The 144,179-nt window shown below is 41.8% G+C and overlaps 1 protein-coding gene across 3 annotated transcripts; it reads right to left on the bottom strand.

Annotated features, from left to right (window-relative positions):
* Positions 1-96,795: 96,795 nt before the first annotated feature.
* On the bottom strand, positions 96,796-123,540 carry pcdh10a (protocadherin 10a). 3 transcript variants are annotated; one of them, XM_080464116.1, is made up of 5 exons: positions 120,425-123,529; positions 119,301-119,359; positions 118,603-118,709; positions 100,371-100,754; positions 96,796-97,289 (listed from the first exon to the last, which is right to left on the bottom strand). In XM_080464116.1, exons 1-5 carry the CDS (start codon positions 122,969-122,971, stop codon positions 97,270-97,272), a joined length of 3,117 nt encoding a protein of 1,038 aa, XP_080320242.1. In that variant the 5' UTR covers positions 122,972-123,529; the 3' UTR covers positions 96,796-97,269. The 3 variants fall into 3 exon arrangements, with proteins under 3 accessions (XP_080320242.1, XP_080320243.1, XP_080320241.1); XM_080464117.1 differs by having other exon boundaries at positions 100,594-100,754; XM_080464115.1 differs by lacking the exon at positions 96,796-97,289 and having other exon boundaries at positions 99,979-100,754; positions 120,425-123,540.
* Between the last annotated feature and the right edge of the window lie 20,639 nt (positions 123,541-144,179).

Raw genomic sequence — 144,179 nt, 5'->3', positions numbered from 1 at the left:
CAAGATAGAAATAGCTAATTCGTCATGAAAATTGTAAATTGTATCAACTAAAAGTGTCAAAATCGAGGTTCACAGAAATTCCAACATGCTACTGTACAACCCTGATGGTGTGGCCTATTCGTCATTCCTATTGAAACTACCAGACAAGAAAAGTTAACGAATAACGCTACTTAAAATGAAAAAAAAAAAAAGGTGATTTTTATCACCACGCTTGCGTATCCACTGTGTATTGTAAATAAATGCACGGGATTTATCGAGGCAGGCACACATCACCCGGGAAGTTCAATCAGTTCGCTCCAATCTCCTTCCTTTAAATGGTTTTTCCTGGAATTCGAGATCCTCGGATTTCCAGTGGAAGCCAACATTGTCCCACCTGTGTGTGAAATTTACAGCGGCAATCTCATAAGGCGGCAGCAGCTAACATTTACATAATGCTATCAGCCTCAGTGGGGTACTGAATTTAAAGTGGTAGCATTAAGGGATCGGGCCACAGCACTCATGCCGTTAAGATAAAGAAACTCGGCAGAGGATACAAAACCCGTGTCTCGTTTTTTTCGTCTGAATGCAACATGTCAAGTCACCTTTTTTTTTATAGAGCACTTTAAAACAGCTGTGGCTGCAGCCCAAAATAAAAAATTACAATAGAAGAGTGAAAACAGTAAAATACAATAAAACAAACAATGAGATAAACAATAAAACCAGGCACCGGGTCTCAAACATGGTTAAAAGCCAAGGAATAAAAATGGGTGTTACGATTAGTTTTAAAAGTGGACAGTGAGGGGGATTGTCGGGCAGTGGGAGCTCATTCCACAACAGAGGGGCTGCAACCGAAAAGGCCCTGTCCCCTCTGAGCTTTCGTCTGGACCGCGGTAGGCAGCTCAGAGAGGTGGGGGCGGGGCCAGACCATTCAGAGATTCAAAAACAGATAAAATAATCTTAAAATGAATTCTAAAATGCACAGGCAGCCACTGGAGGGAAGCCAGAATGGGCGTTATGTGCTCCCTCTTACCTGCTCCAGTTAGAGGGCGGGCCGCAGCGTTCTGGACTAACTGGAGACGTGCGACGGAGGGCTGGCTGACTCCAGCATAAGGTGCGTTACAGTAATCCAGCCGGGATGTAATAAAAGCGTGGATTACTGTTTCAAAGTGCTGGCGTGCCAGAATGGTCTTCACCTCCGGAAAGCCCTCTGAGGTGGAAGAAGCTGGACGTAACCAGCTAGATACAGCGGCATGTCAGGCAACACAAGTCGGGCTACACTCACATCGTAATTCTGCTTAAAACTTTCCATTTGTTGACACTCCATGTGAGGAACGTGCCGAGTTTAATCTACAAACAGTTCCACGGTGAGACTCTCAAATGTACCAGGTATGGCGTGAGGCTCCAATATGGCCCGTTTTCCTTTTTTGTTTGTTAATGTCATATCTTAAAATACATGGCATTTGAAGTCTAATAGCATGTCATCATGTTTGAGCAAGTTAAAGGCCAGAGTAATTATAAAAGAATGGCAATGCTTTTATGCCATGTATCTTTAGATTTGATGGACTGCACAGATCCGTCATTAAAGGGTCGATCTGGAGTTAAAACAGATGGGAGTCTGTGCAAGTGGCATTTCAGCATCCACCGGCTGAACGTGGGGAACGAATAATTACACATTAGGTCAGTTTGTGCAATTTTGGAGGAAAATTAAGGGCATTGTTCGACACCATTTGGAGAATGGATGGATGACATGCGGTACGCGGATCATATTTTTCTTTTTGATGTAATTCACGCTGAAGTTGAGTTACAACATTTTTGGCAAAGAATAAACGGCTTATAAGCATGCATTAAAATGTTTGCATTTAATTGTTATCCCATGTTCTAAATCTGCTGTCTTCTTTTCCTCCATCACAGACTTTCTGCTGGCATCAAAACTCAGTCTTTACCAGTCGTTTCCAGATCTGTGGACCAGAAGTGGCCACGAGACCCATCCGTCTTGTCGCTGGAATTGCGACTTTAAAACTCGTTTTTTCGGTTTCGACAAGCCTGCACATCGCGACCAGTGAGTTCAAACAGTTTATTAATATTGTTTTATAGCACGTACGTCGATGATAGTGTGATCACACGTACATAAAGCACTGCCTTAGTGTTGCCCGTTGGTTCGTGGTTGAATGTGTTGCTTATGAGGTGCTATTGCTGAATGCAACTAATACAATATTAGCCTATTTAACAATAATAGCGAGAAAAAGAAATGGTCATTTATGTAAGTTTTTGTGCTTAAAACCAAAAACTCCTAATTCCTTGTTCTCGGCTGTCAATATCAAATCTGGTTGGAGTTTGCAAAATATCAGATTCAATGGAAAGTTGACGGCTTGTTTGGTTTGCACGATCATTATTGGGTCGATTCCACATTTTGGCCAACAACCTGTTTAATCATTGTTTATTTTTTGTGTCTTTTGTATTAACTTTCCTTTTAGTTTTTATTCAGTTGTATATTTTTGTTGGCCTCTCAAATTCAAACCGACCCAATGGGGGACAATTTTCCTGCTATGAAATTGTGTGGCTGTATCTTTAGTGGAAAGTTGCTATTTTCTCATGCATCTTCGTCTTCTGTAGCTCCAGTCTGGAATTTGTCCTTGAGCCTCGTCACGTTCCCAGGTTTTTGAACTATCCCCCCAATGACCTTGCATCTCTGCCCCCTCCCAGGCCAGCTGATTCTGGCGCCGTGTCAGCAGGGTTGTGAGTGTGACTCCGAGGAGAGCGGGCCATCGGCAGACACATGGCTGTTTGATCATTCTTTACACATTCACGCAGAAAGCCACCCTGGATAAGCACACACTTTAGAGATAACGTCCTTGTATCATTTAAATGTTAATAGGCTTTCTATGGGCTCAAACCTACATTTATTATTGTGCAAATGAGCCAATTTCCCCATATCTGCGCTGTCGTTAGAGCTGGCATGTTTAGTTGTCTGAACATAATTAGAATTATTGTACTGTAAGGAAGAGAAAAGAGGACGGGGGGAGGGAAAGAAAGGGGGAGAGTGGGGGGAGCTCCTCATTTGTTCTGTGTGGAGTGGGACAAGCTCTTTGGTGAAAGTTTCCTTTGAGAAATAAAGAAACAGTCTCGATTTCTTTTTCATGCTACAGATTTATGAATCGCTTCAATTTACTCTCCTTTTTTTCTTTTTTCCCCCCTGATAAGATTGCTGGCACATTTCAGCTCCTCGGAAGGAGTCGCAAAGCGCAAGTCATGATTGGAGGAGCGAGACAATAGCAAATAATGCACCGAATCAATGTTAGACGAATCAATTTCAATATCGGGGATCTGTTTGTGGTGCTGATGCTGCTGTGACGTATGCCCCCGAGTGGGTCCATGATGCAGGAGTGTGTCGTCTGTGTGTGCGCATCCATTTAATCTGTAAGTGTGTGTGTGTGTGTGTGGACGTCATTTAGAAGCTGTCAGTGTCACTAAATGTGATCATCGCTTTATTTATTTTTTCCTGTCGTCATATCACAATTTCCATACAGATGATGAGCGCCGATAGATGTCTGTTTACTTTTGGTCTGGAGACAATGATTGCTATTCACAAAGCATCAGTCACCAAATGTCAGTTATTACTTACCGCTCAGTTTTAGATTGTCTTTCATGGTAGGGCATTCATATGCAAAATAAACAAAGTGCACGCACTGCATAATGTTGTCAAGGGCACCGGAATAAAGCCTAATAACTGCTTGCTTGTTGAGAAAAGATACTGACACGGCTGAATGTCAAAGGTGTCCTTAACGTAAACACGGACTTTTAAAGAGGAGTCCGAGAGGTAAAGCTTGCAAACATGGCACGGTGGAGTAGCGATCTGCATCGTTATCTCACAGTTGGAAAAGCTGGGGTTTGATGACACGGCAAAGGTCGTCTGTGTGGAGTTTTCATGTTCTGTCTGTGCCCGTTTGAGTTCCTTTCACTGTTTGAATACATGATTTCATATAGAGTGCCTCTGATTTAAATGTGTTTGGAAATGTGATATCCATCCATCCATCCATCCATCCATCCATCATTCTTGTATCCATCCTTCACTCATTCATCCACCCATATTTGATTTGCTTTTTGAAGAGAAAAAACAAAAAACAACACTTGAATAACCACTAAATTTTAAAAAAAAATTGTATTTTACCCACAATGTATTGATAAATAAATTTCCATACATCAGTGAAGTGACTCGTGCATCCTGATCGGCCGCCCGGCCGAAGTTTTCTTGAGGAAGTGTTCCGTTTCCATCCTGGAATGGGAAGACCTTTGGGTAAAGCTATTCCATCTGGCCGGTGAATTCCCCATCATCGGGCAAGGAGAGCTGGAGGAAGGAATCTGGAAATAAGAACGCCTGCGCTGCCACACTGACATCACGACCCAGATCTGAATATGGGGCAGAAAATGAACAAACCAGTGTAAATTGTATCCATGGAGACACATAAACATAACCGCATACTTATTCCGACATGTGATTGCAGTTGGCTGCAGCTAAGAGGACAGTATCAGATTCCGCTGTCAAAGCTCATAGTCGACAGAGATGTCAATCATTCCTCTCCCCGGCGGCAGATGACCTCTATCATATCCCTCTTTTCTTCCCTCTATCTGCAGTACACTTCTCGGTTCCCTCTTCTGCTGTCATCCTCTCTGCGTCCGCCTGTCTCTAACTATCTTCTCTTGTACCTGCATCCTTCTGTCTGCCTTTCCATCACATTTTTCTCTACTCCCCTGTCACTCTTCTTTCAGCCTCTGTCCTTCATCCAGCTTGCTCCAGATTTTCATCTCCCAGCCCAGATCCCTTCTTTTTTACCTCCCTCCTTTCTTAATCCATTCAAAGCTGCACACACTATGTCGGTCCACCTCAAGTTATGCTACGAGTTCCCATGAGTTGTCATTGCGTTCTGTTGAGTTTTGGAAGCGCCGAGGCGGGAACCGGCCCATCGAGGGCCATCTGTTAGCCGATCTGACAGGCCTGAGTGTGGAAGTAACACTGGCAGTGGCCACCAGCACTGGCACAATCCAGCGTCTCGCCATGGCAGCACAAGCAGACAGTCAACCAACCGACCAGACAGCCAGACTTCACACTCTCTATAAACCAGCACCTGGCGGAAAAAACACCAGACTGGATTGTGTTCGGGGAAAACATGGACGGAGGGGTTCCATACAGGACAAAGCAAACGGCCCGTGGTCCTTTTCTTCCCTTCATCCTTCCTTGCCCCCCTCCCCCCACCCCCCGTCTCTATTTCCTCACCCTCTCTTCCAGGAGAGAAGTGCCCCGACAACAATGTATTACACGCTGACACAGTGTCCGCTTCGCCCTTCTTTTGCAATCAAGTTAGCGAGGCAAAAAGGTGTGAAATTGCTGACCACTTTGTGAAACCAAATGCAGTGTGTGTTCTCGCGTTAATCCGGGTTTCTGGAACTGAAACCTGCAAGGACCGCTTTCCTTCATAACACACAGGGCACGGAGCGTGCAAATATGCATATGGGAGCAAACAAAATACGGACTGGGACCCGATAACCAGAAAACGGGCACTCAGTTTTGTGCATTTGGTGAAACGGCAATTGAAAGTGTTTCATTTTTCATTATATTAACACGGATGTGTCTAAAGTTACACTGTATTTGGAATAGACATGTAAAAAATACACTCATCACATAACATAACAGTTGTGGGAAATTAATTTCCCTGAGGAGCCACATGAACAAGAAAGAGGGGCTGAACCACAACTTCTCAATAGTGTTATCAGCGGCGGACCTGGCTGGTTCAGGTTATAATAGCGTCATCTTATTGTTAACTTCAAGGCATGATTGTGTAACTCAAGAGGTCCACGTTCCTCCCGGAGTTCAATGTTATCAAGTTGGAACTATGGTTCATGTAAAAATTGTGTGCAGGCTGCATGAATACATCCAGTAGTTCCATGGGTCCAGTGAGAACATCAGCATGTTCATCATCAGGCTGATTCCTGCTGACCCATACTCCACGAAAAAAAAAAAAAACATAATCCTGCATTAAGAAACACAAACGGCTCAACGAGGAAAAGGTTTGACCAGTTACTCTTCCTGAGTGTGTTTTCTGCTTATTTTGTCCCCCCACCCCATCAGCTCAAATTGTAATCTTGGTCAGAGTGATCTGTTCCACACTAACAAAGCATGAAGCTCTACATTTGTCTGTAAGAAGGGAGTCGGTGCTCCCTTTACATCAATCGTCTTTTGAATATGAGCTGACTTTTCGTAGGCTAACAATGGTTCACTTCTGTGGTGGCCTAGAGGTTACGGAAGCTGACTTTTGATTGCAGGTTCAAATCCCAGTGCCGACAGGTCGCCGCTGTCGGTCCCTGAGTGAGACCCTTCACCCCCCAACAGCTCCCCCAGAGCGCCGTAACGCGGTTGCCCACTGTATCCTGGAAATGGGAAGTGAAAATGTGGAAAAAGGAATTTCCCCAAGGGGATTAATGACGTATGCTGTCTAAGGTTTGGTTGTGGCTCGTAGACCTTTCTGAATTTGTCAAGTTCTCCCTGTTTTTCCATGGCGTTTTCTCTGAGTACTCTTTTCCTGTTCTTTTCACCATTATCCTAGACATAGGCATGTGTGACTGGTTCTCTCCCTGTGTTTGTCCTCTGATGGAGTAGTAGTCCGTCAAGGATGTGCCCTGTCTTCACCTATAACCAGCTCCAGTGGCTCCTGGGAGATAATGCAGTATAGAGGAATATAGGTACATTGGAAAATGTTAATAATAACCTCACATGAACCAACCAAAGATGTTTTTGTTTTGTGTTTGTTTGAAAAAGCACATGCATTGTCATTACGGACGCGGAAACCCTGCGTTGTAAACTGGAGAGTTCAGATATAATGGGCGCATCGCTGGGAGAGAAACTTTGCAAGGGAGATACAAAGGCCTCTCGACAATTGTTGGATCTTAGGTTTTCAGAGCTTGACCTCCAATATGATGCTCTTTCTCTCTCTCTGTTTCTCCCTTTCTGAGAGCCACAGCGTCAGGTTGCGAAACGCAGAGTGTCAGCTTTGTGCATTAAAAGGACACTCTGCTCGAGTGCCACAACTTGAGTGACTCGGCTTGAGATTGGAAAGTGCAATTCTCTTCAAGGCTTAGCGAGGAGCGTTGAGAAGAACATGGGCAGGAGCCAGGCAGGAAGTGCTGCATTATGGGAAGCATAGGATTCAGGATATAATGGGGCGCTGTGATATTATGGTAACAATCTTGTACTGTAATACTTCTCTGCCAAATGCTTCAATTCAGGGGATTTACTCTTAAATTACTAAATTACTTGTTGAACCACAATATTTTCTTCAGCAAAATCCAAACTATCATCTTGCTAAAAAAATAAAAAAAAAAAAAAAGAAGAAAGAGAAAAAAATGCACGCAATTTGTTCCCAATAGGGCGAAGGTGTGATTGAAAAGAGCCAGTTTGTACTACATACCATTCAGACACTTTGTGAAGGTGAGAGTGTTTTCACACGTCGAGTGAAAAGCCTTGGATCATAAAAGAGAAAAAGGACTAGCTGAATTGCAGGGAAGAGAAAATATTGGCTCACTTTCGTAGTTGATCTCGCAAAGACATATCACTCATTTGCATGTGTAAAAAGAGATAACAATAACTGTGGGAAGAGCGTCGGCGGCAGAACTTGTCTTTTCTTATTATTTTTTTTTTTTCGGTCCATGCATCTGGGCGATCACTGGCATGCTCGCAGGACTCTGAGCTTTGGAGACGTGACAGCGGGCCGTTTCCAACTGGTTGGAGGGGGGGTTGAAGGTAGGGGCGCTCCATGATGGGGAAACTCCTTGACACACTTAGATTGCATATGCCGGTGCATATACCGGCGTCACGGTTATTTCTAGGTAATTTTATGTCGGGGCAAAAGCTAATGTTTGATGTACCTTTCAAAATGACTGTATTGTAAAATGTTATGACGACCTGGAGCCAGCAGGTCGTCGGTCACTCTCCGACTTTTTTCAAGGCTGAGCGGGAGGAATTGAGAAGTATAAGCCAGGAGGAAAGGACTTCATCATGAAAAAGAAGCCGACGCACAGATAACGTCTTAACATGTTAAACTTCTTGATCTGACGGTTGTTTTCGAATGAGATTAAAGCCCAGTTTACGTGACGGCTTTTGTTGCGTTTCGGTGGTTGGCGCACGTTGTCCGCACGCACGCGTGTGCCTTCATTCCAAAATTAACCAACAGCGCCAACTCGTGGCCTGGCTTACTCGTTCTTACGTTACTGTTTAAATGCGAAACCTTTTTTTCTTTTTTAAATTAATATGCAATATCGATGCATTTTCACTTCGTAAACCGGTTTTAAGCCAAATATTAAATTATGACAAAAGCCTCAGTGCGAAAACTTCCAACAAGTTTGACAGTTGCGCTTATAAAAACTGATCAGCTACTGATTTGGCGCATTTACGTTCATGAATCTGGTTGATCAGGTTTGTCTCCCCGATGGAGACTTGTAGGAGATTATGCTGATAGCTTCATGTGATTTATAACTCCTGAGAATGTTTGTGATGTTAATAATAGCAGTGATGCTGCTGTTGTTGTGGTGGGAGACATTACCTCTTCTTCTTTTCTTTTTTTTCACCCCCCAAATGCAGATTCATTTGCTGTACTGCTCTGAAATGTCTGATGACTTCATGATATCACGTTTAATTATGTGATTGTGTGGGCTCAGTGCTCGCCCAATCACTCAAACGCACTTGGCAGCCATTTCCAGTCGATTGTTCCCATGTTAACAGGGTCTAAAGCGAATCAGAGCATCTTCATCCTTCCAGCGTCCAGATTATAGAGCATCTTCCTCCACTAAGTAACATAAACTTCTGATCTACTCAGAGCTACTGTGTCACCGCAGGATAATAATCGAGCTATGTGTCTATTAAGACTATGGGGAAGACAAATCTAATGCAAGTTTTCCCAAGTCACTAGTTATTTTTTAAAATTTCTATACAGTTGATTGATTCAAAAACTATTTAAAGAAGGAAACAGAAACTTCAATCAAGCAGTTATGAGTTGACTCGTAAACTGCCTTAACTGTGACTTTACATCACGGTGCCGGTCATAAACGAAACCCATCGAAGTGTGGCGCACCGATCCTCGCTAATTAATTAATCACGTGAGCAGGTAAGACCAAATAATCACAATCACTTATATTCTCTTCTGAGCAATTACATTTTGATACGATTTTATGATTCATATTAGGGTGTACATAATGTGATTAAGGCTCTCATTAGACGTTGATTACGTTCCTCTAAAGTCGCCTGAGCGGGGTTTGCTTTCGTAAAAGAGGAACAAGGTCGTTGTTTTGTGGGGGGGGGAGAGAGAGAGACCGCCATTCACGCCCGACGGTCCGTCGCTGACTTGTTTAGAATCAGTTGATTTGGCAATTATCATGCCTGAGTAGCTGCTTAGCTGGAAAGCTTCCTATTGATGTGTGTTTTTTTGGGGTTTTTTTACGTGAAGTTGGAATCATATCACAAAAGATTCTAATCAGCGCTTCTGTGATTGTACGATTTGCGACTGATTGCCTTTAATTACGGCTCGAGCCCAGTGTAGACGCTGCATTCGGAAAGAGGATCATCGGTAAACCAAAACACAGGCTAACCACATAATCAACTTTGCTGGTGTCAGTTTTCTTTTGGAGGTAGATTTTGATTAGGAGAGGAGTGATTCCCTCCTCGTTATTAAAAAATGTTGACATTTCTGCCGCAGCTCTCATGAAAAGTTAATTACCTTCAGTGTCTTAGAGCTCTTAAGGTAATACTATGTACTTTATCTACTACCAAACCTGTCTTCTCTTGACACGGAATCCAATTTAGCGGATCAGACGTTCCCTGTAACCGTTAATAACAATAAATCTTGTGATATTCTGCGTTTCAGTTCAGGTTATTCCAGGTAAGAGCCGGGTTTAACTGTCACGCGCGCATAAAGGAAAAGAAAAAAAAAACCCGGAGCAACTGTGTGTTTTGATCTCTTTATGATACGATAACCATGGAATACTCCGTAAGGACGCCATGCCGACTATTATCGCTGCCGCAGCGTTGCTCCACTCGTCTGATTTACTCACCGGTTAATGCACAAATGGTTGTAGAATAAAGTGATTCTCTGCTTTTATTCAGGATTAAGATGGCTGTTATTGAATTTGTTTGCTCCACCAGTTGAATTAGGTTATCTAGGACTTACAAAGTGATTCTTTCTGTCGTTTACTCAAGGGCTAAGATGGCGTTTATTGAATTTGCCCGCTCCATTGGTTGAATTACGTTATCAGTCGGTTACAAGACAGAAACTGACGTCGTCAGAAGGAAACGCAGAGCACAGCTGGTGGCTTTGGGGGCGACATGTTCACCAGCTGATAGTATAACGCCGTGTTTAATGGCATTTTCTCATGTATTCTGCAACCTACCGCTAATACGGATTAGCCCAGAGCCTCTTTAAGGTTAATTGTCATGTTGGTTTTTTTTTTTTCTTTTCTTTTCTTTTTGAATAAAATATAATGCGTGTACATATTTAAAGAGCCGGACCTTAAAGAAGAAAAGTTCATCTGTGAATTCAGGAGAATGGGACTGAAATATTTGGGCTTATGATAGTGGTTGGATTCATTTTACAAGATGAAACGAATTCATTCGGGGCTTTGTAATTAAATCACCATTAATCTAAGCACCGCATCTTGACTTCAAGCAGATTTTATTTGATGAATTAATCAATCGATTATCTTTACACGACTAAATGGGGTTTTCTTCTTTCAATGTCTGCGAGTGTGAGTAGTGTTAGGGCCTGTTTGCGCGGCAATTTTTTCAAGTGGAAAAACAGAAAACTTTTGTGTTGTGGATGTCTGAAAACGCAACTTATTAATATTCACTCGGTCATCCCTATGGTCAGATGACCAAGTTGAATTGTTTTATTACTTTGACTGTACCGCCAGTAGAATATGGACCGGGAGTCATGACACTCTGGAGGCCACCATTGTTCTTTTTTTTTATTGCCCATCAACTTGCACATGTGCAGAAGAACTGTTTACCATGGCCATATTTTCGAAAAGTCGCATTTTTCTCCGTTTCCAGGGAGTCGGAATATTTTCGAAAAGTTCCACCTCGGGAGCCGTTGTGCGTTTTGCGTGGCTCCGAGCAGCGTTGTCATCTACACGGATGCAACTAAAGGTTTCTGTTTTCATATTGTAGTCGTGTAACCAACAGGCAGTTCTTTCCTCTTTTAAGCACTCGCAGCACTTTAAATGTTCACCGGCACTTTGAGTAGCACCAGGAGTAGATCCGGCCGTCTGTGGAGGCAACACAACAATTAATATATAAATTGAGCATTGTGCAATATACGTGTATTTAGGACGGGCTGATTCTTTCAGTAGTTGGTGTGTGTGCTGTGAATGTACGAAGATGTGGGTGAGAGTGTTTTGTGGTACGTGAGAGGACAGTTTTCACAGACCTTCTCCTCTTGTGTTCAGGCCGGTGTCCGGGTAAAAGATTCCCCCTGGAACGGACACTGCCAACGATGGTTCCGGGCTGAACCAAGAGGAGGAGCAAGTTGGGGGGGGGGGGTGTTGCACATAGTTTTAGCAGAGTTTAGTTTATGATTTAGATATTTGGTTTTTAGGTGTATTTGTTAATATGGGTTTTCTTTCATTAACTTATATATTATATAATTATGGTTTTGGTTGGGAGGATTTTAACTTAGTTTTAAGAAACTGTTACCTTTCATCACCTGTGGAGTTTTTAATGGTTTCACCCAGTTGAGTGGACTGTATTTATGGTGCCTTTTAACATCATTCATGGTTCTGCTGCCGGAGAAGCCACACTCCTGAATCCCCCAATGCATTTTTTGCACTTTGCACTTTTTGTTGTGGACTTTAAAAAAAATATATAAAAAAAAATAAAAATGAGACATGGACCACCCAAAAAGCTGACTCCGTCATCTCTTTATTACTCACTGTTCAAACCGCTCTCCGGCCATATCGGGAATCCAAGGCTTTAAAGTATAAACGGGGGCCTGAGCCAGTTTCCAAAATTATATGGACCAAACAACTTGAAAATGTGCGGTACCTGAAACGTGAAACAAAGATCCACACAGACAGGAGCAGTCACTCCGACATGTAACCACCTCCTGGTGAAGTTCCTCTCTGTCGCTGCTGACAGCAGTCAGCATCTCGTTGGTAAATCTTTTCGCCAAATGCTGCAGTTTCCTTCACAGCTGAAATAAGTGGATTGCAGTGATTCTGTTTATGTTGCAGATTAGAAGAGGAAATCAGTTGTACCTTTGGCGTCGCACAAATCAACATCTTCACAAATGCCCTGTTGGCACACGCCACGTCTTGCATCAGTAGCTAATTACAAGTCGGATCCTTCCTCCCCTGATCTTCCATTTCTCCCAACCTAATCTACCAGACTAAACAACATGTCATAACAGTGATAAAATGAACTTCTTTTTTTTTTTCTGACACTCCTGCATCCACAAAACCAGTGTGTCCTAAAGTCACTGGTGTGTGATGCATCAACAACTTCCGTAACAACAAATCCTCAACAAAGGATTTCACTTCAATGAGCAAAAGTAATGACACAAGCTCATCTGCATATTTGGGTGTTTTGCTTCAGGCTCATATTGCGTACACTGTTAATAGGAATTTGTTTGATTTCCCTCGGCTGTGATGACACAGAGTCCTGAACATTGTGGAACGTGAACATCCCTGTTTCTAAATCATGTAGTTTGAGAAGAAATCGCACCAAAAAGGCTCTCAAATGCCAAAAGCTGTTGCTTTAAACCAGAATGTATCATGGCAATGTACACACATCACAATGTTTCCTATGACAGTGGTCAACAGCTCTTGGTCTGATCCTGAATGAGAGAACAACATGCTGTTCATTTTTTTTTACACGATAATGTGAAAACAGAAAAGTTTTGTTGCACTTTAGGAATCTGTTTACATAACGGTGTCCAGAGCCAAATGAGAATGCAACTTTTTGAAAACGGCTCCCCTAGTGGAACCTTTTGAAAAACGTCCCGACTCTGTGGAAATGGGGGAAATGCAACTTTTCTGACACACTGCAACTGCACATGCTCACCACGGCTGTGGGAAATAGTTCTTCTGCACATGCGCAAGTAGATGGACAATAACAACAATGGCGGCTTCCTCCTTTCATAGTTGAGAATCATCAGGATAACGATCCAGCTGTTTATCCACGCGGATGTCCGTGTACTCCCGTTGTTAATGTTTATAGCGTGTTGCTCTCTGTGCATGTGTGTGTGTGGTTTCATTTCAAAAACAAATGGCCTCACCAATTAGTGGCCTGGCATGCCAACCACATCATGTGACATTAGTTTTGAAACATTGTAACGTAAACTTTTCTGAAACTAAAGTGCAAAACTATGCATCAATTCAAATTAGTTTGCTTTGCTGAAACTCATTTACTCTACAAACCTATATTTTGAACTTTTTGCTCACGTCACAGAGAGAAGACCTGGATTTGATTCCACCTCAGAGTATTTCTGTGTGTTTGCCTGTACAATAATATTTATTGCAATATCAATCTGCACGATACTTAAAGCGCAAAACGATTGAGAGAAATGATGTTTCTCTGGAGTCCACGTTCACAGCCCAATACTCAATATCACATTTTATAATTTGAAACGGAGAAGAAAAAGTCCAATCAATAGAGATTAATTCACAAAAGCTGTGCAATTACTAGATTAAAGTACTTCAATAGACTGACTTCATTGTTTCATACCTGGCTGTCAAAGAACTGAAGCCAAGTAAAAAAGACCTAAAAACAACCAACAATCAACCAATTACAAATTTTTGAAAAATACTGCTGGGGGGGGGGGTACTAAAACGGGAGTGTGAATTAGGGAAAAGACGAAGAACAAATCCCAAAGCACAAAGTGCACCTACGTGTTTGTTTTTATCACAAATTATTGATACTGAGGTACTTCACAACGTTACTGCATATCACATGTTCACCCAAGACAATAATGTACACTGTACATATTAAAGTTATTTTGGATGGATGGATGGATGGATGGATGGATGGATGGATGGATGGATGGATGGATGGATGGGAAACACTTATGCACCTTTTGATAATTTTACAACCAAGAAATCCAAAAAAATGCAGCATACAAACACAGCATGTCGTCTGAAAAAGAATCTTGAAAAGAGCCAGTTTTAGGTTTTAGAATCAGATGCATGAAACCACCAGCTTGCTTCGCAGTGTTTTCAGTACCTGGGTATGTCACTGAGAGTATTAGGGGAAGAAAAATTCCCACCACTTTCCTTTTTGACCAAAGCTTTCAGGGTTCACTGGAGGAAGCAGTGTAAACACTCTCTCATGACTCCCGAAGATCCTTTTTGTCCATCTGGCACCGGGTTGAGGCCCGAGAAGAAGGGAGGGGAGAGAGGGATGGTGTCTCAGCTGACTAACATGATCTGTGGCTACATCTGTATTCCTCTAACCTCACATGCTTGGCTTGTGATATCCGGTTCCTGAGAGGCAAGTGTAAGCCTTTTGATTCGAAGATGTTTCTGCCCTCTGGGTGGTGGGCCGCTCCACAAAGTCATAACACAGCACAATGGGTTCCTTGTTGTTAAATGATTAGGCAGGCTGGTGCATGTGTGTGTGTGTGTGTGTGTGTGTGTGTGTGTGTGTGTGTGTGTGTGTGTGTGTGTGTGTGTGTGTGTGTTTGTGTGGGTGTGTGTGTGTGTGTTTGTGGAGTTTGTCTGACGGCGGTTTCACATAACAATACATGTCAGAGCTCTTGAATAAGCAGTCTGACTGGCAGAGCCTTTTGTCTTCCAAACCCTTTCAGTTATATGTGGGAATGTCGGCGTGTTGATTGGGGATTTGCCAGCAGGGACACATATTGGAAGAAAAGTGAGCTAAGAAAGCATTTTGCTGCAGTGTTTGTCTCATTTGAAAAGGTTTTTTTTTTTCGTGTGTGCCCATGTGTGAACGCTCTCACCGTGAGTGATGGGTTATTGTTAATGACAGACTACGTGGCGATCAAAGACAAACAGGTGGATGATGATTATCTTTCTCTTTCACACGCTTCCGCGAGTATCCTGCCAAACTCTCTGTTAACACATCCCTGGTGTGACTGATCTCCCTCTTCTTTTCTTACGCATGTCTTGTTCTTGCCGTCACAATGAACAAATACCTAGAAGCAAGAGTTTTTCTTATCCTGATCATAAATGCCTAAATACCGAGGGCCTGTTTGCAGCGCAAGGATTTAAAGTGAGAATGCAAAACATTTGTTTTGTTTTAGGAGTCTGTACACACGACACACACACAGAGTTACTGAAAACGCTTTTTTTTTGTTTTAAAACAGCGCCCTTGGTGGAACTTTTTGAAAATGCTCTCCAGTCGCCATGTGAGAGGGCGAATACAACATTTTCTGGGAACGCTCGGGTAGAGTCGATGGACAATGACAATGGCGGCCTCCTTGTGGCCTGGCATTGTAACTACATACTTTTCAGTGCATCACTGTTCATTTTTAATAATAATCTTAAAACCCATTTTCATTCCTTGGCTTCCCAGCTGAAATAAAATAAATGTTTTATTGTATTTTTTTTAATATTTTTATATTTTGGGATTTATAGCAATTTGTCCTCAGCTGTGGTTGTTTTTAAAGTGTTATATTAATAAAGTTGAGTTTCTGCCATTACCGTGTATACGGACATCATTTTCAAAACGTTACCGTGTAAACACAAAACTTGTCTGAAACAAAAATGCAAAAACGATGCCTTTTCACTTAAAACGTAGTTATGTAAATGGTGCCTAAGGCTACGTTCACACCACAGGTCTTGATGCTCAATTCTGATTTTTTTGCTGGCATCCGATTTTTTTTGCATGATCATTTCAAATGCGACCTGCTGCCAGAGCGCATGTGCAATAGAGGAATGCGAAGTCATGCTGAGCACGCATGGCACGCCAGTCAGCTCCAGGGTTGCCAGATGTGACTCACTGTTTCCAGCCCAAACAATGTAAAACCCACACACCTCAATAAAAACCAGCCCAAATCTCAGTCTGTGTCGGAATCATGTTAAAACCATAAAACTATTATATGTGTAATAATGAACACACCATGAACACACAAATGCATGGAATAGACAAAGTTAAATGATGAGAGAGTTTGGTTCCCCAAATGGGGGGATACTGCCATATCTGGCAACGCTGGTCAGCCCGTGGAGATTCATTTACAAGTGGTTGTTAAATAGGAGCCGACAAAAATCTAGCTAACATGACGAGGGAAAGAAGAAGGAGAATGAGGAAAAAAGAGAGCACAGCTTTTAAAAGCTTTTAACATTTTGAACAAGTCGTTTCCTCCGGCGCTTATCCGTGACGTCAGCCACACGTCAATGACGAAGCAGTCGCATGTAGGAAAAAAAAAATCTGAATTAGCGCTTTCACACGGCCACAAAACAGGTCTGATATGGATCACTTGTGAGTAATATATCAGAATTGGGTCCAATTTCCCCGCAGTTGAATGAGGCCGAATTCATGCGTTATTGCTTTAACGGTTACAGTTACGTCTGGGATTATTATGGCTGGGGCTGCAGCAAATTAGGTCGGTGAAGGGCAGAGGGATGTGTTACTTGGCAGACCCCCCCCCCAGAAGAAGACAGAAGAAGAGGGGAAAAAAAGGTGAATGTGACTAATTAAATTAGACGGGGCTTGGCTTGAGGGCTGCTACGGTTAAGAAGTGTGGAGGGACAGGATGCGCCGAGCCGCTTTGAGAGTGGAAGCAGGATATTTAACTCCATATCAGGTCATTGAAATCAAAGCCCCCGGGGCACAACTCAACCAAACATGTCCCACTTCATGAGGTGCAAGCGCCGAGACAAGCGCTGACCTTCGAACCCCGACCTCGCCCCCTGTGATTTGGACGGGATCAGAGAGCCACAGTCACCTCTCTGTTTGGAGTGCCGAGCCCTGAGGGGAGAGTGTTTTTAAGCTGACAGCGATGTATCGGCAGGCGGGGGGTGTGGGATAATGGTTGATAACACATTTGTTATTTTGTGGAGTGTTGAACTGAACCCTTCAGGCAGTTTTGATGCTCTGACGGTGGCCTGCTTTGCATTCGACGAGGTGGAAGGTTCATGCTCGGATTTTGTAATGACTCACATCACAGCTGAAGAGAAGGTTCTGGTAAATGTGATTTGTACCTTTCAGTAAAAAACAAAAAAACCCACTGCAGTATTTTCTCCACCAAGGAAATAACTGTCAACCCATTTTAAGTTTCTCAGTTTTCTTCAGTCCTCAAAATGTGATCCAATGTCCTCTACAGTAAGTCACAAGTAGGGCTGTCCAGTATATAGCAAATTTATTGTTATCACTATATCAACATGCTCCATGTGCAATGTTGCATGGGACTGACTGAACGGCAATACATCTACCTTCCATTCAGTCCCTTCATGCTCTGCCAATTCAAAATGACAGCATTTTACATACGGAAGAAAAGTGCAATTAATTCTATTTCATAAAAAATTCACAAAACTTGTGCAAATAACATTTTGAGTTCAGACACACAAAAATCCAGGAGAAATAAGGGAAACAAAGGGACAAACTCTAAAATGCAATTGGTTAGAACGGCAAATGCACATATGATGGAAAAAGAAAGCCCAGACTGTTCTATTTCTCAGCAGTTCTAGTTGGCGTAAATTAGGGCAAAGAAAGTGCTCACGTACATGAACATCATCTGCGTAAAATAAATCATGTTGTTCTCACAATATTTTTGAATATCACGTTTAATTGATCCAGCTCTCGTCACAAATGTGGACTAAAACATTGTGCTTAATTTATAATACCACAACGACAATTGGGAGTAGTCCATGTTTTTCCTGAATATATCTCTGAAACATTCCCAGTGATGGAGTAAAAAGTATGTCTTTCAATAACTTCCAAAGACGCTAATTGGAGTCAGGAAGTTGGCGAACGTGGAGTCGAATCAATGAACCACGATTGGGCCAAAGTGCAGAGCCGCGTTGACCTTTAGAAGCAAACTATCTGACTGCGCTTTGCGCAAGACGCGTCGGTTGAGAGGAACCTCGCATTGCAAGAATGAGTTCTGTAACGACCTACAGTCATGAAATGTTAAACTGCAAAAAAAAGTTTGAGCGCTTACATGTCCTTCGAACTTTAGATATCCAGCAAAACATAATTAGACAAACCGTCTGCAAACTGAGATGATTTAGAAGTGAGCGCCCACCCGACCATACAGTTAATGTCTCTGTTGGAGATGATCCATTCATGCGTCTGTACATCTTCTCTACCAATTTCATCCAACTCGGTGTCACTGGAGCTGAACAAAGCACATTGTGGATGGAGGGAGGTTGTATTATAGGACAAACACAGAGTAATCATCTGTGTTTTTGGACTATTTGAGCCAAATCCACAGAGAGAAACCCTAAAGTCGAACTGAAACCTGAAGATTCTCGCTATGAGTCTATAGATCGTTTGCGCATGACGTCACACTTCCCATGATCCTCTTTCATTCGCTTGGGTCCACCATCTTTTATGTATACAACTGCACAGCAAACAATGGCGGAGTACTGCGTTTCTTTCCAAAAGTTATCAAGAACTACGTGTTCCTGATAAAACTAGGTATCGCTGTAAGATAGAGGAGTGCGGTGGGGTTGACCCCGACAGCAATGTGTTAAGATTTGAGGAAGATGTAGGCATGTGGCCGAGTGTTAATTACACAGACATCGTCAACTACTTAGTCCTCACTACAAGTTTTGTAACCGGGAGACAGACGAAAGCGTACAAAGCCTCTCCTCGTACAACTTTTTTCTTTCCGGATGGGTGAGGAATATTATTGTGAAAGCGACTCAAAGAAAAAGGAAAATAATATTGGCCAGGGCAAGTAAATGTGACTTTATTTTTCTTCGTAATTATTTGTAGTACAGTTGAGCCAGAGAGTATGATCATCATAAAGACGCGGCGCCTGTACAGAAACTCGTGATGAAATTGTCATCGGAGCTAGAATCAAGATTCACACATTTTTTTTAGGATTATTTCATAAATTTGTGTTAAACTTCCTGAGCTACACCCCCGGCCTCCACCACCTCTCCGAGAGCACTGCGCTGTGTGCCTGCTGAAGACGGTCCATTTGGTGAAGAAATTTCCCGTTGGAGGACTAATGAGGAACTATTAATAAATTAACTCTGCCGCCAATCTGTCCCATGTTTGAATGTCTGCTCCAACGAGCCGACAGAGTAGACATATGCTCGTAGATCTTTACTATATGTGTAGAGAGCCTCCAGTCTACACCGTATTCAAACAATCTACAAGAGTATGTCTACAATCTAGTGGAGGTCTACTACTATATGTCTATGTATTAGATCATTCTGTGTTGAAAATCCACTCAAAAAATAGCACCAACACAATATGAAACGAAACTTTTTGCGCCCTCCTCAGCAGTTACCGGTGTGTTGTAAATAAAAGCTGTCATAAAAGATGGCGGACACTCGCGAATCAGAGAGAATCATGGGAAATTCGTGACATCAGTGCAAATTATCTTTAACAGCAAAGAAACTGTGCAGTTATTGTGTCCAGGGCAGGAAAACCTACTTTGGTGCAATTTGACACTCGTTCCAGCATCACCAGAAAAAAATGTTGTTGAACTGTTGTGAACGTTTAGCACAGTATACCAACAATACACCTGAAGTACGGTGGCGGGAGCATCATGGCTTGGAGCTACTTTGCAGCAGTTTGGATTTAAAAATGTCAGTTTTGTTTTGAAGGCTTCTGTTTGACTCACCCGATCCCATATGTCAGAAATTCTACTACTTTATAAGCAAATTGGGGCTTTGAACTCATTAAACCAACTTTTGTTGTGAGCATTGACGCCAAACTGGGAGCTTTTCTTCTGTTACTGCACTTTGTTAAATCCATTGCAAAAACCTATACAAATTGGCTTTGTATACCTCGCAGTGCTCCAGCATTTAGCTGTTGTGCATTTTGTTCTCGGGTTTCTGTACGGTTCGCTTGTCTTGCCCTGCTCACAGCGCGCTGATGAGATTTGGGGCAACAACTACCAGACTTCAAAAACACACAGTGAGTATCATGAGCACAGAAGCTCATTATTTTTACACTTGCATCTAATAAAATTTACAGACATGATAAAATAGTTAAGGGGATTAGATGTAGAGCGAAGGGAATCTTCAACAATGAGACCATTCATAAAAGATATGCACTTCATTATCTTGGCCGCTTGCAAGGATGAGGCCGGTGCGGGATTTTACAGTTAAACATAGATATACTATGTAGGCATATGTAATTATTCAATATAAGGAAAACTGTTTAGTAGTCAATAAATCATCCAGCAGTACAACAAGCGGAAACATGGGAGTAAATGTACAACAGAAAGGCCTTTTAGAGCCAGAGAGATGTTGGTGAATAAACATCAATCGAGCCATTGAGTTCAGTAATTCTGAGAATGTGTTTGAACTGAAGCAGTTTTGAAGGAAGAACGGTCACAGATTAAGCTCTTCTTTGAAGTCATCGCAGCCAAAATGAGGTTCAACAGAACCAAATGTCAAATCCAAGGATGCATTGACATTTATTTAAATGATCCAACCATGTGTATTGGTTTAAACATTTCGGGTTTACTTGTTGGTAGGGTCATATTGCAGAGAAAATAGATGCAGAAAACGCCAAAGTTTTGACACTTTTTCTTGCTGTTGTACATTCCTAGATTATATTAGCTGGGGGAAAAATATATAATGTAATTGCTGTCAATAGATTGACCCTTTAAATCAGGGGTGTCAATCATAAGGCCCCTGGGCCAAAAATGGCCTGCAAGAGGTTCCAATCTGGCCGCCAGACTATTTTTCTTGAGAGACGGGGGACACACAAGACTGAGACCCGAGCTGAGATATCTGTGACGCTGCCATGAAGGCCAGCAAACTTGCATCATCCTCAAAGCCATGTCAGGGTGAGTTTGTCAAACATGCATAATTCAACAGCTATAGGAGAAGATTGAATTGTTTTTTTTGAAATTTTACTGTATTTTGCTCAAGAAGATTTCGTTAATATTAGATATATTTCAACATTGTAGTCATTTTTGGTAGTAATTATCTTTTGGGTAAATATAGACATTTTCAACAAATATATACTCAGCGCCATGATAAACAAAAACTTCACATTTTAATTTTAAAGGTTATCATGGCACTATTTTACCGGTCCGGCCTTTATGTCGCCCCTGAACTTAAATGTGTTTGACACCCCTGCTCTGAATGTTTCCCACTGGAAATTAAACCAAATTCTAACTTGCAAAACACAAAGCTGAGTGCTAAAAAAGCAAATCCAAATCAAGTTTGGTTTAAATTAGCCCCCTTTTTCTTTTCTTTTCTTTTCTTTGTGCGCTTTCGAAAGGCCCCCGCATCTCATTTTCTTTCATCTCCTTGGTATGTCAAACCACTTTCTCCATCTCATATATTAGGAATCACCCATGTCTGTCCAAAACAATAAGACTCTCTTTCTCCTTTCTTTGCTCAAAACGAGTGCAATTAGGCCGGCTGGATTTGTCTGTGTGGCAGCTTCGTGTCTGCCGCAGCCTCGGGGCTGGTTTACTATGAATGGGGTTGTTATAGTGTTGACGTGCAGACACTACGTTCCTGAATCGAGATCTACCACCCACAAACAAACGTACCACCACCTACCAACAATCTTGTCAAAGAAAGCAAGTGCAGAAATGCAAAAATTACAAAGTGCTGCAAATCTGAGCTCAAAACAAATGATCTGGCAAAAAATGTTTCTTTTAGAATGCATTCAATCAACTTTTTTTTTTTTTTTTGGATATCAGTATTATTCATTGTTTAATCACTTGGGTGTTGTTTACGGCATTATTGAGCAGTTTTGTAATGTTTTAGTCAGTATCAATTAAAAAAAAAAGTATTTTTTCTCATGTATGTTGGTTGTGTTTTTGTGTTCACTTAATTATTCCTTTCACAGCGGTCACCACTTAGTCCTGTATATATTCACGTTGAATATTACTTATTTAACTTTTATTCTCTCTTAGTGATAGTGTAACTTTTATTCTGGTCTGTGTTCTGTTCTGTAAAAGAAAGTTAAAATATTAAATAAGAAGGAATAAAAAAAGTATTCAATATTATTTGTCTTATAATCAAGCGCACAACTCTATAACTGACATCTTATTAAATATGCACAAAAACTAAATACAGGACATAAATGTCAGTTAAATATAATAGTTGAACTTGACTTTTCTCATCTGATTCATGATGGAATATCGCCATAAAACTCCTGCGTGAAACTAACATTATTTCAGGTTTATACAAGAACTGACAGGAGAAATACGTTTTCATGAGAATAAATGTTTTTTCATTACAATTACCTGCATTTATCGCTTAATTCCCAGTGAAATGGACAAAACAAGTTTCAAAGTCTCAATTCATGCAAATCTTCTTGAGCTTTGAGTCATTTTACTTTTTTGATTTATGCAGAAAATGAATATTTTCCCATTTTAAGTTCCTGGAAGTTGAAGAGATTTGATTTGATCTCTCTAATCTGCTTGGTTTATTATCCGACTGAAGTTTTTTTTTTTTTTTTTTTGCAATGTGCATAACTTTTGTAGGTTAATTTTCCAACTTTCAACACAAAGAGATTTGGGAGGATCACAGAACAGTGAAGAGAGTGTAATGTTCTTTCAGGGAGAATAAACTTGATTATTACTGTCTTAAAAAGTTAATTAAATAAAATTTGACTTTTTCCGACATTGTGAAATCAATACAGGTCACAGATTTGAGCCTGTATTCATTCTGACTTAGACTTTTAATAGATTTTTTCTTTTTTACTGAAATAAAAAGAAGTGGTCATCATGTTAATCGTACTCAAGTTAATCTAAAAGTAGAAAGTCCATCCTTTGTGTATGGAAATGTAACAACATGCAAGTTCTATAGGTGCTGGTTCTAAGGTACTAATGGCGTCTCTTTTATAGCATCTTGAACTTCGTCCTAGACCATTTCAACTCAATTTCCCATCGATTCATTTGTGTAACTGTGAGCAAGTTTATCAGTTTATCATTGTTTTTACTCATATCTATAACATTTAATAAAAAAACAATTTTATAAATTATCGCACTAGAAAGAATTATATACATATATACACACACAAGTACAAATCACATTACTTTTTTTTTTTTGTGTTTTACAATGCTGAGAGGTTAAAGTATGATACAAATGCAACAATACTCTTTTATAAAACACATAGAGCGATTAGAAACTTAGCTCGAGTGTCTCTCCCCATGGGTCCATGGTTGTAGAGCAGGCTCCTTCAATCGCAAGGTTGTTCCCCCCATCTCCTTCCATATATTAAGTGCCCTTGAGCAAGATTCCCAATCGATGGATGAGTGCCTTACATGGCAACCTCCTGCTCGATCAGTGAAATTAATTTGCCGTCATCAAGGTGAAGACTTGAATTGCTTCTGTGGTTGAAGTTTTCTTTGTTGCATATAGTGCAACAAGTCCGTCTATTTCATATACATATATATATATATATATATATATATATATATAACAAGCAATTAACGCAGGAATTTCCAATCTAAAGTAAAACAATTTTTAAACACTGCACAAAAACTATTTCAATTTGTTCTGTTTTGTTCTCTCTCCCAGTTCAACCAATATGTTCGTCTGAGCCCGTTTCAGCTTCGAAGACTGGCGAGTAATAACTTTGTGAGTTCACAGGGAAGTCGGGATTTTCAAACTGAGACGATACCAAATTCACAAGAGATTCACTTTAAAATACAAGGGTGTCGCTCCAGGCTGCATTTAAATTACAGGAGACCCAGTGAGCGTGTCAAGAAACAGAAGGTAAACACAGCTGTAATTATTACAGGGACAGGAGCCGAAATCACCCTCAAAAGAGGCAACAGACAGGATTAAAGTCATCGACTGACACAGTGCGTAAAGCTCCAATAGCTCTGACAAATACACAACTTCGCACACGCAGTATATTTACATAGAACTCTGTTATGTCAGCCATCCGTGGCTGAACTGTAGAAAAATTGTAATTTATTTGAAATGTAGAATAATACAATGAAATGGAGAAAGGGACTTCAAGGCAACTTGTGTGACTTTGTTTATATTGAATTTAAAGAACGTAAGTCCAACCATAAAACCAGCATTTAAAATAAAAAAAGTCATACGACGAGTTGAAATCTAACAGTTTTTCTTTCACGCTCTAGTTTTAATATTCAGAATCACTGTTTTTTTTTTTGCTTAAAGCCTTATTTGTCATCTTTTTGTCGCATCTTTTTTCCGTTTCGATTTTCATTCCTGCGTGTTCATGAGACAAGCATCTCTATTCACGTCCATTCATGTCGCTGAGATTTCAGAGAAAAATTCTCAAACTGCCGAACACCTAACACTCTTTGAACAAGGATCCTGAAAGTCCGATTTGTTCTAATGCGCATTCACTGTTTCACTCAGTCATTTTGTTGTTTCGGATACAGTTAGATAGATTACAGAGAGTAGCTAAAAACACGAGTGCTTTTTACAAACCAAGCACAAAGCGTTTCAGATTCTTATTGATGGGACAAAAAATAAATAAAAAATCCTCACACAATGTTCGAGTGCAATAATGAAGTTGGGAACTTTTCCACATTACCGTTTCAGAAATTCCTACTTTGGAGTTATGTCTCAAGTCTGCATATAGACTTTACATTTGTATATGAAAGTGACGCTGGGTTGATAGCCTCGAAAACATTGACTTAAGATTTTCCTTATCTTTTTCCACCATCATGGTTTATTCTGCTGAGTCATCGTTTTACCGGTTTTGCACAAAATAGCACGTTTACAAACTACATCAGGTCTGAACTTTTCATCTCAACTTCCTAATTATCCATACTGTGACACTGGAGCATCTTTATGGTTGTAGATTCATTTTGACTTAAAAAAAATAAATAAAAAAAACTCCTGCCAGCAGAGGCGGGAGAACAAAGAGCCAAATAGACCATTTTAACCTGGGATGTTTTACAATAATTGTTCTGTCACAGCTATTTAAAATGTGTAACTATGCAGGGCGTGTTGACAAGATGTTTTAAATTAACTGTTAACAGGCTTTGTGGTTTTATGGAGGGGTAAGCGAGCCATATGTGCAGCAGCAGCAGTAAAATCTACACTGGTCAGCCATAACAATATGACCATCTGCCTTACGTTATAGACGTCCTCTTTTTATTGCCCCGATGGGGTTATATAGAGAATAAAATACTGCTATAAGATGCAAGAGTGGCGCTTTCGTGGTACCTCGTGCACCATAGAGCTTTTACTGTGCGTCTTTCGTTGACTGCTTTTCCTATATTTATATATATTTTTTTGATATCTAACAAATGATAATGCACAACAGTGTTGTTGCTCAAAACCTTCCTGCTGCTAAATACATTTGGAGGGAAAAGGGGTCTACTAAAACAGGGTTCTGCAACCTTTATGACTAAAAGAACCATTTTTAAGACTTTCCACCTTATAAAAATATGGGAGAAAATAACAAAACTCCATCTCGATTCTTTTACAGTCAAAAACTGAGGTTGCATTAATAAAGTGTCACATACAATATTGCATTTTCACCTTTTGTAGCCATTTTTACGGATTTTTGTCTTTTTTTCCCCCCGATGGATTTTAGCGCATTAGCTAGTTTATACATCTTGGCTATTTTGGCTGCTTTATTTTTCCGTAAAGTGCATTTCTTAGATATTAGAGCACTTTTTCTATTCCCTTTTTAAACTACTAAATCAACTTTCAAAATCCAAAAGTTGCAGGTTTGCAGCCCTCTGTGCTAGCGCATTAAACATGATGCAAATTTGATATTAAATGAACCCTTGTATTGAAGCTGATCTACTAACAAGGCACACCAGGAATCGTGTCTGACAGACTTGTAAAATAACACACACTTTCCGTCGAGAGGGTCTGCCGTCATGAATATGGAATGCTGGGCATGTCTCCGAGATTACACTGGGAGGAGTTTATGCTAATAGATGAATGTGCAATGTGACTAACAACCTCCGGTAATGCTTGCATCATTCACAATTAGCATTTGTTATGAAGATGAGTAAAGCCGCTCAGCCTTCAGCAGAGAGGCTGCCGTTATTGTGACATTGACGTTTCCTCAACTGGCCTGCCGCAACATTTGTTTGCAGATCTTTTTTCCGTGCCTCAAATTCTGACTTTGTGGCAAATCATCTCCTCGCTTTAGATCTTCTTTTGTTCGCTTCCTTCAACAATATCGACAAATCTGTGGAGCAAAAAGCCATCGTTCTCTTTGAAATGCTTCTGTTTGCACTCATTTGTCTGATTCTCAATAAATCCTTTGCTTTTTGCAAGATACTAGTATATAAGGCACAAAATGAGTTGACCCATGAGAAACAGATAATCTGTGATTTTGACTCGAGATACACCAATACCTCTATCGGGTATGGAGTTTGCAGCCAATACTGCACCACATACTCGTACCGGTGAAAGATCCCCGACACAACCAGGCGAGTACTGAAGATGACTTCATGCACCAGCGACGTTGCCCACAGGCGGACAGGAGAGCTTGAGCGATGTCCGCAGTTCGGACATTCTTTAAAATGAATGAGAATGACAAACCTGAGACGGACCGTATATTACGTTCTACCTAAAATATCAAGAGGAGGTGAAAGATAGTTCATAAACCACCAACAACTTGATCAGCAGAGACATTTGGACCGGCAGATTTAGCCCGATGTCGCTCATTAGTTTAACTGCTCCATTGCGATGCGTACCCTTCGCGCATCATTTGCGTTCGGAGTTTAGATTAGATTTAATGGCATTTATTAGGTTTTCGTATCAGCGCTTGGAATCAGTAAGTAGTTTACGTTTAGTGCTTGTGCTCATCCTTTAAAAACAAAAAACTGCATCCCTATTTTCTTCACTCCACCTGTTCCTGGTCATAATCTTCTGGCTGATCGATGAATGTGTGAGCCGAGGTCACATTCTTAAGGGTTGATTGGCGGGTCACCGGCTGTATCGAGCATGTGTGCATTGCAGACATGCCAAGCCCCCCCCCCCCCCCCCCCCCCCCCAACCACCTCACCCACATACACACACCTCCCCTCTCTCTCTTTCTCTCTCTCCCGCTCTCTAATCATGGCCTCAGGGCCCAATGAGCGGACGACTGAGGTTAACACTCCCCGGAGGAGAGGAGCGGCTGTAAATGAGGCAGAGGTGAAGATGAGCGGGCGAAGCAGGCAGATAAAAGCGATGAGGGATGAGGCGGACGTGTGGCGAGAGCGCCTTAAAAGAGACTGACACATGAGAGAGGAAGAGAGGGAAAGAGAGCGAACCTGAGAATTCCAATTTGAGTCGGCTGTGATCTCTCTTTCTCGCTCTCCTTTCCCCTCGTTCCTTCCTTATCTTTTCTTGCTCCGGCGTTTCACCCAGCGACTACTCATTATTCTGATCATTACCGGCGATTGCTGCACGCGCAAACTTGTTATCCGCTCTCACTTTCAAAGGAACGGACACACAGAGCTGAGGTCAGGGACGGATTTGAAACTTTCGAAACAATAGGTGAGCTTCCTTTTTTTTGGGGGGGACGTATGCGCGGAAGTTTACCATCTATATGAGACTAATTATATCCGACAGTTTCATCAGCTGTGTTTTGGTGTTTAGGCATAGTTTCTGGTGACTTTTTAAACTTTTTTTAACTCCCCATGTTAACACAAGTATGTGCACCTTCTCCTTGTTACGTCGTCATAACGGATTGACTTTAACCAGAGAGACAGAGAAACATCAGCAGAGACATGAGCCATCTTCCTGTATTTAATGACGAGGATAATTCATCCAGGAGTGAAACTCGGCTTTATTGCCAGTTCATCGACGTGTGCGGGACACACAAAGGAGAGAAACTGATTACTTTTTAGACGTTGTGGTGCAAAAGTAATGATTAATAACAGTAATTGTGTGACGTATGAATTTATAGATACATGAAGTTATAAAACACACAGGTCCCTTTAGTGAAAGTCAACTCGGAATATGAGATCAAAATTTTGGTATTTCGGATATGTTTCTAGATTTAAAAAAAAAAAAAAAGTTTTATGAGCTTTAAAGACGACTTTTAAAACTTAGATCCACTAATTCATGAAGTCACTTCTATCAGGCGGATATATTGGAATTATTGGCAACATTGATTAAATTTTTAATCAGATTTTGAAATAAAGTACTGTAATTACAATGTATTTGCAAATCAAATGAGGTTCTGATGTGGTTAAAATGACTTTCCTCTGAACATAGCCCGTGAAACCAGTAATTTAGTGAAGTTTTGGAAATTGGCTTGAGGGCTTGAGAAGTGAGTTTTTCTGTTGGGAAACTAAGTTTCCAGGTTCTATTTCAAGAGTTTTTTATGAACCGTATCGCAACATGTGTGCTCCGGATCTACTAATAGATGTCCACACAGAAGGTCAGCTATTTATATGGTGCGATAAGATGTATTCCTCCTCAGTGAAGAGTTCTGCATCATAAGCAAACATACACACAACAACTTGCAGAGTTGTATGTGTTAGTCTTCAAATATCCATTCGGCAAACTCCAAATATTTATTATTGTTCGTTTCAGCTCAATTTATTCTCCCGCCTATTAAATCTCCATCACATTCAGTTCCAACAAGTTCACTTTTGAAAGAAACATGTATGTTTCACCATCCACCATAAAAAAATTAAAGGGGGAGCAAGGCATGCTGGGAAAATCCCCCTGTGGTGTCTTCACAAATCACACCTTGATTGCTCATGGTGATTTTCACAAAACCAACTGATTGAAGCACGCCTTCATGTTTTCGGCTCAATGTTTTTTTGAAATAATTCCGTGATTAAATTTTTAACAATTCTATGTTATTTCCGATGCTATGTTATTAATTTGTTATTTCCACACCATCATGTCCCCGTCTCTCCTGTCTCGACCCACTCGACTGGTTAGATGTTAAATATAACAGATCAATTGAGCTCTAATCTTATTTCTTCCTCTTTTTTCCCCCCACCTTCTTCTCACTCATCTCCTTCCACGATTTATCCGATCTCCCCGCTCTAACCTGTCTCCTCCTTCTTATTAATCCCTCAGTGCTGACCTTTGGCCACAGTTTTAATCTGTCATTTCTTCCCTATATGCTTATATTCTCTCTGACCATCATCCACCCTTCTGTCTCATCTGCTGTATAGATTCACTTCTTCTTCCTCCTTGTAATTAGATGTCTGCAGCTGGGGTTTTTTCTTCTCTTTCTTCCTCTCTCTGACTCTTTATCTCTGCTTCCCTCACCTTTTCTGTCTGCCTGCAGACCTGTCACCCTCCGCTCTGATCATCCCTTTTCTTTCTAAATTCCACTCCTCATTTCAAACCTTCTTACATCTCTTTTCCTGCCATCCAGGCCGTCTCTGATCATTCCTTCCAGCTTGGGCTCTCCCTCCTCCCTCCTCTCCCTCCTCCTCCTCCTCCTCCTCCTCCTTCCCCGCCCGCCCTCACTGGTTCCTGACCTCCATCCTCCCTGTGATCATCCCTCCAGAGTTCAGGCCATCTGTTCCTGCAGGAGAAGTGCACCCTCGCCCCCCCAACGCCGGCCAGGATGTGTGCAAAACGCATGTGCCGTGCCAGTTTTTTTATCCTTGTGTCTGTGTGTGTTAAAGTGTGACCACATTTATGCTTCGCTGAGAGTCTAATAAAAAAAAGAAAACAAATTGGGAAGTGTTGCATATGCATGACTTTAAAGGTGGAGTACCATTTCTACCTTTTTATGGAATTATCTTCCCGTCAGTAATGGATGCTGCATAAAAAGAATCACTTTGATGTCTCCTGCATGACGAATACATATGGATTTTATGGAGATGATTACAGCTAATACCTGTGTGTGTGTGTGTGTGTGTGTGTGTGTGTGTGTGTGTGTGTGTGTGTGTGTGTGTGTGTGTGTGTGTGTGTGTGTGTGTGTGTGTGTGTGTGTGTGTGTGTGTGTGTGTGTGTGTGTGTGTGTTGGTAACAGTGAGAGTTCGGGCCCTCGGTGCTCTCCCTGCTCGATTAGGAAGTAAACAATGTTTATTCAGGAGCAGCTGTCTAAGGGAGATGGCTGGATGTGTGCATGGACACACACACACACACACACACACACACACACACACACACACACACACACACACACACATACACACACACACACACACACACACACACACACACACACACACACACACACACACACACACACACACACACACACACACACACACACACGCACACGCACACACGAAAGATGAAGGCTCAGGGAGGAGACTGATTAGCGGCTCTGTGAAGACCAAGGAGGGGCCTCGGTGGAGCCACATGCATACAGACAGAGAAACAGATGTGATAAATTCAAATGCAGTTCCTTCGTTGGAGACGTTCTGGATCTTTAGGTTGACCGCTGTGAATCACTTTCAGTTTGTAGTGAGAGTCGTGTGTGTGTGTGTCGCCGACAAGCGGCTCTTTCCTTAACGGATACAGAATGTGCATCTAAAAGTGAACTTTCCTCAAACCGTAAAGAAAGACCTCCGTGTCACTTCTATTTCCCCTCCAATGTTTTTATTCCTTCATGCTCTTACAAATGGCCACAGGTGACCTATCCCCCGTTTACGCAACATGTTCCAAGTGAAAACGCATTGTTTTTGCATTTTTACTTTAGAAAAGTGTTACAATTACACAGCAATGTTTTGAAAATAATGTCCATTTACATGGAAATGACAGAAACGTTGAAAATTAAGTTTGCATGTTGGGCCACTAGTGGGTGCTGTTGGTTGTTTTTGCAATAGTTCCGTGTGTGCAGACAACAATTCTCTATAAACAATTAACAAGGGAGAGTACACAGAGTGCAAGTTGGATTGTTATTACTGTGATGGTCAATTATTGAACTACCAAGTTCCAGGAGAATATGGACTGGGAGCCATGACACACTAGAGGGCGCCGTTGCTATTACCGATCTACTTGCACATGTGCAGAACTGTTATCTAAGGCGTGGTGTGCGTAACCAGCAGCAGCATTTCCGCTGCCTACATTAAGACGGACCCCAAGCAGTTTGTTTTTGCCACTTTTTCAAAAAGTTCCACCTTGGGAGCCATTCTCCAAAACCTGTGTTTTTAGTGGCTTCGGGTAAACAGACACACAAAACACTTTGAAAGTTTTGCGTTTTCACTTGAAAATGTGTTAACGGGGTCTTTTTAATTCAAAATGTAGCAGCAAGCGTCAATTCCATGTGAAAACATCCGTCACAGAATTGAAAGATTAAAACCTTGTTGATTTCTTTTGTTTGTTTTTTTTTGGGGGGGGACTTCAGAAATCTGCCTCCACACACACAAACCCGCCACGATTTGCCGCGGAGTCCACCCACTTTACTCTCGCTCGGCTTTCCCGATCCTTCCCTCCTGCCTCAGCAGCAGCTGTGCTCACTCCTCCTCGGGGTGAATCCTCCGCGAGCAAGAAGGCCCGCTTTACAAGAATGACCCAATTTATCAGACACAGCGCTCACACTGTTGATGGATCTAATTAAAAATCTGTGTACAAATCTCATAAAGGCCAGTAGTAATCATATTTACAGCGTGAGCTTCCAGTCATTCTCCCGCAACGTTAAACCAGGATAATCTGTCGCGTGTAGCATAAAAGAGCCTTTTTTTCAGCAAGTTTGATCCTGTCACTTTTTGTCTGCTCATGCACGGTTTTAATTTGTTGTGACATTGTTGTTGTTTTTATATATATATATATATATATATTGGTTGTATGTTAATCACTTAACATAGATTCAGGGATGTTGGGGAGGGTGAACTCAGCCCTGCAAATACCATTCAGTGTAATGAAACACAGTATGAAAAGCTCTCAATAAGTGTAATTCATTGTGGTTTCGGGGAATAATGCCCCCCCCCCCCCCCAAAAAAAAAGCTGTTGCTTTTGTCACAAGGCAAACAACCGATTCGACTCAAAAGCCCTCTGCGCGGGTCTCCCTGGGAGCTTCATATTGGAAAAGCAGTAGGGCAGCCGCAACCGCTTCCACTCCCTGACCTAAATGTGTTTTAAAGACATGCATTTGTTTAAAGCGCGGCTGCTTCCCTCACCGCGCCCCTGCTATTAGCACATTTCACTTTGCCACGCAATTATGATGATAGGGGAAGCCTTTGTCATGCTAGCTAGCGCTGTTACCAACTGCTGGCGGGTACATTACGAGCGTCTCTGTGTGCGCCGAGACCGGAGGTGCTCTAACTTCATATGGAAATGAGCTGATTTCATCATATCCTGCGTGGATTGACTTGTTTCTAATGGACTCTGAAAGTAGCTCCCAAAGCTTCAAAACAAAGCTCCGCCGCGCTGCCGCTCCGCATCTAAATATATAAATTTTAGCCGCTGAAGTATCCACTGTTTGGACGACAAATGAATTTCCATCCCGACGAAGCCAGGCGAGGGAGAGTTATTTGTTTAAAGACTGCAATTTGAATACATTGACGTAAAAGACAAATATAAGACAGTTTGCTAATATATGAGAACTTAAGAGTGATACAAGCACAGTGAATCCCATCCATCCATCATGATTATATTGTGGAGTACTTGGCTGGACTTCATCCAAGTAAAGATGGGATTGGAGGCAGTATACAGACTGCAGAGGTCCAGAGTCCATCAGATGGTCTGAGGGTCAGACCACAATGCCAAACCACAACGGAGTAAGACTTTGCATGAATTTTAATAAATATACTTGTTGATCAGGCTCGTATTTGTTGCAGCAGACGGGTGGGGTCGGAAGGGTTGGACCACAACCAGCCCAATTTCATCTTGAGCGGGCCTGTTTGGTATATAGTGCCAAAATAACCTTTAAGCCTAAACTTTCAAGTTTTTCTTTGTGTGTACATGATCAAAATGTCTATTTTTTTCACAAAACCAAACAATTACTAAAGAAAATCTTAACATGAAGTCAATTTTAATCAAAGTTTCTGGCACAAAATACTGTGAAATGTCATCCAAAAAACTTCTCCTATAGCTCAATACAGGTATTGGTGCATCCATAAACTATATATTACAGGAAGTCGAAGGTTAAAGAGCAAACAACATACAACTGTCTGCATTTGAAGCTCATCAACCAAAGCTGTGGAATGCTCTTCCCCTTCAGTTGAATCCTGTGCTGCTTTTATTAAGCAGTTAAATACATTTTTATTCAGGCAGGCCTTAAACCTGGAGCTGCTCAGTTTCCCTTTTTTTGGGATAACTATGTATGTTTTTTTCTTGCTTATAGATTTTTTATGATTTTATCTCTGTTTTATCTTTTCTGTTTCTAGTGCTGTTACGCACCTGATGACTCATGTCTGTGAAAGGTGCTATGTAAATACAATTTTATTGTATTCTATTCTAACAGTCAGTTATTGCACTTTTTCATTTCAGTTGTTGTGAATTTCCTCATGGGACCAATATGTCAATGTTTTACCTCAAATGGTTAAAAAACCCCAAACCCTTGTTTAATTCCACATGACTGATTTGAATTACCACACATGATTTTTGCTGACGTTGCTACTTCTGTGTCACACACACACACACACACACACACACACACACACACACACACACACACACACACACACACACACACACACACACACACACACACACACACACACACACACACACACACACACACACACACACGCGTGCGCTGCACCGCCATCTTTATCTCAAATCATCATCTCAGACGTCTTTTTTTGAGATTGCTTGTTGCTCTAATATTAGAAAACTCTTATGACTTTTTTTTTTTTTTTTTACAGCTGATCATCCTCCACTGTACTCCACTTGCAATAATCAGTCATTTTCTAAATTTTATTTTTCCAGTTGTTTGATATCTTTAGCAACAGAACCTTGTGGCTTTTAGCGTTGCCGAGTCTGGTCTCATCCCTTTTTTTTTTTTTTTCTTTTTCCTCCGCTCTTGTTCTTCCTTGTGTACTCCATTTCACCCCCCACCCCTCATCTCTCTGCAAATATGAGCTTGGAGCACAACTGAACAGTCTTAATTAAAAGGCTTGTTTGCACAAAGGCTAAAAGTCCTGATAACATGATGTTTTCCATCCGTCTAAAATTAATGCTGCTCAGTGTGATAACACAGCTCAGACTCAAATTAAAAACTGTTATGGAAGATATAAAAGACAGAAGAATGAATGAAACGACCACTGCTCCAACCAACACAGTATTAATGTGCGTATACTTTGGTGCCAGTTAATTAAACCTATTGCAACATATAGGACTTTTCCAGCAGGATCCATTTGGATTGGTTGCTCGAGTCCCCCTCCAGTGTGTCGGGCTCTGCTGCACAGATCCAATCTCAATTATGTGTCTCTTCTATCCAAGAGAGATCATGACTAGAATTTGAAGCGCTTCAGCCGATTCCTTTCAATGTTTCCGAGCTGCAGATCTCTGCAGAGCTGTGAGTGTTCGTTCAGCTGCAGTTTAAATGGAGTTTCATTCCTCTGTTCTATTTCCACAGGACCTGAACAAAGCTGAAGGTTAATGAAGAACATTATCTTTGTGTTTACCTGCCGAAGCCTTGTTTCTGCAGCTGACTGTAGCAACGAGCTTGGAATGCAGAAGTCTCCTTACTTTGTTTGATCTAAAAAGTCGACCATTGCTTTGGAGGGGCTGCAAGTTTGTCCCAAAGTTAAACAAGTTTTACAAAAATCCTATAAATAGTTGTTATATCATATATTGTAAATTTTATCCAGTTTGATGCTTTCCGGAAGATTTGATCATAAATACCCGACAAAAGAGTAGAAGAGAAAGTATCTACTTTGCTCAAAATTAGATATCAAAGCAACAAAAATTGTTTTTTTTAGAGGAGACTTGGGCCTCCGTTACGCAACGTTTCAATTAAAATGCATTGCTTTTGTGTTTTCGCTTCACAAAAAAAAAGTCACGTTTACACAGCAACATTTTAAAAATGATGTCAGTTTACACAGAAACGACAGAAAAGGTGAAAATCATGCCGTTAGCCTGTGAGTCCATGAGCTGCTGTTGCTTGTTTTTGTAATAAAACCACACGTGCGGGCATAGAACAATACGCTATATTTATCAATCATGGAAGTACATGGACGTTCGTATGGACAGGTGACCAAGCTGGATTGTTATTACTTTGAATGTCAACTATGAAACTGCCAAGTCCCAGGAGACTATGGACTGGGAGTCATGACACTGTTGTTGTTGTCCATCTACTGAGCATGTGCAGAAGAACTCTTTACTATGGCTTTAGCAACTCTTCTGAAAGCTGTTTTCTCCTGTTCCCATGGCAATTGAGTCGGATCATTTCCAGAACGTTCCACCTTGGCAGTTTCATAAAGTTGCGTTTTCAGTGGCTCTGAGCACCGTTGTTGCGTAAATGGACCGCCAAAAAGGAACAATAGTTTTCACTTGAAAATTGGCCTGAAATGCCAGAAAAAAAAATAATCCCCAACTTCCAACGATGCCCCTTGGTTGAAGTATTCATTTTCCAAGTATCTCCTGTCGTATAATATCAAAATATAATGCCCTAAAACAATAATTATGTCAATATTTCATGTCGATATATCAGATTGTTTCCATCTGTCTTCACATCAAAGCTCCGAGTTCCTTCTTCCCTCCACATCTAACGTGACTGCTAATCCCATTAAGTGTAATTTACTTCAACCCCCCCACCCCGACTCCCCCCTCCCCCACTCAGCCGAAAACAGATTATGAATAAAGTCACAGTCGCAATGATCTCCTTTTTACTTGGGAGTACATTTTCACCTCTCTTGTTCCCTTCTTTTCGACAGTGTTTCTCACTCTCTCGTATGCAGTTTGAAAAAATATATATCACAAATGTGTTGATTCTTGTCTCCGTGGTGGAGACTCTCCTGGGTATTGAGGTATCTACGTGCTGGCATGATGTCTGGAACAACAGATGGGGAATACTCTCCCAGGTGAAGGAAATATCAGAGGTCCTCCGCTACAGAAAATGAGAAAAAAATAAAATAATAAAAACAGGCACAGAAGTGAGATATTTGAAAATCCTATTTAAGGAAAAAAAAATAACACCCTGTTGACAGACTCGCTCTTAAGTATATGAAAAAAATGTCACAGCTTTCCTTATTCTGTGTGCCAAGGCGCAAAGTTTACTATCCTAGAAGCCCGTTTAAAAAAAATAAATAAAAAAATTCTCCTGTAGGATTTTTGGTGCGTAACTAGTCCTGCGCTGTTGGGAGCGTGTACACAAAAAAGAACATCAAAACGTGCAGAAAGCGTTTTATGACTTTTGTTAACAATTCGGCTAAACCTTTCTACAAAAATCGCCCAAAAAATGCTACAATGTTTCCAGTCAAAGCGAATAAAAATTTTGGTGAAAGACGGAAGATGGAGGAGACCCTAATCGTCAGCGAGCAGCAGGCACCCCCCCCCCCCCCCCCAAATTTTTTCTTTTTCTAGTTTTGTTCTCATGACTGATGGTGAAGTGGTTAGCATTGTTTCCTCATTTTGTGCCGATTTTTCACGTTCTTCTTGTGCACATTTTTTCCTTATAGTCCACCTTCCTCTTACAATCCAAATCCAAGCTTGCTGTTTGAAATTGCCCGCAGGCATGAATGTGTGATGGTAACCCTTTCACCCACAGTCAGCAGGAGCTGATTAAAACCACTCCGCAATCCTAACGTGATATAAAGCATCTGACCAACTCGGATCTAGACTGGAGGATCCGTCTCACCAGTGTTTGCATGCTCCGCATGGGTCTCCTGCACTACGTCCTCTTACAATCTAAAGACATGATTGTTAGTTTGACTGTGACTTAATGTGATGTAATGGTAAATATTACCATTACTGCAGTAAGACATGGACATGGCTCATTTCTATATCCAATCAGACATTTGGACGTATTCATGCTTTTCGATCGGGGACGGGGCGAACTGAAATTCAAACTGAGCTGGAGTTTGGTGATTGAAGCCAAGTGGAATGATTGTTGGTACCACACAAGCTGGTTGTGGTTATTTCAAACTGCTTATCTAATGGGGTTTTCACATGATATTCAGAAAATATCCAGTGAGCAGCAGTTCTCTGGGCCAAAACGCCTTGTTGATGCCAGAGGAGACTCCAGACTGATTGCAGATGATAGTAACGGTAACTCTGATATACGCTACGATCAAGGTGTGCAGATGTGTGACCAAACAACACGGTGAACCTTGAAGCTGATGGTCGACAGCAGCAGAAGACCATAAGGACTGTCATTCCTGTTAGTTAATAACGGGAAACTGAAACAAAAGGCCCTTTCCTTGTGAAAATGTAAAACTCTTTTGGGTGTCCCTTTACATGACAATGGTGCTCGGAGCCACTGGAAACTTTTCGAAAACCGCTCCCAAGGCTGAACTTTTTAAAAATGCTCCGACTCGGTCTCTATGGAAACAGGGAGGGAAATGAAACTATTCTGTCATTCTCTTACAGTGCATGCAAACAAAGGCTGTAGTAAATAGATGTTGTGCCCATGCTCAGTAGATAGACAATAACAACAATGTTTTCCTCCAGAGCGTCACGACTCCCAGTCCATTAGCTTGAATTGCATGAACTGTTCAGGGATGATTTGTCATCATCCAAGGACCAATCCATTAGATTTTGGAATGAACAGATCCCGCGGAGGTAAGATATTTACTACATTGTTGACAGGCTGGAGAGCCTCGATGAGCCGTCCGTCAGGGCTGAAGGTACTGTGAGCTATCTGCTGGCGCAATGCTAACTCTGCTCCCTCCCACCTTCTCCACTCTCAGCCAATCACAGACCAGCTCACCTCAATGGCGTGTTCAGTAACACAAATGACGAAAATGATTAATTGCAAGCGATTAATTATCTTAATGTTTGAGTGTAAGTCGCTCTTTTTCAAAGTTTTTCCGTTAACAGAAAGAAGGACACAGACATATAGGCGGCAATAAGCACCGTGGTCCTAGTGAAAGAAATCAATCATAATAACAAGTTTGAGTGAAGCCTGAGTCTGTTTCTTATTTTTTTTCACCATGTTTCCTCACCTGAACTTTTGTCAGACCTGGCTGCTGATTGACAAGATGATGACTGTCAATCATTTAGAAATTTCTGATGGGATTACAATTTATTTTAGATTATTTGAAGTACCATGTTGATAGACAAACTAGCTGGTGAGTCCTTAAGGCTATATCTGAATTTTACACACCCTCATTCAGCAATCGACAGAAATGTTTGTATCATATTTTTAAAAAAAACTGCGTATATCTTCCCGGCGCAGACAGGTTAGTTGGTCTTTACTTTTGCGAGACATTCAAAGTGCTGAGCGCTGCAGATAAAGCATATACAAACAAATATTGGGTATTTCAAAGGATAATATTATCTGTCCAATAGCAGACTCCTCGGCTGGTTTTCCCGAAGGGGAGAAGAATACGCAGCAGGATCCACCAGCTTTTTTCAACACTGACAATAAGTTATTCCCTAAGCTTGTAGGATTCTGGAATATTAATCCTCTGTGGAGTAAGCTCACAGCTCCAGTGCCCTCGCCCTAAACTGATCCCAAATCCTAAAGCCAGCAATAAAATCGGCCGTAGCATGTTTGAGTCATGTTGACATTTCGAGATGCACATTTGGCTTTAAATCAACTTCATTTCCTATAATGGAGAATGTCACGACATCCCACTCTCAGTGTTTTTACGTCTTAATAACTGTGACCTTTTCCTTTTGCCAATTGGACATGATGCACAGATCAATCCCTTCGTTCTGGTAAGGCCACTGATATATGGATTTTGCAGCACGGTAATGGCCAGCTGGTGTCCCCGGTCACCTCGGAGGAGTGTGTGGTGACGGCAGTCGCTGTGTGTCTTTGCTGACCTTGGATTATTAGCAATAAGCAAGGTTTCTCTGTGGATTTCTCCACCAAAGACTCATCCTCCAGCACAGACCTGCTTCCCAAAGCTCGAAGGCTGAGCTGGGTAGGATAGTCACAAAGCTGTGGGACTGCTACTTTAGTCCAAATAATACTACGAGTAGTACTATGGCTGCTATTTTTATTAATACTGCTACTACTAATAATAACACTAATACTATTATTAAGATTATGGCTACTACGACTGCTACGAGTGTCATAACTCCCAGTCCCTATTCTCCTGGGACTTGGTAGTTTCGTAGTTGACAGTCATCATGATGGAACTCCAACTTGGTCGTCTGTCCATGCGAATGTCTGTGTACTCCCACTGTTGATGTTTAGAGATTAGTAATCAATCCGCGTTTTCAATGTATTATGTTTGGTGTCATTACGAAAATACAACAGCACCAACTAGTTGCATTTTCTCTTGAAACGTTGCGTAAACGGCACCTGAATGTGTCAAATGGACAGACCTGTCTATAGATATGTATGATTAACCAAACATATGGTATTACATTTAATCAAATCACATAGGGAGAACAATGCATGCCTGACATATTTGGACAAGATAAGCCAATAAAACTTAAAAAATTATAAATGGCATTTAAAAAAAAACAAAAAAAAAAAACTGGTAAAATCAAATCAATGGAAATGCAAAATATACGCAGATCATTTTCTAAATATAGACATAGCCACATACAGTCATACTTAGAAGCTCACATCGTGACTGTACCTTTAAGAGAAAGATATATCATAAATAGCCACTTGTAAACATACATACATATTTATAAAGAGGGCGACATAAATCATAGAACATAAAATATTTTCCAAAAAAATACAATATGTATAGTCAAGGTTTTGTTGTTCAGTGTTCATATATAAATATTAGAATAGACTATAAAGTCACAGTGAAATTGCTCAAAACATCCAATGTGAAACCTGAAAGTTGAATCAATCCTGTTTTGAATTAAGGAAGCACGACGCAACAAACATTTATTCACTAAATTCATGTTATTGCAACTCTTTTACCGTGTTTCTTTTCAGAATGATTACACACGCAACCTCGACGTTGAACATTTTGCTCCTCATCTTTCATCTGTGATGTTTTACAGTTTGCGAGTGAAAAGTACCTGCAAGCTTTGCTTCAGTGGTGTTATGTTATGTTGTTATCATTTTGCAGTAGATCCAAGAAAACCTTCGGCACGGTGGGAAACATGGGAGTATTTCTCTTTTCCCAGAACTGTCCGGTTTGGAAAAAAATGACTCTGCTGCCTGCGTTCATTGCCTCGCTCCAACGGCGTCTTTCTTCTCCTAATTTGCAGCAAATTACACTTCACATTTCAAAAAGCCTCCAAATGATTCTGTATTTATTGTACCCATAAAGTCTTATCCTCACAAGTGCATACTTTCCACTTGTAAATGGCCTTGCAAAGCTCAAAGTAATGCTGTTTTGATCTTACAAAGGGAAAAACAGGAGAGAAAAACAGCTTTTGTCCTGGGCATTAGATTAATAGAGATCTCAGGATGTTTGTCATTGACACTCTTACTCGTCTATTTTAGTCCATTTTAGCATAAGAAAATGAATATTATCCACACGGGGGGGCAAATGCTAAATCAAATTGTGGCAACAGACATATTTTTAAATTTAGGGGTTGAGAGTTGATTCCTCATTAAGAGCCAAATAAGTAAACAAAACAAGAATAAATATTTAAGAAAAAAAACAAAAGCGTGGAGATTAAAAGATGCTGCTTGATTTTCACGGTGACAGGTGTGTCAAACAGCTTAAAGTGAAAAAAAAAACCCAACGCAACCACCCAGTGTCAACGCCGGAATCAGACGCCGCAAACTCCATTCTATTTCATTTTGTTTGGTTCCTCCCTTTGTTTCCCGCAGACTGTTGTTGTGATTCTTTTTTAGCCTCGCCTCACCTCGCTCAAGTGTTTGTCTTCGCCGTCTTAAGTAGACTCGCAGGTCGGCATGAAGTGGATGTTTTCTTTCTCTCGCTTTCCCTCTCCGAGGAAGATTGTTTAGTCTTTGCATATTTAGGCACTTTGTTCAAACAGGGAATTGACTTTGTTGGGAGGATAGGGCGGCTACAAACAAAACAAAGCTCTGGATGCCTTTTCTGTTTGCCGTGGGACTAACAGTACCGCACAGTGAGCGAACAAACTACGATCGTGCACTTCATTGGCGTGGTCCATTTAATTAGCGAGTAATTCGCTCGAACTATTTGTTTAAGGAATGATGCAGGCTTAGTGTGAGTGATGGGGGAGAAAAGTGAAGAAAGGAAAGAAAGCTGCTCTTTTTACAGGAAATATGGGTGCGCAGATATTTTATTCTAAAATGTACACATTTCCAAACACACGGCATATTTACTAGAAAGTTGTGTGACGTTACACACACACACACACAATGTGGAAGCTGATCCTCGAACTGGGCGCTATCCATTTCGACATCTGTTTTCACCCTGTTCCAAAAGGAGATGCAAACCGGCTCAGGTGATGCTGTTATTGAAAGATCATGTCTTCAACTGGCTCCCCACCACTTTTGTTTGAGGACTTTCTGAGTTGTGCCCAACTCCAACCGTCTCCTCGGCTGGATTGCTATTATGAGAGGTTGTCGGCTATGGAACTACTGAGGTCCAGGAGAATATGGACTGGGAGCTATGATACTCTAGAGGGAAACGTTATTATTGTCCAGCTACTGAGCATGTGCAGAGGATCTATTTGAGTATTTGTCCAAACCTGATGGCAGATGGGGTCTGTCTTGGATGACTAGTTTGGATGCTATCAGCTGTTTAGGAAACTGTTTTCATCAGAGTTACAGTCATACTTGTATCTTAGATGATTGGATATGAACTTAATGTTCAGGGGGGGAAGAAAAAGCAGGTTGAACGAACTTTAGTCTCAAGATGTTTTCTCTGCCATGGAGCACTGAGATGTGTGGAAAGCAGGTCTCAGAGGACGACAGGGTCTGTGCCTGACATCTGACGCAAGTATCATACACACACACACACACACACACACACACACACACACACACACACACACACACATAAAGACACACAAATGTGTTTTAACAGACACTCTTAGTGACACCTGCACTGACTTGCAAACAAACAAATGCAGAGACACACACTGACAGGTGAGGTCATGTACACAAACACACACCCACACACCCACACACACACACACACACACACACACACACACACACACACACACACACACACACCCTCACATCTTCAGCTCTTGAGTTGATCAGAGAGTGTTACAGTGTCACCTCGCTCCCCAGCTCAAACCCCCCTAGAGATTCACTCTCTGTCACTGACGCCACTCTGTAGACAGCCTGCGTGTGCGTGTGCGTGTGCGTGTGCGCGCGTGCGTGTGCGCGTGCGTGTGTTTCATATTATTGTATCAAACCTCTTGGAGCATAACTTACACAATCTGTACTGATTCAGAAGCTTTATAGACATTGATATCAGGATGTCTATGAAATAACAAAATAAAAAAGGTCCCTCCCCCCACAAAAATAAAAAAATTATGTAAAAGTGTCTAATCCTACATCTTGATTTAGCTACATATACAAAAAGAAAATGAAAAAAAAATCAAACATGAAAGAAAGGAGGAAATAAAGGCTGGCTACAGTTAGTGTTACATTTGTTTCCCAACAGAGAAGGACATGGTTCTTTTCATCTCTCGCAAGGCTCGGGGAAACGTGGACTGTGCACAACAAAAGAGTCTGCACGGGCTCTCGCAGCCGCCCTGTTTTGACATGTACAGGCGGGATGCCACGGCTCGGCTAATGGTGCGGTAAGCGATAAAATGTAGGTTTATGAGGGATTAAGGAGGCTCTGTGTGTGCGCAGGGAGCACACGGACGCACCCGCACGCACCCGCACGCACCCGCACGCACCCGCACGCACCCGCACACGCACGCACCCGCACACGCACACGCACACGAGATTCCCCAAGTTTTAGCGATGCATTAATGGTGTTTACGACAGCTTTGAGAGGAGCTTACCCTCACTAACCCCCCCCCCCTTCCCCATCACCACCACCACCACCACCACACACACACACTCACATGCACTAGTATGACGGGGGTTTAGTTTAAGACAGGAATACTCAGACACAGATGGTCAGGTCACTCAGATCCAGAGAGTTGGTGATGGCGGAGGTGGAGGAGAAGGAGGTGGAAGAGGAGGAGGAGGAGGGATGGAGGTTTCAATCGTCTCCATACTGACGGCTTCAAAGGAGTGAAGAAGTCAGTTTTTTCTCTCCATTTTGGGAAAAATTACTGCAGATGAACGGAAGAACATCTGGTTTTGTGAAGACAGGAGACGAGTGGCACAAGAAGCACATGGAAGTGGAGAGAGAGAGAGAGAGAGAGAGAGAGAGAGAGAGAGAGAGAGAGAGAGAGAGAGAGAGAGAGAGAGAGAGAGAGAGAGAGAGAGAGAGAGAGAGAGAGAGAGAGAGAGAGAGAGAGAGAGAGAGAGAGAGAGAGAGAGAGAGAGAGTGCCCAAAGTGGAGGAAAACTCTTGACTCCTGCTCCAGGGGTGAGGTCCAAGAGGTCAAGGGTCAGAAGGTGATAGGTCGAGATCACGTTCACTGAATATTTGTGGCGACATGCTGGATTATTTACACCGACCGAATGTGAAGATGTGTTGGTCATTTAGACGGATTAGATTACTGAGGGCAAACTGTTTCGCACGCATCGTGGCGGTGATTAAAGCCATTAGGAAAAGCTAAAGTGGGAAAAAAAAAAAAAAAAAAAGAGGTCAATAGATAAATGCTTCTGTGTCAGGATGGATCAACACCACATCGGATGGTTTAAAGCAGGGGTCCTCAATTATTTCCCCCCCGAGGGCCAAAATCAGAGCAGCGTACCAAATCGAGGGCCGGAACCGTCGCGGGTTTTTTGCACGACATCAGTAAAAGTTGTTTTAATTGCAAATGTTAGCTACTGTTACCATTATTACTGTTATTATTGTTGTTATCATCATTATTATTATAGTAGTAGTAGTCAAGGTGGTTGTAGTAATAATATAAGCCTGGGATTTTTTTAAAAGTTGTGTTGAGGGTCACATAAAAAAGCACTCTTGAAATAAGTAAGTGTAAAACCAAAAAAAGACTCGCAAAACCAACTAATTATTTACTCACAGAGAAACAGAAATACAGGGAGAGATTTACAGTTTGTTTGTTTGTTGTTTCAGCGCTGCTTTGGTTTCTGTTCTCATTTCATCCATTTATTGTTTTTAATTGTGGTCTGTTGCATTTGAAGTATAAAAACTGCTATATAAATGAACTTATTATTACTATTGTTGTCATTTTTGTTTTAATAGACCAGTTTGATGCCAAATAATCAAAAGCGAATGAATTCACTCACCAATCAGTGAGAAAAAGTGATGGGATGATAAAATCCCTCTGATGTATGTTGCATCAGAAAGTCTGTTTCTGGATTCTGTTTCTTTAAGTCAGTGATCAGAGGTGAAGAACACTCCTCCACTAAATCCTCCACTCCTGTTGCAGTATTATCCGACAGTTACCAATATCATTTTCCATCTTTCGGCCACATTCCTGACATTCTCCATGTGACATAATGCATCTGAATATCGTTCTCAACTGGGCGTAACATTCCTGATATTCCTGGAACGTCTTTTTGGCTCCAAAATATCTTCCAAGAAGATCAAGAATCCCCTGTATTGGTGAAGTTTGTATCTGAGCGTGTGGATTAGTAGTCATGTGTGTTGATGTGTTCTACAGCGTGGCAGCATTCGCTCCCTACAGCATCCTCCTCTCTGATCAACGCCATGGAATTCCTCTGAATGCTGAGCGATCTGGAGTGTGTGAACTGTTCAGTAGCTGTTGGTAGAATAACGGAGGTGTGTGCAGACATATGTTTTTAAACTCAGTTGCTGACCTGACTTACCTGGCGCCTCCACCAGACGCACCTGAGACGGTGACTCTCATGTCCTCTGGTGCGCGGTGTCCTCTGGCGGCTGGACACATCTCTCACAGCAAAATCCACAACTGAATATAACAAATTTTCCAGATTGGCCACATTCCTGACAGATTAATGATAGAAAAATACGATACGCAACGGCGCATTGCAGCCTGCCGCAGCGCACAGCTCCGGTTTGCGTGCAGATCAAACATGGGCCGGTAATATAAAACTAACCTGTTCAGCCCAGTCAGAGTTGAACTGAAGCTTTTCCCGGTCGACTTTGCGCTTTTTCACCCTGCAGCTGTTTAATTTTGACTTCCTTCGCGGGTCGTGAAATTGAAATCCGTGGTCGTCCGAAGGCAGCGCACACAGACGCCGGCTCCGACTACGGTGTGGGATGAGGTCCAAACAAGTTAGAGCAGCGCATATTTCCCCCCACATATCCCACTTTATTTCACGTTGATGTGCAGCTCATGGGCCGCCGCGGACAGTTGGCTCCCGCAGGCCGCCTATTGAGGACCCCTAGTTTAAAGTTTTAACTTTGTCACAAAAAGTTAAAACTTTGACTGCGAACTTCATATCAAGTTGTACAAACAACTGAAAGTTTTGCATTGTTACTTTCTGAAATCATTTTAAGTTTTCTCTGTTCACACCATTAAATTGTTTACGTCGCTTATATTTACACTGATTTGACTTTATGGATGCAGTTATTGCTGTCTTACTTGTTTTGTACATTGTCACTTCACTTTTTTCAATTATTTGTTTATATATTGCTACACAACTATCATTCATTCAAAATGTGATTTAAATCTTATATTTGTTTGAATTGTTTACATTTTTGATTGAAATCTTGTTACCTGAGCAAGTAACATCATTTTTAACAGCAGCCATGTGATGAAAAGAAAACTGCAATGAAAACGTCTTACAAAAATATTTAGCTAGATTAAACCATGATAAAATTTACGTTCTAGTTTATTAAATCTCATTCTGTTAAAATTCACTTGATGCAGAAATATAGGAACGCACTTGATTCATATTTACTCATTTTAACAAAGTCTGGTTCCGACAAACAACAAACCAAAATAAAGGGGCGACTGATTGAGATCCACATGGGGAAATAAATGATAGCAGATAGAATTTAATTGGCTTTTCCATTTTGCGCTACAGTAAACTTTACCGCATGCATTATTGATCTATTTTTAAAGTCCCGTTCAGTGGGGGCACACACACACACACACACACACACACACACACACACACACGCTCATGCAGCCTGACGGTCCGTGGCTGGGAACTCCAAACGCTCATAGCCCGAAGCGTTTCCTAAAGCAGAGCGAGCGCTCAACGCCAGAAAGCCTCTCATTTATGGGAACAGATTTTCTGTCCGTGAAAGAAGAAGGAGAAGAAAAGAGTCTCTAAACTCGGGGGAGGTTCATCTGCAAAGTCCATTGAGATATATTCTCCTGCTGAGACCCCTGTGGAGTAAATCAGCCTGCATGTCGGTGCTATATTATGCTGACTCCGTTCAATTTGAGGACTTAAATATTGAGATGTGCGTGGAGTATTACTAATAAGAAGGATTGTATTGAGGCTCAATGACCTGTAGCGCCAAAGTTTCACTGTCGTGAAATCCTGTAGTTTGGACACAATTGCATGTAAACAAGCCTGATATCATCCAGCCACCTTTTACAATGCTTCATCCAACTCGCTGCACGGCACGTGGCATTATGACGGAAAGGCCCCGTTTACCAAATTACAACATTCCGGGTGAAAATGCATCGTCGCTGCGTTTTCTCAGAAAAGTTTTGCAGCGAAATGCCAACATTTTGAAATCGATGTCCGTTTACATGGAAACTGCAGAAACGCTGGAAACAACAGTGAGCATGCCAGGCCACGAGTTGGCGCTGTTTGTTTGTTTTTGCAATGGGAGAACACACATTCGTACGGACAGACGACCGAGTTGGATTGTTATTATGGTGACTGTCAACAATACAACTACGAAGTCCCAGGAGAATATGGACTGGGAGTCATGACACTCTGGACGCAAACATTGTTCTAATTGTCCGTCTACTGAGCATGTGCAAGAAGAACTATTTAGTGCAGCCGTGGTGAACGTGCGCATTGGCAACGTTTCAACAAAGCTGCGTTTTGTTCTCATTTCCACAGGGCGTTTGCATTTTCATTGGCTCCGACCGCCGTTGTCATGGAAACAGACCCCTGAAACGTTCCATTTTCACTGAAGAACATTGTCGCGTAAATGGGGTCTCAGCTAACCACGAGGGGAGGAAAATGATTTCGATGATTCTAGCTTACTTGTATGATTAATCTGTGGACAAAAATCACCACTGTTCAAAGAGCAAACCAATAAATAATCATTTTGAGAATTGTAAGTTTGTATTTGTTACTGTGAATTAGTGAAAATCCCATTTATGTCTCCAAATGTCTATTTCAAAATATTGTATAATAATGAAAATAGTTTCCACACTTATTTTTTTCTTATTTTTAAATACTGCATTGAAGCTTTTTTAATGAACTCGCACATTTGTTTGTTTTCTTTTTTTAGTTTAAAAAAGCACTATTTAAAATGCCCAATAAATGGTCATTTGAGTTGGAAAAATAGCGGTTTCAAGAGAAATCCAGTGAGGATTGTCTTTGATTTTGTCTGTCATGCTGATGCATTTTTTAAATTTCCCAACCAACTAATGCAAATGACATTTAACGGTGTTTCTCAAATTATTTCTAAAAATGTTACGAAAGTGAATGTGAAAATTATCCTAAAATATATATTTAAATCTTATGGAATATTGCCTCGCATAATAATAAAAAAAAATAAAAAAAAGATTTAAAGCTGTCATGAAAGGTTCCACACCCCCGTTTATAACGCGCGCGCGCGCGCACACACACACACACACACACACACACACACACACACACACACACACACACACACACACACACACACACGTCTCAAGTGGCAGATTAAACATGGTGTCTTCATTTATTTATTTAAAATAAATTTTGCATCCAAAAGATTGGGCTTTCTTTGATATGGGACACACACACACACACACACACACACACACACACACACACACACACACACACACACACACACACACACACACACACACACACACACACTTAGCTAAGAGCTTAACAAACACTGGAATCTTCTTAAATCTATACTAATCCATAAACCTCTGGGTGCGTTGTTTCTGTCTCGTGTGTGTGTGTGTGTGTGTGTGTGTGTGTGTGTGTGTGTGTGTGTGTGTGTGTGTGTGTGTGTGTGTGTTGATTTCAACCATGGGGGGAATTTGCAGTCTACATTTGCAGCCTTTTACACAATATTTACGTTCATTTTCTATAGCTCCCGGTAATGACGTCCTTCCGCCATGTGATGCGCACAAAAGCCAAAACTCATAATTTCAGATCGAACTTCGAAGACCTAAAAGCAACAAATTGACTCCCACACCCTCTTCCCGCACACATGTTGGAGCGTACGAGCGCGCGCGCGGGATTTCAGACGGGTGTATGGGTAATGAGGCGGCATCTGTTGTGTTCTCCATTGCAACCAAACACCAATCAAAGATGATTATGATGTTGGCAAAGTTACCCAGCAGATAACTCGTATTCAACCTCTGCAGGAGTCGACGCTCTTCAATGGAGCCCGGGGAAATGTTTGTTTTTGTGGGCTTTTGGTGGCGTCTGCGCTTGTTGTATTTTGGCGACACAAAACTTTAGGAATCATATTTGATCTGTGAGAAGTTCAAAAGTAGAAAGTTCCAAAGCTCCTCACGCAACAGATGATGGAGAAAAACTTGCACCGTTTTTTAAAAATGTCTTTGTTGCGCCAAGGCGAAAGGTGTTGGAAAGCCTGTTTGTTACCAGTTAGAGTGGTGCCAGTTTAAATAGATGGACAAGAGATCAAGGTTTTCACCATATTGGACAAGACAAAACTACTAGTCGTTCTAAAGATGAACTACTTAACAAACTTGCTCAGAGTTACTGAGAATTCAACTTTTTGAAAACGCTCCGACTCCGTTTCTATAGAAACGATTGAAACTCTTTTTTTAAAAGGGGTCATAATGTACAGCTTTTCAACACTTTCACTTGGATCATGTTGAACCTAAAACGTTGTATTCAAAGTTTATTGCCCGAAATCCAGTTTTTTGTTCATTTGAATATTGGATCATAGGAGCTGCATTCGGAATCTGCTGCGTCTGTGCGAGCTGGATTGGCTCCGCCCACACACGCCCATCGTGGGAAGAGGAAGAAGTACTTCCTCAGAGCAGAGCTGCCTAATTGTGGGAGGGGCAAAGGGAGGACCTACCTTGATTGGGATTGGCTCATCCCCCGATGACACCATACAGGGTTAGATTTCTGATTCGCTCATTGGCGCAAGACACTTTTTTTAAAAAATGAAACAAGCCAGAGGAGAAATGACAGATTCTCTTTACTTCTTGGTTGCCATTCCCAGGTATGGGGACGCATATTACTGCTCAGTCGATGGACAAATAACAACAGTGCCGTCCTCCAGAGTGTCGCGGCTCCCAGTCCATATTCTCCTGGTAGTTCTCTCCAGTCAAATGGTTAAACAGGGAATTTAAACAGACTTTCCAACGACATCAGAGTGGTTTCAAATTATTCACTGCTGCAACACATAAAGTTTTCCTGACTGCTGTGTTTACTGACTCGGCCCCCGTCGAGTCGTCGCCTTCCCACAGTTTGTCGGATAAAGGAACAACGGATATGTGAGGAGAAAGTAAAACTGTTATCAACAGAAAGTTTCATTGTTAAACTGATTCATCATGAGAAACAAACAAATAGACTGTTTATGTGGAGCTTTTTGAAATGTGTGGATTTCCCTTCATACCTGTCACTGTTGAGTGAATTGCCTCAAGGTATGATTTCTTCACTCGTTTACTCAGACAAACAAATTGACGTTATTAAAGTGATCATTATTCGCAGCTCTATATTCTTTTCTTATTTTTCGATACTTGCGTACGTTTACTCACATCGGTTTTAAAATGAACTTTTTGGGGGTGAGTTATATTTCATTTGTCAGATGTAGGTTATACTAATACAATTCTGCGGCAGTTCAGAGGAAATTACATTTCTCTTAGATATATGTTTTCTCTTATTTGACTTGCAAATTCGACCCGACATCGACAGTTTGGGACTCGTGAGCCACATTTGAACCTCTTTCCACTATTTTTCTGCAAGCACATTCCAAATTATTAGATCATATGAATGGTTCATTTCAAGGGTGTTGGAATGACGGAGGTCATTTTTCCACATTTGAAAAAAAGATATTAATTGTAATTGGTGTATTATTTAACACAGTTTAATTGAATTCGTGCATGATTTGATGAACCTCTGGCACAGTGGCGTCATATTGTGTTGTGGTTCACCTTTGGATGTTTGCATGTTGTCACCGGGCAAGCAAACGCTTTCTACAAGTATTTAGATTTTCTTCCCCAAAATATATATATATATAAAAAAAAAGTATTGTTTGACCCAAACTAGGATCTTCTTTTGTCTCCACAATCTGCCCACTCTTTTTTGCTTCCATTAAAAAAAAAAAAAAAAACACGACGAAAAAGTAATTCAAAGAAGTATGAGTCAGCGTTGATTGCCATTTCTGTCTGTATAAAGACCGATTTATATTTAAAAAAAATAAAAAATTTTGAATGCGTGAATCATCACTATTCTCAGTGACAATGAGATAACACTTTGTCTTTTGAATCCATTATTTATCTGAAAACCTAAAATTGTTTCATTTCACAGCTCTTTGTGTATCATACCTCACAGGTAAGCCGTTGTCATGGAAATAAAATTGAATTCAACTCTTATTTTCCGCTAAATCTTTTTTTTTTTTTAAAGCTCAAAATCTTTAGATTGGGTGGCAGCTTTGTTGGTTGTAAGTTAGAAATTTGAAAGACTGCTGCGCAACAAAACTCAACTCCATAATATGAAGACGTTCCATATGTTGGTGCTGTTGTGTGGTATCCCCTAGAAATGTGTAAAAATAAAGTCCATAGTTTCATTACAAACTGGATTGGAGCTTCTTGCAGGCCGGGTTTTGGCCCACGGGCCTTATGTTTGAAACGTCGGCATTAGGGTCTTTGTTTGGGTCCTCCATTTCCTTCCGGCACTCCAAAGATCCTGCTTTTGAGGTTAATCGATGACTCAGAATTGCCAAATGGTGTGAACTACTAAAGCAGTAGAGAAGATGGATAAATCTAGTTTGTTTTTTTTCTTCTAATGGATTCGTGGACATATATCTCATGTATCCTGGTCGTCAACATTCCGGGCTTTCTCGATGACTCTATCAGTGTCCAGTCCTTCGGAGCGGAGGCGACAACCTTGATTGTTTTCAAGCTGGAAAGCAGACAGATGTGTGTCAAAGTGCACCCTCAGCCTCGAGGCTGCTGGTCTGATTCCATAAGCTTCAGGCAGATGTATGGTAGGCCTAATTCCAGGAACACATGTTGTTGGAGGATTGCTGCTTCATAATACCCTCAAGTCATCCTATGTTGACGACAAACCCTCTCTTAGCCGTCAAAGCTCCGGCGGAGGAGCCGCTTGTTCTGACCTTTCAGGCTGAAGGTTGCTAAACGCAAGAACGTAATTTAGAATAATAGCTTAACGTTGTTTGCTTTTTCTTTTTTTTTTTAATTCCGGCTCTACTTTTTTGCTCCTCGAGTCCATTAATGTTAATTACGTTGCACTCAATATTCAGAATCATAAATGGACGCTCATGCTGAGTGTATTGAAAGTCATTCGAATGCCGAATATAAACTAAAAGTTGGCTTTTTTTTGTTGTCTTTTTTTTTCCCTCTGGATGATGTGTTTAGACATTTCAAACGTATCTTATCTCCGCTTTTACTTAAATTTGGAGTACACTGGAAATGTATTAATCTTTTGCCTCATCGTGCATCTATCTGTTCTTCCATTCCCGCCTCATCCATTATTCATGCCCCCTTTCTGCTTTATCTGTCTCTAAAATAAACTGACTCCACTTGAGCTGTACACAGATACATGCTACCTCCTCTTACATCTATTTACCCATATTTTCATCGCCCTATCCTTTTTACAGGAAACACATTTATTCTCCACAGTGTGAAACATACCCGCCCCACCCAACCCCCCAACCCCCACCCCCCCTCCCCGAACTCCATTACAGAACCTGATAAGATGACTGTCCCGTCCATTTACACAGCAATTATAGCCCACCTGTGTCAACATGCTGTTGCGTCTCATCCTATTACCTGCCTTCTTATGCTTGTCATTACATCTGATATTAAAGGAAAAATCAATATGAAATAAGGGCCATATCGCTGTGCCAACAGGGAAAAGCCAGCTCAAATCCTCCTGAATATATTACAGACAGAAATGAGCACAACTCTAATCTTTCACTCAGGAAATTGAACTAGTCTCCACTTGAACCTCCTGCACTCCTTTCCTGCTCGTGTGTGACTTGCAAAGCGCTCGACGTGCCGCGATTTGACTCCAGTGAGTGTAATTGTACAATTAGATCATTGTTTAGGAGGATTATGAGTGGATTTATTATGAACCTTGGTTTTAAATCGCACAGTTCAAGATGTTTTCAGTACGGCTGCCAGAGACAATGCTGTCTCATTTCTGTTCTTTTTTTTCTTCTTTTGCAAAGGTGAAACAACTTTAGATTCTTTTTTTTTTTTCCTGAAATTTTTTTTTTATTCTTTTTTTTATTTTAAACTTTCATACAGCTACAGATTATATGATGAAAATCACAATATAACATTGCCACATTTTGCTAAACAAAACAAACACAAATACGCAAAAAACATGCTTCTAGTTACAACGTGGCGATCTAGATTATATTAAAGAATTAGTGATAATGACGATATATTCAGATAAAAGAGTTGATTGTCACTCATCCAATCAATAGGTAAATAACGGATTATCTTCTATAGATCGTGTTTTGAATCTGTGCTGACCTTTTCTCTTCTCTGCTGGTGTGGTCTTAAAGACGCACTGAGCCGGTGTCGTGAAGGCGAGCGGGGAGATTGTAGGAGTTCAACAGTGCACACTAACAGATCTGCGCAAGAGGCAAATGATCAAAAAGGCGAATGTCGTCCAATCCGACATGCCGAGTTCCAGTTTTTTTGGCCTTGTGACTCTCGGCTCAGACTTCCTTGTATGATGGGCAAAAGCTACAAGTCAGCCAATTCCCTTTCCAATTCAGGACGGGGTTGGAAGGAGTCGAACCTAATTTGATTTGTGACCTCTCGCAGGAGGCAGGAATGTTTAATATTCACTGATTGCACTTTAGCAAGCTTGATTTTTATAGCTGATAAGCGTTTAGTTTAGCTTACTGAGTTCTGATACTGATGTTGTTCACCACACTGTGTTATGCCCCTCCCTTCTTGAATTTTTAAATGTGGTATGCCATGTATCTGCGCTATTTATGCTTTATAATTTGCTGCAACGCAAATTGTCCTACGGGGACACAAACTGAACTTTGATGCAGTACAATGTAGTAAAAAAAATCAATCATTTCCTCTATTAAAATCCTCAACATAGTTAATATAGGGCATCCTGGTCAGCTGTTTGGCCTTTACGATGTATCTTATTCTTCCTAATATTGAGGTTGACAACATTTTCCTCATCTATTGCTTGTTAGTTGGCCAATAATTAATTTATAACGATGTACTTTTTTTTTTGCAATAATCAGGCTGATCAGTCTATAACTACTTCACCATAAGTGTGTATCTTAAAAGGGAACTCAAAAGCTCACCTCTTCATTCCAGCGTCATTATAATTGTATTATTTTAACCCTGAATGGTGGTAAACATTGCTCTATCACTAGTTTATTTCTAGTGTATAATGTATTTTTCTTCAATCTATTTATTTATTTTTTTTTACAGTTTTCATTCTTACTTTAAACTCAAATATATGAATATGCATGTTTTAGAAACACACGCACGTATACTTACATACTAGTTCCTTATCTATACATTTACCACCTAACTTTTTCGAAAATTGTCTGGTGTGTTCCCAGTGTTACTCCGGCCTATCGCTTGTGTGTCTTTGTGTGTGTACGCGTGCGCTCACAGAGATTGATCTTTTTTGGGAAAACAAATGATTTGCAAGTCAATCGGATGAATAAATGTACCAGGAAGCGAGTTTCCCTTGAGAGTGTTAATGTGGTGACCATAAATCAGAAGGAAAAGCTATCACAATGAAAAGCAAACTTTCAGGAATTTGGTAATTTCTCTTCTCCCAAACAGACTATTTCATGATGTTCGCGAAATACACGAGAGGTTTATCGCGTCCATGGTTGGAAGAAGAAAAAGACAAACGCATCATCTCCATATTCATGTTTGCAATCAGTTTGTCCAGTTCTTATTTGGTGGATGCAGGTGTGTCAAACATAAGGCCTGTGGGCCGCAAGAGGCTCCAAATTGGCCGTCTAACCACCAAGCAAACAGGAAAAAATGAGAAAAACATTGCTGAACAAATGTCTGAAGTGGACACGACACGACACCGAGACCCGCGCTGAGCTATCGGCTTGTAAACTAGCATTAGCATTAAAGTCATGTGTCTGGGTGAGTTTATAAAAAAACACACACAATGCCAGAGCAAAAGGAAATGATTTTTAGGCGGATATTTCACTGTATTTTGTACCCTTCAAATTGGCTTCATGTGAACGTCGTCATCATTTTCAGTAGTAGTTGTTTGGGTTTCTGAAAAGAGAGACTTTTTTCATCACAAAACTTTAAAGGTCACATATCATACAGTTTTTCCAACAATTTCACACCGGGGTCAGAGGTCCAACCACATTGTATTCAAAGGGTTTCCCCAAACCCAGCTTTGGGCATGAATCCCAGCCAGTATAAAAGTACCTCTCGTGAGCTCTACCGAGAACAGGCTGTTTCTGGACCTCCGTGTCCGTTTTCAAGTAGCATTTGCAAGGAGAAAACAAAATGGTGGCTGCTCATAACTGCAGAGGGCAGAGCTCATCTACTTGTGGGAGGGTCAAGGGAGCATCCACTACCAGCTGTGGCTCCGGAACTGAAATGTGTTTGGTATGTGTCGCCAATTGTACGGCACAGATATCAAGTATCAATATTTTTAGGTGACAAATCACTGACATTTTTCCTTTGTCGACGACAAAATGTTGTAGTTGCACTCAAATGTTTGATTTCAATCACACAGAGTCTTCAGACTAGTGTATTCTGGATTCTTAATCAAACAAAAATGTGAACTGGATCAGATATCATGTGTAAAAGGGTACAAAATGCTTCCTTAAATCTTCAGTGTGTTAAGGGTTAAAAAGGCTGCTCGTAGCCACAAACTCTCTTTTCTGGGAGAAAATATGGGGGGAAAAAAATAGCTCATATATCATACAAATGTAATTATTGAGTGTATATTAGTTGTTAAATGAGAAGGGGTAAAGAAATCAATGCAATGACTGAATTCAAGAGTTTTACACAAAGCGCATGAGAATAGAATATAAATGCAGGCGCAGAGCAGCAACGCTCGCAATAAAAAAACCTTTCTGAGCCTGGAGCTTTGGTCTGAGGATGGGAGAGATCTTCTTTTAGGTTGAGCACCTTTACTCAGGACCCACTTGTCGACGAATGTCCCCAAATCCCCGGTTGGCACAGAGACAACCGCTTGTTTCAACCAACAAAGGCCCCCGTCGCCCACCAGAGTAATGGACAAGACTCTCTGAGGAAAGTTTGACGACAATGAATGCTTGGTTAAGTTTATTTTAAAGAATTTGAGAGGGTGACTTCCTCATGCTTTCTGCGTTTTTCTTCTTTTTGTTCTTTATCCATGTTGAATATTAGCTAAGACGTGTTTGCCTATGTGCAAAACTTTAATTGTGTTTTCAGTGTTTGTTTACACAACAACAGTGGTCGGAGTTACTGAAAACGGGAAACAACTCCCAAGGTGGAACTTTTCAAAACCGCTTTAACTCGTGTCTGTGGAAATGAGGCGAAACACAACTGCTACTGCACATGAGCACCATGGCTGTCGTAATCACCTCTCCTGCACATGCTCAGTAGATGGACAGTAACAACAATGGTGGCCTCTACAATGTCATGGCTCCCAGTTCATATTCTTGAGGGAGTTGGTTGTTTTACAGTTGAAAGTCACCGTCATAACAATCCGTCTTGGTTGTCCATACGAATGTCTGTGTACTCCCATTGTTAATATTTATAGTGTATTTTTCTCGGTGTGTGGTTTAATTACAAAAACTACACCAATTTGTGCACCCTTGCATGCTCACTACATAGTTTTTGTGCAAATGGACATCATTTTCAAAATGTTGCTGTGTAAACGCAAAACTTTCTTGAAACGAAAACACAAAAACGATGTTTTCACTTGAAACATCATGTAAACATGTACATAGATCGTTAGAAATTTACGATAATTATGTCATTCACTAAAATCTGCAGATAAATTACGGACAATACTGAAATTACAGAGGGGATTAGATGCACTTTCTTTCGAAGCAAGCAAAAAATTTCAGGTTTTCTAAACTTTCTCCTGGGAAGTTGTGAGTTCGTCAGCCTTCTGATCATTTTTTTTTCCCCATTTGGACGTTGAAACGTTCCTTTTTCCCCTTGAATTCAGAATTACCTCATTACTGCATTTCAGTTCTTGAACAGCCTGATGCCCATTCTTGCTTGCAGCCTTTCTGTAGCGCTAAACTAACTGTCTGCTTGGTGTAACTTGTATTAATGCACAGACGCAATATCAACTGACAGCACGAAAAGTACATAAGATCATATCGTCAGACTGTTGTTTAACAGTGTGATGATTTACAAACCCCAGCAGGAACATTTTGGCCCATTCCAACCACTCAGCCAACATCTTTATGTCTTATTCCTTCTTTTATATGCCATTTTTCTCAGATTTCTTAAAGAAAGCAAACCTCTCTCTACCTCCTCAATGGAGTCAGTCATAAGTGGTGAGAGTACATAGCTGGGCACGTTGATGCACAGGAAACAATGAGAAGGAGCTCGTTTGTCCTCCAGAAACACGGCGTCCTGGAGCCTTCCTCGGTTTTCATGTTTGCCTCTTTGATCTCGCTGCTGGCTGCTCCACTAAACTGGATGTCTTTCGGTCCAGCTTCTACCTGCGCCAGCACTATGTAATTGTCAGATTATGCCAGTTCGACAAGTCGGGCTTTCGCTAAAAGTTAATCATGTTTTTTTTTTTTTTTTTTTTTTTTCCCCATGCCTCATTACTGACATTACCCGAATCAGGAAACGCACGTATTTTTTAAAGGAACACATCGGCTTCCAGTTGATTGCCATTTCAAATAAACTCGTGCAACTTGACACCACACCTGTTATATTCAATTAAAGCTGATGGTGAGCTGGTGCTGCTTCGCTGCTTCGCTGCTTCCCATGTTTAACTCATCTCTCTTTTTTTTTTTTCTAGGCTTTGGATTTCTGACCGCATTGTTGTGTGGCCATCAAATGAAGCAAATCATTTTGTTCACACGACACATCGTCATGTGTTTGCACTTAAAAACATCCAAAAATATAAAATGAATTCATGGTCAAGTCAACTGAGTGATATGCCATTTTTAGTATTTTGGGATTAGGGTTCATTTTAAACCACAGGGGCGTGTTGAAAGTTAGAATATCGTCTTCAAATATATCTCACAATGGTGGAGAGAAGGGATCTAAGGAATACTATGAAATGATTCAATTGGATTCAGGATTATGAAACACCCTTGAGTGCACAATAACGTTTATACAGTTTCCCTGGAACAGGAAAGAAGACCATGTAAATGTGGGATCAAACTTGTAGTCTTTGTCCTCCTTTACAGGACAACACTTTGAAGTGAAAACACAAAACCTTCGATGCATTTTGGGTGTCCAACATTGGAAATACCCTCGGATGCAGGATGAATTATTAAACATTTGACTGTCACAAAACAAGAAGGTACTCATTTTTTGCGAATGATTAGGAGATAAATCAGAAATTAACCCATAAAATAGATATAAACTATAGAGATGAATCTTTGCTTATCACGTGAGTTCTCTAAAGGACTTATCGTTGAGCTCCTGGTTAATAAAGACAAGCAGGAACTTTTCATTACGCTCAGTCTGGTGCAACACCCCCAATCAGTGCTGTAAGCAGGTGATTTGTGTCATATGTCAGCCGCGACATCAATAATCTATGATATTGACACAAATATCCAGCCAGAGCGAACAACACAGCAGCTGGTGGGATTCACTGCAGATTAAGGGATACAAACATGTAACACTGGAGGCAATATGTTTTCCCACTCACGACATGAAGAAAGATGCACCCCACTATATCAGATATATTCAATTATAGAGGTTATTATGGACGGCCTCTTGTGACTTATGCATAGATTTAACAGGGCTGTACTGTTGAACATATTTACGTTCATTACATATTGGTGTTGTGCCCACTTCATTCTGCAGCCGCCTCTGAATCGCCAGCAATGAATATGAAATAATCCTAATATTGTGACATCACTGACAGGTGTAGAGTTACATGACTTTTATCTATTGATGTGATGGATTGTTATGCGGGACTGTTATTAAAAAGTAATGACCATACCAGGGCCACTAATGTGCTTTGCCTATTATGAGAAGAATTACGTAGTCCATAAATTTAATGCCAGGATTTATTTTTCTCGCCATTTAACGTCCACAAATCTTAAATTTCTTTCACCCCTGAGTCACTCCTGACAAATGTTTCCAGTCTTTTTTGGCTTTATTGCCTTTAATTCATCCATCCATCAATCCATCTTCCATACCAGCGTTATCCAAGTGAGAGTGAGAGCTGGGACCAAGGCTGGACAGATCCCCAGTGCGTCGTGGAGCCAACACACAGAGCCACAGATATTCAAAAGAAGGGATACACTAATACCACTTTTTTTTTCTAAGGACGAGTACAAACCTTTTGCTACTTGCCAATACCGAATACCGATATGTTTGACTTACTAAATGCTATAAAGCCTAATTCATATTGCATATGCAAACAATACACGTGTGTCACTACAAAGTCCACTTCACTGTTGATGAGTGTATCAGTCATACTTTAATCCTCTTTAGCATTTAGCTGGTGTGTGAGCCCTGAAGCTCTTTAGAATGTAGCATGTAGCACGGCTCAGGGTTACATGCTGTGCAGTTAAAACTAATGTGCAACATTAAGGCCAACTCTGCTGGTCCAAATGTCTCTGTTGGTTAAGTTGCTGGTGTTGTAAGAACTTCTTTTGCCTCCTGTTGATATTTCGGCAGAACATAATTTACAATCTGTTTTACTTTTGTCATTCTCAATATTAATGAATCTCGAAAATGTGGACATCGCTCATCCCCTCTTGCGTACCTGCGGTCGACGTTGCTGATGCAAGATGTCTTGTAATACTCGCCGGGTCATATAGGAAATCTTTTACCAAGTACGAGTACTCCATCCAGTATCGGACCCGATTTTAATATCAGTTTCAGTGCATCCCAATTAAAAACCATTCAAAACCAGTGCATTACCCAAGAAGAATGTCTCTGTGAAATACATGCATGCATAGGTAAGACATGCAATCTTGACTGGAATCAAACCAGGGCCTCCTCAATGTGAGGCAGGAGTTCTAACCGCTGCACTGGTGACACAGAGCAAGTTCGGAGTAAATAGATATCAAACAAAGTCCAAGAAAGTCACGAATGAAAAAGGTCATTGTCACAATGAGACCTGCTAAGGAGTGTGTATCACACACTGTCTGACCCTGCATAAAACCAAGGCAATTATAGCCCGGCCACGGACAGGGAAATCGACACAGCACAGCAGTGGAGCGATCCAACATGGCCTCGGTCGCTCTGAGTAAACAGAGGCTGAGGGAGAGGCTAAGGCGACCGGCAGTGGGAGCGGGGAATAGGTTATGCAAATGACCCTGGCCTCCGACAGAAGGGAGTCAATGGAGTTCCTCCACGCTGACGGGAGCAGAAAGTTAACTACACAAACAAGTCAGCGGAGCTCTGAACCCATTCTCCGTCTCTCTCTCTCTCTTTCTCTCTCTCTCTGCAGCCTGCCCTGTTTAACTGAACCCAGCCTGTGCATTGCTCAAATCCCACCCAGGATTAGAAAAAGAAAAGAAAAACCCATGCATTTAAATTCAAGCGCAGAAAAAAACCCCAACACATTCACCTCAATGCAATTTCCAGTGTAATTTTCACACTTCGTGTCTCCACAAGCCCACAAAAAGCCTCCGTCCTCCATTAAACCCACCAACCCTGTTATCTTTGCTTGTAGTCTGTGGTTGACTTGAGAGGGAGTGACAGGACGGCTGGGTATATGTGGGTATATTTTCATGCCATTCTGGTGGGAGAGACTTGGCCTGGTTTTCAAAGCCTGGTGCCAGATGGTGGGAGCAAGTTGCGAGGCAAAGGAGGAGAGAGAGACAGAAAAAAAAGAGAGAGAGCGAGAAAACAAGCTTGACTCCGTAATGCCAAGACCAGATGAGAAGACGTAACCCAAATCACACGCGCTCGTAGACACACACAGACGTCCAATCTCGCATCTTGATCGCGACTTCAAAAGACCACTTTGAGAGATGTTTCTTTCACAGGAGCTCAAGATGCACTGAGGTACGCCATTGTCGGCGTATAAACAAAACCGTCTGTTCAGCCCACTTACGGGATCATGCGCGCACATTTACAGCACTGTTGCATTTGTAAGTGCCAGCATGTAGCCTACAGTTTGCATAGAAATGTTTCTCTCTGTGCTTGATCATTTGGCGCTATATCCCTCGTGATATGTTTTAAACGTGCAAGAATTACTTTATTTCACCCAAAAGGATATGGCTTTTCTTACTGTATTTCAGTGGCTGCATACACATTTTAGTTCAGGGGCCACAAACATCTCGAGTGGGCCGGACCGGTAAAATCTCGCCATAATAACATTTAAATTTAGACTTTAAAGGTTTTCTTTGTTGTGGCACTGAGTCTACATGATGAAACTGTTGATATTTTCACAAAACGAAACAATTATTCATTAAAATTATTACAATCTCAACATAAAGCGTGCATCTTCAATGCGTGCCATGTAAACACGCTTTAGGCCCATTTACAAAACGGCAGTGTCAAGTGAAATCGCAAAACTTTCCTTGCATTTCGGGTGTCCGCTAATACAACGATGGCGATTGGACAACTTTTTGAAAACGGCCCCAAAGTCGAACTTTTTAAAGATGCTCCAACTACATCTCCATGGAAACAGAAGAAAACAGTGGAAATGGCTGTAGTAAATTCTTCTTCTTGCACATGCTCAGTAGAGGGACAATAACAATGTTTGCCTCCAGAGTGTCATGACTCCCAGTCCGTGTCCTTCTGGGACTTTGGTAGTTTTATAGTTGACAGTCACTGTAATAACAATCCAACTTGTTTGAATATCCACACGGATGTCTGTGTAATTACTATTGATGTTCATAACATATTGTTCTCTGTCCTCTTGTTTATTACAAAAAAAAACAACAACGCCAACTCGTGGTCTTCAGCATTTCTGCCGTTTCTGTTTTAATGTACATCATTTTCAAAATGTTGCAGAAAAAATGTGAAACTTCAATGAAACGCAAAAAAACCACGTGTTTTCACTGGAAAAATCATGTAAAGGACGCCCGAGTCGGTATATTTTCATTTCCACTGTTGATTTGAAGAAAAAGAAATAGCAGCTGCAGTGAAACTGCGTTTAAACTTTACATTTCTTGCACAGCTCTCGCTGATCGGAATGCAACGCACAGAGAAAGCAATCCATCACATCACTTGCACCTTGCGGATCTCCATCGTGGATAGAAATTGAACGCCCTCAGTTTTCAGAGTCCTAACTTCACGATAAAATATTCAACTTGTACCAATCGGAAAGAGATGGATAGACAAATAAATGAAATCGCTTGCATTGATGCCAGATTTGTGAGCTTTCTGTTGGTTATTTAAGTGTGAAATAATGTGAAAACTTCTCAGCTTCTCTTTCTCACCTGTATATTTAGAACTTGGCTTTTAAATATCATCCGGCGAGGCTTGCAGGCACCAAACCTGAATCTTTAATGTAAGTCATCTGTGTTTTGAGGCATGGCTGAGCAGGTCCTTGATGACAGTAATGTTGTTAGCCGACATATGGCGAGGCCAGACAGCTTAGACCCTATTTTGGACCGGTAAAGGGGTATGAGTCAGGTCAAGAAGCCCGAGCACAAAGATTGTACTGACACGACCTCTCAAGCAGATGATCCCCCCCCCGATCCCCCCACCCCCTCCCTCACATCTGAGAGCACACATCCCTCCCCCTCCCCAGCTAACACACTGACACACACCTATGCACACAAGCACTGCCTGAGATTGTAAGTATGAGATGATTATACGGAGGATTTAAAGTCCTCACCTCCACTTTAGTTTGATCGATCGACTGGGATCAGACAGATCGGATGAGGTCCAGTTTTTTGCCTTAATAATGTGCTCAAGCTGTTTTCGAGGCAAAACGCTTGACACATGCAGGCGCGTCGACAATTGGAATTGTATTAAGTACTTCCTTCAGTCAGCTGCTCTATTTAACAAATGTAATTAAAGATTAGATGTAAGCTGGATGATTTAACTTAAATTAAGTGATTTGCGTGTTACAAAATTAACCAGCTATGCTCCTGAGCAGCCAAAGTTTGCACATAGGAAAATGGGGGCAAATTGTGTCTGACAGAATGTGTAAAATAACATTTAACACATTATGAAATTTAAATATCAGGGCCGTATTCCTAATCAGTTTATGATCTATGTATTAAAAAAATATATATATATACATATAATAATGAAGAATGTCATCTAATACATATATATATATTTAAAGTTCTCATTTGCTGATTGATTTGACTTTGTAAACAATTATCTCCCATATTGTCCTTTTTCTTTTTTGTACTTTTAGCCAAATTAAGATTTTGTTTTACTGCAGTGTTCCAATGTGTTGGATTACTTCTGCCACCAGCACTACATAGTATCACATTTCATTTGTTTAATGCAGCCGAATGCACCAAAAAAAAACTATTTGATTGTTCAAGTGTAAACAGGCCTTATTCATGCAGAACCTTCGTTTTGCTTAATGTCACTCACGCTGTTCTTCTTCTTTGAAAGTCCTGCAAACTGAATATATTCGAATGAGCATGCATTTCGTCATGATTTATACAGAATCCCAGTAAATCAGGCCCTCAGAGTACAATCTGAAGCTCACGTCATAGCTGCTGCTTCCAACAACATCATGCATGATGCTGTAAAGACGTCCATTATTCATGTCGTTCACATGTACTTTCACATTCAGATTTTTTTCCCTCTGGAGTACACTCCCATCAAAGAGTATTTTTTCATCTGCCGGATTTTCATTCCCATTCGTGGACCAAGCAGAGATTATTGCTGAAACTAGTCCAATACACGCTGTCCGTGTGCAACCCTCAAAAACCTCAACATATTCACAGTGTAGTTTGTCATCTCAAGGCTGCGTCTGAAGAGCTAAGACCTTAAAGACTTTTCGAGTGGGAGTGAGGCCACATGACAATCTTCTTAATATAACACCATCAGGGGAAGCGGATAATGCCGTGTTGGCTGATTATATGATGAGGCGTCAGGTGAAGGTTGACTAGTCAATGTCGAAACATCAACCTACACACATCTATTAAACTGTCAGTTTATAAACCACAGTAGTGGACAGTTGATTTAACTTTGTTGTGAGCTGAAGCCACGTGGGAATGACAATCCAAAGTCTGTTTAGTGGATTTTAGGAGAATCGAACTAGTTTTAAAGGTAGAGTCGGATACTACTTGAAAATGTACAACTAATGAAACTAAAATATCAAAAAAAATATACATATAAAATGTAATTTCTTTCAGGGCCAAAATTCCCATTGAAGTTCCTTCCAACATTGTAAAGTAATATCGAATTCAAGACTAACTGGTTACTTAAGTATGATGGGCCTGATTACTTTCATCAAAAATACTCATTTCAGTGCATTTGGACCTTTCGTGTTACACGTAAATGAAGCGACAAGTCTCAAAAGACGATTATATCTGAGAGGTTTGGCACAAGTGGAGATTTGGAAAAACACCGTCTTTACTTTTGCATGTAGACACTCAGTTTAAGACAGTTTAACATCACTGCATGTGACAGATGCGCTATCGGCATCGTATGTGTGTGCGACCTCGTACAGTTTGGCTGCTGTGTTGACAATGGATGCTGTTAAAGGAGCGCTTGTTTTTGTGTTTGTGCAAACACTTGTTTGATTTTACAAACACAAATGCTCTATTATGTCGGGGAGCGGAGGCTTTATGCTTCTCGTTACACTGCCGTCTATAGGTTTGTCATGCTCATTGTAGCTCTTAACAAGGCTTTTCTGCAGGTTTGGGTCAATAATATACTGTATATATTTTTTGAAAACTATCTGGTGTGAACAATGTTATTTTTCGGGAGAAGTCTCCATCTTCGTAAATACCTGGCTATGTGTAAAGGAGTGAAGTACAGTGCATGGAGAGTTTTCTTAAGGCAACACCCATAATGGGCCGATGATTTCAAGTTATGAATAAATTAATACAAATAGCTGAGTGGTGTTAGAGATGAAAACGGGCACGGCCAACATCAAGAGGTTGACCCAGGACACAATTCTAACTCTTGATCGATCGACGTCAAATATGATGGATGGATGGATGGATGGATGGATGGATGGATAGATGGATGGATGTTCAATCCCCTCAGTCCGTCATTGTGTCGGAGTGTACGCCAACAAATCACTGAACCCCAATTTTTGGTGTTTTGTGTTTCTGCAAATGTGACTGAACGGATGAACGTGACGGATCTGCTGAAGGATGGAAAAATGTGATTGAGTCCATTGGCTCCTCGCCGCCACCGCCACATGGCTTGCAAATCAGAGGAACAAAAACAGTTTCCAGGATGTGCATTTATACCGGCGCTTCACACGACTTGTTAAAACACTCATTATTAAAGGAAGCTTTTGCCGAAATGCTGAAATAAGCGAGAGCGTTTGTTACTTTTTGCTGTTTGTAAGCAGTATTTCTTCCGCGTTTGCAAAATATATCTGCAGCGGGATTTCTGTGTACATGGCACGGTATATGAAGTGGTTTTCCCCCCATCGCCTCAAAGCAAAAAAACCCTGTTTAATTCTGGTCCTGGACCTTTCAGTGGCGACTTCTAATCTCTCATCCGTGCCTGTTTTGTCTGCACAGTCGCGTTTCCTCCGAAAATCAAAGGGGGTTGTTTGGTAACTGATGCCTACTTAGAATATGTGACCGCATGACATGCAGGGAATCACGTCAAAGTCCTTAAAAGTAGTGAAAGACAGTGACGCACTGGCTGTTTAACATTAGTAATTGATTGAAATGCTGCTGTGACACGCGGGCTGAGTTGTTGAGCTGTCAGCACTGCGCAATCCATTTTAATGACTGATTCCCTCTTTAAATCGAGCTGAAGTTACAATACTTGGCGAGGGGAAGACGCTCTATAATCTGGATGTTAGCGTTTCTTGAAAGAAATAGATTTCCGGACTAACGACAGGAAGAAGGAAGAGCAACAAAACCGTTGAGATGAACTACCAACACGCAGCTTGAGGCTCAAGTTTACAAGCTCACCAAAAACGTAATAATTGTAATTCAGTTAGTGATGAATATAATGCAACAGTAGCAAAATGGCGGCGTACAACTTATAGAAACGTGCTTCTCCAAACTCTGATTGCACTTCAAATATTTTACTTAAAACACACGATTAAGAAACAAAAGAACTGATCATTTCTGAATACTTTGTTGAGAAGATCCACGGTTTGACTCCATGCTTGGCTCACGAGGTTTTCTGCGAGAAACTTGCACTTCCTTCCTGTGTGTGCATGACTTTTCTTCGGGTTCTTCCCTCCGACACGCCATAAACACACACTTGAGTTTAACTGGCGACTCTAAGGGACTGATATACTAAAACATTTCACGGCTCAAAACAGGCACCCGCGTGCAGAATCACAACGCATTTTCTATGTAGTACCTTTATGAAGTACCGAATATCGAGCTCGGGTTTCAATTCAGTATTATTTTCTATCTCGCGCCGATATGTTTGATAACTTCCTCCGCAAGCATGTTCAACTCCGTTGTGTTACATTCCTGCACTCCATCCAATCGTTCATGGTGAACTCAGGCATACGGACATGGAAACTATTGCTCCTTCCCGATAAATCGATATTGTGTAAAGAGGGTCTAATAAAAGCAAAACCCTCAAAGGAATACCGCCCTTTTAACTTGGCGATGTTCTTAGTTGATCACCTTCAAAAACGAATGCAAACTGGATGTGAAATCCATTCGTGTGAGCATGAAATTGGGCAGGCTTTTTATAGGATCTGAGTGAATCAGACTGGATGGATGGATGGATGGATGGATGGATGTGTCATAGTTGAGGAAATCAAACTCTCATGCGAACCCTTTCTCCCCAAAGTGCTTTCGCGCGTGTGAGTCGCGGGTTCAGGAGACGGATTGGCAGCGTTCAGGTGACTCTCTCCCACAATGAGATCTCTCATCCTGATTAAACCCCTCGCATGACAATAAAACTTGGTAAAGAGATCAAGAACCGAGCAGCTGAAACATCTGCGGCGTGAAAGTGGCTGTAACACATTTTGAAACTCAGCTGTGTCTGATGTGGGAAGCGCTCAGTCATTACTACCTTTTATTATCGTGACTGTTGCCAAAGCATTCGCGTAATTTATTATCAATTTACAGCTTTGCTCCGAGAGGGCTTTGCCTTCATTTCTATTCAAAGTGTGCCTCTGTGTTCACCAAGGCAAACACAGCCGAGCTGAGAGACTCTCCAGCCTCTCCTCATTTTGCTTCTATACGACAAAGGGAGATGAGTTGCGTTTTCGGATGCATTCATTATTCCTCCTCTCTCTCTCTCTCTCTCTCTCTCTCTCTCTCTCTCTCTCTCTCTCTCTCTCTCTCTCTCTCTCTCTCTCTCACACACACACATACTCTGTCCTTGCTATTAAAATCTGCGGGTATTTTTGTTCCCATTAAATGAATTATACCCATTACTCTCTCTGACAACTCTGCATTGAGTGTGTGCACCCCGATTTAACATTGTTCTAATTCCTCTCACTATTATTGCAATAAAACATTCATCATAATAATTAACCATTTTGACATCTAATTTAAGCTAATTAATTTGAGGGAAAGAATGCTCGTGTTATATGGAGTACTGCGAATTGCCACCAAACTTCTGCCGGTCACGAGGACGGGGGGGGGGCGTGATGAATTTTCACATGATCGGAAGCTGCAGACTTTGCACACACACACACACACACACACTGGCACACACACACTCGCACACACACACACGCGCACTCGCGGAGGCTCACGATACAAGGTTCACCTGTCCATTAACAATGGCAGCGATCTATATTTCTAATGGCCGATGCCAGTGATGATAGCTGACCGTCGGCCATTCTTCTGCGTGCCACTGTAATGACAGCCACTCCATTGAGAAGCTCTATTCTTAGATTGTTAGCGCTGTAACCTATCTCGATAGAAGCAATCCAGCATTCTCAAAGTCGGGCTATTGGTTTTCTCCTTATTGCTCTTCTGTTATGGATCCCCTCAGGCAGCACATTGATATACCATAATTTGCGTGTCTTTGTTCTCTGCCTTTGGCCCGAAAGCTTTTATTTATTTATTTCGGCTCGTTCTGAGAGACATGCGAGCGCAAGCAACAGTGGGCAGATATTGTTATTGGCACATTGTTTTTTCTTTATGATGAGGCAAACTCTTGCATGGGGCGCATTTTCAATGCGCGTATTGATCGTGTCTTTGAATCTCAAGCTCAGAGAATATATATTTATTTTGCCAGCTTGTTTAGTTGCTTTTGCTCTGCTTGGCACCGTAACAAAGCCCAGTGCAACAACGAAAGCAAGACTATTTTAGAGTGCTGCGCATCTATCTCTATCTCTATCTCTACGTCTATCTCTACCTCTATCTCTATCTCTATCTCTATCTCTATCTCTATCTCTATCTCTATCTCTATGTCTATGTCTATGTCTATGTCTATCTCTATGTCTATCTCTATCTCTATCTCTATCTCTATCTCTATCTCTATCTCTACCTCTACCTCTACCTCTACCTCTACCTCTACCTCTATCTCTATCTCTATGTCTATGTCTATGTCTATGTCTATGTCTATGTCTATCTATCTGAAGTGCTTGTCACCTTGCAGAAAAACAAATGGTTTCTATTCTGGAGCTGGACTTCTCCAATAAGGAATTTACGTGTGTCTTTTTCTTCGGCCTATGTAATCCTGATTTAGTGAGATCCCCCATCGAGCAGGAGAAGTTGCGTTTTCGGTTTGCCTGCACTTTGCAAGTGACTTCCGAAGAATAACTCCACGAGTGACATCGGGCACCAGGCATGTCGATTAGTTTATTGCTGCTTTTTCAATGGTTCGGTCTATCAAAAGAAATTGCTGGCACACGATGTTCTTCTATCAGCCCAGCCAACGCTCCGCATACGTTGTTTGGTTCTCCCGTAGCATTCGGTAGCATCCCCGCCTCCCGTCTTCCACCACTGTGGCACCGTTAGATGATATTTAATATGAAACGTCTTCAGCAGTACTCTGACAGGTGTATTTATCACCCATGCTAATAGAGTGTGGAAATGCTCATTTTGTCTCATGTCGCACAAGTCATTAATTAAACTCTCCTCCAAAGTGATTTGTTAGCATGCTCTATGGCGGCGCACCATGATAAATACTTCTGTCCCGGGCAGAACAGATTGTCAGACTGCAAATATAAATTTGGATTAAAGGTGGATGAGAGTGAGAGCTTTGGTAACGGTTTTGTCACATTATAAAGGAATGTAGAGATTCTCCCAATTACAAAAATGTCATATCTACTTTCTCGAAGAAGTTAACTTAACTTATCGTTAAGCTGGCTATGTTGCTGGCGCCCAGATTATGACCCCTTGATAATTTGGTAAGCCCATAATATTTCATGTGATACTTCAAGCAGAGCAAAACCCTGTTATTGTCCGTTTACTCACTCATGCGCAGAAGAACTGTTTACTATGGCCGTGGTGCGCATGCCCATCAGCAGCGTTTCAGAAAAGTTGCGTTTTTAATGATCTACATGTATATGAAGTCCAAGCATTTTCAAAATGTTGGATTTTTTTCCCCATTTCCATGGAGACGGGGTCGGAGTGCTTTCAAAAAGTTGTGTTTTCAGTGGCGCCGAGCAACGTTGTTTCACAAACAGTTCCCCAAAATTCAGCAAATGTTTTCAGTTTTCAATTGAAATGGTCATTTGAGTAGGACCTCAAACACGTTTCAATTCCAAATGACTTGGACCAGGATCTTGCTCTCCTCCCTGATCTGCCCCCAAAAACAAAGAAGCAGATAACAACCGTTTGAACGCCCCTATCCTGGTAAATTCATTCAAATTATGAAAGTCTGGCACCAGAGTGCAGCCTATATTTTTTCACTGAAGCGCACATCGGAGTTTTTCTACAATTTTTCTTGCTTGAAATCCCGTTCTGTGGAGCTTTTCACAACATTTAAGTCTTCAAAACTGGACCTGTCACTTCAAAGTACAATATATTTTTTTTTATGTTCTGTCATAATCATGATTTGATGATATTGTGAGTGTAACCCAACAACTCCTAAAGGACAACATGTGAGCATCATAGAGTGAAATCATATTTTTCATTGCACTGAGAGATTCTGGTCTTTTTTTTTTTTTTTCTTGCAGGTGAATTAATTTGCTCTCAATTGCAGAAATAGTTGCATTTCCAGCCATTCACATCGAGAATAGAAGCAATTATTTGAAGAATGCACTGTTGAGACACACACACACACACACACACACACACACACACACACACACACACACACACACACACACACACACACACACACAGAGTATAGTATATGGATGTTACCTGGAATAAAATCCTCTAATTACAAAAGTATGGGAATCAACAAATAGGAAATACACAAATAACTCGGATGTAAACAAGGCGTTGTGTTTTGTGTTTTCTCTCCACCTCGAGGCCTTTTCTCTCCTCTTGGTGAACTAGTCCTTTATTTTCAAGGTTTACTGTTGGGTTTTTGTCTCTCTCGTCTCGGACCCCAGCTTCCTATTGTTGTTGTTTTCCTTCTCTTGATAATTCAAAAAATCTGTTGACATTTTCTCTTCCTGTTGTTTACTTGACAAGTGTATCGTTGGACGACAATGGTTTACCAATACAGCGAATAAATATATTTGAATAACATAACTATTTATGTATAAATATTAGTTACGTGATAAAAGTCATGTTATTGATGCAGAATAAGTCAATATTACCCCGATAGTAGTGTTCTGTGTTGGCAGCTCAAACTTTTCGTACATTTATACTACTGCACGGAGTACTTGTACTCGATAACCGATACAACCTGGCGAGTATTACGTGACATCATCCGTCAGCAGCAGGGAAAAAATCCATCAGATAGATAAAGAACAGGTAAGATGAAGTGAGCTAATCAAATGAGAAATGGTTTTTTCTGGGCTACTTTAAAAAAAGGTAAAAATCGAGAGTATACTATGATGCTAAATTATACGCTTGCGCAAATAGATCCCACCGTCACTGAAATTAATAACACCCAAACAGGAATATTCAAATGACGGTGTTGCATGCATTGGACCCTGGTTAGATGAGAATGATCCGCCCAAAATGATATTTGTTGGCTTGAACCCCCACAAGCAGAAAAAAATAAAATATCGGAACATTATACTCCTTAAATCTGAATTAGGAAGAAAAAAAAAAAAACGATATGGGAGATGGTTGGTGTCACAATGTAACAAGTTGAGGTACAACAAAGGAAAGGAAAGTCTACAAACAAAAGTGGGCCAGGTGAGGAGATATGTTTCTGCATGACAACAGTTGGTTTTCTTTTCAAACATGATAAGAATAGAATATACTCCCAGTGTAGAAACACACTCAATATTCCATATCCATGAAGGCAAACATGGTCAATGGATCATTTTTGGTTATTTTGCATGTTGGTCAAATATGATTCTTGACATTATATCTGCCCTCACATGTATTTGTGCCCAACATCATGTTTGCTCCCATTTCTCTGCGTTAGTAGATCAGGTGCCAGCTAAACCTGCAGCAAAACTAAATTGATTCCTATGGTTTAATGAGCTGCACAAATTACCGGTCGGAGCCCGGTAAACACGTCGTCATGGAAACGTGATGCTCACTTGTGCCAAAAATGGGTCTTAACTACACTGCATGTGATTCATATTTTGGTCTACACAATCCAAATGCATGAATACCTTGAACATTTGTTGAGAACCATTACATTTTTTTTTCCAGTTTTCCAGTTTTTTGAAAGCACAAGGCCTTCTACTTGCTATGTAAACATGGCTTTGCATCCATGATCGGATGTACAGAAAAGTACATGTGCTAACTTTTTTGCTCTAAATCCCATATTCTGATTTCGTGTGTACTCATGTCGTATTCCTATGCTCTATTTCTGCTTTAGTATCGCATCAGATGCCTGTGAGCCACCTGGTGTGGCTGTGCTAAGCACCATGAAAGTCCTCCTGTTGTTGGAATGGCGTTGTCAGTTCAAGTGCCGTTCATGTGTGACCTTAGGCGCAAAGACATAATCAGTCCTTTATGCTGTGCATATGAGAGGTGACTTATTGTATTTTCGCCCATTAGAAAAGGCTGCATGCAGCATTGCCTGCATCAATGAGGCGCATTCATTGACTCTGTCAAACTGACCCTGATCGGACAAGTTCTGGGATTTGTAACAAAAAGTGAAATTCACCACGCAAAAAGAAATCAAAAATAAAATCTCCCATATATTTGTCGGTGTAGTGTCCTGTCGGCGTTTCCAGACATGCTTATCCATTAGCACCGCGGAAATTGATGGGATGCACGATGCCTGTCTGTCGACGCTTGGATGTGTGTGTGCGTGAGAGGCGGTGTGCACACGCAGGTACTGCACAGCGTTCCCGACTCCGTCTGCCACACTTCCGTGGCTAACTGCATTCGTTCTGCCTCCGTCACAGTTGGAGACCCCACAGAGGAAGAGACTTAGCCGCACTGAGCCACCCTGGAGAACGGCAGTCGTCAACAGTGTTTACTTCTCAACTGATTTTGTGTCTGTTGGAGAGACGCTGTGTGTTCATACGTGTGTGTGTGTGTGTGTGTGTGTGTGTGTGTGTGTGTGTGTGTGTGTGTGTGTGTGTGTGTGTGTGTGTGTGTGTGTGTGTGTGTGTGTGTGTGTGTGTGTGTGTGTGTGTGTGTGTGTGTGTGTTGCCAGTCTTTGTTTACACATGTGTTCGATATCCCCGATATTATCTTGCACGTCTCGGTGCAGGTGTATTCTTCGCGGGGGTCCGTGATGCGCTGTATCTCAGGAAATGGTTTGGCATCCATATGCGTGGATTTCTCGCTGTGACTGTTTTTCAGGGAGATGATTAAAGTTTATTAGTATGGGACTGTACAGCTCCGCGACCTGATAGTCAGATGTCGCAGCGGCTGTTGCATGAAATTCATTGACTTTATAAGGAGGGCATGCTGGGTCTCTGCTGGCGGGGGGGCACCGACAGCTTTGTAAATGTTTGGGAGATAAAAAGGGCCGGATGTCTACGAGCTTGTGTGTCTGCGTGTGCGCGGAGAAGTCTGTGTGTCTGGCTCGGGGGTGTAAACAAGGGCTGAAGGAGTCTCGGTTAAATGTTAGCCGGGCAGTTGACCTTGTTTGACAAATTAAGGAGCAAATAAATAAATCGGATTGGATTGCATCACCACAGGGGAATGAGCATAAACAGAGAGAGACTAAAGGAAAAACTCGAGAATAATAGGAGAGAGCATATTGTCCATAATACTGAAATCAACAGTAATGAAGTCGTTTTAGTGTTTCTGTGACACATTACATCATTTAGCGGGAGGGAGCTGTTGTATAATCTGGACATTCTCTGAAGTTACATCGATTTGCGGGATCCTGTAATCCAGAGCAGATTTCCAAAAAGTTAAGTGTAAATGGGCAATGACTCTGAACCGCTATATTTCTCATACCTCAATGTGAGAAGGGATGACTGATCGATACCACCAAACATCAACATTGGTTGTTGATCCCAGCTTGAATTGGCCTCAAATGCATCTTTGACCCCAAGAAAACCAACGCAAGCACTGCGAGAACTCCCACTGGAACGGCCCCCAATCCCTTGAAAACACACCAAAGATATTCTCACTGCAACACAGTGCAATTCAAACTTTTTTTGCCTGAGCAGAAACCAAATTTGAAGTTAAAAGAAAAAAATTAAAAGGGAAAATGACTGCAGTCGCTTAAACAAGCTGTAACAAATCTCGTCTGACATCTTGAAGGTATCTTTGGTCTTTGATATTTAAAAAGAGCACTGTAACAATTTGCCGCGGCGCTAAAGCTGACCTATCGAGATGACCAGCGTCCTCGGTGGCTGATTATTCCAGCCGCTGCTAATTCATGCTGGCTTTATAAATAACTTGACGAAAAGGTCAAAACAAGAGGAGCTGTTGTGTTAACGCGCGCTTGGCAGGAGTGTGTCGGCGGCTCGTTATAGAAACGCCACAACAGAAACCTGGAGGAGCCCGCTCTGACGCCAGCTTCAGTTTCAGCTGAAACTGCACAATGAAATCTGAATGGGCAGATAGTCGCTTGCACCCGGTCAGACTTGAGGCTCCGGAAGTAATTGTTTATAAACCTCTTCTTAGAGATTAACATCTCTATACTTTTTAATAAAGAAGCCCGCTGCTCACTGCCTGGTTTGCAATATAGTTCTCTTTAAATTCAAATTTAAGGACAGTTTAATCCTGAAAATTGTAAAATTTTCAGGATATAAACATATTAAAAGTGCTACTAAAAAATAGAAATATTATCGTAATACGCATTACTTATTTCGAGACTTCAAAGATTTGGATTGCAATGTGTTGCTGATGAGTTTCTTTTTCATACTAGTTATAAATGAGTGTATAAATAATAAACAATATCAATGAAGCCATTACACATATACATTCAGATGAATAGGATTGTTTTACATCAATTGTGTAGTATAAATATACAGATATGAATGCCAATATAAGTCCATATAATTTATCAACAAAGATCTGTATAATCTAATAATGTAGGAGTAAATTAAGTCAAATACTGCCGAGTACAGTCACAAGAATTGTTTGTGCCAAAAAATATAAATAAATCATATCTTAATACAAACACTTTTATAGGGACAAGCAAACAGATATAATAATAATTTCTTAAAAACTAATATGTTTTGCAGGGCACTGCATTAAAAGATCAATACACAGTAATTATTTTCAGTTTCACTCTTTTGTAAAGATTTAATTTGATATAAATGGTAGTTGCGGGGGAAGGCTTTGTTCTCTCTACTGCCACCACGACCCCAACTGGATTAGGTGGCTGGGTGGTGCATTTTGGTGTTTATGATCATTATAACAACTTTAAAATAAAAACCAACTGAATTAAGTCCCATCCTCAAATACAAAATGTGTTTCTTTAAAGAATCTGTCGTTAACCACCTGGTACTTCTAATCCTTCGAATATGTAATTCAGTTCAGTTTATTTCCAAGTCGGAGCTGCCAACAAGGACCAAGACCATTTGGAACAGGTGCTCATTACATTAGTGTGATCGGCATATGCAAATCAAACCGTAATAATGTCATCAATGTTCTTTTTATATACCTATTAACAGTATTCCTCCACACATGCTGACAGTGCGCAATCCAATCGCTCACGAGTTAAATCTACAGCCCTGTACACGTATGATTAAGAGGGGTGTTATCAGTTACCGGTGCTGTTACAAGGCTGACAGCAGGTTGCAGCAGGTCCCCTCACCTGCTTCCATTTTAAAACATGGCGGATGGACGCAATTACCTCTGACACCCTTGTAACTGCGACTGAAGGAGGAGAGTGTGATTTCATAGATGTCTTCTGAGGAGTTGAGATGGCAGAAGTACATACTAGTCGCACATGCTATCACACCAATTACAGTATGTTATTACACCGCCAGGAGAGTGAGGTAGTTTCTTTGAAGTGATTTTTTCCCTTTCTGTAGTGACTGAGTTATTACCGTTTAGCTGTAGGCTCCAAAGAGTCTTGTCATCCCAGAGCTCGATTTGTTGTTTGCAAAAGTGTGTGACAGAAAATTGTTGCTCTAAAAAAGACCGGAAATACTGCACACTTAGGCGACATGCTCATGCAAAGAGATTGTGATTTTAGCTTGGATGTATTTTGCCGCTGATCAGGTAAGAATATGACCGGGAGCATTCAAAAGAAGGTTTCATTCATGAACTGGAAACTGTTGGTCTGCTTGTGTGAGTCCCCCACTAGCAATGTGGCATTGGTAGTGTTGTAGTACTCCAAACTGGTTTCAAGACCATATTCTCAAGATCTTGTTCTTGACTCGGTGTCTGGCCCTTAAAGTCTTAGACTCGTTTGGTCTTGCGATGCTCTAGTCCTGGTCTTGACTTGGTCTTGGGAGACTCTGGTCCTTGTTTTCACTCAGCCTCTGCCCCTTAATGTCTAGGTCTCGCCTTGGTCTCGGGATGCTCTGGTCGTGGTCTTGACTCAGTTTTTGCCCTTAAAGTCTTGGTCTTGACATGTTCTAGTCTTGGTCTTGTCTTTTTTTTTTTTTTTCGGTCTTGGTCTTGACTCAGTCTTGACACCTTAAAGTCTTTGACTTGTCTTAGTCTGCTCTGGTCTTTGTCTTGACATGGTCTTGGCCTCTGAAAGTCCTTGTCTTTGTCTTTCGATACTGTGGTCTTAGTCATGACATGGTCTCTGCCTACTGCCTGTTAACGTTTTGGTCTTGTCTTGGTCTTGCGATGCTCTGGTCTTGGTCTTGATTTGGTCTCAGTCTGTTCAAGTCTTGGTCTTGAGATGCTCTGGTCTTGACTCTGTCAGGGGTTCAGTGGTCTTCAGTGGTGGAATTCAAAAGTTGGACATGTTGTGGGAGAAAAGTGTCGCCCACATCACAGCTTTACAAAGAAAGAGCAAATAAATCTATTTTGGGGGGAAATTGGAACCCCCCAAAATTGTACGCCCCTGTTTATTTTTTTGTTTATTTAACAGGTAAATCAAGAAAAGTGTCTCATAACAGCCGAGGAAATACATTTAACCCCAATAACAGCAGCATGTCTGCTAAAGGCTGAGATCAAACAGAGGCAAATGTTTCCCAAGGACATAAATCGCATTGTAAATAAATCTATTTGCAGAAACTCCTCCATTTACTTTGTCGAAAACCTTCAATCCAATAAGTCATAATTGTACAATTCAATACAAGGTCAACTTGTTTCTTTAAACTTTTATGATTCCTGCACAAGAGGTGTGAATTAAAGGTCTCAGATGGCATCATTAGCCTTATAGAAATGTATTCTTAAGGTTAATACACAGTATCCAGGCAGCACGTGCGTCATCTAATATCAAGTCTTCCTTTGAAATGTCAACCTGTATGGGACTGTAATAGATTAGTTACTCAGAGATAACTCATTTTGCCAAAGTGCCATTTTTCGAAATACCTTAAGACATTTGATACGATAATAATAAAAAAAAAAAAAAAAAAAACACTTAAAAGCTGACTATCATAGGTAATAGATTCATTATTCAAAGATGAAACAAAAATGCCAAACACGCTTTGCAAAATGTGCAAATTTGTCGAGTTTATTCCTACTTTTATCAATAAAAAAAAAAAAAGCCATTTCAAGGCGTCAATTTTGACTCTAGGAAACAGTGATGGGCATTTTTTTCTCAGATTTTATTTACTAAACAGTTAATTATCTTCCAGGTAGGTCAGGATGATGCTGAACCGTGGTTGCTACACTTGAATAGTCAGTAAAAACATGAGGCAGCTTTGCTCTATTGGTTTGTTTTTTTTCTGAGCTATCGCCTGAGCCGTCATGCTTCTGTGCACTTTTTTTTCTTTCTGTCTTCACTGTGTCGGTTGTTGGGAGGAGACTGTGTCCATCAACAAATAAGAAGACTGCTGCATACAAAACAGCAACCTCAATCCAGCATATGCCCACCCTTACAAGCATAAAAAAGAATAATAAAAGACATGGATCTTTGAACGTAGCTACTCAATGCTGTCACCATTTTCAGTGTAGGAGGACTTCTTTAAAGGCTATAAAAATGCTGGTGATCAAATCGCTCAGGAGTTTTAAAATAAGATCTAAACTCTACTGTCTGGACCAGTTTTTGGTGATACCCATTAAACTTGCTGTTGTCGCTCGCTTTAGCAATCATGTGTTACAATTAGGAGGTTTTAGAGAGACTTTTCAAGGAGTTGTAGAGCTGTTGTCTCTCCAAGGAGATGGTTGCTGTGCAGTTAGCTGAAGCTGGAAAATGAAGGCCCCGTATATATGACATTTTCAAGTGAAGACGCAAAACTTCTGTTGGGATTTAGTCGTCCGTTTACATGACGACGTTGCTCGGAGCCGCTCAACTTTTTGAAAACGACTCTGAGGGTGGAATGTAAAAGCTCAGTCTCCATGGAAACGCAGCTGCTGTGCACAGCATGCGCGCCAGTGACAGTGATGGTCCTAATTTTCATGTCTACTACAAAGATATTGAAGTAGACCTTCATTTAAATGTTCTTTGCACTGAAACAAAAGCAAAATTTTGAAGAATATCCATTTTACACAGAAATGGCTGAAAGGCTGAAGACAATATAGTTTTCATCTGAACAAAAAAATGGCCAAGCTTTTTCAAAAAGTTACATTTTCAGTAACTCCAAGCACCGTTGTTGTGGAAACAGAGCCCAAAAAATGTTTTCTGTTTTCACTTGGAAAAATTGTCGTGTATACATGGCCAGAGATTCTGACTCTGGCCACATTTACACATACCCAGGTTTTTAAAGAAACTGATACGTCCCCCTCTACGTCTACAAAAAAAATACATGGACCCGCATATGCACCTGGTTCAGAGTTACTATGAGCATGCCAAAACTGTAGGGGGCAGTGTAGCGAGAAGCATGAAGCCATGATAGCCAATCAGAATCCTAGAAAACAAAACATGACATCAAGAATTGTGATGTAAATATCGGCCTACCCCTGTTTTAGATGCAACCGGAGACACAGAGTTTAACCAGATCCTCACTGTGGCCGGAGAGTTCAGGAATCGTGATTTGTGGTGAGTCGTTGGGGCGTTTATGTGTAAATGCTCGGCCCAAATGCAGAGAAATACCACCGTTTTTTTCAAATACCCGGGTACCTGTAAACGTGGCCTCTGTCTCTGGTTTAATGCTCTTCGTGTCTGATTACCGTTTCCTGCCTTGATGTGTTTCACCTGGTGGCTGTGGTTTATGTTGGCTGTCTTCTGCGTGTTCTGGTTGTTGGTTCATCTGTGTCTCGGCATTAGTCTCCAGTGATCTCCAAGTTTTAGTGTTTTTGTTTTGTTTCGTGCTTTCTGTGTTCACAGCAAGAGAGGCCATCAAAATTAGGAAAACTGTATTTAATGCCTTTTCTCGTGTGATTTCTGAATTCACCAGAAATACATTGGAAGTACAGGCCCCAACTAAAGCATGCTCCTTTACATGCAACAAAGACGAATGAAATGCTATAAAATGGGCAATAATGCAGAACTGTGAGTGATCACTGCAAAAGTCTGTCACTTATTTGGCTCCAGGGTTCTTAAAAGCAGTTGACTTTTCTTTTATGCAGGCATAAATTAAACAAGAGCCTCTTAGAGAGAATTGGCAGCACTGTAACACAGTGCATCATTCCGCTTTAAAGATGTCACAAACAACACAGACAGCTTTATCATTAGTGTAACAAATAAAGTAGACTTACTGACTTTAACTAACTTAATGTACCAACACAAAACATTCAGCGAGTTGCCAAACCTAGAACGAGCTTAGAATTGTGTGGCTGCTATAATTACTGGAGGTTGAGTACTTTAGAGACACTTTAGGTGCTCGAGTATAACTGAGTGAAGAAGCACCATCTGCAGCGTAGCGGCCTCTCTGAAAACTACAGTGTAAATTATGCACGATCGTCTACTCATCTTTCAAGTCCATGAAGAAATATGTTCACACACACACACACACACACACACACACACACACACACACACACACACACACACACACACACACACACACACACACACACACACACACACACACACACACACACACACACACACACACACACGCACGCACACGCTGTGCAATCCCTTTCCCAGAGCTTCCTTTCCTTTATCTAATCTGTGTTTTATTGAATATGGTAATTAAAATGAAAGGCCTATCTTGCACTTGGTTTAATTTGTTTTTGTGTCTTATTTTTTATTTTTTTCCACTGCTCACTCACTCACTCCCTCTGGTGTGTGCATGCCAAAGTTGCTGCATGTGTTGCTAATGAGTGCGTGTGTGAGACAGTACAGTCCCTGCTCTGACACACTGCGTTACAGTGGGACCTTTGTAATGGGGGAAATAAGACATGGCTGCTGATGTCACTGGGGTTTAACTGTGGCTCAGGGCGGAAAGAAGCTACACACACGCACACACACACACACACACGCACACACACACACACACACACACACACACACACACACACACACACACACACACACACACACACACACACACACACACACACACACACACACACACACACACACACACACACACACACACACACACACACACACACACACTCAGCATGCAGACGACCCGAGACGTCAACAAAATTCTTCCAACATCAGGCCTGTGGGGGGTTCAGGGGATTAAATACAACATGTAACCTTGGAGACCCGCCTCTGGTTGGCTAAAACATTTTCGCTCTCAGGGCTCCTGTGGGGTTGTTTGTTGTTTTTACTCTTGTGTTTAGTCGATAAAACCCCGGAATGCTTGATTATGCTTAAAAAGGCTGAACCGTGCAGCTCCAATTCTGCCACCCAGGTAAGGACACATTTGACGTTCCTCGCTCTTTGATTCCCCCTCCCAGTTATGCGCTCATCAGGACCTCAAAGGCAGATTGGAAAATAAATTCAGCGAGGAAAAAGGAGGGGGGAAAAAAAAGGTTGTCAGCTTCTCTTAAACTCGCTACAAAACAGATTTGGATGCTCAGACAGAAAAGTCACAGGAAACTTTCCCATTGAAGCTCATTGAGGGCCCGTTTAGACGACAAGAATTTCAAGTGGAAATGCAAAACCTTGGTAGCGTTTTGGTGCTCGGAGCCACTGAAAATGCAACTTTTTGAAAATGGCTCCCAAAGTAGAACTTTTTCAACATACTCTGACGTCATCTCTATGGAAATGCACGGAAATGTGACTTTCTGGAATAAGCTCGGGCTGGATAGAAGGCAGAAGCGCTGCTACTGGTCATGCCCACCACGGCTGTAGTAAACAGTTGTTCTGCACATGCTCAGTAGATGGACAATAACAACAAAGTTTTTCCTACAGATTGTCATGAATCCCAGTCCATGTTCTCCTGGGACTTGTTGGTTTTATTGTTGACAGTCACCCGTAAAAGCATTCCAACTTCGTCACCTGTCCACACGAATCTACTCCCATTGTTAATGGCCCATATAATGTATTGTCCTCTGCTGCATGTGTGTGTGGTTTCCATTACTAAATCAACCAACATCACCAACTTGTGGCCCAACATGAAAACGACATAGTATTTAATGTTCCTGCTGTTGCCGTGTAAACACAGAACGTTTCTGAAACAATGCTTCTTTTTTTTTTTTTTACTTGAAATGTCATGTAAACGGGGCCTCATGTTCACAGTTGCAGGTGTAAATTGAATCACTTCCTCCACTCTGGCCCTTGTCATTATACAAACAAACAATTCAAAGAGCGAATCCCAGACTTTCAGTCTCAGCCCAGACCCCCGAGAAGTGGCGAGGAGTCGCCCTTTTTCCTTTTCACTACCTTTCTTAAGTGGCGGCACAGTGAACGGAAGCCACGGGAGATGTATAGTTACTGTAAAGGGGAGTCTTTTCATATACGGACTTCATTTGAGTCGGGTCTGGGGAGCCTTGTTTGAAGGCATTACCTTTAATGTGGAGCGGCTTCCATTCACTCCATCACCTCTGATGCCAGTCGGCGTTAATAAGTAGGAGAAAATCTTACCATTTTTCAAAACGTTCGCTCTGCGAGTCACACTGAATGGCTGCGGATAAAAAAAAACCCTGAGGATTGTAGGGTGTGTGTGTGTGTGTGTGTGTGTGTGTGTGTGTGTGTGTGTGTGTGTGTGTGTGTGTGTGTGTGTGTGTGTGTGTGTGTGCGTGTGTGCGCGTGTGCGCGTGTGCGCGTGTGCGCGCGCCGGTGCAAGAGAACATAGCAATAGCCTAGATGGCCTTGAAAATTATCCGATCTGTGCTGCACATGAAACACTGCACAATGCACACTTTGAAGTAAACAAAGCAACAGAATATGCACACACACACACACGCACATACACAGTGTCTAAGTGAATAAATCCTCCATTTGAAACTTACAAAATGAGACCTTAGAGATGTTGTTTACTTATTCTGTGTGTTGTTGTGTTTCCAGCCGAGTGAATAAAAGAACCATGCGGTTTTTTTTTTTCTTCTTCCCTCTCTAATGCAGGTCACCATAGACGTCCACCTGTTAATAATACATGGTTTCAAGGGGAAAGCAGGTTTTAATCCTGCCTGCAGCGGGATGCTTCCTGTCCCATGTCCCTTTACTGCACAACAATGCATCTCAAATTATACAAAATGATGTAATTGCATCCAAATGCCTGATATGTGCACCGTTCTTCATCTCCAACAGCATGCTTTCACCTACTGTTTGCCTGGTGTCATTTTTTTTTTTCCGTTCACACATGAAGCGTGGCTTCAGCTGTCGACCGAGGACCAGCACCTCTGTTTTTATTTTTTTTCTTCTTTCCCCTCTGTCTGAGGGCGGATGTGGCTTGTTTCCTCTTGTCTCCACTTGCGGTGTGGGAGTAAAGTTGCCACAAGGGTGTCACACAGTAGGATTTTCCATTGTGACTGACAGTGTTAGATTTCAATTTCTCCCTTCGCTGCTACTGTCTCATTCGATTCCTTCCTGCACACACTTGGAGAACATGTGGACGCCATAGGTATACACCGCTTTTCCTTTCAAAACAGTTTTCAACTTATCCACTGTGAAGACTTGGGGGGAGGGGGGCATTAAATGAACGGAATAGCCTCAAATCTTACCCGGGAAATAGTCATCAAATACGCCGTTTTTCTTATTTCTTTAAAACTAAAATAAACACAACTTTATAACGATTGCAAAACACATCTTTTATTGAATAAAAAAATACATTTCCTGGACATTTGCAACATAAATGAGGAAAATACAGTTTTGTTTTGGATGACTTTACAAATTTAAAAGGATTCTTTTTATACTCTTATTGAGTCCTTATAAAATGTTATTTTTATTTATCCTCAAGGCGAAATGACTCAGGCATGTGAACACACATTATTTCAGGGGCCACATATAACCCCATTTCATCTTGAGTGTGCCGGACTGGCACAATAGGGACATAATAACCTTTAAATTTAAACGTTAAAGTTTGTCTTTGTTGTAGAGCAGAGGACACATCATTGAAATGTCTATATTTTTGCAAAACCAAACAATTACTGAATGACTAAACTGAAAGTAAATGACTACAATTCTGAACATTTTAATGAAACCTTCTGGTTCAAAAGAGAGTGAAATGTCCCCCCAAAAACTTCTCCTATAGCTGTTGCATTGTGAATGTTTTTATAAACTCCCCCTGACAGCATGACTTTGATAACAATAATGTAGCTTGCTTTCATGGCAGCATCACCAATATCTCAGCTTGGGTCTCAGTGTTGTGTTGTGTCCACTTTTCTTTTGAAAACTGTGATGATAATGAAAGCAAATATGTCCCTCCAAAGCATTAAAGCCATATGGATCTCGAGTTAGATCGATATAGAGATCATCCCTTGAGGAAGGTTTTTACCAAAATCCAACCTCCCACCAACAATGATCTGGAATTTCTCTTCTTGGAAATGTAGTTATACTAAATAAATATTAAATAACTAAAAAGAGACTATATGCAATTCTCTGCCAGCACCAATCTTGTCAGGAATTAACAAGCGAGCCACAATGTGTTTATTAATGAGCTTAGTGTCGGTGCCAGTAGGTATATTTCTGAACTTCAAACTCAGACGATTCCAGTCTTTTAATGCTACGTTAAGCGAACTGCTTCCTGGCTCATGTAAGTCCAACAGCACAGCGGCCGCGCACCATTTTGTGATCGCGCAATAACGTCCTTGCCAAAAAAAAACCAAAGTCCATAAAAGAAACATGGCAGCTGCCGGGTTTTCCTGCAAGTGTGTCTCTTCCAAACAAAGCCTTTATGTGACCTCGCCCGAAACACAGCGCGATCTGCAAAATATGAGACGACACGACAGCGAGATTACAGCACGTAAGCCAACTTTGTCTTCTTTTTTCTTTTCATCACGATGCTCCGGCGTATTGTGTTAGCTGTGCATATGAGGACTTTGATCAGCTCCGAGGCATATACAGTATTTTGGGCATTGGGGTACATCAGTTCTGACAGGGCCATATCATCAATAGCCCAGGTCCTTTTTTTTTTCTGTTCCTTTTTTTTTTTTTTGATGATTGAGTAACAAGTAAATAGTCACACTGACTCTGAACTTTAACCGTGCTGCATCTGAAAAGAAGAAGGAAAAAAAAAAACAGGGCATAACAAAGTTCAAAGTGGTGCGCGTGTGTCTTTCTTTGATCTTGTCAGCGTGTCACACTGATAATGAACGGGCTCCGAGCTGAGCGGTCAGATATTCTTATTTGATCTAATGGGTCCCGGTCTATCACTTATCTGAAAAAGAACAAACGTGCATATCTGAGAACGGTGTTTATACTACATTGTATCCTTTTTTAGGAACACAAATATTATAGGTGGTGTGTAATTTCCCGGGTTTAGCTTTTGGGGAACGTCTTCATGCTCCATTTATTCTTCTTCTATACATGCTTTTCCGAGTTATGATGCCAGGAGATTATTAAAGGTTACATTTGGGGAAAAAAAAAAAAAAAGTGTTAACGTATACCATCAACCAGTCCACCAAACGTTCTCAGTTTCACTCCTCCGCCCATTTCAAATGTGTTTCTACTGCGTAAGTATCGACGAAGAACACCAGAAAAAGAAAAAAACAACATGCAAGAACATGCAAACTCCACAGAGAAAGGTCCCAGATTGACACAATAAGTTTACAATTCTTCATCAGCATGTCCAACTCTACATTTTGGTTCTGGGCGCCGTTTAGTCACTCCATAGTTAACCTCAGAAGAGATCCCGTTTCTAGGAACCTGTTTACACAACTACATATATTTGTGAAAACGGAATGTTTTTGCGATTTTCTTTCAGAAAAGTTTCAAGTTTACATGGCAACGTTTGTAATTGATGTCTGTTTCTGCAGAAATGCTGAAAACAATGTAGTTTTCATGTTGGGCCACTAGTTGCGGCTGCTGTTTGGTTTTGTAATGAAACCACACGCACATGCATGCATGGAACAATACTCTATAAACATTAACGATGGTAGAACACAGACGTTCGTATGGAAAGGCGACAAAGTCCCAGAGGAATATGACCTGGGAGTTCAGGTAACATCATTATTGTTGTCCATCTCCTGAGCATGTGCAGAGGAACTATTCACTATGGCTATGGTGCGCATGCGCAGTAGCAGTGTTTCTGCATTTTCATAAATTGTCTTTTTTGTTTGCACGGAGATGAAGCAAGAGCAGTTTTAAAAAGTTCCACCGTGGGAGCGATTTTCAAAAATTCGCGTTTTCATTGTCTCTGGTCACCATGGTCACATAAAAAGACACCCCCAAAAGCGACCAAAGTTTTGAGTGTTCACTTGAAAACATTATTGTGTAAACAGGCCCGAAGAGTCTTTAATTCGCCTCTAATGCATATTTTTAAACTGTATCGACCATCATGCAAAATCCCAACCGTCCTGATGTGAGGCGTAAGTGCAAACCACTATGCCACCGCATGGCCGATAGTCATGACAAATCCTTTACATCTAAAGCTTTAATAAATATGCATGTTCATTTATGCCACTGTACTGAATGTATTCATGAATACATTGTTTACCCTGTTTGGAAACTGAGAAGCTTTGCCATACTGAGAAGGAGCTCATCACAATCATGATTCTACCTCATCCTCCAGTTTTGATTGCAATCAACACAAAATATCTCACTGGAAAATTGCCTTTGTTTTTTTTTTTTTTGTGCGTTTTTTTTTATAATATATATATATATATGCAAATATAGAGCTGCGATGCTGATTGGCTGCAAAAACCACAAATGTAACGCATCTGAGCCAAAGAGAAGACACATTGTTTTCACATGAAGGAATGGCCGTGTCAAAATACTGAGCGGTTATACGACGGAAGTTGTGCAGAGGTTGGCAGGTGCGAACTAGTACATACTCTTCATTTATGTGTGTTTGTGTGTGTGTGAATATGTGTGTGTGTGTGTGTGTGTGTGTGTGTGTGTGTGTGTGTGTGTGTGTGTGTGTGTGTGTGTGTGTGTGTGTGTGTGTGTGTGTGTGTGTGTCTGTGTCTGTGTCTGGAGGCCTCTGTCGTTTCTTGCCCATCTCCCCAGGCAGAGGACCCTTGTCGCGCCTGCCATTTCTCAGTCTGACAGCTGAGAGTTAGACAAAGGGACAAGAGAGGGAGGAAGACGAGGGAAGAAGGCTTGAATCTGTGGACGGTGGACAGATATGGTAGGAAACGGGCAACCAGGTAGCCATACAGAGAGGGTTCAGCTATCAGCACATCACCCCTCCCGTTCCCGTCCCTTCTTCTATGGGGACCAGGTGTTCTTCTTCTGAGGGGGCATGACTGGAAAAGGAGAAAAGAATAATAATAATAATAAAAAAAAAAATGAAAAAAAAACTCCAACCCTCATGTTCACTTCTCTGCACCTGGATCTGCAGGGTTGAGAGGTGTGGGGGCGGGGGGGGGGGGGGGGGGGGCACAGACAAGGCATCAGATAAGAGTGGTCTCTGGGGGTTACTCGCTTTGTTGTTACACCACCCTACAGCAGACCTCTGTGCCCTCACCGCCACCCTCTCCCCCTCCCGCCTCACACATCTCCTGGAAATGAATGCCAGGCTTTGAGTCAGCAACTCAAGTGTTTCTCTTTCCCTGAGACCGACCTCTTCCCTCTTCCCTCTTCCCTCTTCCCTCTTCCCTCTTCCCTCTTCCCTCTTTTGGTTTTTCTCCCCCCACAGCTGCTCAGGTATTTTCTCTTCACCCTTTGCTATTATTCTTTTGAGCGCTTGTATGATGGTTGGGGAGACATTCCTCTCTCTCTCTTCTTCGATATGACACCACAATTTACTCACACAAAGGTTTTTTTTTATTATTATTTATTTATTTATGTATCTTTATTGATGAAAATAAGCAGTTACATCCACTTCTGTTGCTTTTAATAGTCTATTCACCAGAATGTCATTGTTATTCTAAGAAAATATACTGAAAAAAATGGAAAATGAAATAAGATAAATCCTTATTGTCATTGCACAGGCGCATGTTTGTACAATGGTACAATTACATTAGCCTCTCATCCACATTGGGCCTGGAAAACAAGGACCTGCAATTGTCAAAGACGAGCGTATACAGTTCACATATTAGATCAAATATGCAGAATAAGCAACTGTCGAGAATAAATGTTTTTTAATATCAAAAAGGAATAAGAGTAAAGAGTGTGTACACCACATGTAAACAATTTACACATAAATACTATCAAAATTGTGCAGGGTAAAGTGAGCAATAAAACAAACCAAAGGAAACAATGTAACATGAAGAAAACATCCCTAAATGTGGGAAATGTCTTTCTTTTGTGAGATTAAAGCTACATGAGCAGCAGTTAAAATACTCATTAATTATCATTTGATCTCCGAGAATGCGAGCTGCCATCTTTCAAACTCAAATGTCACATTACCCTTGTCTTATTTGATTTCTTGTATTAAATTGTTTGGATCAGACAAAAAGGACAACTGCAGTAAGTGAGCAAGAGCATTGCGTCGTAAAAGAACAAATATATCTTCATGTAAACACCAACAACCGTGGTACAATTATGGTTTTGTACCAGAGTATATTTTACAATGATAATGTGTCTTAAATGACACCAATGTCTCTTCTAAAATGCGTGTAAGGCCCTGTTTACATGACATTGTGAGTGAAAATGCATCGCTTTTTAGATTTGGTTTCAAAAGTTTCACGTTTTGAAAACGCTACTGTGAACAATAAGCCATAAACGTCAGCAATGGGAGTAGACCAAGTTGGATTGTTATTACGGCGACTGTCAACTATACAACTACTGAGTCTCAGGAGAATATAGATATATATATGTGTACTCTCAATATAACAGTAAAGTATGGTAATTACTGTGATGATGAAAATACCGACATTTTACTGAGTAGAATTGTATTGGTTTATAACTTTTGAAGAGTTGCAGAGCTGCTGGCTCTCTGTAGTCAGGGAAAAAGTACAAAACAAATAATGGTTTAATAACTATACATATTTGTACATTAAGATGTGTAATTTAATGTAATTTTCATGGCTTCCACAATTTCATTTTTTGATTTTTTAATAAATTGCTAAAATCCTCTAAATATCTAATTTAACCCAAACTCATACATAAAGTGTATATATACCTTTGGGATGCAGAAAATCTGTTTTAGTGCTTTACTTAAGTATTTCTCTGTGTCCACGGTATTGTCTCAGGTATGATGAGGTAATGTCTGGAATATATGATCTTTTATGTGTGATGGTGTTTATTTTCTCCATCCAATAACATCCATTCATATATTTCTGGCTTTTCCACAAAGGCTTTTTTGCCTCCCACAAACAAAACATTTAATTTCTCTCTCCTTCTGGCATGAGTCCAAAAAAAAAAAAAAAACCCTGAAAAAACAAAACCAAAACAAGACTTTACCTCCTGAAGGCAGGTGACATCTGAAAATGTCTTCAGCTCCGTGTTGTGTGTTGGACTTTGATTTCCCAACCTTTAAAATAATTTTTCTCTTTGCAGCCTCACAGGCTGTTTTCTTGTTCTGCTAACAGACCAGCACCAAGCGAATCCCCCTTCCTTATTTTTCTTTTTTTCTGCAGCAGGCAGCTATTGCTCTCAGTGATGTTTGTTCTTTTGTAGTAGTCATTCTGGCTCTGTGGTTTGCCCGTTTGTCTCTGTCAGCCGCGTTGTGTTAGCCGAGCGCTGCAGGCTGAGGTCTGTCCTCCACTGGGTTGTCCCCCCCCCCCCCCCCTTGAGGTCAGGGCGTGAGTCAGAGGCCTGATTCCGTCACCCCGGGTTACCAACTCACTACTTCCTGTCCAGAATATCGAATGAGAGCAAGGCTGTGGGCAAAACATCTCAGGGCCTGTGTGTATGTGTATGTGTACGTGTATGTGTGTGTGTATGTATGTATGTATGTATGTGTGTGTGTGTGTGTGTGTGTGTGTGTGTGTGTGTGTGTGTGTGTGTGTGTGTGTGTGTGTGTGTGTGTGTGTGTGTGTGTGTGTGTGTGTGCGTGCGCGCGCACTGTGGTGCTCTTACTGGGAAATGCAGAGCAGATTGTGTCTTTTGTTGAGTTTATTTATTTACTTGTTTACTGCCCTGAAATGACGGAGCCCAGAGGACTGACATATCTCATTTCTATTTAGCATTGTCATTCCACAGTTTATGAATGTACCGCCCAATGGCATCCGTCTTCAACTCAAAGCAAAACTTCGTCTTTGTTGTGGCAGCGCACAAATTTGAATTGCGATTAGCAACGGATGTTCAGGACCAACTGAATTTACTTGCTGTATGTATGCAATGCAGTACAGTTGTAGATTTACACAGGGAGACATCAATGGCTCTACTAAATGTATATTCAGAATACAGTAAGAGATACAGGTAAGAGGCAAACTCTTTCTGCAACTTTTTCACTCTTCACTCTAATTTGCTCATCCGTAGGAAAGCGTTTCTTTCATTGTCTTGAAACCTGAAGTGGATGAAGATGGATGGATGGGATGCTCTGTTACTCTATTGTTGATATTATTTTCAACAATGTATAAGTACTGATACCTCTAGAGAAACTGAGCCTGGTTTTCACTTCTATCTCAGTCTGGATAAGAAAATACAGACATAAGAGTTTAAGATTGGACTTGTTTCGTTTTATATTTATTTATTTATTTGCTGACTAAAATAATGCCAGTTAAGTGAACTGAAACTGATACACACCGACATGTTGTTCCTCTCGTGTAACGACCTGACACAGTGGCATCAGCCGAACGGCCATTTGGCCAAGGTGGCAAACACAATGTCAAACCGTCGTCACTTGAGGTGAAACAAATACACCCAGCGCTTGCTGGATGGAGTTTGGCGGGCGGAAAGATAGCAGGCATTCTGGTAAATGCACACAGAATACGTCCAGGTTAGCAGGGCGGCGCGGCTACGTCTCAGGTCAATAGGTTGTTGCAGAGCCATCCAGCCAGCAGATAAGGAAAGAGATGGGAGGAAAAATGGGCATCCGAGCGCGTGCTGTAATAGCTGTCTGCTCCAGCCTGATGAGGTGGCTGGGGAATAGAGCCCAAGGATGTTCGAGTGTTTGTGTGAAAGTGTGTGTGTGTGTGTTAGTGCTCTCATTTTGACTGATGGCTCAGCCAGAGCTAAGAAGGCAAAAGAGGAAGTCTGCATGGGTGTGCCTCGTCGTGTGCACGTGTGAGTGGCGGGGTGCGTATGTCTGATGAGGTGGCCGTGGTGAAAGGTGATAGGGCCGGGCTGTGTAAATGATGGCTGATGGGGTCTCTTGAAAGTCTATTTAGCCAGAGTAATGAAGTGCGTCTGCCAAGGGAAGAATATGAGGGACAGGTTCGGAGGCTCAGACAGACAGCCAGGTCACCTCATTCAACCTTGTACGGGGAGACGAGATGGACAAGATGATCCACTTTAATGACTCGGATTCTCTCGAGTTGCCATGTACGCGCCTGGAAGACGGAACAAAACAGGTCGACTCGCAGGCCTGCTCGTCGTCTCACCTCCCAATGTGAAGTCAAAACCTTTCTTTATACTTTCTTGGAAGTCAACCAAATCCATCGAACTACGACTAAAGTAATGACTTTTTTTTTCCTGAGCAGGATGCAGCCATGACGAAACTAAACCAACTAAACTAAACTAGTCATACTTTATCAATCCCTTTGGAGAAATTGTTTTTTTCCACATTTTACCCACCCTAATACTAGGATACAGCGGCCTGCCACATTGGAGTGCGTCGGGGAGCTGATGAGGGTCAGAGGTCTTGCTCATGGACCCAAAGCGGTGACACTGTGGGATTCAACCGTCTCCCAAGTCCGCTTCTCCAGCTTCGAGGCCAGCGCTTCCCGCCCTACTCTGCTACTAACTGGCTAGTATTCACCACATTAAACTGATTCGATTTTTTTGGTTGACGTCTCTATTTACCGTGCACCATGAGGATAGTGCAGCCAATAAGAGGAAGACTATGGCAGGTTATAACGAGGCAAATAGTGTTAACCGATAAATTACGTGACCATGAGCAAATACAATGAAGAGAGTTTCAATAAATAGTCATCTTACATTTCTGGGCTGCTTTAGAAGAGCAATCGAGAGTATACCGTTTGAGATTTTTTTAAATGGAAAGTAGGTTGCAAATGATATGTATTATTATTATTATTATTATTATTATTATTATTATTATTATTATTATTATTATACCGACTTCTCCAGAGACACCTACAACACTGTTGGTAACTAATTAGTAGTTTGACTTGAGTCCATATGTTGAGTCCTGATTAAGAAAATCAAAACTAAAACATGAGTTACTTTCCCATCTGTTTACTTTTTATATGCATTAACGGAGTAGCTTTGTTTTGAAGAAATCAGTCCAAAATTTTCAGTGTCTTGCATTGCATTAATAATAGAGTATAATTGAGTAAGTCCAGTACTTTATTAAGATAAAACAAGTAAATGTAATTCGTTAAAATTAGTTCAGCAACTTGTGTAGCATGGATAATAGTAGCATCTTAACGCTAATCATGTATCGTGGAAATAGCGTAAGATTTTCTGCTATTTCCAGCTTTTCTGAGTAAACAATACAAATGACACCATGCAGCCGTTCTCTAAGTAAACAATGCACACAAAAAAATAAATAAATAATAAAAATACTATCACAAAAACCTTTTCCACAGAGATTCTACAGCAAAGCCTCAATAAAACAGTTTTCTTAGTCGGCAAAGTCCAAAGAAAAGACTATTCAAAGCTTCCGGTCCAAGTGTGTGATTTTCCACAGCAAGCGCGCTTTCTGCAGTCTGTGTTTGACTTCCACAGAAGGCAGGTGGAATGAAACAGCAACAGATCTACAACAAAGTGGCAAATGCAGAAAGCACCAAAAATGGTGCAGCGATTCTGCAACATACGCTGGAAGACGTAGTTACCAATTTGAATTTTTCCACATATCCTCGTCTAAACATACAGATCTGTTATTTGAGATCTAGAGCCCATGTTTTCCATCTAAAATCGTCATCTATTTGTCACATTTCTCTAAATCAATTTCCCAAAAATAAAAGCAAGGTTATAACAGAATAGTTTTTGAAACCACTGATTTTAAATGTGATGACCCGCTAATATTTCAATATTGTGAATCTGAAGGTTTTAGTCATTTTTCAATAGAATTTCTTTTTAAATGGGATAATCTTACAGAGTAGAGGAAACATGACAAGCTATTCATTTATGAATATTCAGCTGAATGGTGATTTTCACAGCGACATTGCTCAGGGTCTGTCTCAGGTCTTTTTTAATGACGCTGAATTAGAACCCATTTTCACAGCAACGTTCCAAATGAAAACACAATCGTTTTTGCCTTTTCATTTCAGAAAAGCTTCACGTTTTGCACGGCAAAGCTCTGAAAGCCACGTACGGTAAAATCACTGAAATTGTAGTTGATTGTAGTTTCCATGTTGGGCCACTAGTGGCTGCTGTGGCTTGTTTTTGTAATGAAACCACACACAATATGCTATAAACCTTAACAATGAGAGCACACAGACATTTGTATGGCCAGACGACCAAGTTGGATTGTTTTCACGGTGACTCGCAAGTCCCAGGAGACTATGGACTGGGAGTCATGACACTCTGGAGGATTGTTGTTATTGTCCATCTACCGGGCATGTGCTCAGAACCGTTCACCGTGGGCGTGTTGCGCAGTCTCAGTAGCAGCGTTTCCGCTGTCACCAAGGAGACGGGCCGCCGAGATCTTTCAGAAAGTCTAATTTTCGCTCTTCTGAAGTTCCAACTTCTGACCTATTTCCAAACAGTTGTTTTCAGCGGCCCCCGAGCGCGGTTGTCGTGTAACCAGAACCCAAAACACCACAAAAGTTTCGCTTTTTGACTTTCATCGCTGCTGTATTAACGAGCCCTTGATGTCAATGGATTTTGATTACAGTGACAATGGGGTTACCACCTTCGAGGAAAAATAAAGGAAAACAAAAGACTTTCCCTTCCAAGAAAGTCAAATTTACCATATTGCCGAACTGAATCCAGCTCTGACCCCCTTTTCCCTCCCCTTTCTTTCTTCATATCTTCCCTCATTTCCCAGGGTCATTAATAAACATCCTGCTTTTTTGTTTTTTGTTTCTGGGTGAGATTTTAATCAAGTCTCCCGAAGGCCGCGCACTCACAAAGGCAACCACAAGATCAGTCACATGGTCATGAGTCTGTCTGCCTCAGAAACGGGGTGATCTTGTGATAGACGCAAACAGATCATCTCTGTTTTTAGGACGTCAAGTGAGGGACCGCCGCGCCTCCCCCATGACTCCAGACTTCAGTGTATCCACATTCCAGCACGCTTCATCTTCTTCTTCTTCTTTATGTGCCTCTGAACTGGTGCCAGGCCATGTGAAGATCACACTGGAGTGAAAGGGTGGGATTGGGATTTTTCTCTCTCGCTCTCTCTCTCTCTCTCTCTCTCTCTCTCTTTTTTTGAAAAGCTATTGAGGTCAGGGAATGAGGAAAGTGGAGCACAACCGTGGTGATTCCATCTTCAAAAATCCATGACATTCTTTTGGGAGCGCTAAATATCTTTGAATGTCTTTTCATGAAAATGCATGTGGGTGAAAACAGCATTGAAAGTCAATAAAAGTGTGCAGAGACGGATTTGAGGAAAAGTAATATTGAGGTTCCCGGGCCTTGATTGGTTGGCGGGTGTTTGGCTGCAAATATTTCTGCACGTTTCTTTCTTGAGCGTACGAGAGTCATGATTGTGTCGCAAAAACAGACTGGAATATCAGCATTACAATATTGATTGTGGATGAGACATGCCCTGATGCATTTATCCTGAGGCTTTTCTTTCAGTCGCTCAGACGGGTTCTTTTATTATCAGTGGAACTTCGCTTCAGCTTGAGGATAAACTGCCAATATATTTTCACACTTTTAACAAAATCCTCTCGTTCCTTCCCGTTCCTTCCCGGATGATGAAGGCAGTGTCACCCTAAGTGTCTCAAAACGGAATGAATTGCTCGTTTAAACAAACCAGCAGTGAGTCTATGAACATTTCTGCGCATTATCCATGCATTTCTGTTGGTTTTTCACCCATAACTAATTGCCTTCATGACAATTAGCAGTGTTGTGTTTGTAACTGAACATCAGTAATTGATTACACGTGCTGGAATTACTTAATAAGTGCTAATGTTACTGGGCGGTGCAGAAGTAATTTGTGAAAGTTACATTATTTGTAGCTGACTCCCTAAATTATTAACATTCGCAGTGACGACATACAGTATTTTACAAAAACTTGTGATTGACTGTAGTTATTTCTAACAAGTGTCTCTCCAGTACTTAACAGGGATAAAAAGTAACTCCTGTGACGTTTTTGTTGCTTCTAATTAATCTTAATAATATGCACATAGTCGAATGATTGCAGTGTTTTTGCGACACATTGGCCGACTTGTTCACACTTTGTATGTCCGAGTGTCAAACATAAGGCCCTTGGGCCAAAATGCGGCCCACAAGAGGCTCCAGTCTGGCCCGTCAAACCGCCAAGTAAATTGTCAACGTTTCAAAGAAAACAGTGATTATTTTTTTTAAACAAATCTCTTAGGAGTAGCAGACACAACGCAACACTGAGAACCGAGCTGAGGTATCAGAGATGCTACCAGGAAAGCGAGCTCCCTCGCTGCTTTCAAACTCAGGTTTGTAAAAACACCATATAAATATAGACTTTTTCATCACGTATGCTCCTTTTTCAGTTTATACATTTAAAGGTTATTATGGCACTATTTCACCAGTCCAGCCCACTCAAGATTATATTGGGCTGCATGTTGCCCCTGAACTAAAATGTGTTTGACACCGCTGGTTTAAAGCATCTTTCTCTCATAGCCAATATTATTGCAGTGTTGCTGTGACATATCAGCTGAGCTGTTTGGTCCTTGTGGGTCAGTTTAAAAAGGTCATATTATGCAAAAATTCACTTTATAATGGTTTCCCAACAGTAATATTTCCCCCCTTACCTGGAATGATTTCCCAGAAGTGAAGAAAGTCTGTTATCTTTTTCCCTGTCTTGTTTCAATTTAAAAAAAAAAAATGAAAGTGTGCTCCAAGGAGCGAATCAGAAATCAAACCCTGTATAGTGTCATTGGGGATTTATCCAATCCCTATGAAGGTATGCCCTCCCTATGACCCCCCCGCCCACAATTAGGCAGCTTTGCTCTGGCACATGGCACCACGAGAGGAAGTACTTCCTACTCTTCCCAAGATGGGCATGTGTGGGCGGCGCCAGTCCTGCTCACACAGACACAGCAGATTCTGAATGCAGCTCATAAGATCCAATATTGAAATGAATGAAAATCAAGGAAAAGCTGGATTTGGGGAAATAAACTTTGTATCCAATGTTTTTGGACCAACAACCCATGAGAAAGTGTTTAAACGCTGGCTAATATCACCTCTTCATTTTCTTGATTCACTCGGTCAGTTCAGATTAAGTCCAACTGGTGTTACTGAAAATGACTTCTGGTCCAAAATATAGTGAAATGTCCAATAAACTTCTACTATAACTGTTGCATTATTGATGTTTTCACAAACTCCCCCTGACAGCATGGCTTTAAGGCTAATGCTACTTTGCTATCTTTCATGGTAACATCACTGATATTTCAGCTCCGGTCTCAGTATTGTGTTGTGTCCATACTCTTGAGGAAATTGTTTATTTAAAAAAAAAAAGAAATCTGTTTATTTTGAATTTTTTACAATTTGCTTGTTGGTTTGGCGGATTGGGAGCGTCTTGCAGGCCTGATGTTTGACACCTCTGTTCTCGAGGTTGTCAGAAAAAGAGAGCGATGGCAGCTTCCCAAATGTTTTCACAAGTCCACCGACGGGATTCCTCGGTGTAACAACATAGCAAACGACAGAAGAGTAACCAGTTACACATAAGTTACTTTACTCCTCACACCGGTATTTCATTTTGTCGTGCTGTTGAGCCACAAGGATTCTCACTCCATGACTCCCAGGTGAACGCAACAAAACACACTTTCGCGAACTTCAATAACACTGTTTATTTATCACCACTTGACCTGTGTGTGTGTGTGTGTGTGTGGGTGTGAGTGTGTGTGTGTGTGTGTACGTGTATGTGTATTGCCTGTCGATGTCGTTGTGTGTGTGTTGCGTTTGCGTCTCCGGTGTGTTTGTAAAATCTTTTGAAAGCTGGCCGGATTGTTGCGATTGACTACCCCCCCACCCCCTCCCTCTCACCCCACCCCCACACTGCACCCCCGCCCCCCTGCCCCCACCTTCCTGTACATGATCAAATGTTCTGCGAGTAAAAATACACAACAACTCAACTGGTGTCGTCGCTACACACAACAAGGCCCGGCGTCTGTAAACAGTGAAAAGTAACAATCAAATAAGAACATCAACTTAATCCTTGGTTCTGTGCGAGGGTTTTTTTTTTTCTTTTAGGCGGAAACGCACCTCTGCTTTAATTCGTACAAGTCTTGACTTCGTAGCACTTGGTATTATTAGACTGAATGACATTATGAGGTGTAGAAACTAACCAATGGTTACACAGTTTTCAGAAAAAAGTATATTGTGTAGATATATATATATATAGAGTTATATATATAGATTTATATTCATTTATAAGCTTTTAAAATAGCACAGTAAACACTTTGCACACATGATAAAAACCACTGAATGTTTCTGATTGTTCATGTATAGGCCAATGGCGTCGAGGGAACCGCGTCCGTGTAAAAAAAAAGGCTTGTTTCACGTTCTCTGCAGTCAACTCAGGAAGGGACCTCACAACGGGTGTTAGCTGCTACGTTAGAAGTCACAACATTCATTCGTGGAGATTTTATTGATTTAGAAAAGAAAACAACAACAAAAAAAAAAACATGAATTTCATAAGCTTCGTTGTTTCTTTTTTTTCTTTTCTTTTTTTTTTTTTTAATATATATATATTTATATATTTATAGATGCAGTGTTTCAAATCTCCTTCCTGAAGTGGCTAAACTTGAAAGAACCCCGAGCTCGTGTTTCTGCCTGTAACTGTAAGTTGGAATATTTCTGCACACTGTTAACCACACAGAGAGAACAACAGAAACGGAAAAAAAAAAAGCAAAAAAAAAAAAAAAAAAAGAGTAGTTATATAAAGACAGTCAAGTCAAAAAACCGGAGATACAGAATTTATAGTACTGCACATTATCTCTGCTTATCGCCACCATTCTTTCCTGTACAAGCCCCGCGCCCTCTCCCCCCCCGTCCTCACAGTCACTGTACAGCCGGCTCAGTGGTGACCGTAGAAATAGCTAAAGGGTTCCGTGTGACGTTGGTTGAAGTTTATACAGAAACATTTGTTGTTGTTTTTTTTTTTCTTTTTTTATCTTTTTTTTTTTTTTTTATGTAAACAGGCACACACAGACTTCTAGAGGCTACCTCCTCAGTCAAAAAACAAAAACAAAACAAAAAAAAAAAGATAATACCCACCCCGTTGAGTTATTAATTGGTCCTTCTGTGTCTCACATTTGTATCCATCTGCTTGTTTCCTTCTTTGCTGATGACGTTGTTGTAATCTTCACATGGTCGAGAGTTTTTGGCCCCGGTCTCAGTCCTGCTGAGAGAAATAAGGCCTTGGATTGCTCCTTAGGTATCTAGAGGTTTACAGCTACTCGGTATTTATTTCTCCTTCTTCTTCCCTCAGCAGCCGCTGCCAAGGCTTCGTTACAGTCCACCACCCGAGATAATGAAGTTTAACCAAGGTTGTTGTTGTCCACATTTGCCGTTTGTTCAGTTTTATTTCGCTGTCTCTGGCATCGGCGCTGGTGGTCCGGCACAGGAAATTCACGCCGTCTCCGACAGGTCCACGTGGAACGAGCTAGCAAATCCTTTTGCGGGCTGAAAAGACAAAGAGGAGACGCTCGTTACGACAAATAACACCCTTTCCCCTGGAGGTTTTTTAGTGACACAGCCGTCTGGAAAATATCATATATTGAAGGATACGTGCCACAAAGGACTCCCTGTGAAGTTATTTATACATCCTAAAGGCCCGTTCTCGCTGTATTGTTGTGAAACTAATTTGGGAATTGGTTAGAAAAAAAACCCCAAACAAACTTCCATCAGTGGAGATGAATGTTCAAAAATTGGTGGCTACATATTGCATGCATAGAAAATACACAGAGCACTAATTGCTTCATTAATTATCTATAAATGGATCATTAAACATTCATAAATCCTTTATCAAGGCAACCCTGGTGATCAGAGCGTAGCCACAGTAGCATAGAGAGCTATTTCTAAAAGTGGAACTTAATGCCTTTTGGTTAATAGAGCCGCAGCCTGTGGGACTCGTCTCATATTTTTACAGACTGATGAACAGCAAAACCTTTTGCCATGGTAGAGTGCGATCCATTTATTTCAGCCAACCCCCCCCCCCCCAAAAAAAAAAAAATATATATATATATATATAAAAAGAAGAAGATGAAATCGTACATCAAAAAAAAAAAGCAAATTGATATAAAATAAAGTTGTGAGTTTTGGACCAAGCGAATATGGAGAGCATTTATCCCAACCCCGCCAGGCAGGCGGGATGAGCAGACGTGCAGGCAGCTATATTTGGAGCGAAACAGGCTCGAGCACCTAAAGGCTAAATACCAATTATTTTTCACACAGACCTGATGTGCAAGAGGAAGATTGCTTGGCTCTGTTAAGTCACAAACAGGGAGAGAAGAAAAAGAAAGAAGAAAAAAAGCAAGGGGGGGGGGGGGGGGGGGGGCTCATTGTTTACCTGAGAGACAGCCCACAGCCAGCATGCAGTATCATGGAGAGGATGGTGGTTAACATGGTGGTGACTTGACTGGAAATGACTTCTCTACTGAACGTGTATATGGAATCCATTCTCTACTCTTAGAGCTAATAGAATATTCATGTAATGTGGGAGCTTGGAAAAGCAATTGGAGGCGGCGAGAAGTGTCCTGTCGTCTTTTTTTGTTTTTCCGACTCGCGTGGAAATGCAAACTGGAAAACGTACTCGAGCTGGCAAAATGGAAAAAATCATTCACGTGCTACTTTTTTGTCAGTCTGCTTCAGTTGCTTCCGATCAGATTGTCCCGTTGACGTGGAGACTGAATTAAATGGTCGAAGTCATGTGTAGGTTTGTGTATATACTCAGTTAATGGATCAATCCGGTAACACTTTGCACTTTGTGATCACCTCATCCAGCTGTAAACGAAGGCCTGCTGCCAATAAAGGTCAATGCGAGCACTAGTCCTGTTGGATTCTCGTGGAAACAAGCTGCTATTTGGAACGTCCATCGAGTCATTTAGCTAAATCAGGGGTGTCAAACATACAACCCAGTTTTGTCCTGAGTGGACTGGAAATGAATCAAACGGTGCCATAATATTCTAAAGCCATTCGAATTTTAAGGTTTTTTTTGTTCTGGCGCAAAGTGTATGTGATGAAAATGTCTATTTTTGCAAAAAACAAACAAATACTACTGAAAATGACTGCAATCTGAATGTAAAAACCCAGTTTTTATGAAATCTTCTGATGCAAAACTGAGTGAAATGACACCCAAAAACATGTCCTTTCGCTGTTGCTTTGAAAGCACGGAGGGAACATCACCGGTATCTCAGCTCGGGTCTCAGCGTTGTGTTGTGTCTGCTACTCTGACGAAATTTCTTCTTCAAAAAAAATCAGTTTTCCTTGAAATTTCTTTAAGTTTGCTTGGTGGTTTGACAGGTGGATCGGAGCCTCTTGCAGGCCGGCTTTGGCCCTTATGTTTGACAAACCTGATCTAAAGTCTTTTAACATGTTTCACAGCAGAGTTGAATCCTGTATCAACCATTTGTTTCTTTGCCATTGCTATTTATCTTCAAAACATCATGCATGAAGCATCACATGGAGACGTTACAGAGCGATCCGCTGTGTCGTTTACATGGACTCTGATCAGACTGTGAATGAGTTAACACACCTCCCCCGATCCAACCGAATACAGCCAATCGAATCAGTATGACAGTTTTTGCACGACCAGCATTGGATCAAATTACTTAGCGGGTATTTCATATTTCCCAACGAAATTGACTTTTTCTTGTAATAGTTTCTTCCACCTTGCACAAAACTCGGTGTGCACAATGATTCCAACTGAAGAAGCTTGACCTGCGCGTTGACAGCTCACCTCAGCCACCCTTCTTTATGTCAGGTATTGATCCACGAGCAGGCGAGTATAGATACTCCACGGGTTTCTTTTTAGAACAAAATGGACTTCAAGACGAGGAAACAGCCGCAGCGTGGGCTGTGTGTTTCACCTCTTGAGCTATTCAGTAGGGAAGTCATCGTACTCCAACAAAAACTATTGTCGAGCGAATGGAAAAAGATGTCCTTTACATGATGAGATGATTTGTCTTTTTCATTCCTTCCTCCTATCGCGGTCTTTAATCGTATGTGGAAATGCGGTTCAGAGAAACATGACATGCACTTGTGTGGATGACCTTTACTTATATGAGCATCAGATAAAAAAAAAAGGGATTTTGGAGGGGGGGGCAAATTTAGAGGAAAGGAAAAAGAAAAGGAAATGGGGCCACAAGAGATTAGCATGAGTCCAATTCAAATTGTGTTTATTTTAAAATAAATCACATGATTTACAAGCAGCATTTCGGGGGTTAGGGTGGGGTTGGATTAGAAAATTTAAGTGAGATTCAGGGAGGGGAAGTTAGCAAATAGATTACATTTTACATTTGACAAATGAAATGATAATTGACAAAAAGAAAATAATAGAAAAACAAAACCCAATACAACATAACAGAAAGTTTTTAAACTCCTTAAAAATCAAAGAAATGAAAGTCCATAAACAACAGAAAAAGTCCAGATCAGAATCAAGAGGCAGATTCATTGTCCTCGCCTCTTTTTTTTTTTTTTTTTAGTATTGGTACTGGACCAGACCGAAGTCGTAGGGTCCCAGGGAGCTTTCATACTGATACTCACAGAGAAAGGTGGGTTTGTACGGTAGGGTCCCCCTATCATACTCTTTCCTCTCTAGCGTGCTGGAGCTGTACTGCTGCTGTTGCTGATGGAGGTGATGGTGAAGGCTGTGGTGTGACTGAGACCTTTGGCCGTCCTTGCCAAAGGTGGAGAATGACCTATCGTTGGACGAGGCGGCGGACGAGGTCATGGTGAGTTGGTCGGAGAGGTTGACGGAGGAGGGTACCTCAGTGTCGGGCAGGGTGGCGTCCATGCCGGGGACGTGCAGATTGCTGCGGTAGTCCGGCCCCTGGCGCCCGTCCGATGCCACGAAGGACGGCATCCAGCAGCGGTCGGAGTGACCCAGGGCCTTGCACTCCTCCGTGCAGTTGGAGAACAGGTCGGCTCCTGCAGAGAGGATACAAAAGAGCGAGCGGGGGAAACGATGGCGAGCCAGGCAGGGCGGATATTTGGAGTGGAAAAGCGAGATGAGAGAAAGAGACCAGAAGAGAGAACACAAGTTAGCAATCATTTGCCAATGTCGCGCGCAGAAAAAGTGCAGCAAAAGCTATTCATCAAAGAGACAAGGCCAACATTGATGAAGCGAATTGTTTGTTTTCCTCCTCACCCCATTCATTCCAAATGAAATGTGCAATCAAAGTGATGTGGTGGTGGGAAAACATTTCACTCCTCCTCCACCACCACCGCCACCACCACATCAACATCCTCACACTCACAATTGATTTTGAAGCACCAAGAGACAAAATGAGAATCCATATGCTATCAACCCCCCCAAAAAAATGACATTTATCTCAAGAAATGTGCCACATAACCTACAAATTTTTTTAAAAAAAGCAGTCGCTGGCTGCTTAATCGCAGTCTAATGTCAATCATCCCTATGCAAACCGACAGAACGTGTAATTGACACAGGCACTGCCAAAAACAAAGCATAAAACATTAGTAAAAAAAAAGAATGAATTACCATCTCAAATGATATAATAGAATGACAACACACACACACACACACACACACACACACACACACACACACACACACACACACACACACACACACACACACACACACACGACAAGCATGAAAGAGGTACCAGCTATGTTAATTACGCTCTCTTAGACAGTATAAAGGAAAGGGTTCGGGAGGGAAAAGAGGACTGAGAGAGATTATAAAAGAACAGAAGACATGAACAGAGTCATCATAATAATGAGGCCCTGCAGCCATTTCTCAGATTCGAGTTTTTCCTGGTTGTTCCAGTAAAGTCTGGGGAGGTATTAAAAAAAAAACTAAACTTAGAAGGACACCATTAGTTTGGGGTGAGAGAAGAAAAGAGATACGTTCCACCGAATGAGAAAAACAATGAAAGCCAACAATCTGTAATCCCCCACGAGGGCGAGAGGGCCTCGGATCAAAAGGGTCTACTTACACAAATCTATTCTACTGATCCATCTGAACCATAAAGCCTCTGTTTCTCTATTAAAAGAAGCAGGGACGTCTGCACACAACAATGTAATGCAGGGGTGCACATCAATAGACGAAAGATAATCGCATGCAGAGTACATGATATACCAGGAGTGGGCAATTAATAGTCCTGAGGGTCCTCATGAAAAACTAGCAGGGTAACGCAGAGTGGAGCCGTAAGTTGAACTCAATATTTATTGACGTAAAGAAAAGCAAAATGGTTTTCGTTAGCATCTGTTTGAGTTTTGTCTGGTAATTTGATATTATAGTGTCTTAATCCAGTGATCTGCTCCCAACAACATTTTATTTCACTTTCATAGATACCCACAGATAAACTTCGAAACATGAAAGATGTGCGACTCTTAAATGACATTCGTGTGATGAGTTAGAATTCTTAAAGGATGATTAGCTTCCGCTGCTAAGCGATGACTGCTGCTATGTGAAAGCTATTTTCAGCTCTTTTGCCACTTTTTTTTGTTGATGGCTTTCGTTAATGCTCATCTTTTTTTTTTAATATAAAGCATCTTCAACATTTTTCTGCGATATAATCCTGAAAAGTATGTTCCTGCAACGCGATGCCAATTTAAACGGCTTCAAACTAAACGGCGTAAACCCTCCCTGCCGCTGTGTACACTCCAAACAATGAACCACTCGAGTTGCGGCACAATTTGGAAAGCCGGGACTTTGCATATTTGTTTTTTTAGCCCCTCATCTCTGCGAGATGCAATGCAGATGTCATCCAGAGTGGAGCGGAGCGAGCGCCTCCACCCAGTCTACACGTTTATCAGATTGAAAGAAATTAGTTCCACTTAATATTCCTCTTAAAAGAGGCTTGAGAGGGGCATCAATATAAGATAATGGATCAACATCTAATGATCCCTATCGAGGAAGTAACCAGGAATTAAGGAGGTTTAGTGCATTAAGAATAAAACTGGGATTTACGTCGAGGTTTAAATCTCAATCTCATGCTAAAGGAAGCAGAATTACCGTGCAGGGAGGAAACCAAAATATGCTGGAAAAATAGAAATATGCTGGAAAATGTCCAGGAGAGACACTTATGTTTAACTAAACGAGGCTTGAGTAGAGCATCAATATCAAATAATGCACTGCGGTGAACAGAGGAATGAAGAGAGGCCGGTTCAGCGCATTAAGAATAAAGATAAGTAGGTGTTTTAGTTGTTTCTTAACCCCTGATGTTTACGTCTACAGAAAGCAGAATACACAGAAACAGAAATATGAAAGATATTAACCATACGACAGTCCTTGAATGGCGCATCAGTGTAATATAACACAGAATTCTGTTCAGGTCGAATTGGATTTTTTTGAATCTTTTATGATATAAAATACTATTACAGAAAGCAGAATTGCGGTCCGACTGTGGCGAGGAGACTCAGACATAACAGATATATACTGGAAATTTAACTAATAGTGTAAAAAAGGAGGCTTGAGTAGAGCGTCGATATCAGATAATGCACTATAGTGAACAGAGAAACAAAGAGAGGTAGATTCAACGCGTAAAGAATAAAGCTGGGATTAATGAAAGGGTTTCAGTCTTTTCTTAATCCCTTTTGTTTACATCTTTGCTGCATGAAGAAATAAGCTTGAAAAAGAAATATAAAGGACGTTGGCCATATGACAGTTGAAAGAGCATAATTTTTAGTCCATTTTTGAACCTTTGATGATATTAAATACTTTATAGAAAGCGCAATTACTTCCCAAACGTGGTGAGGAGAATCAAATATAAGAGAAAAATACTGAAAATTAAACTACTAGTGTAAAAAAGAGCCTGGAGAGGCGCTTCGGTCTGAGGTATTGCACAGATTCATATGCAGCAGCGATCAAAATATGGTAAAATTTCTTTTATAGGGAATACACGGAAATACTTAACAATATAAATTTTCGAATCTACGGTGCTGTTGGAGGATATTTTAAACAAATTCTTCAGAATTTTCAGCTAAATACAAATCAAATGTCATTATTTTCTGTAGCTTGTTTGAGGGTTGGGGTTCTTAACAGATGCAAGTGAATAGAATCTGACTGAATCACACAACAACACCATTTACGTCATTATGGGAAATGTACAGTAAAAATTACAACTTTTCAGCCGTTGCCATGCATTCTGTGACTGTCATCAACCTATTGTCTGTCTGGAAGTGTGCGCTAAGTGTGTACAATGAATGAAGGTGGATAACCTACAGACCCACTGCTGTGCCACTGCCAGAAAAAAAGCAGCTTAATAACACTCCATAGTGTGAAAACAGACCCCTGATAATACACAGATGCACGGATTTCAAGTTGTGAACACAGCAATGCAGAAGCATGTCTCGTCCGTATCGAGGGAATAAACAGGAATTAAGTCTGTTTTAGTGCATTAAGAATAATAAAACTAGGATTACTTTTTTTGACCCTTTTATGTTTTCATCTAAAGCTGAAACTCACTTATTAACTGTAGAGCAAGAAACCATATACACTTGGAAATGGACTGAATGTTGACATGGTTGGGGTCTTATGTTAGGCTAATAGTGTGAAAAACACAGACTAAGTGGAGCGTCGATCGGAGATAATGCAGCAACATCTATGATCCCCATCGAGGAAGTCACCAGGAATTAAGTAGGTTTAGTGCATTAAGAGCAAAAACTGGGATTTACACTGGACTTATTTTTCAACTTATGCTACAGAAAGCAATATAACTTATGACATAATCCCTTGTTAAACGCGCCTGATGCTAAAGAAACCGAGCTCAGACGTTGAGCTGATAGAAGATCGTTGCCTCTAAGATTCTGCCCCCCCGAGCACCTCATAAACACATACGATTGAATTCAGTGTGTGATCACAAGTTGTTCTCACTGTAAATGTGTCACTATGTCATATCGGGGCGTCGTGGGGAGCGAGAGAGGCAACAAGACTGTGCAGTGACCGCTGAGCCAGAAGAGACACAAGGCTTGCAGACAGGGGGGAGTGAGGGCCAAACTAATGTGGGGGGGGGGGGACTTCACAGACAGAGATGGCAAGAAGGAGAAGTTGAACGACTGCAGGGACCAGAAGGATGGAGATGGGAGACCTGGAGCCACAGATGGAGGGATGGGGGGGACACCCAGGACTCACAGATGGAGGGGGGGAAGACGGGGAAGACATTTTGATTTGTTCCAGACATGCTCAAAAGATAGACAAAATACAGATGCATACAAAAAGAAAAAAGAAATCGACTAAACTGAATTTCTCTCTCTGTCTCTCTCTGTCTCTCTCTCTCTCTCTCTCTCTCTCTCTCCCTATCTATATACAGGAGAAGGGGAATATATATAATATATACATATATATATTTTACCCTTCTCCTGTATTCAATAATCAAATGTTAGAATTATCCTGCTTTAGCTAGTCAGATGGTTGGCTAAAACTTTTGTTTTCAATATGTGGCCTGACTTCTATAGCTTTATATGTTTATTGTTTTTGACGAAATAGTGTGTGTTCATTTGATGGTCTCAAACATGTTTCGCATATAAGTTATGTTAACTAACTGAATAATTAGATTTATTTTTCTTCATTTGCTTCCTATTTATCTCATTATCAAGGCTTAATACAGAAATCCGTCTGACATTGTGTTATTTGGGGTCTTTTGCCTAATCCTGTTAAAAAACTCTCGGCAACATGCATCCATCAGATCGTGGAACTTTGGAAAGTTTGTTGTATCAGATAAGGATTAAATGCCATTGCTCGTTTCCTCAGAAGGAAATAATTGTAAACTTTTATCTTTTATCTCGAGAAAAGCAGCAGTGGAACATGGACATTAGGACACAGGAGAGCACGTTTGGTATTTTTTTTCCTAACATGTTCCGTTGAATTTATCCAGTTTGAAAGGCGTGAATTTCCGCTTGGTATTTTTCTGCCAACGCACATGAAAAAAAAAAGCTGCACACAGAGCCTCCACTGCCAAAGGGTTCATTTGTTTTATCGCCGCGGAGCACCGGAGGATGTGGCTCAGCGCGGCACGAAGCTCGATCTGGTGGCAAAATAAATGAAAGTCCAACATAGCAAGAGCAGAGAAGCTCCTGCAGGATGAATATGCATCAGTGCCGGTTTGGTTATTGAGTGACAGTTACTTGAATCTGCCCTGCGATTCACCCGAGGAGCTAATGTATATTCAGAGTGTCTTTAAAGGTTGGGAAGGGGGTGTATAAATCATGGTATTTCTGCTAATTCCCACCTTGTAGTTAGCCTTTTAATGGACTTTTAATAAATTAATTCCCCTCTCTGACACGTGGGGACGTTGACCCGGAGACCTCCAATCATCTCCGTGGCGCCGCGTGGATTAGGCTGTCGGTAGCCGCGATGCACACGCCCCGAAATGCACAAACAAATCAGCAGAAATCCTCAAGCACAGGTGTGAAAGAAGAAGAAGAAGAAGAAGAAGAAAAAAAAGCTGACACGCATGCAATTGTGTAGAAAGGACAGGAACACACACACACACACACACACACACACACACACACACACACACACACACACACACACCTGCATGCAGATAAAAAGTGAACGCTGAGGGATTAAGAGAAAGCTGTTTTTGTTTCTGTGTATTATTAACTTTTCAGAGTGCACTCCCTAAAAATAACTTTGAATGTCATCGCAGTAAAAAACAAAAAACAAACCCATTTTGTGCCATTGACTCATCACAAAAAAGGCAAATGGACTTTCTGAGTCTGAGAACGCTTTACACTGTTAGTCGCATTCATCCATTCACACATTCTCACACACCGGTGATGATGTTGGATCAAGTCAGGGTTCAGCTTCTTCTTCAAAGACACTTCCACACTCTGACTGAGGGATTGAACGCACAACTGGAGGATGACTGCTGAGAAGTCAACCTGTATTTCATGATTTGAAGCTTATTAATGTGTCTACACGTGATAGATTAGATTTCTCTGAGGTGTCGTAATATCTTTCAAACCATAGTTTAACATAACATTGACTCACGTCCTTAATGCTCGGGTATCAAACACATTTTACTTCAGGTGCCACAAACAGTCCAATTTCATCGGCAGTGGAATGGACTGGTAAAATAGTGCCAGAATACCCTTTATATTTACACTGTAAAGTTCGACTGGCGCACAGTATCCCTGATAAATGTATATGTTTTTAAAACCAAAGAATTCCTACCAAAAATGTCTACAATAAAGCCAATTTTAATGATGTAAAAATACAGTGAATTGTACAAAAGTTGTTCATTATGCATGTTTTTACAAACTGACAGAGGCTAGATTGGGAGCGAGCTTCATCAGTAGCATCACTGATATCTCAACTGGTGTCTGTGTGTCTCTTAAGAAATGTCTTAAAAAAAAAAAACGTTCATTGTCTTCAAAAAGTTCCACCTTGCAAGCCGTTTTCAAAGAGTTGTGTTTTCAGTGGCTCCGAGCACGTTTGTCATTTAAATGGCGTTCCAAAGCTCAACGACACTTCGGCCCGAACTTTCAGGTCTTGTCAGTTCGGAACGACGATGTTGCCTGATGAAGGGTTAAGCAGGCACGTTGGGGCGATGAGTAAATATAGTGTTGCAGCCGTCACGGCGTTTGCATATTTTGAGCTCGGAGAAAGTCGTGTCACAAGCTTCCCAAACTGCTTTGTGATTTTTTTTATTTATTTATTTATTTTTATTTGCCTGCCAGCACACTCTAACAAGAAAGAACCTGCATCGACACATATGTTCGCAAACACCACGCTCACAAACATGCTTAAAAATACTCCGTTAACGTGAAGATTATGTAAATGCGTTTGTGAGTGAACAGACAAGACAGGCCATGCGGGCTTGACACCAAGTGGCTGTTGATCCCCATGAAGCACCTTCTCTTCCTCAGGCAGGAAGCAAAACAACAACCGAAACAGTGACTGGCAATGACAGACCCTGCCAGCAGCCCTGTCTCTCATCATGACCTCATCAGGCAGGAAGAACCAGGGCTCGCATCCACACACACACACACACACACACACACACACACACACACACACACACACACACACACACACACACACACACACACACACACGTGTGTTCACACAGATGTGAACCACTCCAAACAATACAAACACAATCTACTTGCTGATAAGCAATCAGCACTTCTTTTCTTTTTTTTCCCACTCCCCCCCCCCCCCCCCCCCCCCCCCCCCCCATTACATCCCTGCGTGGTTCTGAAATCCCTCGGTGTGATTTGACTAATTGTGCGGTCTGACATACATCCAGCAACCGGTAGCGGCGGAATGGAGGAAAACAAATTCTGCATTGAGAAGAAAAAAAAAACAGCAGCTTGAATGTTTGAATTCACTTATACATCTGTTCAGATTCCTCCATCGACTCGCTCTCCTCCCTCTCCCGCTATTATTTTCTGTCACGTTTAATCCCTTCCACTCCTGCAGGTAGAGGGTGTGTTTTATCAGTCCCTCGCTTTTTTTTTTTTTCCTCTTGTCCTCCGCCGTTCCAGAGAGAGAAAACAGACACAAGACGTCAATATTTGGACAGGAGCACGGGACGACAGGGGGGAGTAGCATGGCTTCCTTACACGAGTCGGCCAGCGAGCCTGCGATGAGTAAACCAGAGACCTCCCAGGGCCAAAACAGAGCAAGATGGCTCCCACCATACCTAGTTATGACAGATGGAGAAATTGTTCCCGGCTACCATTTTCAGTGCTTGTTACTCAGCAGCTGGGCTGGAAACCGGAGCCAATATGACTGCTTTCACCCTGTGTTTGCGTGATGGATCGTACCACATAGGTGACCATTGATTATCACCTCACATTTGTATAGCTTCCATCACTACAGCTCATATCCTCGAGCAGAGTTTCATTCATGAGGAAGTGGGAAATACGCACATGGCTGCTGCAAAACGCCACCCAACATGACATCAGTGCATGCAGTGGAGGTTTTTATCTGTGCATGTTTAAACTGGTCAGATGTTGGTGTTGCGCCAGTGTGGAAGCAAAAACACACGCCGGGCCTGATTTACTGAGATCCTGCACGAAGGCTGCGCCGGTCCAAGCTCGCACACACATATTGCACTTTGCAGATAATTAACTGAGGCCCCAATTGAAACTAAACATTTCAAGTGGAAAGGCCTCATTTTTGCTCGTTTGTTTCAGAAAAGGTTCACGTTTGCGCGACAACATATTTTGAAAACAAGGCCCGTTTCCACGGAAACGGCAGAAACGCTGAAAACTAGTGTTATTCCGATACCAATTTTGTGCAACGATACCGATACCCGGTTGCATAGTATCGGCCGATACCGATACTTGCCTATACCGCAGTGTTTATAAAAGATATGGCCTGTTTTTCTTCCAATTCTTCAGAACTACATTCTCACTTGGTTGTATAAATTATTGCTATTATGGCTTCATCTGGCACTTTGTGAAACAGGAAAAAAATACCAACACAGTGAATGTTGGACAACTTTTTATATTTTCTACCTGGTATGGGTGAAACTGAAAAAAGAATAAACTTTTCTTAAACCTGAGTTTTAGCTCAGAAAGGCCAAAAAATATCCATGTACCGGTAAATACAAGTAAAACAGTAGCGCAACCGCAGTTAAATTTAAATTAAAATAACAAATAACATAGATATGAGGCTTTCCTTGGCATGTACTGAATACGTCACCATACATGGATCAGAAGTCAGGGCAGCAGTGAGTGAGAGTCGGGAGAGAGAAATACACACGGCGCTGCGTGTCGGCGAGTTAATAGTTCGTACCTGCCAATACCGATACCAGCTTTTAGTGTGGTATCGGCCCTCCCCTACCGATACTGGTATCGGTATCGGCACAACACTACTGAAAACTATGTCGTTTTCATGGATGGTCACTAGTGGGTACTGTTGGGAGTCGACGGACATTCGTACAGACAGACGACGTAGTTGGATTGTAATTGCGGTGACTGTCAACAAACTACCAAGTCCCAGGAGACATAAGACTCTGGAGGAGACATTGTTCCCATCGTCCGTCTACTGAGCATGAGCAGAAGAACTGGTGCACAGGCGCAGTAGCATTTTCCAAAAGTTCCACCTTGGGAGCCCTTGTCAAGAACTTGTGTTTTCAGTGGCCCCGAGCACTGTTCTTGTGTAAACGGACACCCAAAACACAATCAAGGTTTTGGGTGTTTTCACTTGGAAAAATTGTTCCGTAAACTGGGCGTAGAATTACTGCAACAATGTGTGAAAAACATGAACAACAATGTCATTTTTTGGGGCACAGTTTGCTACTCTGTTATAGCAATTTCAGCAGAGACAAAATGGAGATTTTAATTACCCAGTTTATAGCTTCCATCACAAACATTGAGGCTTTTATTGTCTGAAATCAAAGGTGCTCTGTTGAGGCACTTTCACCTACAAAGAACAGACCGAGTAGCCAATTAAGACGATTTTCTATGAGGCGGGTCAGGAAGCATTGACCTACATTATTTCAGAACGATGCACCTTTTGTTGTCTCACCCAGATATTCTTGCCTGTGTGGTTCAAACCGTCCGTCGACGAGCCTTTTAGCATCAGCAGTGAGACAAACCCAGAAAAGTGGCATTTCTTGCCAAACAAATGCTTGCTCGTGTTTTTGTGGGACACCGACGTGCAGGGCAAATGGTGCCGCGTGCGGCCTGCTTTGTATCGCAGGAGAATGTAGCTGCAGCTCACAGATCACATTACCAGCACACATCCTGACATCATACTTTATGGGCTCTTTGTAGATCTTTTCAGGCTCACTGGAGCAGATGTTCACTGGCATTAATTCCCTGAATAGAAAGCACGACGTGCGCGCTTAAGTGTGTGTGTGTGTGTGTGTGTGTGTGTGTGCACTTTACTGGTGGACAAAGCGTGTTTACACCTCCCTTGGAATTTGCTGAGATTTCCATTAGTCTTGATGCCTCACGTCGCACTACAAATTCGCAAGGCCTCTTTCTGATACAACTCCGATGCATCTTTGTTTTCACTTTCTGATCTTTGTTTTCAGCACATTCACTCATACGAGCACTAACAGTGAGGACCGCTTTCCTTCTCTCGTTTATTCTTTTCTTTAAATCCATTTCAGGCCTGGAAACGCATTCAGTTCATTCAGAAAGCCCAGGCCTATTCATCCCAAAAGGACATTCATCAAGATGCTCAACAAGATGCTTTAGCGCATTAGCGATCATCACAGGGCGGGCTTGCTATCGCGCTTTTCATTCATTTTTGCACATCATACGCTCTCCCATCCACCTCATCCACGTTACAAAGGGAGACGTGAAAAAAATGGAACCGTTCTGAAGTGGCTTGTTTGCGATAAGAGACATGTTGCAGGAATCCGGGTAGTCTCTTCAATTAGTTCATCAAGCTGATTGCTCCGAACTCGCTTTCTTTCCCCCCGCTCTGACTTTCATTGACTTTCAACAAGAAGAGGTGACATCTCCACCTGTTACAGGCAAAATGCAAATTGATTTTTTTAATGAGGCAATGTTTTTTATCCTGTTTGCTTCAATTGATTTCGCATTGACTTTTCAATTTCAGCTACTTCATCTGCCCCTGGGTTTTTAAAAGCTTCAGTGTGAGCCTGTGCTGTCATTTTTTTATTTATTTTTTTTTCCCACCACATCATCCTCCTTCAGAGGCTGCACGGTTTAATCAGCCTTCTGCACTTTTTATGACCCAATTGTGCCGACCCTTAACCCCTTCGCTGGGTAAAGCTTTTCTTCCCGGTTCTTCACGGCTGAGAAGTTTGTGACGTGAACCGAACACATGGTTAAATACTTGGCCTCGACCAGGGGTGTCCAACATAAGGCCTGTGGGCCAAAAGCTGCCCGCAAGAGGCTCCAATCAGGCCCATCAAACCACCTTTTTCAAGGTGTTGATTTTCAAGAAATCATTGATGTTTTAAACAGATTTCTTAAGTGTGCTGAGAAAACACAACACTGAGACCTCAGCTGAGATATCGATGACGCTTCCATGAAAGCGTTGCTATCAAACTCGTGTGGATGTCATGCTGTCAGGATGAGTTTCTAAAAACATGCCAGCTTTAGGAGATGTTATTATGGACATTTCACTGTATTTAGCACCAGACGGTTTTATTGAAATTGGCATTATGTTAAGATTAAAGTAATTTTCTGCAGTAATTGTATGGTTCTGGGAAAATGATAGACGTTTTCATCCTGTATACTCTGCACCACAACAAAGAAAACGTTACCGTTTGGATTTAGAGGTAATTATAAAAAAAAATGTTTTTTACCAGTCTGGACCTCTCAAGATGAAGTTGGACACTTGATCCCGGAACGAAAATAAGTCTGACACTCCTGGGCTAAACAATCAGTTTGATGCTATTTGGAATCAGGATTTATGGAGTACTGCTTTATCCCCTCTGGAAGCATTAGCATCACAAGCTGACGTCTGATCTGATTTCATATGGTATTTATTCTGCCTATTGAGAGGAATCTACTTTATCTGAATGATATCTAAATGTATTTTACATCCCAGATGCTCAATCGATAGGCGATTGGTGACTTCCATTAACACTGCAATCCAAAGCAATAGTGGACTCTTGACTGCGGATTAAAATGATAAATAATGTTCATAAAAATCGCGTTTAAAAAAATGAAAACGACCAAAAAAAACCATTGTGCTTATAATCTCACTCATCTATGAAGTTTTCAAATAGCCAATGACAGCTCTATAACATAAGCTTTCTGCTACTTTAAAAAAAAAGAAAATTATCATTGAGTATTTCAGCCTGTTATTCAGATGGGACAGGCAGTTTGGAGACAATGCAGAGCATACAGTATCTAACTATTTTCAATCAGATTACAGTCAGATTTAATCGGGAACATGATGCACAGGCAAACTGATGTCTACCAACTCATAAAAGTGTTCTTGACTGAGCGCTTTTCAAGTTTTGGCTCCATTTATAATTCAGTGAAGCCGTTGTCTTTTGAATACTTTCAGCTCATCGACTGATTCCTTCCGTCTGCTTTACAGCTTGAACTTGAGACGCTCGTATTGATCCCGCAGATTACATTTGTAATAATATATCACATTATTTTGACGTGAATCTATATTTTTGTGCCAAGCGCTCGTCCTTCAGCCCTCGGTTTTCGTCAATGTCTGGGGGCCCGGGAGGAGGCTGTAATCCAGCTCCCTGTGCTAAATTCCTCTGACAGCTCACTGACATGGCGAACTGCAGCACGGTGCCCGCCACTAATTCATAATCAGCCGTCTAATACACCGTTGCCACAGTGATTTAATTGTCCCATTTGTCACGGCTGTTGTTCCCACCAAAACAAACGTCACGATAATGATCATTTCCAGTCTCCCGCCCGTCACGCAGCCTTCCACAGCTGATCGAACATTTCTGAGACGCCAAATTTTTCCTCCCCTGATGAATATTTTATCCTCTGCTATCTGTCACCTTTCTCTGTGGCGCTTGCTCAGGCTCGCCGTCGCCTCCTATTAGGATGATGAGGGAAATGATGAGGAAAACTGCGCCTGAGGCCCCGTTAACACAACAAGTGTCAAGTGAAAACGTTTCATCCTTGTCTTTTTGTTTGAGAAAAGTTTGGAAAAGGATTCTACGGCAGAATCGCTGAAAACGATGTAGTTAAGCATGCATGACCACCAGTGGGTGCTGTTGGTTGTTTTTGTAATGAAACCGTTCACACATGCGTGCAGTGAACAACACGCTATAAACATTAACAATGGGAGTACACAGACCTTTGTATAGACAGACGACCAAGTTGGATTGTTATTACGGTAACTGTCAATTATAAAACGACCAAGTCGCAGGAGAACATGGACTGGGGGTCATGACACTCTGGAGGCCTCCATATTTATGCAGAAAAATTAGTCACCACGGCCGTGGTGCGCGTGCACAGTAGCAGCGTTCTCGCCATCGACTGAGCCCAAGTGTTTCTTTTCTAGAATTAGATAGATTAGATAGAATTTCAAAAAGCTGCGTTTTCAGGGGCTCCGAGCACTGTTGCAGGAAACAGGCACCCCAGACGCAATAAAAGTTTCGCGTTTTCACTTGAAATGGTAGCCATATGAACGGGCCCTAATTCAGAGGCTGGAGAAGGAGAGAAATGAGAATGTTAAAAAGAAAAAAAAAAAAAAAAGGTGTTGCAGTCAATCAACAGAGCCCTGTCTCCTGATGCGGCGGTGCTTCACTCCAGATGCGCCTCCTTTCAGAAAAGCCATTTGCCCACTTTTTAAAGGTATTTGGTGATATCCCAGCCTCACAGGCAGTGTCCCTTTGATTTAAAACCACGTCAAGAGACTTATTTTCTAAAGTGTCAGACGGGCGGCCGAGCGGGAAGCCACGGCAGGTGTAGTTGATGATATGCCAACTGGAAATGGTTTTCCCTTGATTTGAAATATTCCGAGGTGCACCAAAAGGGAGAGTGTGGCTGCGCGGTCCCGCGAGGGAGCCTCGCCGCTAACCCTCCTTTGATAATTGCTATGCAAAGGTTCTAGAAATGAATTACTGATCAGCCGAGTGTTGCGGAGGGCCAACGTGTGGGGGAGACAGAATGAAGGATGAGACCCTGCCACAAACCCGGGAAGAGAGTGTGTGTGCGCATCAGACAAACACGCACACACACACACATGCACACATGTACACACAGTGCAGACGCATGCATAGAGCAGCCATTACAATATGACCACATGCATAACATTGAGTACGTGCATTTTTTCAGCAGCTGATTGATCAAAGCAGCGTGCAAGATGTTGCATTTGCATGTCTGTCAAAAGAGTCAGCCTTCGCTTCATAGATTATGAGCATTATCAGTCCACTGCTTTTCCTTCTTTGCATAAATAAAGAGACAAAATGACCACTGCAGACTGGGAACACGCCAGTTTGAAGCTCAAATCTTAAATACTGCATGGCAGGGGTCAAACACATGTTCGTTGAGGGGCCACATGCAGCACAGTTTCATTTCATTTCAATTGGTCATTGAGCTTTTTCTTATTTGTTTAAAATGGTTCTTAGTGAAAACAATAACAGAAAACGTCACATTTCTGGTGAAGACACAATATTTGCGAGATATTTCTTTGTGGTGACGACAACCAAAGAAACAAGATCGTGAAAACTTTTTGAAGACATGAAATGAGAATTTGAGCATATTTATAGGCCTTTCTTTTTTTCTTTTACCCTACGGTGTAAAATAAAATATCATTTACTTACGATTTTTCAAGACCGACTTTAAAAAGAAATATTCTGTATCAGCATTGAAAGTCTCCATTTCGATGATGATTTAACGTCAACTCTCAGGACAAAAATGTCTTATTGCCTTATTTATTCTATTTATTAACAAGTGCCATGATATAGAGACATTCTTCACCTGCCAGTGGTCATAATGTTCTAGCTAATTTGAGTATGTGCCAAGTAGTTAATTTTACAGTTGTCTGAGGTTCAGTCCTCATCATTTATTGGTCTGCCGATAATGCAATGTTAAAGATATGGCAGAATTAATTTGTTCCTAATAAAACTCCTCGCGGTTCGCTTATTCCGGTGGTAGTTTATGATCAAGAGATATTCTGAGCTACTCACATGCCTCTCTGTGGTCTTAATGTTATGGTTGATCGCTCAGAGCTCGCCATGTGAATACAGATGCCACAGAAACACACGTATTCTTGGCTCAAGCTTTTGCAATTTGTACTCAAGAACAAGCACTCAGCATAAATTCCTGTAGGCACACAATAACACAAAAACACTGCACACATCCCACATGAGACACCCAGAACACCCCCATCCAGCCCTATATATTCATCGGGAACACATATACGCACATATGGTACAAATGAGCAGCAGGGAAGGCTATATAGAGGAGATATGTCCACCTGGCAGCGTGCCAGACGAGCCAGCACTCTCTCCTCTTAAAGTGAATCTCATTTAAGCCTCCAGTCTCACAGGAGGAGGCCTTTTCCAACACAGACATCATCACTGAGGCTTCCAGACAAAACACACACAAACAGATTACATACAGGTATCATGTACACCGACATATTAAATCACACAACATTTTACCTTTACACACACACACACACACACACACACACACACACACACACACACACACACACACACACACACACACACACACACACACACACACACACACACACACACACACACACACACACACACACACACACACACACACACAATCTGCCTGGTTTTGTTTACAGAACTCTGTGAAATTCAAGAGTCCCTCTATCCAGAATACCAGTCGTGTGATATTACCTCCCATGGAGTGGTAAGCTGTTCCCTTCTGAATCCAACATGAGGAGCAAATGTTGGTTTTTCTCATATGAAACACAAGAGAGCGGCTCCAACCGTGTCCACTCTCTGACCGGTGCCAAATGAACACGCGCAGCAGCCAAAATGAAGCCAGAGAAAGACGGCGGCGGTGCTAGAAACTCAGCAAATCAGGGTTCCGAGACAATTGCACACACAGACGAGGTGTTAAAAGACAATCTCGGGCATGTCCGGGAACATCATGTCAGGGCTTATTCCTCACTGAAGTCTGAGGCTACCTGCTAGCTGAATATATTAGGCTGCACGTCACATATATATTCAGGCTTTGTTTCTTGTTATCCCTTTTCCCATCGCTTATGTCTTTTATGTCTGGTCTGCTTTGGGTAGCTTTTGCAGAGACGCTTGAATAACAGCCAAACTCTGCATGACTGTGCTTTTTTTTTTTTCCCTTCTTCTTCCAGATATTCACAGATCACGTTCAGACGCAGAGCTGCCAGCTCGGGATGTATGTTTTAAAGACTCAAGTTAATATTTATCTCACAGAACAATTTAGTTCCTAATAAGAAAAATAAGCCTCGCCTTGGACTTCTTCCAGCGTCTGCCTTTTTTTTTTTTTTTTCACTTTGACCTCGGCCTGCATGTTTGGAGAGAGAGTTTAGGGAGCGACACCCCAGCTGCTACCTCTATGTTTCAGCTGGGTTCATTAATAATGTCAAACATCGGCGAGCCTAATGAGGAGCCGCTCACCGTCCTGCTATACCTATCTGATCCCTTGTATTTGTATTCCCAGCACCGAAATGATATTTGGCAGCCCACGGTCTAGACAGGGGTCTTACACGGGCAGCGTGGAACAATCCCTCAGAAGGAAAAGGGCAGTTCAATATGAAATGAGGTTTTGTATTGCTCGACTTTTTGTCTGACTCCATTCTGATCAATAAACAGGTACTAACCTAATAGAATTTTAGAGAGAACAAGAAGAGGCTTGTGAGAAGACCCGAAAGCTGAGGTTTTCATAAATGGGAGGATGAACGACCCCCTTACACACACACACACACACACACACACACACACACACACACACACACACACACACACACACACACACACACACACACACACACACACACACACACACGACATCTGATCACATTATTCTTAAAGGCTGCTGGAATCCAAAGTCAATAAAAATATAAAAAAAGTATAACCCGTCACGAGACTGTCCAGCCCTGTGTGGAGTTTGCATGATCTACCCATGTGAGGATGGGTTTCCTCCGGATACTCCAGTTTGCTCCCACAGTCCAAAAACATGCATGTGAGATGAACTGGTGACCCCAAATTGGCCCGAGGTGTGAATCTGGGTCTGGGTGAAGAACAAACCCAGTTTGAAGCCTTTCTGTGCCGTTTGCATGTTGTCCATTCACGTTTTTCTCCAAGAATCTCTGTATCTCTGTCAAACAAGTCTGTTTGTGATGGACTGATGGACTGTCCAAGGTGTATTCTGCCTGCACCGAAAATCAGTCACTAAAACGACTCCATCAAGCCTCTAAAGCAGGAGTGTCAAAGTCATTTTAACTCAGGGGACTTCCTTTTAAGTGGGCTAGAACAGGTAAAATAGTGCCATAATAATTTCTAAATGAAATGTTCAAGTTTTTCTTTGTTGTGCCGCAGAATATATATGATGGAAATGCCTGTGTTTTTAACAAAACCAAAGAACTCCTATAAACAATATCTACAATCTCAACATAAAGCCAATTTTGCAAAAATGTGAACGTTTTTTTTGGAACTTTGTCCATTTGCGTGGCCTTTTCCTGGGCCGGATTGGAGCCTCTTGCGGGCCGGTTTTGGCCGGCGTGCCTTATGTTTGACACCCCCTGCTCCAAAGCAAAAATCAAAAAACTCCACTGTGCACATTAAGAGTTGATGAGAAATGAGACCGAGAATAAAACCTTAGGTCAGCATGCCGACGAAGCCACAAATCTTTGGCTAACAGAAAACAAAAGATGCAAAAGCGACTAATGTGTTTGATATGTGGGATCTATAACCAACAAAGGCAGCACAATGAACCGACTGCGAGGCTGATTGAAATGTTTCTCATTATATCAATTTAGCGTCCATGCCGTTCCCATTCACTCGAGTGAACCTATTGATTTGTGCCACTAAAGCTCTGTAGACCTCACACTGCCTCCCTACAAGTCGCTGTCCTTTCAGCACCACTTCCAGTGTGGCAGAAAGGAGAGAAGAGGGCAAAACACAAAAGTTTTTACCCCCTCGGAAAAAAGTCTGCCTCCTTTCCCACCCGGCTGTGAAATACAATGAACACCTCTGGGGTCTCTTCATGCCAGCCAGTAACCTCAGAGCTTGGAGCCTTCACACACTCAAATTAAGGAAATTAAAAGTCACCGGTCCGCACCAACAATTCAGCATTATCCCATTCACTATCACAGGCACACACACTATACTAGGAGGGTTGCATGTGGGCTGAGATGACGGTGTAATTACAGGATGCAGGGCGTTGAGGTGGGGTGATGTGGGGGACTCACCGGCTGAATGACCCCTGTTTGTGGCATCGTGGTCACTGTCGCCCTGTTCGCTGTCACCGTGCCCACTGTCTTTGGAGCTGACGATGTCTGCTTCCTGGAAGGCCGAGCTGGAATAAAGTGGAGGAAGACAGAAAATGAGCAAAAGCAGGAGACGGGAGACGAATGAGAGGGGTTAAATAAAGGGGCAGATAGAAAGGAGGGAGGGGTGAAAATCCGAAATCAAAACCACATTAATTCAGTCACGGTGTCGGTCAAGAGTCTAAATTGGATGTTACACATGGCATGTAATGAAATCCAGCATTAGGGTTTTGATAGACGCTGCTCTGTCAGTTACGGGAATGGTGCCAAATTGAAGATGAACGTTATGGACACACTGGGAACCATGTAGACTCTCACAGCCACAATTAACCATGCGAGATATACATGAGTCCCACCAATGGGTGTAATATTCCATTTTATGGATGTGCAAATAAGGTTTGGATCCATGAGACCTCTTGGATGTTACAAGTCCTCAGATGGAGGATGCTTCAGTGATAATTCAGTGTGTGTGTGTGTGTGTGTGTGTGTGTGTGTGTGTGTGTGTGTGTGTGTGTGTGTGTGTGTGTGTGTGTGTGTGTGTGTGTGTGTGTGTGTGTGTGTGTGTGTGTGTGTGTGTGTGTGTGTGTGTGTGTGTGTGTGTGGTAGTGTGCGTGCACTACCTGTTGACACGTCTGGGTCTATCCACCAGATAGCTGAGTTCTGCTCGTTGGTGTTTTGTCTAGAAAGCCCACAGAACACAGACATTCAGTAAACACAAGAGAAGGTTGACTTGTGAATAAGAGAGAGGTTATTAATCACACATGTGTGACCCGCTTGTCAGTGTGCAGGCTGAGAGGAAACTGTGGCTCGGACGCGTTGCGCGCATACACTTTGGTGAATGAGTGGGCGCGAGGAGACGAAGGCAAGGGAGAGTAGGTTAGGGAGGCGATTGAATGCGTAAATGATTGAGCCGCCCGACGCTGAAACTGAACAACCTTTGTTCACGGTGCTGCCGTGCGGGGTCGTGCGCGGAATACTTAACGCACAGCGAAGGCAACGCTGTGACTGGCTGTCTGGCGCAACTCCAGCCAGAGCGCAATCAACATAAAAAAAAAGGCCCAAAGTCCGGAGCTCCACGGGCAGAGCGCACAGCCTCCGAACAAAAGGAGTGTTTCCTTCACACTTTTCTCTAAATTGAGGCTTATGATCTTTTGAGGATTTGCAAACTCCAGGGTTCACTGACGTGGAACTGCGCGTTTCTGATTGGGTGTATGAATCCCTGGTCTATTTATTAAGCGTCATTCCATTGCAATTCTTGAAATTCCACTGATGTGCAAAAATACACTTTATTTGAATTCACCTCATATATCCGTCCACCTTCATGCACATGGGTCAGATTAAATCAGGATCACCAAATACGTCATAAACTTCGGACGAATGAAAACGTGTTCCAGCTTTATGGCTTTTAATTCTGCGCACTTAACGCGGAGTGTGGATCCCCCACATCACTCAGCCTCCTGCACACGTTGATCTGACAGCAGTCTTTGGCAAATAAAACTAAAAGGCCACAAGAGATTCGACAATTGACATGTGCAATCACCATTACGCATGACAATGATTAAAGGCCACTAAGCAGCACGGTCAAGTCAATAACGCATTCCTCTATGAGACTTTTGCTGCGCATGATTTGAATGAATAATTTGAAGGAGACGCAGCTGTTGGTGTCTGAAGGAAATTTAAGACTAGGTGAACCCTGGCATGTCGTGTTTATATGCGCTTTTCATCTGAGTCAGTCTCTTCTTACCTCATTGGAAAGAATGCTGCCGTTAGATATGATGTCGGGCTGTTGGTCACTGTAACCGGTGACGATGGCACCGCAGGGGTTAGTGTGATCCGTGTCTGTGCTGCGGGAGGGGCTGCATGGTTTGAGGAACATCAGATCCGTTTTGGCGGACTCCGGTGTCAGACACACCTGGTAGCAGTATGAGTTTTGGTTCTGGTGGTGGTGGGAGCCGAACCCGCCCCCCACACCGCCCACCCCGGACTCCTCCACGGGCACCTGCCCCACGGGCCCCACTCCTGATGTGACGTTGGTGCTCTGAACTAACATGATGTCGGATTTACTCAGCTTCTTCTGTTTCCGGCCACGAGCCTGTCTGCTGCAGCACGAGCTGCAGCACAGGCAGCAGTCACCGGCAAGCAGGCACGTGTACAGATTGAGCTTCTTGTCCTTTTGGCAGCGCACGGCCAACACAATCATGGCCAGGAGGAAAATGAAGGAAACGGAGCCCAGGGCGATGATGAGAATGAGTGTGAGGTCAAGGGAGGTCTCCTTTGCCTTGGAGGCCGAGCCTCGATCCCCACTGCGGCCCTCGACCACGCTGTCCACTAATATTACGCTCACACTGGCGGAGGAGGAGAGAGGGGGCTGCCCGTGGTCCCTCACCTCGATCAGCAGGTCGTAGTAGCCCTGCGGGTCCCTCTTGGGACTGATCCTGCGGGCTGTCCTCAGCTCCCCTGTCCTCCAATCCATGCGGAACATCCCCATCTCGTTGCCCCGCAGAATGCTGTAGGACAGCCGTGCGTTCTCGCCATCGTCCGCGTCCATGGCCACTATGCGCGTCACAAGGTAGCCGGGCTCCGCGGAGCGCGGCAGGTGCTCTTTGGCTGTGCCATTTTTACCGATAGGCGCAATGACAGCTGGAGTGTTGTCATTTTGGTCAACTATGATCACATTTACTGTGGCATTAGAGAAGAGCTCAGCAGCACCGGAGTCCTTAGCCTGGACCATGAAGCTGAACTCCTTCAGCTGCTCGTAATCAAAAGAGCGCAACGCGTAAAGGTAGCCTGTGTCCTGGTTTATGGACACATACGTGTCCACGGACATGCCCTGTATGTCACACTCCAATATGGAGTAGGTAATAAGAGCATTCTGTCCTACATCAGGGTCCAAAGCGCTCACGGCGTGAATAAAAGCACCAGGTACGTTATTCTCGGTCACATACACGTCGTAAACGGCCTGCGTAAAACGGGGCGCGTTGTCGTTTTCGTCGGAGACGTGCACTTTGATGGACTTGCTGGTCGCCAGCGAGGGCTGACCTTTATCTTTCGACACCACTGTGATGGTGTATGAATCTGTGTTCTCCCTGTCCAGCGGTCCGTCTGTCACGATGGTGTAGTAGTTTTTAAAAGAGGATTTCAGCTTGAAAGGAACGTCTCCCAGGATCTCGCAGCTCATTTGTCCATTCTCACCGGAGTCGCGGTCTGAAACGCTGAAAAGTGCGATGACGGTGCCCGGGGCATCCTGCTCGCTCACAGACTCAGTCACTGTGCTGAAACCGATCTCCGGCGTATTGTCGTTTACGTCCACGAGTTTGACCAACACTTTGCAGTGCGCAGGGACCGCGTTCGCCCCCAGATCCTTCGCCTGGACGTAAATCTGATGTGTGCTGCTCTCTTCATAGTCCACCTCACCTGCAACCTCTATCCTGCCGGTTCTGGCATCTATATTGAAAAGGTCTTTTATCCGCGGGGTGTTGTGGCTGCTGAAAGAATAAACTATTTCCCCGTTTTGTCCTTCGTCCACGTCGGTGGCGTTCAGCTGGATGACCAGAGTGCCCACGGGGGAGTTTTCCCGCAGGTACACGGTGTACACCGACTGGTCAAAGGTGGGCGCGTTGTCGTTCGAGTCCAGAACTTTGACGACCAGCAGAGCCGTCCCGGTCCTCTGCGGGATGCCCCCGTCCACAGCCGTCAGCACGTAGCGGTGCACCGCCTGCTGCTCCCGGTCGAGCGGCTTCTCCAGCACCAGCTCCGCGAACTTGTTCCCGTCGCTCTGCGTCTGCACGTCCAGGTAAAAGTAGTTATTGTTCGTTATGGCATAGGTGCTGAGCGCGTTTGTGCCAACGTCCGGGTCGAAGGCGTTCTCCACCGGGAAACGTGTCCCGGGAATCGCGCTCTCCGATATTTCCACGGAAATGTCCGTCTCGGGAAAGCTGGGTGGATTATCATTGATATCCATCACCTCGATTTCCACGCGAAACAGCTCCAGTGGGTTTTCCAGAAACACCTCCAGGTGCAATAGGCACGGGATGGTCTGCTTACAGATTTCCTCCCGGTCGATTTTCTCCTTCACGACCAGCGCGCCGTTTTCTAAGTTCACTTCCAGATAAGGTGTCCGTGAACTCGGTACCGTCTGGAAGCGGCGAGTAGAAAGTTTGGTAATGTCCAGCCCCAAATCCTCTGCAATATTTCCAACCACAGAACCAGGCTCCTGCTCCTCCGGCACGGAGTAGTGTAGCTGAGAGACAGCTCCATCCAGGATGGAGAGCAGGAATATTAACCAAATCATCTCCTCTGCCTCTTTCCAAGTGCACTTAAAAAACGAACAAAAAAAAAGTGTTATTCCCTTTTCTTACAAGAAATGAGCATTTCCCATTTCCTCTGTCCGCAAAAAGGCAATGAAACAAACGGCAACCAAGCTGTCCGACTCCGAAATTTCTCTCCTGTGCCTCAGGTCAGTGGAACATTGCGTCGTTTCAGCTGTGAGAAGCACAGCCATTTGATCCGAGCTTCTCTGTTTTAATCAATTCTGCACCGGTCTGTGAGTTTTGGCGTCAGCGCAAACATTGCAGGCTGGAGCCAGGACGCATAGCCAACACTCCCTGTGCGCAGAACAGACTGCCCCTTCTTCACAGGAAAAAAAAGTCACAAAACAACAACAAAAAAAGACACTCCACATAAGAAGGGAAAAAAAAAAAGAACTCTTATTTACGCTGACACGAATAACAAATGCAAGTTGTATAAAACTCTGGAAAAGAATAATACTTTCTCCCTATCTTCCAGTGTGAGGATGTAATCACTGCGCCTAAGCGCTCAAAGCGGATGATGTTCTCAGCTCGGCTTCTGTAAGGCGAGTGTGAGCAGCGGGGTTGGTTTTGCGCACAGCTCCTTTCCCCACCAGCCAATGATATTCTCAAACAGCGGGTGTAATGGCACCTGATTGGGGCTCCGCGACGCCAGCCAGAGCGCGCATCGAACCCTCAGAACAAAACCAGTTAAGTGGCGATCCTCTCCTCTCCTCTCCTCTCCTCTCCTCCAGGCCCAGCCTCAGTTGTAGCAGGCAAATTAAATGTTTTACACATCCACCGAATTAAGAAAGTTGAATAATACTAGGTGACAGTCTGCGTCGGCGGGGATGATATTGCAGCTTTTTGCAACTAGTTTCTGAAATAGTGTCTTTATTTCTGATTTTGTGCCTCCTTTATTCTTCCTCCGTGTAACAAATGGCGCGTTTTGTTTTTTTTAAGTAAAATACCACGACCCTCAAGAGTTTGCCCTTGATGCCATGATTTCAACAGTTTGCCATTAAAGCGCAGCTCTGATACTAATGTGTGAGTCAGAGTGTACCGCAGATGCCCACAGCCAAAGACCACCACCGTGTAAAATGCCTGCGCAAGTCAAGACTGCTCGTGACGCAATACCCCACAGTGCCACAGCCATCCTCTCTCCCTCGCTCTCTCTCTCTCTCTCTCTCTCTCTCTGTCTCTCTCTCTCTCACACACAATCAGGGGGGGGGGGGCAAATAAAACATTTTAAATAAAGTAATATCTCCTGTGCCGTTTGGCACTGCGCGGGCGCGTCGTCTCCATCAGAGCAGGATCACACATGACTTCTTTTAATTCAGGGAAATGAAGCGTTGTACTTCAGTCCCACCGTGTTGCTAATAGCCGGGAGCCTATTAGTTCCCCTATCTTCCCATTCTTATCATTAACCCCCTCACATGCTGGCCTTAACTGTAATACAGTTGCATCATGCGCTAATTTAATTCATAAAGCAGAAATTAAATATGCAAATGGGAGGGGGTGTAGTTGCGAGGGAGACACAAATAGTGGGGGTCTAACTACTTTTTTGCGCACCATTTGGAGGATGATGACAAAAAGATGAAAAAGAGCGTAATTGAGGCAAATTAGCATAAGTCTCTAATTCCAAATGTAATAGACGGAGCGCAACAAATATCGGCCGTAATGCAAAACGACGTGCCCATTGTGCAGTGGATTAAACAGCGAGTGATACGCGATTCTGCATCTCGCCATACAAGTCAGAAGAAACAAAGAGCAGACGTTAGATGAATTTCCACCCATGTCTGAGCCGGAGCTGTGTGACTGAATCAAGCTGACACCGGAGTCGGATCCGGGCGCACAAGAGAGAGAGAGGGAGAGAGGGAGAGAGAGAGAGAGAAGGAGCGAAAGAGAGAGGGAGCGAGAGCGCGCGCAAGGCGGCGTATCCCACCCCCCCTCCCTTCAGTCCCTGTCAGGGTGTTACAGAGACCAACGTCGCCCCCTTGCGTTTGCCCACTTTCTTTGAAAAAAAAAAAAAACAATCCTGGTGATGAGGAGGAATAAACCTGAACCTTAAAGTTGATTTAAGGCCACTCTTCAACTCTCTGATTCATTGCATGGATAATCCAACCTGAAGCAATCCTGCGTGTTAATGTGATGGACTCAAAATGTTTTTTGTCTCTTTCTGTGTTATGTTGATTCAACAATGTATAAAAATTCAAGGTTCTGATCAGGAAACAAGCTGTTGGTGAGGGAATTTGTCTGCTTTACATATCTGGTTTTGAACTTTCAGCTCATGTACATGGATGCCTTCAGTCGTTGTGGATGATCAGATGGAAGAATTTTTAAGAAGGACGGGGTTTAGAATTAAAATATAGCAGTAATTCTCCATAAGGGAGAACTCACAAATCTTTCTTTCTGTGTTATGTTGATTCATCTCGTAAAATTCTGATCTTGAGCAATGTCCACGTTCTGCTCCTGCAGAGTTGCTTTGTTTATTTCAACTGATGGATTACGTGCGATAACCAAAGTTTTCAGACGAGTGACAGTGGACCAGCGCTACCAACTTAGGATGTTTGCATTTTCCACTTGGTGAAAATGTATGTTTGCGTTTCCCTAATCACAGAAGAAGCTATATTTTTTGCAGTGCACAATCAAAAAATGGTTTAACTAATCAAAAAAATCCCAAAAGCATATATAGCTATTATTATTTTCCCAGAAAATGTTAAGATGATTGTCATTGGAGCATATTTGAAATGGGTATCAATTGAAATACATGCACATTTCTGCATTATGAGTTTATTTCACGCAAAAAAAAAAAAAAAAAATCAAAAGTTTGCACGTTGATAAGCAATATAGAGTTTGGGGTGTTTATTTAATTAGATGCACTAATGCTCATACGTCCTCATGATTGACATGTTTAAACGCCAACGAGCTGTAACGTAAAGAAGATGAGGGTTCTGGTTGCTGCTGTGTGATCTACACTAAACGTCTGCCACCAAGTCAGAAAATACAAAAGCTATAATAACAAAAATGTAATCTGAATGTGAAGAAACAGACATTTTGATGTCAGATACCGTACCTCATCCACTCTCCTCTAACCTTTATATACCACTGGATAAAGAGGGGTGTCAACCGTTAGACCCGTGGGCCAGAAACTGGCCCACATGAGGCTCCAATGTGGGCCGCAAAACAACCAAATACACTGTAAGAATTGCAATGAAACCATCAACATTTCAACTTGGTTTTCTCAAGAGTCGCGGACACAACACAACTCTCACACATGCAGGCAAAATGCAGCAGTTATAGGACTTTTTTTTTTTTTTCGACATTTGACTGAACTTTGCACCAGAAGGTTTCATGAAAATTGACTTTATGTTGAAATTGAAGGATTTGTGAAATGCAGACATCTACACTTGATGTAAAACAGAAAAAAAGAACACTTTAAAGTGAAGATTTAAAGGTTATTGTGGCGCTATCTAACTGGTCCGACCCACTGAAAGACGATATTGGGTTGATATTGATTGGTAATAAGTCGCTGTATCAGTTAATCGATCCTCAGTTAAACAAGAAAGAAAAAATCTGCGAAAAATCTAATATTGGAATTGAGAGCCGACTGGACACTATAGAGTCTTCTCAGAATGAAGCTTTCACTATTTGCCTTTGGGGGATTTTAAGGATCCTCAACTTGTTGGTTTGATACGTGTCTACAGTCAGCAGATCATTAGCTTAGCATAATTAGCCTCCAGGGAGTTCCAGGAAAAAGACTTTTTCATAAATTAGTCAGGAAATTATATAAGAATGCACTGAATAAAAAAAAAAAAATCCACCAGCATATATGTTGTTATCATTGCTGTTACCCTTCTCTTTTTTTTCTTTTTTTTTCCTGTGAGCGATAGCAAGTCAAATGACCAGTTTTGGAATTGCTGTTTTAAAAAAAAGTGATCTATTAAAGTATGTAGCTTTCTCTTTCAGCAACGGGCCCCCCCAGCACAATTGAGAATATTATATGAGTACCAAATAATCTCCGTCTTTCTTTAACTTCAACTTCCTGAGGTGGTTTTACTCTTTTCTCCCGCGTTCGACCCAGAAACAGTTTAGTTAACTGCACTTCATTTCTTTGGGAACAAGAACAACAGGCACAGTCATTCCTCTTTCACTCTTGGTACATTTATAATTTAGCGGCTCCAAAATGACAAATGGGACATAATTCTTGACAAATGACATCATAAATGGCTATGATATAAAGGGCCAACGGACTGAGGCTGGTTCGTAGGTAAAAGCTCAACAGGCCATTAACATTTCATAGTATGAACAAAAAGGCAATTAAGACATCATTAAGGGGGTTAGCACCCGAAGGAGAGACCCCGAGCCTTTCACAGTGCCCTTCGAAAAGGCCTGCACCCAGCAGCTCCTGGGGAGCTGCGGATCGGAGACGGGAACAGAAACTCATTGTGGTCGAGCAACCAATTGATAACGTTTTCATGTTTTACCTCTCTACATGTGGGGTTTTTTTTGAAGGGGGGGGGGGGTATTTCAGGTCTTTTCATAGTTCAAAACCTTTGCGATGAATCGGTGACTCTCAGGCACCGTTTACACGACATTGTTTCAAGTGAAAGCAAATTGGTTTCGCATTTTGGCTTCAGGAAAGTTTTGCGTTTAGACAGCAACGTTTTTGAAAACGATGTCCGTTCACCCAGAAATGGCAGGAAAGTTGGAAAAGATGGAGTTAGTTGTACACACATTCCCAATGGGAGTACACGGGCGTTCATATTGACAGAAGACCAAGTTGGATTGTTATTACGGGACTGTCGACTGTAGAACTAGTCCCAGGAGAACATGGACTGGGAGTCATGACACTCTGGAAGTAACCATTGTTGTTATTGTCCATCTACTGAGCATGTGCATAAGAAGTATTTACCACAGCCGTGGTGCACAGTAGCAGTAGTAGCATTTTCAAAAAGTTGCATTTTCTCCCGTTTCCACAGAGACGAAGTTGGAGCATTTTCAAAAACTTCCACCTTGTGCACCTTTGTGCTGTTGTGTTTTCACCACATTAGAAAAGGAGGTGAAAACCGGCTCAGCTTCTATTACCCGTCACTGTGAGGAGAGGCTTTTCCTCAGCTGACTCGCCACGACTTTTCTTTGCAGACTTCATAAAGAGATTTAGACTGCCCGCCTCCCACTTTGCCATTTTCTGTGTGTGCCAAATACGGGTTAAGTTAAACCATTTCCAGGTCATATTTCTTATGTAAAATGGTATAGAAACCTAATTTGAGTACTCATGTTATCAAATGTTCACAAATTGAAGTGCAGTTTATTTACTCTAGTATGTAATTTAGCACAATTTTAGTAAATCAGGCCTAAGTTTGATAAAGTTGTGTCAAAAATGGATGGATTGAACGACAGATGGCTAAATCAGAGTGGCAGTTACTCTTAATGTACAACACAAATATGTGTGCTTTGGATTCAAGCTCACAATCATATTAGCAAAGTTAGTCCAAGTCCAGTTTAATTCGCTTTTGACGATCAGCGCGTAAAGTGAAGGACTTTGTTAATTTTTGTGACGTTAACTCATCGGTTTATTGGGTTGTAAATGCTTTGGAAACTGTAAAAGAGCAGAAAACGACTCAATAAACAAACAATGTAAATGTGTAGACCAGAACAGGGCCAGCCCTTTTATTATTGTTGCAATAATCAAGCTTGAGAAAGAAAACGGATCGATACGCTGCAGATCCAGTTCGCTGTTAATAACCGTTCCACTCGTGACTTGATAGACCTCGATTCAGCAGTTTTTCGAGGGGCTGTGAAATGAAACCCTGACACAATAAGGAAGCAGTTGTTCATTAAAAGCATGGCTGAGTGTTGTCACCTTCGTCCGCACTGTTTGGACTCCTCTAATTGCTCCGGCCTAGAAATGGCAGTGTGCATGCCGGACAGTAGAAAACGGATGGTTGAGCCTTCAGCCCAAAGTGACTGTGTGTGTGATCAGTGTCTGTCCCAGACAGCTGCAGGGTGACTCCCTGCCCTGATGGCCATTACTCAGTCTGATAGATGGAGGGATAGTGGAGGGAGTGGTGGTGGGGGGTGGTAGAGTAAGCCGGGGGTGTGGGGGCTCTAAGGAAGGAGTGGACAGTACATTAGGGCTGGATGAGCGAGAGAGCGTGAGCGAGCGGAGGTATGGATGGAGGAGTGGAGGCCTCGGGAGGGTGAGGTGTTGAAGTGAGAGGAGGGGGAGGAGAGATGGCGATCTGGGATTAGGGCTGTGACAGCAGTTAATGGCGCTGATAAGAAATGGGAAAGGAAGGAAGAGGAGGATGCTACTTTAGGTAATTGGTTTATTTTCATAGAGAGAATCCAGCACCATTTATTTATTTATTTTTTTGTAAATACATCAGTAACTGTCAGTGATGATTTTCAGCTCTTGGCATAAAGCTGAGGGATATTAAGAAAACACACCGTAAAGAAGGCAGGTGACAAGTGAAGCCACTAAAAAGACAAACTTTATACTATAAAATCAAGGAGAGCGAAGAAGTGTGTACCATACAAGTTGCTTACAACGTGATCACTGGTTTATGTTTTAATTGCATTTCTGTTTATCACCAAAAGGCACAAAAATCATTCTCCATGACTCCGCAGGAACCAATGACCGACTTCGCGGATGCACTTAGAACCTGCAGGATTAGACGAGTTGTCTTAGACTCGGTTGACGCCGCAACGTTTTCCAAGTGAAAATTGAAAAAAATGTCCGAGGGATTTTGGGGTGTCTGTTCACATGACGGTGGCGCTCTGAGCCACTGGAAAAGCAGATCTTTTTTTGAAAACAGTTCCCAAGGTGGAACCTGTTTGTGATGACTTGTGGTGACTTATTGCCCCGGCTTACTCGCGCATGTTTAGGTGAAAAAAGGAAAAAAACCTCTATGGGACTCCGATGTAAAAAATTAAAAACAAAGTCTTTAATCCACGGCTTGTTAATCACATTTACAGGATGTTTTCCAAAACTTAACTTCTCCCAATCGAACTTATGTCATGCTACGGTTTTAAAACCGTGTGGCTCCGTCGTTGAGTTTGTCCACAGCGGCCGGCATTCACTTCCGCGCTATGCAGTTCCGTCCCTTTCTTAAAGTGACAAATACCAAAAATACTTTCCAAATAAACACAAATAACATTAAAAGTAATCTTAGCTGACTTTTAACGACTTTCTATTAACTTATTTATTCAATAAACAAAATACGCACTATACTTAACTTAAACTTGCATAAACTTAACTTGGCTACTGTTGGAAACGTTCCGACTCCGTCTCTGTGGAAACCAGGGGGAAAATGGAACCTTTGTTCAAAAACACTCATTCTCCGTGGTAACGGGAGAAAACACCACTTTTCTGTAATGGCCGTAGTAAGTAGTTCTGCACATGTGCGAGCCGATGGACGATAAGAACAGTGTTTCTCTCCAGAGCGTCATGACTCCCAGTCCATGTTCTCCCGGGACCACGTAGATTTATAGTTGACGGTCACCATAATAACAATCCAACTTGGTCGTCTGTCCATACGAATGTACATGTACTTCCATTGTTGATAGTTATAGCGTATTGTTCTCTGCACACGTGTGTGCTTTCATCACCAAAACAGCACTCACTAGTGGCCTGGCATGCTACCTACATTTGTTTCAGCATTTCTGTGTAAACAGTCATCGTTTTGAAAATGTTGCCGTGCAAATGGAAAAACCTATCTGAAATAAAATTGCCAAAATGATGCGTTTTCACTTCAAACCTCGAGTCTTAGAATTTGTATATGTAGGTGGACAGCACTTTTCGCCCACTGCATAAAATGTGAAGCTTAAATATCCAAGACTGAAGTGCAAGTGAAACCATTTGCAACCCGATTCTGCATTATAGTGACGGAGCGGTGAAGTCGTGGTTTCACTTTTCTGCCCAGGCATAAATTGCAAAGCCAATCAAAACTCTAAGGCAGCATGCCCAATTTTGGGAGGTGGGCTTGGATAAAAAAAAAAAAAAAAGAATTAAAAAACAACACATCCCAAAATCTATTTAAAAAAAAAAAAAAAAAAAAAAGATATTGATGGCTATGGCAAAGAATTTGCTCCAAAAATAAAAAATGTTAAAATGTTTGATATAATCAAAAAAGAACAACATTTACAATAAAATATATCAAACACTACCTTCATATTTGAAATAAGTACTTTTCCTTTCATCTCTGTGACGACAAACAGCTGCTCTAGCCTTGCTTGTTGTAATTCATAGCGATGAAGAGGAGTCGCACATTGTTGCGGTGAGTTTAAGTGTGTGTTATAATGCTGCCGCTTTGTTGCGCTTTGTGCTGCTTCGCTGCTAACGAAAACAATCAATAACTAACCCTCATCTTACAAGTAATCACAAGTCTCCTTTGTGAAATGGCAATAGTTCCAATGCTCTCTGTGTTCATGTTGGTCATATTGGTACCTCGAGAGTTCTGCATTTTCTCACGTGGAACATACTGTAAAAAAAATAAAATAAAATGGAATAAATCATCTTTTTCGTCCCCAAAATACAGGGTCTGATTCATGACAATACTTCAGTATTCATGGAATTATACAGTATAACCCACATGACTAACTCAGTTATTTTATCACCTTATTGCACACTTATTGTGTATTTCGATTCCTGCGTGGAATGCTTGGAACATGGAGCAACCCCGCCCCCCCCCCCCCCCCCCCCCCCCCAAGGGCTCAATAAAGTGTTGTCATAACGAGATGAGGTCAATAAAAGCAAGCTGTTAAACAGCAGAAACGCTGAAGACGATGTTGTTAGCATTTTTGACCGCATTCCAGACGAATGTCCGGGTACTCCCCTTGTTGATGTTTGTAGCATATTGTTCTCTGCATGCACGCATGTGTGCGTGTGGTTTCATTGCAAAAATGACCAACAGCGACCAACTCGTGGCCGGGCATGGAGATTGAAGTCCTTCCCGCCACACTTTGCGTGCAGTACCGTCTTTCACCATACGGATAACGAGAGCAGCTTTAACGGCGGGAAACTGTGGCATACATGAAAAAGAGCCGTGTCTTCTCCGAACAGGGCAGCTGGTGTCAATGAAAGGAACAAAACACAGAGGAGTAATGAATGTAATACTAATGATGATGATGATAATGACAATTAACTTGTAATTGGCGAGGCTAGTAAATGAACACCTTGTGTGTTTTATGCTTGACACGCGCTAATGATGATGGCGGCAGCGGCGGCGGCGGCGGCGACACCGGGAGAAGACGGAGGAGAGAAGGAAAGCTCACCGCTGATGTAATCAAAAAATAAACATGCAATAAAATCACCACTTCCATTACACCGTGTAACGCGGAGCAGATTACTATACAATCATGCACGCGCCCTTATAAATACCACGCTATTAATGCCATGGGGCGTGGGGGGGAAAAGAAAAGCACTTCTTTCTTTCTCAGCCAATGTGCTGCTAATGCTGTCACTCTCAAAACAGCTCAATAAGCAATCTGAATCTGTCTCTGCTCGCCACTTTTTTTTTGCTCTGATGTGCTCCGCTCGGGGTCTGTTTGGTTATGCAGTGATTGCCTCCCTTCCTGCCCTCCGCACTCGCCGCCCGCGAGCCTCGCAACTCCGGCGTACACAAAACTGCATTCCTGAGTCTCCCAGTAGACGGTAGACCAATCTATATGCTCATATTCATCTTAGCTGGAACTGATCTGTTCTCTGTCTAATGCACTGGCCTTTCCCCGGAGGTTAGGTGAAGCCCCTCACCATCATATTCCTCCCACTCTCTCTCTCTCTCGCTCTCCCTCTCTCGCTCTCCAGCTCGCTCTCAGAGAAAATGAAAGATTTAATCCAGTGAAGACAAATATTACCGTCAGTATTCATGCACACACTGTACCTGAGTGTGACACTCAAAGGGGCTGAGATTGACTGACAGTTCAGGGGAGGAACCCCCCTGATTGTCAGTGTCGGGGGTGGTGGGGGTAGGGGTGTGTTTGTGGGGTGGGCTGAAAGATTCACAAAGGGGGAATGGCTTCTATCAAACTCCCTTTAAAAAATGGATGAACCCTTTAAATTACTCAAGGGCCCACCTCGAACCCCCAGTTGGAAAATTGATATTTATGTTCAATATCCTTGCTTTTCTCCCCCCAGCTCCACATCTTCTCATCCCCCACCCCAGCCTCACCCAATTCTGAAATTGTTTTGTTATGTGGTTGGTATAATGAGTTATGATCGATCCCCATTTTGTGTGTGTGTGTGTGTGTGTGTGTGTGTGTGTGTGTGTGTGTGTGTGTGTGTGTGTGTGTGTGTGTGTGTGTGTGTGTGTGTGCGTGCGTGCGTGCGTGCGTGCGTGCGTGCGTGCGTGCGTGCGTGCGTGCGTGCGTGCGTGCGTGTGTGTGTGAGCCCTATGTCTTGGGGCTGTCCATATAATATCTGCTAAACACTCCATCTTAGCTGGAGGACAAGACGATACAACAATAAATATAACCTGATACTCTCGCCGCTGTGATAATTGAAGAATTCATGGTCTAATGGATGTGCAAACTACAGCAGTGATCGAGCATTTAAGTTTGCAGAAAGCTTTTATTTGAGCTTTGTTGATATGCAGTGCATCTGCCAAGAATACTGCTACCGCCACAATAACACACACAGCAAGAAAGACGATCACGAATACTACAAATACAACTACTGCTCTGACTAATGATAATATGGCTACTCCTATGACTAATGCTGCAACTTCTATGAGTACAACTATTATTTCCCATGGTACAGTCAGTTGAGTACAACCACTACCGAGACTACTAAGACTGCTACGACTGCTATTAATCCTACACCAGCTGCAAATACGAATGCTAATGATACTCACCATGCTACTATCAGTACAACCACTACTACTAAGGACTTGAACACAACTATTAATGATATGATAAATGCTGCCATAGCTGCTAATATTACTGCTTCTGTTATTGATGCCACAACTAATACAACTAATGGTATGACCAGTACTTCTGCTATGAGTACTACCAATGTTATGATCATGTCAACTACTGCTGCTGTCACAATTACTATTATTTTTCCACTATATATTTTGTACTCATGCAAGTACTGCTAAGATGACCACTTCAACCACATCGACTACTTCTACACATCTACCACTACTAAAATGTGTACAGCAACTACAGCTGATACAGCTACTCTGACTAATAATTCTGTGGATACTACTACAACTCATTGGACTACTAATGCTACAAGTACTTTGAGTACAATTGCTATAGCTAGTGGTTCTTTTAATGGTGTAGTCAGTACAGATACTGCTACTGCTACTTGTACTAAAATTAATCCTAAAAGTCCTGCTAACAACAATTGCTACAAATACCCCTAATGCTACAGTCAGTACAACTACTACTGCAGACACAATTTCTTCTGGGACTACTAATACTGTTTTGAATAAAACTTCCACTGCTACTATGACCACTAAGACTACTACTTCTACAACATCTACTGCTACTGAAACTCATACAATTACTGCTACTCCCACTGCTACTATGACTAATAATGCTATGGCTACTACTACAGCTGATTGGGCTACTAATGCTTCAATTACTATTGCTACGAGTACTTGTAATGGTGTAGTCAGTACAGCTACTGCTTCTTGTACTATTGCTATTAATCCTACAAGTACTTACCTACTATGAATGCTCCTAATGCTATAATCAGTACAACAACTACTACTACTGCTACGACTGCAAAGAGTACCACTTCTACTACATCTACCATGACCAATATTTGCACAACTACTGCTGCTTGTACGGGTTGGCTAGTACCATGACTGAATGGGCCAGTGCCACTAACCCTACAACAACTATGAGTACAACTACCACTGCTACTATGGCATTGCTATGTCTATCACTAAGACGACCAGCATTGTAAATAATTTTACTACTATTACAACTACTACGACGACAACTAATGCTACGACTACTATCGCTGCTATGAGTGCTGCTAATGCTACTGTCAGACAAAACCATAGAGCAACAAACATACCCCGATGCTCTCACCGCTGTGATAACTGAAGGATTCACGGTCTAATGGATATGCAAACGGCAGTGATCGAGCATTACGTTCGCAGAAAGCTTTTATGTGTGTCTGTGTGTGTGTGTGTGTGTGTGTGTGTGTGTGTGTGTGTGTGTGTGTGTGTGTGTGTGTGTGTGTGTGTGTGTGTGTGTGTGTGTGTGTGTGTGTGTATACACGTGTCGTTGCTATTCAGCACATCTGCCAAAATACAAATGCCGTTAGCTGGAAACGGCTATGGCCAATGTTTTCACTTTCCTTTGGGCTCTTTTGAATGTTTGAGCACGTCTTTGTTTATTCAAGCAGTGTTGCATTCGAACTTCGTGACATTGGATTGGTTCTGCACGAATGTGCCGTATGTAATGCAGTATATCCCCAAAACTCATAATCACCGAGGTACAGCTTGCTTCTTTTGCTGTATTAAAGCCTCAAAACTCCTGGCAGTCAATTAGGGGCCGTTGTGTGTGTCAACGAAGCGAGGAGAGTTTGCTTGCTGATATTATGGCTAATTAGCTCAACTCAGCTCCCCCAAGACGGAGAGGGAGACACTGAGGTATTGTTGTGGTTTCACTGACGTTCCAGGCAGAATCTCTTAAGTCTTCGCTGCATAATCCTCTACTCAACATTTCCTCAACATCCCTTCAGCTGCAAGCTTTTGTACAGTTGAGACTCGGTTGTTTGGAGACATATTCGAGCTGACATCATTGGAATTCAATCGTCTACTTCTAATGCTACAACTACAACGATGACTGTGGGTGCTAGTGCTGTTAATAATGCTATGATTCCTATAACATCTGCCACTTGTACTGCAACAAGAATTACTAATAGTAATACTAAGTCTACATCAAATACTACCATTGTTATGACTGCTAATGCTGTTACTAATGCCATGGTTGTTTACAAGAAATGGTGATACGATCAATACGACTACAGCTAGTGTCAGCCAAGTGAATACTGCAATATGTATTACTACATTTGCTACTGTTACTGCTACCTTTGTTACTGCTACACCTAATAATGCTATAACTAGTACCACTACTACTTGTGTGACTACTACAACTACCATGACTAACACTGCTAGTAAAGCTACTACTCCTACTAATGCTATGATTACTACAAATAATACTACAACTGCTACTACAACTACTACTACTAAAGGCACAATTGCTGCTTTTGCTGCGCTGATTGCAACTACTACTAGAAATAAAACAACTACTCCATTTATTGCTAATAGTAGCTGCTATTACTAATGCTATGACTAGTACAAGTAATACACCTACTAATTGTACAATTACATTTATAATTGCTGGAACTATTATGAATGCCACTGCTACTACAAATACTATGGCTAATAATGCCTCTGCTCATACTAATGCTACGGCAATTACAAAACTACAACTGCTATAGAAAAATATACTCCTGCTATTACTACTACAACTGCTACTACTAATAATGCAATGATGAATTCAATTACTACTCCTACCAATGTTAGTTACTACTGCTACGATTACTACTGCTACATTTAATATAACTACTAATGTAATGCTGTAACCTTTACAAATACTCTTACCCATGCCCCCACAAGGAAATCACTGCCACTACTAATGCTAAGGCTAAAAAAGAATATACTAATACCACATTTACTACTACAACCACTAATACTACTGCTACTGCAAATCAAACTACAGCTACTAATGCTAGCCCAGTACAACAAAAAATCCTAAACATTTCATAGTTACTAATTTCACTGACAATTACTAATGCTGTGGCTGGTAAAGCTACTACTCCTACTAATGCTCTAAGTAAAACTGCTAATGCTACTCCTACGTTTATAGCTACTAATGCTATAACTATTGCAGCTACTCCTACCCATGCCCCTGAGATGAATGCTAATGTCACTACTAATGATATGCCTATATAAGCATCTACTCATACTAATGCCGCAACAACTACTACTGCTACATATAAAACTACTACCATCAATGCCATGACAAGTACAGCTGTAACTCCCACAACTGTTACAATCACTAATACTCCTGCTACGATTGCTAATGCTGAGGCTAATAAAGCTACGAATCCCATTAATGCTACAACTGGTACAATAACTACTACTGCTGCTACAACTGACATGACCTTTAATGTTACCACTAGTACAACTACTGTACTAGCAGAGTACTCCTGCTAATACTACTACAGCTATTATTGCTACTGCTAAAACTAGTAATGCTAGAACTAATATATCAGATACAACTCTCTGCTAACCAGCGCTACTACTCTTACCACAACTAATGCTTTGCCCTTTTAATAATAACCGTCAACGTGAAAAATTCCTGCTGAGAGAAGCTGTATTTTCCCTGGAAACAGTTTCCAGTAAACAGGCCTCATTCTATTGCAAATAGCGCGAGAGCATTAAATGAAGATCTCCAGCCGTAGCAGGAATTCGATGTCAGCTGACATTAAAATATGTACATCAAAACGTGTTATGTTTCCCTGCTGAGCAATAGCCATAACATTAGAGAAGCTGTCTTCTCTCATGACAGAAGCTGTCATCTACTCACACTCTGCCCAAATGCTGCTACCAGTAAGCATTTCCTCGGCAGTTTCATATATCATCAAATGGATTTCTTATTTTAGACAAAACTCATATTGTTTCTGAGCTGCGTCAGCCACAGCTTCTCGGGATTGAATCTGACACCAGAATTGTCCTAACAATAGGGTTTTCTTTTAGAGATTCTGCATATATGTTTATATTTAGAAGTTTTCCGCACGCCAAGTAAGCTGATAATGCTTTGAGAATCAATATATTGGCATTTAAAGGGTATCTCTGGGCTAATCTTTTATTTTTGTATTTTCCCTTTGAATTTCCTCATTGTTGGATGTCTGATTCATCATGAAACAGGGCAATTAGCAATTTTAAGTGTCAATCAAATCTGGAACATGCCCCTTCTGACTGAATGTGCTTTTATGGATGTAAATATATTGAATCACTCTGACAGCTGTTTCTCCACATGAGGCCTTTCCAGGACATTTGCGCACAGTTTTTCTTTTTTTTTTTTTTTCTTTTCAGGGTTTCTGGAGACTTTCCACAGTGCTTCTGTAGATTTAGCTGTCTTTGTCTGTTTTAGTGATACCAAACAGACTCGATGGGACAGTTCTCTGTGAATCTGTGCTCGATCCCACGATATGAACTGAATTTGGTTAAAAATGCCTGGATGGAAATGATGGAAGGATAATCGGCAGACTTTTTCAAAGTGTGGTACAGATTTTTTTTTCCACCAAGATGGGTTGAATAGGTACATTTGAAATATATGCTCATTTTGGAAATAGGTGGTGTTTTAGAAGAGCTTATCTGCCAAGAAGATAATCTGAAACAAGACAATTGCTCAAAATCCAGAAATCCGGACGGAGTGGCTTGAGAAAAAAACAAAAATAACTCAGCTTTTAGCTTAAATTGACCTCAGTAAAGCTCAGCTTTTGCGTGGCTCCATCCTGATTCGCAGGAACGGTTATTTTCAGAGGCGGCCGGGAGAATTCACGTACATTTTCATCGCCGCTGATTTGTGAGCTAATTGCTAATGCGCTCACAATGACAGCGATAACGTGCTGATCTTTCATTGCCGTGCGCGACTAATGTGTGCAGAATGTGATTAGTAACGGTATTAAGAACAGTATTGTGTCGCGTTGCCTCAGATTGCCTTGCATGGCTGCATCGGTGTCGTTGCTGGAGTGTTACACCAGGTCGCTCTTTCACTTGCTTTTGTTTTCGTGTCTTTCTGTCGTGTTTTTGAAACACTTTTGCGGAGCGTTTAACAGTCGTACAAACAGGATGGGATTGAAACACTTTATTAATCCCGTGGGGGTGTTAGTTTACTCTTGGCTGTGATGTATTTGCTGCATCGCCTCATAAATAGCCTGACAAGGTGTTGTACGTCTTGTTGAAAGGTGGATTATTGCTATGAGACAATTAGAAAGGTTCAAAACTCTACTCCCTCTCGCTACCTCTGTCTCGGCCTCTCAGTGAATTTGTAAAGGCTGACAACAAGTCTTTCTCATAATCTCTGCTCGTGTGTATATTAAAGACAGTAAATTAGTATAGATTGGAGGTGGTGAATGAACTTTGATTAAGAAGAAAGCCACGAGCCGGCTCTCAGATCCCCAGTCGCTCTGTTTACTGGCAGACACTTTTCTTTGGGATCCTGATATTCTTCTCTCCTTATCAAAGCATGGGGAAGTGTGATTGAAGGAAGCTTCAGTCTTCTCCGGGTACATCTGATATGGAGAGAAACAGAGGAGAGCTATACAGAGGGGCTCATGAATTGATATTAAAAAATCACATATTTTCGCTCGAGTAGCTACGGCAACCGGCGAATTGCTGGAGACTGCAGTTAAACGCGTCGTGCAGCGATATTAATCCAGGGGCTGAAAATGTTTCTGTTCGGCCGATATCGAGATCAATGCCTGTGCAAATGACCTCAGTGTGGCTCGGAGAGGAGAGGAAAAAAAGGAACATTGGAAAAAAAAAAAAACTGAAAAGAAAATGATGAAACGGGGCTGACACACTGTAGTTTTGGTTGGCTGAGTGGGATGAAGGGAGGGTAAGGGATAGAGTACAAAGACACAGGTAGACAGAAGGCTGTTTTTGTGTGGGAAGGATAAGGAAGTACACGCACGCACACATTCACGTAGAGACAGTAAAGATAAGGATGTCATCAGAGAAGCAAGTATTTTTTTGGTTTGTTAGTTTTTTTTCTTAATTAAACGCAAAATTACCACTTCACACATACATACACATCGCAGCCCATCCTGCGCGGCTGGTGTCGCCATTAGCAGAGCACAGCAGTCACTTTGTTTTCCATCCCCGCAATGTTCCCTACTACTTTGCACGATTGTGTGAATGCGCACCTCACTGTGCTTCCACGCATCTCCGGGTGTGCGTGCGTGCCTGTATGTGTGTGTGTGTGATTACCACAACAGTAACAATCAACAAGAGGGCGATCCATCAGCTGTCAGTCCCGCTGTGAAGTTTTAATTAATTACATGGAGGGAGACAAGGTCAACGCTGCACACCACAGTGGACTGCTGGTCTCGCCTCTCTGCAGGGGATCAATAGGGCTTTACACGCGCCCGTAGACTTCTATACAGAGAGTTATTAAGGAAGTGGGACGGGGGCCTATTGTGTCTCCAGCAGCCTTGTCAGTGGGAACTGGCGTAAAGGATGTCGGCTTGGTTTAAGTTCACAGTAGGGGAGATAGTGAATGGGACTTAATGGAGCTAATGGATCTGGGAAGGTGGGAGTGTTGAAGGCAGGGGAAGGAGCGGGTACAATGGATGGGTTAATGTAGGGAGTCGTGAGGATTTCACTCTGCCGCCGGTATACAGTACAGATGTGATCTACCACAAACGGGATCGCATCCAACAGAACAAGACAGACCACGAAATTGCACACGCTGTCAATTTAGTGCGGTTGTCTTCGTGAATGTGGAATATGAGGCATGTGTTTCAGAGCATGTAAAATACTGGAGTGAGTCCATGCTGATGAATTAATTTGATTTACAACCTCTGAAAAGATTTGGTTGTTTATTATTGAAACACTTCAGCAGACATGGTGCTGTGATTGTGAGGAGAAGCGTTTCACCAGCTGACCACGACTTTTGTTAGAAGACAGATATAAATCAAATTTGAACTCTGTGAACAGTCATCCCACAGATTATCCAAATGTGTTCGATAAAATCCAACATGTTGAGCACCTAATCTAGGACGGTTTACACAACAACGTTTCAAGTAAAAACACATTTGTGTTTCAGAAAACGGAAACAATTGGAAAATGATGTCCATTTACATGGAAAAGGCAGAAGCGCTGAAAGCAATGTAGTTCTCATGTTGGGCATTAACAAAACATTAACATTAACAAAAGCGAGTACATTGACGTTTAACAGACGGACAAGTTGGATTGTTATTACGGTGACTGTCAACTCTAACACAACCAAGTCCCAGGAGATTAGGGACTGGGAGACGTGAAACTCTGGAGGCTGCCAATGCTGTTATTGCCAATCTACTCACGCATGGGCAGAAGAACTTTTTCCGGAGCCAGTATTTTCAAAAGAGTTGTGCCCCCCCCCCCCCCCCCCCCCCTCGTTTTCATGGAGACGAAGTCAGAGATTTCTCCAGAATTTGTCTTTTCAATGACTCCAACCACCACTGTCCTGTAAGCAGACCCCCACAATGCAACAAAAGTTTAGTGTTTTCACTTAAAAACGTGTAAACGAGACCTAAAATACTCCTCTTTGCATGTGATGTCACTCACTGAGTTATCCTCAGTAAGTCACCTCCTTTATGCAAGATCTTAGTGAATCTAGTCCTTTTCATGCAAATCTTTTTTTTTTCCCCTACCAGAGTGTAAACAGTTGTTTAGCATTTGTTCCCAAACTGTGTATCACTTGAAAGGGCATCTCATTGACATCTGAGGTGCCCGCCCCTGAAGTCCTCATCAGTCAACCTGGGAGGATCATTAAAAGAAAATGAAGTCACTTTCGAGGAGAGGGATCAGGACCTTCGCTTTATTATGAAGTGCAAAGCTAAGAAAACACTTTAGGCACTGTACGGCGGCGAGCATCGCAAACACCGAGCGAGAGGGGAGAGTGAGGACGGACGGGAGTTGAGGGGAAGCAGGTTGGAGAGACCGATGCATTATTCATTGCAGTAAAGCACACAGCTCATTGATTTAATGGAAATACGATTCTTATCTTTAGATCTCACAAGACAAAGGCCTTATTTCTCACCATATGTCAATGTCTGATTGGATAATGCTCTGACCGACAAGCAGAGACAGTAAATGTCAACCCAGTGTATACAATCCCGCTCTGTAACACGATAGCTGCCTCTCACTTTGAAAGTCTACCAGCATAAGTATCACTTCCAAGAGTTCACACCTAATTTCACCTGTTTTTGTATCAGAAAGAAAGTTATAAAGTCAACGGAACAAAATAGACATAATAATGTCAAAGAGGATGGATGGATGGATGGATGGATGGATGGATGGATGGATACAAAGATACAAGGATACAAGGATACAAGGATACAATACCAGTTATTCCTGTCACGCACATAATCTATCAGTCTACATTTAGGTTTCTTTTTTGGGTGCTGCCTCCATTCATTATTCTTCTCTAAAAGCAACACAATTTGTTTAAATATTGCATTTGAATCTGTACTTACAAATTCCCATACAGTGTTCGCTGACAGCTCGAATCGCCGTGATTTATATTGCCTGTTTTTCATGGAGGCTGTGGAAGAAGTAATCTTGGTTGTTTTTGAAAGTTTTCCTAGCTGACATTTCCTTGTGCTTTTGTAGAATTTATTTATTTTCGAAGGAGGTATGGCAGTGGGTTTTTAACTATGTTTATAGACACTCAAGGATGTTTCCTCAAAATAAAAATTAACTATATTGGTGATTTCAGAAGGCTGCTGTGGGAATTTAAACTCGTGTTCGACAGAAAAAAAAAGCCTTTCTGCGGGGAATTTGCATGTTCTACATGTTGCATGTGTGGGATTTATTGGATATTTTGGTATTCTGATTGGTGTCTGACTGTCTTTATCTCATGTGTTGGCCCCGTAGTGGACTGGTGATTAGTGATGTACAGATCGAAAAAGTGTATGTCCAGTTTTGGATTGATTCTCGTATCAAAGGATCAAACGTACATGTGTTTTTTCATCAAAATTCTTCTGTAATTTAGGTCTCATACCTGGTAATTGGCATAACTACTTCTTCATAAATGTATGACTGTTTATACAGCTTTATAAATATCCCACACATGTCGGCACTGTCTGGGGGAAGCGATTATTTTTTCTTATTTTGATTTTTGAAAGAAACGACCTTATGATAAATACCTAAGTAGAGGGTAAAACTTAGGTGTACTGGGTGTTAAGATTAACTATGAATAGGATGGGTTGCAGAGAGTCAATAAAGAATGCTTTAAAGAAAAAAGCAATGGTAAAATGACCTCTTCCCCAGAGCTGAACCATGAAAAATGGGTTTCCACAGGATTTAAAAAAATAAATCCCATCAGCGGTATCAAATATAAGGCCTGTAGGCCAAAACCAGCTGACAAGAGGCTCCAATCTGGCCAAACCACCAAGCAAATTATTAACATTTCAAGTAAAATATTGATCTTTTAAACACTTTTCTAAAGAGTAGCAGGCACAACGCAACAATGAAACCTGAGCTGAGATATCAGTGATGCTGCCGTTAAAGCTAAACTACCTGGTTGCTATCAAACCAGCCTCAAAGTCATGCTGTCAGTGGGAGTTTGTAAAAACATGCAGAATGCAACATCGATAGGAGAAGTTTCTGCGACGTTTCACTGTATTGTATCGTTAAAATAGGCTTTATGTTGAGATTGTAGTTGCTTTCTGTAGTAATTATTTGGTTTTGTGAAAGTATAGACATTTTTCATCATGTAATTATGTGCACAACAGCAAAGAAAAACTTACGGCAGTATTTTACCAGCCTGTCCAACTCGAGATGAAACTGGGCTGTATGGAGCCCCTTAACTGAAGTTTGTTTATCACACCTGTTTTGCAGTGTGGACTCCTCCTGCATTATGTTAGGCATTGTGGCTCCTAAAAACAGATTTCAACCGTAGACGTAAATGTTTTCAACCAGACTCTTGAAATTAGATTTGAGGCCGTTTAAAACACCTTCAATCATTTAAACTGCACCAAGAAATTCTGACGTCTTCTTATTGCACAAGACATAGGAAACCCGAATCCTTCAAATACAACTAAACGCTTCAAAACAGACCAGTCCTTGAAGTAAACTCAGACTTACATATGTACTCTAAGCAATCAACCTGAACTGATGCACAAGCAAGTTTTTGTTGAAAAAAACCTCTATCAAATGGTTCATCAGCTCATTGAAGCGTGAAGCCCTGAGGGGGAGCTCATCCTCCCACACTTAAAGAACTTGTTGGCATGTGTTATAAGCGAAGCGGAATGCTAAACGAAGAGAATATATAATTTTATGTCTGTGCTATTCTGCTTGTTAGGTTAATTGGCGGCTATAAATTGCCTGTAGGTGTGAATGTACGTTTGCATGCATCTTTCTCTGTGTTATCTCTATGATGGACTGTCAACCCGTCCAGTGTGGAACACTT

Source organism: Lipophrys pholis (genome assembly GCF_963383615.2).
Source record: "Lipophrys pholis genome assembly, chromosome: 5".
Taxonomy (NCBI): Eukaryota; Metazoa; Chordata; class Actinopteri; order Blenniiformes; family Blenniidae; genus Lipophrys; species Lipophrys pholis.
This window is presented reverse-complemented; position numbering and strand designations above follow the sequence as displayed.

What these genes read in the sequence shown, in the direction of transcription:
- pcdh10a (XM_080464115.1), bottom strand. Translation starts at nt 122,971, where the DNA reads ATGATTTGGTTAATATTCCTGCTCTCCATCCTGGATGGAGCTGTCTCT. An exon ending in GCAGCATTCTTTCCAATGAG is followed by an intron (nt 119,360 to 120,424) that starts GTAAGAAGAGAC and finishes TGGGCTTTCTAG; the next exon opens with ACAAAACACCAACGAGCAGA. An exon ending in AGACCCAGACGTGTCAACAG is followed by an intron (nt 118,710 to 119,300) that starts GTAGTGCACGCA and finishes ACTTTATTCCAG; the next exon opens with CTCGGCCTTCCAGGAAGCAG.